This window comes from Sciurus vulgaris, assembly GCF_902686455.1.
Source record: "Sciurus vulgaris genome assembly, chromosome: 12".
Lineage (NCBI taxonomy): Eukaryota > Metazoa > Chordata > Mammalia > Rodentia > Sciuridae > Sciurus > Sciurus vulgaris.
Genome location: NC_136473.1, coordinates 103,598,732 through 103,742,910, shown reverse-complemented (window position 1 = coordinate 103,742,910; position 144,179 = coordinate 103,598,732).

Below are 144,179 nucleotides of genomic sequence, written 5' to 3'. Positions count from 1 at the left end.
CTATGACTTGTATTCGACTCTTTCCATTCCATGTGTTCCACAGATGGTGACCAAGGGCCAGGCCAGATGCCAGGAGCTGGGCAGATGAGTGGGCCCTAACCCTGGCTCCTTAACTCGCAGCTCGTTGGGATCCACAGCAATTGTGTGTCTCCGTGTCACTCTCTATCACTAGAAGACACATTCCTCCAGGGCACAGATCATGCCATATTCACCTCTGAGTCTTCACATCAGAGCCCCCGACTCTGGGGTTCAAAGGATGAGAGATGAACTATGAAACGGATGAACACAGACACGAGGGAATGGAGCAGGCTGCATAATGCGACCGCAGGCGTCCTCCCAGAACCCTGCAGACAACCGGCAGGCCTTCTCCCTGCTGCAGAGGATTTCCCGGCTGCTCTCTTTGAAGCCTCCTTCCCTCTGCTCACCCTGTCCTCTGAATGTACCTACCAGCCCTTACCATGACCTGAAGTTGTCCTGCCTGTCCCTACCTGTGCCTGATTATTGTCCACCCCATTAGAGGACACATTTCCAGAGGCACAGACTTGATCGTCTTCTTTGCCTCTGTGTCCTTGGCAGTTAGCAAAGTGCTTAGTGTGAGGAAAGCCAGTGTTTGATGAATGAGTGAATGAGTGAGTGGAGAACCACATAGCTAATTAACATGGAAGACCATCAGAGTCGTGAGAAAAGCTAATGTAGCCTAATATCTAATAAATTAAGTGATATTTGTATAGCTAGGGAGGACAGGACACTGCTAGGAACAGTGGCTGCAAAGATAAGATACTGTCTTGAACTTCAAAGAGTGTACAGTTTGGTAGGGGCTAAGACAGACACACACACGCAATTCCATTTTAAGAGTTCTAACCATAAAGCAGATTAATGGACTGTGACAGTCACTGGGAGACATAAAATAGTCTAAATTTCATGGGCTTGTTCCCTAGGGTATAGAGACTCAGGCATACCTGAAAAGATAACTAATAACATTATCGAATGCCACTTGCTACCAGCCATGAGGATCATAACCTCGCTCCTGGGCAAAGGGATTGGTTGTCAGTTGTCAACACCCCTTTAAATGGTTCCAAGACTTCCCTGTTCCTCTCCCCCTGTGAAAGGGGCAGACTGGCGTGAGACCAGGAGGAAAGCAGTCCTGCTGACAGCTCTTCAGCGAGGACGATGCCGGTCCTATCAGGAGGAGGGATCATTCACCCCCTCACCTACTCAGAGAAGTCTGTTTTTCACCTTTATGTTCTTCAGAGCACTTAACACACCACCAGTTTGCAATAAATTATAATTAGTCATAATGGCACAGTTATTCTGGGTTTTATTATTCAAGGCATTAATTTTTAATGTTTGCTGTACTCAGATGCGTGGAAGACTTGAAATGTATTTAGTCACGCTAACTCCCACCCTCTGAGCTCCAGCGGTGGTCTTGCCAGATACAACCACACTGCACTACCTTCAGCGCTCTAGGCAGAATAAGGAGCCGGCAAGGACAGGAAAGCCCGGGAAAGCTCTGCGCTCAGGGGGAGTGCGTGCGCAGAGGACCTGAAGCCCACAGGGCCTTCACCTGGACACCAGCCGTGTGCTCTGCAGCCTGGAAGATCTCTGATCGAGCGTGCAGGACAGACCCTAGTAAACTCCAATGGCAAGAGAATCAGAGGCTCACTCCCAGTTTGTAAGATTTTCAAAGGAAGCGGAGGAAGAAACTTCCCGGAGGGAAGAGAAGGAATGAGAAGTGGAAGGCCCTTTCTCCTTCCGCCTCACATCGCAGTCTGCAGGCCTTCCCGGTCCCCACCAGTGCCCACTCCTCCCTTGTCATGTAGCGAGATGTTGGTCTGACTCTCGTGCAGCCTTGGATACCAGCTCTCCCCGTTTAAACGATGCCTTCTCAACCCTGCCCAGAGGAACTTGGCCCCAAACTCCTGGCCATGGCCACTACCCCCTTGCAGAAGCTGCAGTTGCAATTTCACAGATGAGATCGGGCTGCACCAGGCTGGCCCTCAGCCTTGCTGCTTGGCCAAAGTTTGCTTCTTCATTCGAGCTGCCATTGGAAGGTGAAATCGCCACGGGGCCATTTCAACAGCATCTCTGGGACCCCTGACCTTGTGTGCTGTCGACGATGCTGTGCTCATCTGGGTCACTACTTTTTCTAGGCAGTGCCATCCCATCAGTAAGACAAACGTGTTGTTTGCATTTATTACTAACATCTGATTATTTTTAAAGATGAAAAGGCATTCCATATGGATCTTGGAGCGAAAGTCTTCTGTGCTTTATGTGTTGAAATTCTATTCCTCAGTTAGTTTAAACATACATTTATCATCACCAGAGTAAAATGCTACAAAAATTAATGGTGACTGTGAAAGCTGTTAACTCTATGGCCATAACTAATTCTTTAGAACTTCCAAATGGCCACATGTGGGAAAACAGGAAAGTGAATGGGGAGCCAGCCAATGGGGAAATGTCACCCAGGTGTTAGGAAAAGCAATGTGCCGTTTCTGCAAACACAAATGTCCATTACAATGTAAATAAAAATTCAAGGAAGAGTTATTGAGAAGGGTCAAAGTCATATCTCGAAACTTTGCTGATTTTTTAAAAATCTGGCATTTATAACTGTGAACAGAATGATTTTGAAGAAATACATTGGTGGTTTAGTTACTTACCTTCTGCTAGCCAGGACTCTGCTCCTCTGCCCACCTCAACCGAGCAGGAGCATGGCTTTAAGATGGGTGCTGCACAACCCAGTGGGCTCACAGCTGAGCCTGGGGCTGGCAGAGCAGAGACTTTATTGCTCCTGCCCTATAATGTCAATTTTTTTTTTTTTTTTTTTTTTTTTTTGTACTGGGGATTGAACCCACAGATACTCTAACACTGAGCTACATTTCCAGTCCTTTTTATTTTTTTATTTTGAGGCAGGGTCTTGCTAAGTGGATGAGAGTCTTACTAAGTTGCCCAGGCTGGCCTCAACCTTGTCATCCTCCTGCCTCAGCCTCCCATATTGCTGGGATTATAGGCATGCACTACCATACCTGGCCCTTATAACCTCAAAGTTTTAAAATCTGAGTGCTAAGATTTGCAATAAGAATACTTTGGGAATAAGCAAATTTTTAAAATAAAAAGTGGGCTGGGAATATACCTCAGTTAGTAGAGTAGTTGCCTTTTAAGCACAAGGCCCTGGGTTCAATCCCCAGCATCGCAAAATAATAATAATAATAATAATAATAATAATAATAATAATAATAAATAAAATAATTATCATTTGGTATTGTAACCCAGGTCATTCTAATCGTAATGTAGGCTTTAGCCAAAAGTTGATTTTCAACCTTTGTCAATTCAGCAGTAGGTCAAAGTGTGTATTCCCTCAGCTCTTTGGTTTCTCTCCCTGGCCTCCCCTCTTAGCAGGATCAAATAAACACCACCCAAGGAAGGTTAATTTGTTCCAGTTATCCCACTTCTTGGTTTATATCCAAAGGACTTAAAATCAGCATACTACAGTGACATAGTCATATCAATGTTTAGAGCAGCACAATTCACAACAGCTGAACTACAGAACCAGTCTAGGTTTCTGTCAACGGATGAATGGATAAAGAAAATGGAGTATTACTCAGCCATAAAGAATAATGAAATTATGGCATTTGCCAGTAAATGGATGGAACTGGAGATTATCATGCTAAGTTAAATAAGCCAGTTCCCCAAAACCAAAGGCTGAATGTCTCTCTGGTATGTGGAAGCCCACCCACAACAAGGGAGGGAGGGGAGGAGAAAAATAGAAGTCAATTTGATTAGACAAAGTTCTGGGAGGGAAGAGAAGGGAGCGGGGAGGGAAGTAGGAAAGACAGTGGAATGAATCAGATATAACTTTCCTATCCTTGTATATGAATACACTATGAATGCATAACCAGGGTAACTCTGCACCATGTACAACCACAAGAATAAGATCCTAACTAGAATAAGTTATACTCTGTGTATCTATAATATGCCAAAATCCACTCTACTGTCGTGTATATCTAGAAATAACAAATAATAATTTAAAAAACTAAACAAAGAAAAAGAAAATGTTTACCAACCCCTGAAAATAAAATGAATTATTAAAAAACAAACAAACAAAAAGAACCTAAAACAATGATCAGATGAGCTCTGCGCAGTCCGGACCCCTGGCGTCTTGTTCCCATCCATGGAAGTCCTGGTATCCGTTTTTTGCCGCCATCCCTTCTGCATAGGAGGCCAGGCGGGTCCCTTCCCCACACAGGTAGCCACACCCTGCGAGGGGCAAGAGGAGGGAAGCCCCTCCCTCCGGGGTGTCCCACCCAGGCTTCAGGCTCCCTCCTCGCACAACCCGGCAGGACGCCCAGGCGTTGCACAGGGTTCTCTTCCTTCCCACTGCGGATCTCTCGGGCCTGGATCTCCGGCCTGCATGACACAGCCTCAGGCTCTAGGGCGGCCGGCAGGGCCTGAGATGGGATGGGTTTGCATTTTCACCACCGCCGGGGTTGACAGAGCCAGGAACTGGCAGGGCGCAGTGCTGTGTTTCACTCGACCTGTGTTAAAAGAAGTCCTTCTTCTGCGTCCGGAGTCCACAGATGAGCAGGACACAGAGCAGCAGGCGTGGACCCAGACTCCCTGACACGGGGCTGGATGTGCCCTGCCCTGCGCCGCCTCCACCAAGGCCAAGTCCTCGACCTGCTGCAACCCAGACCCGTCACAACTTGCTGCGACCAAGCGCTGCCAGTGCCACCTAGAGCAGTAAACAGGCAGCGTAATTAATGTCTTAACAACTTATTACAATCCTCGGATAATTAATCACAGAAGCCAAACATGCTGTCTCACCCTCCTAATGTGCTAATGCTCTAATTATTATGCCTCAATTAAAGGGAAGTCAGCGCTCCTCGCTTCGAGGCGCATGCTCACTTAGGGGAGGGCGGGGAAGACCTCCAGGAAGGCCCGTAGGCGGCTTCTGATGAGAAAGTGACAGCCGCCTTTTCTTGGATTTCATCCATGATCTGAGCTCCGAGGCCCCCACTGGGGCTTAGGGACATCTCTCGGAGGGTGGCCGGGGCCAGAGGGATCTTCCAAGTGAAGGTGTGGGTATTTGCCCGTACATGTAAGTGTAGACTCCACAGAAGTCTCCCTGCAGGAGACTCAGGGGCGGGTGTGGCCCGGAGCCCTGCCCCCTCCCGGAAGCCTCAGGACCCAGTCCTCCCTCTATATTAGATCTTAAAAAACTTCGGTTCAAGAAAGGCAAGAGGACACACACACACACACACACACACACACACACACACACACACATAGACATAGAAAACTGAAATAAAACGTTCACAAAGTAGCACCAAGATCATTGCCCCGGAGCATTGTGATACACTGTGTTCTATTTTATTCCATTCTTCAGGCGACCCACTGAAGGGATCTCATAGGTACTCATACATCTCAATCTGGAGCTGGGAAAAATGCTGGTCTGTAGAGTCCACAAGCTGGCCCCAGTGTTTTCCTGAGGCTTTCCACTAACTTTGAGACTAGGATCTGATTCCCCAGTCCCGAGGGCCATTTGTCAACTATTTATCAACTAATCAACAATTCTTCCTGAGCAGTCACACCACCTGGTGGAGCTTCGTTCGTCCACCTTGGTATCTATTTAGACCTGGTTATAGATCAAGAATGACCCATCTGTCTTGAAGTCTGGACATACACCCCACATTTCAGGATAATCACTAGTAACTTTCTCAAAAAAAAACAAAGGGGGGGGGGTCGAAAGTCTTAGGGAACCCTTTTGAGGTAAACAGAAATTTTAAACCATTCTGAGAACAGAAGGTAAGACCCTCTCCAGCCCTTGCTTGGAATGGTCTCTCTGCGTTGTCTTCGTGTTTCTTTGTTCACCACAATTGGACTATTCCCTCTTTAACACTGTGTGGCACACACCAGAGTGCAAGCAGGAAGGGGCCTGGCCTCTCCAGATGCCCCCATGCCTTGGAGACAGGCCTGGCAGCTGGGCTCCCACTACCCTAGGGCAACTCTCTAACCACATGACAATTCATAATTAGAAGATGGTTTCTGTTCCCTTATACTAGATACTGTGTCTTGAACCTCAGGAGCTACTGAGAAGTTATCAGACACAGTCTCAGCTGTTTAACAGTTGCAGACATCTTGGGAAGATTAAATGTACAAATCTAAAAAAAGAACACTCTCCAGATCAGTATTAGATAAACGGCCCATAAATCATATTTGTTTAGAAGAGAGGCTGGGAAATTTCTAGAGTGCTCAATAAAGGTTTTGAAGAATGGCAGGTGCTGTAGTTAGCTCTTGGAGAAGGAAAGGTGCTGTTGTTTTAAAAATAATTATTGGTGCATTTTAACAGCGGGATTCATCGTAACGTATTCTTATAAGCACATAACATAATTTGGTCAATTCATTCCCAAGCCTCCCCTGTGACTCTCCTCCACCCTCTGAAAGTCCCCTTCCTCTACTCTCCTGGGCTCCCTGCTATGGAAAGATGTCATTTTGCAGGTCTATAATTTCTGGGTCATCCCTGGCTCTTCGTCTTCTTCCAGCCGCATCCAGAGTCTGAGGACTTCTCTCTAGCTCTGTCGCTAGCAGCCTGTCCAAAGCCTGTCACCCGCCACCTGCATAATTGAACCTGCCTTTTCATTAGCCTCTTCGCCTTTGAGCTTGCTAGTCCAGACTCCTGCCCACACAGCGGTCGGGGAGACCCAGGGAAAGCCCAGTCACGTCATGTCACTCCCTGCTCTGGCTTCTCCCCTCACCCTTGGAGTGAAGTCACGAGGCCCTCCTTTAATTCTCCTCCTTTAATTCTCTGACCTCATCTCTTCTGCTTCTCTCCAAGTCCCGTTCACTCTGTTTGGACCTTGCTGAGCCTCTGAGGGTCCCCAAACATTTTTGCTGGGAGATCTGCATGGCTGGCTTTGCCTCCTTCAGGTCAGGGCTCAAGCGACATCTTCAGAATGTGGTCCTGGCTGCCCTATTTAACATGGCACCTCTGCCCTGCCCCTAAACAATAACACCTCTATCTGTTACCTGTCTCTGTTATCCTTGTTAATATGGATGCCACTGACGTGTTACCTGTGTCTAGTCATTCCCTACTTACTTGCTAAAGGGAAAGATTTTTGTTGATTTATCTGATTTTATTTTCACTCATCACCCAGAACAGTGTGGGGCACATGGTGGGTGTTTCACGAGGTGACCACGAAAGAGCACTGGACAGGAGAATGGTGGGAACTGCGGCAGAAGGCAGCCGGAGGGTGTGGGGAGAGCACGAGGAGATGGGGTGGCAGGGGTGGAGTTTTGCCCTGGAGGAAAGAGGGGTCTGAGGTTGCAAAGGTGAGGCAAGGCTGTCCTTTGCTTCCAGATCCCGCACTGCTGCTGCCACAGAGGGCTACGCCTCTCCTACCACTGAAAAGGCCGGGCTGGGTCAGGAGCGTGGACACGCCTATGGTCCCAGCCACTCCAGAGGCTGAGGCAGGAGGATCCCAAGTTCAAGGCCAACCTGGGCAACTTTAAAAACCCTGTCTAAAAACAGAAAGGGTTAGGGATGTAGCCCTGTGGTAGAGTGCCCCCCAGTTCAATCCCCCAATACCACAAAATACTTTTTTTTTAAACTTAAAAACCAGTCTTTGGTCAGAAGGAGCTCTTTTCTTTTGTCTAAAACCTTGGATGGATCATATTCTGATCTGAAGTCTCCCTTAAACACACAAATAAAAGCTGCCCTGGGCGACATGTTAGTCACTTCATTGCAGGAAGTTCAAAGATGGCGTTCATGTTCAGAGATGGTGGATCTCGAGGGAGACAATGCTGTGTTATTGCACGTAGTGTCTCCTTGGAATTCAGCGTGCTGTGCCATGGGAAACAGAGATCTCTTTGGACTTTGATTCAAGGTTTGTGGGATGGGTAGGCAAAGGCCAAGCAAAGCCCAGAGAGGGTTTCAGAACCCGGATGGGCTGTTCCTCCTGCCATCATCCTGAGCAGATTCACCTGTGCTGTGATACAAAAGCAGGATTTAGATCACCCAGTGGGAGTGTGTGCATGTGCTTCTGTGTATTTACCAAGTCCCTAAAATACATGGAGAATCAGTTATGCAAATCAGGAGCTCTAGACTGACAAGGCAACTACTGGCTGGCAGGGACTCACGAAAGCAACTGCTTCCCCAAATATCTGGCTCCCAGCTCTTTGTTTGGCAGAGAAAACACGTGGTGGACTCAGAAGGACAGGAGACTTCACCAGAAGCAGCTCTCCGCCTGTGTGCTGGCTCTCATTTCTTGGATATACACCTTAGATCAAGCAGGAGGCCTCTGTGCTCAGAGGATGAAAGGGAATTATAATTCCTACCTCGCAAAATTGCCGAGGCTCACACGGCACATGTCTTGTGGAAGCATTCTCTGAGGTTCCAAAAATAAGCTGCATAACAAATCACCCAAAAACACAGTGGCTAAAGGCAATAGCCTGTCCTGACTGATCTGCAGGTTTTCTGATCCAGGCTGAGCTTGACTGGAGTCGGCTGGGTAGTTCTCCCGACCTCAGCTGGTTTCATTCACGTGGCCAGATTGGGGTCCACTGATCTATGCAGGGCTCAGTGACACAAATCAGCTTTAGTCTGCATGGTGTTCATCTTCCTTCTGAACCAGCAGGCTAGCCCAGGGATTTTTTTTTCATGACGATGGTACAGACACCAGAGAGCAGGCCCAGGCACTCAAGAGCTTCTCAGTCCTTTGCTTATATCATGCCTGCTAGCGTCCCATTGGCCAAGCAAGTCACATCGGTGAAAAGTCACGTGGGTGGAACTTCAGTGGAGAAAGCTGGACCGGTTCATGGCAGAATGCATGGACGCAGGGAGGGATGGAGAGTTAGGGTCGTCATCTACTTTAAAACTTTAAAAAATGCAAGGTGGTATTGCCAATGCACTCAATATTGTCAAAGAACGAGCAGAAGTCCTAGCTTCTCAAGGTCAGATTCCTCCAGACGCCAGTCATTAGCCCCACTCTCCAGTCAGTCAAATCCAGGGAAATCATTCACCATCCACCATCAAAGAAAGCAGGGTGCTATGTTGTGGAAGAGCACGGGCGTGGTAGTCTGCTGGACCAGGATTTTAGTCCCTACTCTCTTACTGGCTCACGACATGATCTTGGGTAAGTTGTTTAACTGCCCTAAATCTCTCTTTCTGTCTCCCCAGAGATCTTTTCTAGGCTCATGGCTTTAAACACCATCCATAGATGGTTATATATAGAATTTATATCTGTAATGAGAACCTCTTCCCTGGCTCACTGAGTGCATCCCACACCACATCTACACTCAGCTATCTACCCAGCATCTACAATGGAACATCGAGAAAGGGGCTCCTGAGTTTTCTATCCTCCATCCTCTTCCTGACTCACGCACTGACATCCTATTCTTCAGTCCATCAGAGCAACGGCCTGGTTTTACCTCTTTCTTATGCACTCTATCCAGTCCACCAGGAAATCCTACTGGCTTTACCTCTAACATGCCTTCTACCTCTGGCCTCTATTACCAAGCCACAGCTTCTGGGCAGGTTATCACCTTTACCCCTGTGTGTCCAGTGGCCGGGCCATTCGCCAGAATGAGTCAGAGTGGGTCTCTTCGTGTCCACTCTGATTGCTTCCCACCTTACTCATCATCAAAACCAATTCCTCGCTGTGGAGCAGGAGGCCCTCCTGTTGCTGTGTACCTGGGCGCTGCTCTCAACTCCGTCCGCATGGCCCCAGGGCCGCCTTGTGTTCTCCAGCCTGAGCACCTTCGGCTCCCATGCTCTGGGGGCTCCTTTCCTCAATACCAGAGGACCCGCTCCTCCACCTCCCCCAGCATGACTCAGGGTTCCCCTTCCCCCTGAGAACTTCCTGCCGCCATGCTTCTCCCCGGCCTGTTGGTCCTTATACTTCATCACCGTCTAATATGCTGATTATTTTACTTAGTTCTCTCACTTACTGTCTGTCTCAGCTGCCAGACTGTAAGGTGTATTTGAGATAGAGTTCTGTCCATAATATACATGGTTATACTCTCTGGGCTCAGAACTGTGTCAGGCACATGGTAGGTGCTTGATACATATGTGTTGAATGAACGAGAACGATAGGAATAGTGTGCGTCTGGGATAATAACATGTACAGAATTAGCTCAGCTTCTGTGTAGTAAATGTTCAAGAAATGTTAGCTCAAACCAAATAGAAGCTAACGCCCCGGCAGGCAAAGCCTCAGCTCTGACTGTGCGCTGAGTTTTTACTGATGTTTCCCAACATGCCTTTCACTAGGGCCCACATCAGCTCTCTTGGCCTCATACCTGGCAGGCAGCAGGTGTTCAATGCATTTTTATTCAATCAAAGTCAAAGTAGATGAGTCTGAACTTGTGGCAACGGGTCAGGTTGTTTCCTCTGGTGCTGATCAGAGTCTCAGTGGAACCGCTGGCGGGAGGGGTGACTGAGCCATCACAGCTGGAGGGCTCCAAAGCTCACGGGTGCTGCAGATGTTAGACTTAGGTGGATGGTTGTTCCCGCCCTACAAGCTCTTCCCCAATATCCAGGGGTCCCCCGAAAGCCTTCCTTCCTGCGAGAGTGCAGATCTAATCACATTTTCACTTAGTCCAGAACAACTCTAAGGCACTCACAGAAGGCAGGAGCCTTGGTCCTCCCCACACTCCAAACACACAAGGCCGGCCATTCCCCCCACGGGAAGTTGACGACGGGGTGTTCCTGGGTGTGCTAGATGAGGCTCCAGCTCAATTCCCTACCCTTCACTTAGGAAAAGGAAATGAAAGAAAGGATGGGGTCTCTCTCATCGGCAGAGAACTTTCCAGCACCACATCTCCCCGTCTGAACCCTGGCAAAGCTACCGTGTTCTCTACTCACCCGTCCAGGCCCCAGTGTGCGTTCGCCAGCACAGGATGCTTTTGCAGAGCACCTAGTCTCTGCCCTAGAGCTCAGGAGCCAGACGTGATCCCTGAGGAAGCTCAGGAAGGACAACAAGAAACAAACCCAGAAATGTTACACGGCAATGTGGGACTAAATGTCCACTCGGGCCACCGGGAGGGTATGTGATGTCATGTGGAGGGCAGTTCATGGGTGATAGCCCTGTAGGTGGAAAACAGCAGGGAAGGCTTCATGGAAGAGAAAATACTTGAGTTAGGGGCTCAAAAGTACAAGGAACTCAATAGACACAGTATAAAAAAGAGAATCAGCATAAACACAGATAAAAGTGACCTAGGCTTATGAGTTGGGGACCCAAATTTCCAGTGCTTTTGACAAAAAAATGTATCAACATAAGATCAAACATAAAATCTAGGATCTACCACTTGCAATATCTCAAACATAAACATTGTTAGGGATTTTTAAAAGTTTTAAAAGATAGTTGAATCAATATACTTTTTTAGAAAGAATAATTTTAAACTTTTTGCCAAGTTGAAGGCTCCGCCTGGATTTTGTAAGAACCATCTCTGAAGTTCTGTTCCCAGCCATGATTCTGAGGGCTTGTGGCCCTTACAGCCTCACTCTTCAGGAGACAAGACTGCAGCGTCCCTTCCTGTAGCAGCTGTGATAACCCCAGATCACAGGGCATTTCCCCTCATCTCTAAGGATCTCTTGAGCCTCTGGTTTCCTCTTCTAAATTCCAAACCAGCTTTGCATCCTGGCTCCTCCTGGAAGATAGATCCCTGTAGTCAAACACCTGCCCACAACACCCAGCGTGCTCTGGGCCCAGAACCATTCCTTCTGCTGTGGTTTACCCTGGGCCAGGGCAGAAAGAGCCTTAAGCCTCTGTCCCCCTCAAGCTTCGCCATTCACTGAAGATCTGAACATGCTTGATGCTTTCCAAGGACTGAAGGATGTACGAACCAAGGTCCTGACATGCTGTGGTATGAAAAATCAGGAGACTCTCAAACTAAAAAGAAGTATCTTATCAATCTTGGGGACAGAAGAAAGTGACATTTTCTAGCCTCCCTTGGTGTTAGTTCAAAGTCAGTCAAATGGACTTGAACCAACGACAGGTGGATGGAAGAGAGAGAAGCCACTTCCAGTCCTGGCCCTTGACAGTGTCACCTCAGCATTTCCCACCATCCTTCTCTTCCCTCTGACACCATGAGTCCCCTCTGGCATAATTATGTGACAGGGGACTCTCCAATGCCTGAGTCACCTCCCGAAAGATAGCTGCCTAATTCATGTTAGACCATCCCGTGGCAGGGAACAAACCTTGGTCATGTTAAGCCACAGATACTTCAGAATTTGTCACATTAGCATAGTGTGGCCTATCCTGATTAGTATACTCTGGGAAAGGATGGTGAATTGGAGTCAGATTATTCATGAATAATTGTTATTAAGCAATTTCTCTATGCCAAGCAGGATGCTCAGCACTTTGTATATATAATAGCATCATTGGGATTTTACATCCATTTTGCAAATGGGAGAAGTGAGAACTGGAGAGATTTAAAAAAAAAAAAAAGCTTTCCAAGCAGTCCGGAGATTCCTTAGAAAACTTGGAATGGAACCACCATTTGATCCAGTTATCCCACTCCTTGGTTTATACCCAAAGGACTTAAAGTCAGCATACTATAGTGACACAACCACATCAATGTTTGTAGCAGCTCAATTCACAATAGCCAAATTATGGAATCAACCAAGGTGCCTTTCAACAGATGAATGGATAAAGAAAATGTTGTATGTATACACAATGGAATATTACTCTTCCATTAAGAAGAATGGAATTATGGCATTGGCTGGTAAATGGATGGAACTGGAGACTATCATGCTCAGTGAAATAAGCGAGTCTCAAAAAAGCCAAAGGTTGGATGTTCTCTCTGATATGTGGATGTAACCCACAAAAATAGAGGGTGGGGAGTGGAAAAATAGAAGTCCATTGGATTAGACAAAGGGGAATGAAGGGAAGCAAAGGGGAGAGGAATAGGAAAGACAGTAGAATTAATCAGACATAACTTTATATGAATACGTAACCAGGGTAACATCACAGCACATACAACCACAAGAATAGGATCCTAATTAGAATAAGTTATACTCTATGTGTCTATAATATGCCAAAATACACTCTACTGTCATGTATACCTAGAAAGAACAAATAACAAATGCTTTCCAAAGTCATGCAGTTGGTGATGATTTTTCGGTTGCCAGAGCTCATGCTATCTCAATGACTTTAGAGCATCTCTCTCATGGTTAAAGACCCCCTCCACTCCTTTTTGGCAGGAAAATATGACTCCCTTATCTTCATTTTTCTTTATTAGACATTTCCTGCTATTTCTACCAAACTCAGCATTTTCTACATACTGCCCCATTATTTGTTCTAGAGTCATTGGACACAATAAAGATTCCAAATGCCTTGTATTATTAATCTTTATGGAATCCCATGGAAATCATCTCTCTCAGTCTTTATTCTGAGCATGTGAACCTACCCACTAATTTAGCTGTGATCCATTTGAAACTAAGGTGCTGTAGAAAAAGTCACCTAAGTGTTTTGGTCTATACCCATTGCATCACTGAAATGTTAATTAAACCCAAACCAATCTAAATAAGATAAATCCAGCCCACAAATACAAAGAATCCCCCTCTACACAGGACACTGAACAGGCAAAATGCTTTGATAAATTATATCTGAGCTCTGAGTTCCAGAGAGCCCTATCAGATAACCTTAGGCAAAAAGCTTAGTTGTCTTCCAAATCATCTATATTTTTCACTGTAAAGAAAAAAATCATTTAATCTTTACTTCTACTACTAAGAAAATAAAGATCTTATTCTGACAGTGAATAACATGTATTTATACCCAAGGATTTTCACACATATAATTAAATTTTAAAATCATAGCAATGCTGTGAGATAGTTAAGATACCTATAGTTATCCCCATTTACCTATGGTAAAATTGAGGCACAATAATGTGGCCAAATCCTTGCAATGAGAAATGCAGTTGGGTCTGCTGGAATCCTCATGCTGAGCAAGCTTTGTATTGCTAACAAGATCACTTGGTATTGGATATAATTTTCCAACATTCCATCCCATCCTAATCACAAAGACCAGTAGCAGCAATCCTTTATGAGGAGCCAGGATATGCTGAACAACCATTCAGTATTCTTCAACATTCCACATTCCCTGCTTTCTCTTTCCTTCCTTAGCACTGTGAGGCCACTGAATCATGTGGGCTGATCCACTCTGCCTCTTCCCCTGACCTTTCTTCCTTTGGTGAAGACATTACTCACATTGAGACTCTATCATCCTATGCATTCCCATAAGCTATGCATATAAAACCTACAATATATTATCTCTCCATTTAAAGTAGAATATTCTTGCCTCATTTTTAAAAAGATGTAAGCTTCAATTTTCTATGATTAATTATTTCTGGTGATATTTCTATAGTGGGTCCCTTGATGATCATGAAAGAAAAGTCCATGTTGGTTATGGCCAAGGTGAACAGATAGTTCATTTGCCAAATAAGTTCTCTGGAAACTGCAATATCTGGTGTTCCCATCAGAATCCCAATGGGAGATTGATTCACCCCAAATGGTTCAAATGCAGAGAGTATATGAATGGGTCACCTACAGAAGGATGGGAGAGGATGCTGAGCTTCCCAGGACTTGGCCGATTTGAAAGTCATTCCACTTCCAGAGCAGAAGGGACAGAGGGACAAGTGAGGGAAATAGCGTTAGCAGAACCCAGTGAAAGCTACAATCACTGCAGGCTGTGGCTAATCTCAGAAACATCATGCTAAAGCAAGGAAAGAGCGAGGAAGCCCAAAATTCCCCTTTCCTCCGTCTTCAGTCTCTTGCCGGTGCCTCCCAACCTGGGTCCAGAGGACCAAGGGACCCCAGAGATGCAGTCTGCACTGGACATCCTCCAAGAACAAAGCAAGGCAGGGAAGAACAGAAAATGGATGTGGGGCCCAGGTGGGGCCCTGGGTATGCACAGAGAGTAACCAGTAATACACCTGGTTATTCTCATACATTCTATCTGTGTGTGTGTGGAGGGTGCTTTTCTTAAGAGTGAAACCCTTTCAACATTGCACCATCTGATGCACACATAAAATACTGGTGTAAAAACGGCTCTGGCCTGAATATACATCGATGTTTTTTAATGTGTTAGTAAATACAGTCGTTGGCTGTTCCAGGAGAGAATTATGCATCATCAACTGACATAAAAAGGAGTGTAATGTCATCTTCAATTGCTGTTAGAAGAAATAGGATGAAATTATGAGCAATTAGGCAAAGAAATATTGTATCCCCATGGCAGCTCGGGTTTTACTGAAAATCCTGTCGGACTAGTTATGCCAGCCGCCACATAAACGTCTGAGGCCCACGCCCAGGCGGAGGGAGAATTATGTTTCCATGGTAAAGCTTCAGGGAATTTAATGCCCCGAAGTAGCTCGGAGCACATCAATGGCACAAGGTCAATGAAGAAAGCTGTTCTAAACATGAGGAGTGTTTACAAGCATTCTGTAAATGTGATTTAGAAAACTCTTATCTCGAAGATGCCAATATTTAAGATAACAAATGGCTCCCGAGGAAAACAAGAGCAGTCCCCTCCAGGGGATCATGTGCTAAGAAAATACAGATCTGGATCTAAGAAATGGGAATCCAGGCTGTGGTTTTGTTCTCAACAAACAGAATCTGTCTTCAGAAGTGGATTTTCAATTTGGGGTTGGCCATCTATGATGACTTTGTAATACCAATCAATTAACTTTCTCCTTGGAAGAGGATCACAGTCCCTCGAATACTTATTTATCCTCAAATTGGGGAAGGCCTGGTATTGACCTCTGAAATAGGGTTGAAAGAGAGCTCCGGCCGTTTGAACTATGAAATCAAATGCACTCTCTCCGCCCTGGCAACCAAGGCCTTAATCCATCTTTGCAGGTGAGTCTCCCAGCGTCGCCTCACAGACCGAGCCAGCCTGATCCCCTCTGTCACTTTGATTGCATCATGGCTTCTATCACTAATCTCTACGATCTCGGCTGATCATAAATCAAGACCACCTTCTCAATGGAACATTTCCTGACCTCTGCAAACACACTAATGTCTGCCCCATGTTTGAGTCCTTCCAGTGTTTGATTTGCGGGTGTCCATGGTGCTGTATCCTGCCTCGCGCTGTATTCCTTCATGCTCTTGATGATGGCTAAGATGTTGGATGCTCCCTGCAGGGAGAGTTGCACCCTTGTGTAAACCCAGCAGTACCTGATCTAGTGACTCATGTACGAGGCGCCTGCCAGGGTGTTGAGTCGATGTGACTGGTACTCATGGGAATGAAGGAACGAAATAGAGGCTCCCTTTAAAGGGAAAAACACTCTCAAGAGTTTCCACCCCAATGAGTCAGAGATAAAAATGGATCTTTCAGTATTCCCAGAAAAGATGCTTCTATACAAAGGGAACTTATTATTCTAGACTGCTTTATCAGTCTGGGAGATGGTTAGCTCCAGGAAGACATTTTCTAAGCCCACTTAATACTCTCCAAAAGTGACTTCATTCCTACAGTGCATGATTCCTCTGTGCTGTTAACTTCTACATATAAATTCCTAAATCACACTTCTCTCCAAAAATCCACTCCTTCATTTGTCTCCTGAATGTATCCACCTGGATGTCCCAAAGGTGTCTCAAATTGAAGATGATATATTTGAAATTCATGATCTCCGTATTCTGCTTTTCCCTTGTTCCCCCCGCCACCCCCAATTCCTCTTCATTCCAAACTTGCCATCTCAGTAAACGGCGTCTTCGTCAGTCATGTTTCCTGCACCGAGGTGTCTTCCCACGGGGCCCTGTGCAGGCATCCGCAGTGGGGTGCGCCTGGCCTGTGACCCCATGGAGACCCCCCTCCAGACCCTGCCCTCTTATATGCAGGCTTGACCCCGTGGCTCCTCCAGGAAGCACAGACTCTGACTCCCAGCACTTAATGAGCTCTTCCTCAGCTCCGCAGTGTGACACCCAAGTTCTGTCACAAGCTAGTCCCAGACCCCTTTCCAGTTGCAGTTCCCATGCATCTCATTCTTTCAGAACCCCACATTCTGTCTAAATAGTCTCCCTCTTCTCAACCTTCTCCCCCGAATAAAATCCTGTTCATTTTGAGTTCAGCTTAAATATCGCCTCATCTTCATGAGTTTTCCTGACCCCCTGTTTCCACACCTACCCAAGGACATCTTGCACATTCTCTTCTCTGTTCTTCTGGTTTTGCTCATTCACTCTCATGATATTGGGGACAGTGGTGCCATGTCCTATGCCAGCACCGGGGAAAGAAGAGTGGGCAACAGGATGACTTGCACTTGGGGTACCTTCATATTGCTTATATTATATAAGAGCATTTAGCATATCCATCTCCCTCAGCACCCCTCCACCAGTCACTGACTATGATTTGATAAGCCAGGTCTGTGTCCTGGTTATTCCTCAGCAACTACTTACTGTGTTCTGATCATTTCTTGGTGTCCCTGCTCTGTGACACCTTAAGTTACTTAGGTGTTCAGTGGATGGTTAATAAGTACCTGTTCATCAAAGTACACAGCTGGGTCATTGCATAATTGATTCCCCAAGTTCTCAGACTGATGAGAAGTTGATAGGATTAGCTGTTCGACGCCCTTAATGGCAAAACAAGTCCTCTCAGTTGCCTTCTTGGTCTCATTCACAGGAAACTGACTGAGACGGGCTCTGTTTAGATGCTCTGTCGAGGACGAGGCATGCTTTCTTCATGACTCTTCATGGGAAAGGCAAAGGCTCTGTCGCCCTAACCTGTGGAGTCGTCACAAGAGGAAAAAGAGACAGCGGGAATCAGGAATGGAACGAAAACTGACAAGATGCCAGAGACCGCAGGTCACGGAAAATGAGAAAGCCACGGAGGAGCCTCAACACCCTGGTTCCATGACCCAGTGGATTGGGAACTGGACGCTGAAGCAAAATACCTGAGTCAAGTCTTTGCTTTGTATTTTCTAATGGAATTACTTTAGGCAAGTCACCTTAGGTTCCTCGGTCTTTGTTTCTCTTCATTTGTAGAACAGGGATAATGATGGCTATCGTATAGTATTTCTGAGGGGATCCAATGAGATCCTGACTAGGACCTGTTGTGTGATGATTAAAAGATGAGCCCTGGAGTCTGGTACATACGGTACGCCTGCTAACTGTGACCTTAGGCAGGCCACTAAAACTCCCTGAGCCTCAGTTTACCTGCTAAGGGTACAAGGTGACATGGGATAATGTATCCAGTGTGTAGAATAGTACCTGATACAAAGTAGCACCCAATTCATGCTAATTATTTTATAGTTATTAATGAAATATAAACTTTCACTCAAAAACATGGAGCATATCCTTTGGACTGATGTAAAATAGGAATTGCCACCAGCTATGGTGCCCAAAGAGTAAGCCATCATTGAAGAAGAAAAAATAAAACCACATCCAGAAAACAAAGCTAAAGATCTGTCACTGAAACTCACAAATAGCTGATAAACCTCTCACAGAGGTTTTTAAAAGAATAAGATAAAAGGATGAGTAAACTAGGAAATGGAAAGGGTTGAGCATCTACAACAGGACAAGCAAAGGGAATGGAGTCATCCAGGTGTTAAATCTTTGGACGACGAAGAAGACGTTGTGCCAGGTTTACATGCAGCTAGGTTACTACTGGACCAGGAGTGGACCCTCAAGGGACCTAAGCTGGGCTCCTGGGAGGACAACCAGGCAGAAGAAACAACATAAACAGAGCTAGTATGGCATAAAAGCATTAAATGTGGACGAAGGAAAGAGGGAAAATTATCTTCTTCAGGGGTGAGCTGAGCTAGACACCTCCCTGGCTTATGATAAAGAAGGCCAGGACAGCGAGACTCAGCCACCCATGAGCTGGTCCTTCAGTCCTCCTCAGCACAGAGCAAAGGAGGAACTAAAGGCATATCTGGGCTTTTAATCACCAAATCCCACCACAGCCTGTACCACCTCTCTCTGACCTTGATGAAAATAAGGAAAATCACACAGCAAATTCTACCGTAGTTCAGGACCTCAGAGTGCAGTAGTGGAACGCACTTTGAGCCAATGCTAGACATCACTATCGATGGCCAAAACACCAGCAGAGGCCTGCAGTCCGCTGCTACACCCTCTCAGATGCCTAAAACAAGCATCCTCAGGGAGACCAAGCTCCTGGCACAACACGGGTGAGCAGTGCTCAGTGAAGTTCTGCCCCCCAAAGTCTTCTCCTTTTTTTGGTACCAGGGATTGAACCCAGGGGCACTTAACCACTGAACCACACCCCCAGTCCTATTTTGTATTTTATTAAGCGACAGGTCTCACTAAGTTGCTGAGCACCTCGCTTTTGCTGAGGCTGGCTTTGAACTCGCAGTTCTCCTGCCTCAGCTTCCCAAGCCACTGGGAGTACAGGTGTGTGCCACCACACCCAGCCCAAAGTCTCCTTCGAGAAGGAGAATTCTCTGGTCTGCCAGCCAGTGTTCCCAGAGGCCCCTTGAGGCATTCGGGCTCACTATCTCTTTTCTGCCTTTTCTAACACAGGGAAAGGGATGTTTCCCATCATTCCTTAGAGTCTGTCTCCAAGTGCTCAACAACTTATTCTATGGCCTTTGCCCCAACCATCCCGGGTGGCACCATGCACAAGCCCAGTGCTGGGAAGCCTCATTCCCACCCATTAAATCTTGGCCTAATGGATTTCCCATTGATCTTACTTCAGCCCAGGCATAAAACCCAGAGCCCCATGCAGCACGGTTACTCCTTAAAATATCCTTATAAATCTTGGCCATCGTGTTCATTAATTATAGCCCAGCCAGGACTCTGGCTGTTAGTTCTGGGTGGCAACTTCATTTATTCCCACATTAAATGCTTTATTTCCGTGGAGCTATCTCAGTCTCACTCCATTACTTAGCTCCCCACCATTAAACTTCTCCACGCATGTCATTCAGGCAATTTTTGTTTAAAAAAAGACACCCGTCCCCCACCATCCATTTTTAAAAACATAGATAAAATAGCCAACTTAATCTAAAACTTTATAGTAAACAAGACTACTGCATAATAACAGCTAACTATTTATTGACTCTGACCATGTACCAAATGCCATGCAGTGGACTTGGAATACATTAGCCCCTTTAATCCACGAACGATTCTACAAAACAAATACTCCTATTATCAACTTGGTTTTATACACTGAGGATTAGAAAGTGGGATTATTAAGTAAGTGACCCAAAGGTGAGTGGGTAGAATCACCACGAGAATTCAGGTTCGTCTGACAGCAAAGCTCACACGCTTCTCGGCAGAGCGATGGTAGTTCTAAAACTGTAACTGCAAACCTTATTAAGCCAGAGTAGAGATGTGATTTTAAAAAATAAATACAGTATATGGAGTTCAAACAATCTTTTAAATTATTTAATTTTATTTTCATATTTAGCAGATGAGCCCAGGGTCCCCAAGGGGCAGGGCAATGTGCCAGGGTCACAGAGCTCTGAGAGGCAGAGCCGAGCCTGGGACCCAGGCCTCCTCTCCTTAAGCCTTGTGCTCTCCCAGCTGTGATATGCTGCTGTCCAAATGCCCTATTACACCAGAATTTGCTTTCCCCTGGGTACTGATGAGAGCAGAAGGACCTGCAGAGTGGCTTTAAGTGAATTGGATGTTCCTTCTGCAAATGAAAATGAGAAGCTAATTAGATTCCATAATCACTCTCTCCGATTAAAGTTGCCCTTCCTCCTCCCCCAGTGTCCGCACCCCTGATGTCCCTCAGTTATGACCTGCACTATTCCCCCTCAGCCTGTCCTGATGGTGAAATCTGATTTATTTCATCCTCTAAGCACCAGCAGCTCTAGCTGGCTGCCTGGGGTTCAGAGGCCTGAAATCAAGCTCGTTCCCACATTGAGAGCCGGCAGGTTCTTACTTTCAGAGGATAAAGCTGTGGCACAGAGGGCACAAACGCAGAATCTCACAGATGCCAGGCAGGGGACTGAAATCAGAGAAGTGGGCAGGCTGGGGACACTGGGGCGAATGCCAGGAGTGATGTGGACCACAGGGGCCATGGCTCCCACACAGAGTAGCTGCTCCTCCTCTCCAGCCACGGGTTGCCATGGAGTCCATCTCTGACAAGGAAACAAGGTCCACGAGGGTGGGGAAGGGGGTCTCATTCCCTGTTGCATCTCCAATGCATGAAGAGGGCCGGGCACCAAGTAGACAAGGAGTATTTCCTAAACGAACACGACCTCCACCTTGGAACTCTGCAGTGCATTCTGCACCCAACGCACAGGCTGGACCGCTCCCGATCCGTTAGAGAGGTGCAATGCAACACACGTGGTTTCTCTGCATCGAAGGAACTAAGTAGGGATGCTCATGCAACTCCAGGGCCCTTCTGGCCATAACTGAGAGCCACCTCCAGGGCAAGGGAGGATGAAGGGGAAGCACGCTCCCCATCACCATCATCACCACCACCAGTGATGCCAGCTCGGCACCCTGCAAGTTCAGCAAGTGCCACGCAGGGATGGGCAGAGCTCCGTGTGGGCAGCCCTGACTTCAGGCACGGAGAAGTCCTGGGACCTTTCACAGATCTGGCCCCTTCCTGACTCTACTTCCCTCTTTTTAAAAAGAGGATTGGACCCACAGCCTCTGGGACCCTTTCCACCTCACTAGGCTTTGACACCAGTCTTGTGAAAGGAACACATCCCAACTCTCCAAAGTGATTAGTAAAGAGCCAACCCACCAGCCACCCGCCTAGCTTCTGTTAGAGTGTCACGAAGCTCGGCGGCCAAGGGAAAGCATTAATACCTGAAGCTCCAGGACCTGACGCTGCTCGGGATGTTATCCCCATAGACAGGTTGACTCCCTCAACCTTGAGATCAGGAGACAGCCATTGAGACCCACCGAGGGGTTGTAAAAGGATGGGCATAAATGCATATGCTGTAGAAATTGATGGTACAATTATGCCCACAACCTGTGCCAAGGCACTAGCTCCAGTAGACTCTGCCCCAGAGGAGGAGACCCAGTTCTGTCTCTTCCCTCATTGCCATCTCCACACAGGTCCCCAGCACGTGTGTGCACGCACGTGCAGGTGCGATTGTAAGTCACTTTGTAAAATGTCAAGTGTGATCTAGCCGCTCATTAATAACACCTAAGTCTGCATTTCTGGGTAAATAACTAAATTGCCACTTTTCTTGTGTCATCTCTTCCTGCCTGTGTTGTCACTTCGATACTTCAAGGGATCAAAATGTGGAAACTCTTTTAGTTCTTTAAAAATGTTATCTTCAAAGGAGAGGTTGACAGGACTGCTCCATATCATTGCTTTCCCCTATGCAAGTTTTAAATTTAAAAATGCAATTTGTTTTTTATTTCCTGGCATCACACATAATAATTGGTTATAATTAGGAATAAATTGCTTCGAGGAATGAGTAAAGCGTTCAATTGTGTTAAAAAGAAATGTGCCTTTAATGTCAAGGCATTCCAGAGAATCTCACTCATCTGAATTAAGCACAGAGATGAGGGTAAGGAAACTAGAGGTCTCCTTAAGGGAGGCTGGGATCCAGTTGCTGTGGGGCTTCCAGGAGGGGAAGCTGGGACATAAGCCAGTGAAACTAAGAACTCAGATTCCAGGGCCATGCTGAAACCGACCCTTAGCTCAAATGAAACCCAATGCCAAGCATTCTCCCTTCAAAAGCCAACTGAAACCAGAGGTCCCATCAAAGAGGTGATTTATAACACAGAAAATTCTAGAAATATTTGAATCCATTCAGGATACTTTCTGCCTGGAAAGCAGGGATCTTATAGCCATGTGTAAGGTGTGGATCTTACACACATGGATTGAAGCACAGAAGAGTAAAATGATTTACTGTCCTGCATAGTTTAGAAGCAAAACGTCCTTAAAGTTGAACCTGAGACTATGGGGCCTAAGAATGAGGAGAGACAGAGGAGATGGGGCTGAGAGACAGACAACGTTGACATCAGGGGTGAGGTTGTGAGTGAAATATCAACATTCCCTCTGTGGCTCTTGCTCCATAAATCCCTAGCTAATAAGGTGCCTATGACAGAGGTGCTCTTTAATAACTTCGAGGGTATAATAATTGATGGCGCAGCCAGCTGGTTGCTGCAATCAGATATAAATTAAATCATCTTTATTGTTTTAGGTTTCCTCCAACTCCCTACCCCCACCCCAGCCAACCACGTTCTCAGCCTGGGAGGAGAGTCAGTCTGCATCACTTATCAAGGGACAGGGGCTGGAGGGAAAGAGAGACAAGAGGATGAGAAACCAGTTTCTAAAGGATTCTCAGCTCCTCGAGCAGAGGTTCATCTCTTGCTTTGTTTCAAAGGCTGGTGACTTCCTTCCTGCGCTCTCCTGGCCCACGAGCCCCACAGGGCCAGCTTAGCCACGCATCCTTAGACCAGAAGCATGGCATGCGGGCCTGTGGTAGTCCAGGCCGTGAGCGCGATGTTAGGTACACATGGACCATACAAGGTCATTTCCACAAAGATTAAATTTTTTTTTTAAAAAACCTCCCAGTCAGAGGGCAGGGAGGGAGAGGAGGCAGACACACAGACTGCTGTGACAGGGATGACAGGTGCCACTATGGAGACACTAACAGAACAGAGGAGGATAAGACAAAGGCCACAGGTTTCTAGAAGCCTGCAGAATAGATGCCAGCACTCCCCTGACTCCCTTCCTCTTCTAGGAGCAGGAACAGTGTCAAAGAAGGTGCAACCAATTTATTAGGGTGAAACGAGTCAGACCAGGCCTCTTCGGCACCCCTGCCCTGTCTCTCCCCACCACCTCTGTCCTGAGACGAGGCCTCAGGCAGTCAGGGCCTCAAAGCAATGAAGACAGCCTGGGATTCCCCAGCTGCCCCTCGGTCACTTCCCGGTGACCATCCATCTTTTACTCACTCCCTTGCCAGAGTGCTGTTGTATGCCAGGCAGTATGCACAGAGCCGAGGACAAGGACAGGCACAGGATTCACACCCTGCCTCTGAGTTACCACCCTGTGAACTAAGGTCAACCACGAGAGGGCTGGGACTGAGGTCCAGGTGCTGGCACTAGACTGCCTCAGTCCATCATCTTGGCTCTGCCTCTTACTAGCTGGATGACCTTGAGCAGGTTACTGAGCTCTCTGTGCCTCAGTTCCTCATCTGAATAATGGGGTAGTAATAGTACCTACCTTGTAGGGTCACTGGGGAGAAAAATGGCTCAATAAATATTAGAGGCTTAGAAACAAAGGGCTAAGAGCTGTTAGCCATCTACTATCAATGACATGAACAGTACCATAAGTGGAACTAGAGACCATGTGCTTATGGGCACAGAGGGAGCACTGTACATATGAAAGGGAGGTGGAGTTTAGGCTCACTAACAAACAAGTTTCTGCAACCCTTGCCTCTAAGCACCTCCCCAGCAGCCAGTCAAATGTCACTATTGGGTACAAAAGACAGAGAAAAGGACCTAACAAAGAGAGAAGAGAGGTCAAGCTGAGGGCGATGTCTCATTGGAGGAGCTGGTCTGTTCCCGAAGGGTCAGCAGGGGTCAGAATCCCATCTTAGGACACCACCCAAACAAGTGCCAGGAAAGGCAGGTTCCTGCACTCAGCCTCAGCCCCTCTTAGCTGAGTAAGAATGGCCTTGGGGCCGGGGTCCTTCCCCACCAGAAGATAAAGAGCCCACACAGCCATGAAAAGCTTAGCATTTGTATGGGGCTCTCTCCCTTTTCAAGTTCAACCTATCTTCCTTTGTTCTGCTGAAGCATCTAAGCCAGTGGCCAAGGCTCACCCTTCTCTCAGGGTTTCAGGCTGTAAGGGGAGGGAGTGGGTCCTTTTCCTGCAGCCTGAGACAAGTGTGCACACACGGGCTGCCCTGTGCCAGCTGCCTGGGGGGCCGCCAGCCAGGCTCTGCTGGAGCTGCTGGCTGTCTCCTCTGTGTCAGTGCAGTCTTGTCTTCCTCAGTGCTTGACTCTGCTAGGTCTTCTTTAGCAAATGCACTACCAAGTTGCAGTGGGCAACAGTATTTGAACTTCTGTTCCTGGGCACCAGTGAGACTATCATTGCCATCCTCCAGCAGCTGGCATCCTCCCCTGGCATAGGTAACCCAGTGCAGCGTCCTGCTAGACAAGGGGCCTTCGGCATCCTGCCTAAGTACAGTGCTATCTAGATATCTGTCTTTACTTGTGCAACTGCATTTTAACTATCTACTGTCTTTTGATTATGTAGACTTTGGCCATTTGGTTGGTTTGAACCTTGAGCAAGTTTCTAAGCCTCTCCAAATCTGTGGTTCTAAAATCTGTAACAGGAAGACAGTAACTGCATTCTTAAGGTAGTTGAGAGAAGTTAAAGGGTCTACTCTCATCAAATATGTCAGGATAACTGACTGAATAATAAAGAGTCAATAACTGGGAGTTGTTTTGTTAAATTATGATGATGCTGATGACGACGGTGGTGGCAGGGATGGCAAGAACACGGGGACACAAGATCATAAGTGGGTCATAAAATTCTCTCCTACTCAGTTGAGCTTTTCCAGGGATTTTGCCCATATAGTAATTGCCATCTCTCCATTGAGTTTAATATTCTCTGTAGGTTAGAAGCATCGCTTTTCAAAGAAATATAGATTAGGCTCATTGTTGATTGCATTAAATTTGGGGGAGAAAGAGAGAGACAGACATGTTTGTTCATGCTGAATTCTTAAAATGCCTGGCTCTGGCTCCCCAGTCATAGACTGCAGCTCAGCAGACAAGGGCAAACAGCAAAGTGATGTGGATGTGATCAGATGGGACTATAAATCATGATGAGGGTTGAAATTGAATCAACTGGGGGCACCTGTGCACACTATTTCAAAATGCAAGCAACACAAACTCGTGAAATAAACCAAGTTGCTGGTCACTGGGCAACATTTCTTTACACCCTCCCTGTGGCTTGGGTTGATTTTTGGATACTAAATTCAGAGGCTCACACAAGCATTTCACAATGTATTTCACTATCTATAGAAGGTTTCCAACACTACCACCCCCCACCCCACCCCACCACTCCCCAACAATAAAAGACAGTGCACTGCTATGCAGAAAGGTGAGTTAGAGAAAGTAGGTACAGCGGAGCTGGGGCACAGGGGGACAGCGGGGGACAGGGCGGACCCTCTGAGTAAGTGGTTATGTTGTTTAATAATTGTTAGGATTCTGGAATACTGAGAATTCTCCTCAACACTCCCATACCCCCAAGGAGAAAGGCAGAACCCAACCCTGCAAGAGGTGACCACAGGCTTGTGTTGTTGTGAACAAATTTATCAGTACCTGGTTGGGAACCAGTGTTGTTGATTCTTCAGGGAGGGGAGGGAGGCAGATTCACTGTACTGTCCTGGGTCCTTGTAACTCAGGAATGCTGTGAGATGCATGGTAGGGACAAGAAAGTGAGCAGACACAGGACAGGTCCAAGGGCTACTGAGAACACCACCTATTTCATAGTTTTATGTGCACCTGGCCTTGGGCCAGGCCCTAAGGAAGACAGAAGGTTCGGGAGGACTGAGGGCAAGGAGAGCCACGCAGACTTCCAAGCTGGAATCCGTCCAAAGGTTTCCTGCCTCATCCCCCCACCCCATCAAACATATGCAAATGGCAATGGTAATAAACTCAGATAATGATAGAGTCAGCATTTAAACTCACCACAGATTGCATAAATTACAGGGAAGCTGTTACAGATGCAAAAGCTTTCTTGTGGGGAGAGGGTATTCTGACTTGCAGGTGCTAACTGGGTATCTCAGGCCAGGCAGGGAGTCTGACAAGGGGAAGTCTGGGACCAGGCCATGCTGCTGTGGGCTGCGGCGCTGCTCTAAGTAGGTGCAGTGGTGATCTGGCTGGGTCCACAGCCCAGGCTCCCCTTTTGCACCACACCTGCTTACCACGCCACTGCAGAGTTGCAGTTTCCCTTGCTATTCCTGGAACCTGCCAGGCACACACTTCCTCTGCCCTGGGTGTGTCCTCTGCCTGCATCTTTCTTCTCCTAGATAAGCACAGGTTTCACTCCTTCATCTCCTTCGGATCTTTGCATGAAAGTTCCTTTCTCGGTGATGCTCACGCTAACTACGGTATTTATTGTTATCATTCTCCATGCCCCAACCCTTGTCTTCATCCATAATACTTATCGGCTTCTAACATATTTTATAATTTATTATTTATTGTTTGTCTTTTCCACGAAAATATGAATCCCAGGAAAGTTGGATAGGATACTTTGTCTCTTTTTCTCCCCTCCACAACCACTCTCCCAATGCCTAAGAAAGAGCCTAGAACATAAGCACATGATTGCTAAGCTTATAATTTAAAGCTGCCTCCTTAGAAGGAAAAACTTCTTGCCAGGCACAGTGGCACACATCTGTAATCCCAGCAACTCAGGAGGTTGAGGCAGAAAGATCACAAGTTCAAAGCCAACCTCAGCAACTCATGGAGACCCTGTTTCAAAATTAAAAATAAAAAGGGTTTGGGGTGTGACTCAGTTGTTAAGTACCCCTGGGTTCAATCCCTGGTATCAAAAAAAAAGAGGAGGAGAAGGAGGAGGAGGTGGAGGAGGTGGAGATGGAGGAGGAGGAGGAGGAGGAGGATCATCTTAAAAGAAGTAACTGAAATTTCCGAACTGTTTATACCATTCCTGTCTCCAGAGCTTTCTCCTTCGCCAAAATTGTAGTTTGTCACTGACACAGGATATAATACTCTTTCCAACTAGTGCAACACATATGGTTCTGAAACATCTCCTAAGAATTAAAAGGGAACCGGAGAATTCCTGGAGCCTAAGGCAAATAGCATCAGTTTGATTTCGCCTCTGCTCACATAAAGACCTACTTGGAAAGTGATTATGCATTATGATTTTTAGAACTTGGAATGTACTTGCATCTCATTCAGTCATCTTATTTGACAAATAAGGCATGGAGAGATTAAATGGCTTCCCAGGCTCACAGATCCAATTACTGGGAGCAGTGACATCAAACCCTGTGTCTGTCAATTCCCCGGCCACCATGTGCTTTCGCCCCACCTTGTCTCTTGTGCAGTTGCGCGGCACAGGATCCGTGTGTCGGCATCCCAGTAGTAATCTCTGAGCAGTGCCTTTTGAAGGGCTTGGTCAGGGATCCATTTTAAAAAATGCCGAGGGTACCCCTGTTTCAGCACCTCCTCATGGCGGACAGCACCCAGTCCAGCTTATTCTGCTCAGTCTGCTGTACCCAATGCTTGATTCCTTTCATTTGTACCCACGTGATTAGCCAGTAATCATCATTTACCTTCAAAAGTAAGCATTTTCAGAGGTTTGATGATCCATGGCCATTTCTCAATAACTTGCATGTGGAGTGGCCTAAACATATTTTGCAGCTTGTGACATTATAGTAAAAATGCCCGGAGCAAATGCTAAAAACTAGTCATTCCTAAGAAGCTAATAGACACTTTGATATTAAATGAATAACTATACATATATTCATTTAAACAAATGTAAATGACTTTCCTTCAGTGCCTATTAAAAAGTGCATTGCAAATTTTCAAGAGAGGTATGTGCTGTGCATAGATTCTTAATCTAAATAGACAATGAGGGCTTTTATGTGAGACCATGTTGGGGAAATGCATCTCTACAAGGTCAAAATATCAAAGGGCAGGAGAAAAAGAGCTATGAGCAGGACCCAAGAAGCAAAGCAGGGGCTAAGATAAATACAAAATGAATTGACAGGCTTTGGAATCAAGAGCAGTGGTGCTGTGGCGTAGTCAAAATAAAAGGATAAATCAAAAATTCACCAGATCTTTCAAGACGAATGGCCTCTCTCATAGATCTGGGAAGTAGAACTTCCCCACAAGATGCCAGCCACTCATTAGCAGGGCCCAAGCCTCTGAAGTTCTTGCTGTAAATCACCAAGGAGCTGAAATCCACCCGTAAGCCTAAGATTTTAACAGCTTATGCCTTTCCAGAAGAATTACCTTGCTTACTGAAATGGTTTCTGCCCAGGGCTGGAAAAGTTTGAATAAAATGCATTTAGCTACTATCTGAAGATCTTAAGTCATTGAGCTAAATGCAAGAGCCTTTTGTTAAAAATCACACTCAACTAGATATCGAGGTTTATTACATACTTTCTCCAATTTTCTTTCTCCTTTTATGTAATCTCAGCTGGGCTGATTTGCCTGCATTCTTTCCAGTAGAATCTTCTTATTACTCCCAAGACACAACAGAGAATCACCAACCCTGTTCAGAGGGGCACAGAGCTGCATCTGGATTAGAGAAAAGGGGCTATTTATACCCAAATTAATAGGCAGATTTTAGCATAACACTTGCAGGCTTTCTGCAAAGAGAATGAAAGAAAAGAAAATGCAGTTCCCTCTCATTCTTCCTTACTGTATTATTTGCCCCACAGTATGCTTTTCCCAGGGCCTGGAGCAGTGTGATCTAATAATGATAGGCTGGGTCGCCACAAGGGAGGGGCAAATCCAGCTGCACTGCGGGCTTCAGGGGAGGTCTGAGACAGCCGGCCCCTCCTTCATCCCCTGCGTGTTTCAGGGGAAACTGATGCTGCTGATCCTTTGTACTTCATTCCTCCTAGGACGGAACCTGACTCTGGGTCAAGGCCGCTCAGAACCTCTTGCCTCTCCTATAACCAGAGGGCCAGCAAACCTTGGACAAGACCAAAAGTAAGCAAACCTGAGGCCACAGAAGTCTTTGATTCCACGCCAGTTGGCAGGGCTGCCAAGCTTGTGTTCAAACTGGCCTGTGGCCTCCCAGCCCGGCTGGAAGGAAGAACTCAAAGGACTACCTTTTTCTGCAGCTTTAATTAACCCCGTGCATTGTCAAACCTGTGGGAAATGCCACCACGGGAGGGATTCCTGGGTCAAACACTGAACCTTTAAAATGGAAGAGCAGGGGATCCTTCCTAAACCTGGAGACACAAGAGAATGCAGATTCTCGCTACAGCAGTTCTAGGGAATGCGCAAATCATTTTAGCTGCTCCAGGGAGACCTGCCAAGACAAACTGCCAGGACACAGCAGAACCACTAGCCTTCCAGTGGTTCTGTGTGTGCCAAGTTCCGCCAGTGCCCTGTCATTCTCGGGATGAGTGTCCCACTCTCCTCTGTCTGCACCTGCTAAGTCTCCGTGCCAGGAACAATAACCCAAGCCTACTCAGCCACTGTGGAAAGGCATAAAAGAAACTTTCTGGCTGCTGTTACCTAATCCATTCCCCCTTTCATCTTCTAGAACACTCAGCTGGATGTGAGAGTGACTACTGGAGAGTTCTGAATGTCAGAAAGAATCCAAGGGTCCTCTACCTCTGCAACACGCAATGGTGTGAGGTTTCCAGTTTCTCTTCCTCCTGACTTGTTCTAACTTTCAAACCTGGAATCTGTCGAATTTGATGAAACTTTTTGCTTGTATCCAATTCCAGCTAAAATCCACATGTGACTCAGAATACCCTGTCTTGAAATTGTCATAACAAACTACTGCTGAATGAATAGAAAGATCTCTGCTAGGGATCCACTGTTCTTGCTTCTCAGAACTGGGAAGAAAGTGAGAAGAACATCACACTTCATCAAAATCCTTGGAGGGAAACATTGCAGGATTCAAATTGCAGCACTAGACGATGTATCAAATCTCAGGGAGAAGTTAAATAAAAGGAACTTTGTGGCAAGAAAAATATAACAGACAAAACATCTAGAAGTTCTGGTGTTTTTAAAAGCATTTTGTAAAATGTCTTAAAAGCAAGAGAATAGCATGCTCTTACATAGAAATGTTGTAGATTATATATGAATTCACCCTCTCAATTATTGTATTAGTGAACCATCTTCCAAGAAACAGATAAAAAATAAAATTAAATGAAACCTTAAAGAGGTACATGTCACTATATAAAGCCACATGTCACAAGAAACTCCATTCAATGGTTCAGAATCAGATGAGTACTAAAGATGACAGAAGGGCTTGCTCTTAGACTCAGGCTGCATAGACCATCTAGAATCAGACCCTGGTGATTCTGAACAGTAAATAAAGAGAAAAGGATTAGGTCTCTTTGGAATGAACACCTAGATTATATAAATTAGGGTAATGCCAGCAGCTATAACAAACCAATTCCAAAATTTCAGCAACCTTACAAAGTGTCTTTCTCACTTATACAAATCCCAGTGTGGGCGTGCCTGGTAGGTTAGCTGCTGTCTCCATTTGGTGATTGAAACATCCAAGTTCCTTGCATTTTGCAGCTTTGTTATTCCCCTAGAGTCTGATGGCCCTTTGTACTACTCTGGCAAATGGAAAAATAAGAGTCCCGCCCTTTCTTAATATCCCTGGCCTTGAAATGACATCATTCCTTTGTTTTTATTCCTTTGGTCTTATCACATGGCCTCCCCAGGTGCTGAAAAGCAGGGAAATAAAATCAGAGGCAAATCTCTTTTATAGTGACAACTCAACAATGTGAAAGGACAAGTATGAACTTGGGTTAAATCTTGTCCTCTCTGCCATGGAGACATAGATACAAAGCAAACCAGGATAATCTGACCTTGGTCAACATGCTATCAGCTTTGTGTAGTGAGGGGAAAGGAGGAAGATGGTTCCCAGGAAGAGACAGATCAGATCCTAAAATAAGAAATAGCCAACAAATTTTAATTCTTTGCCTTCTGCACTAGTTCTTGTTTCCAAACTGATTACTTCATTTTGACTGATTTTAAACATTGCAAGGGGATTTCCATGTAAATCTGGCAAAGGGAATGTTTTACTCCATAGGTCTCTTTCTAAACTCACAATAATTCCTTTAAATTTTTTTCTTAATCTTTCATTGTCAAATAAGTGAACCTGCTACTGAGTCTCCTCCTGCCCTGTAAGACTTCTGTCTCTTTTCTTCCCAGTTGAAGAGATTCTATTCATTTACACTCAAACAAGCAAACAAAGGAAATAAGCCACCAGGTGAGGTGGTGCACACCTGTAATCCCAGTGGCTCAGAAGCTGAGGCAGGAGGATCGCAAGTTCAAAGCCAGCCTCAGCAACTTAATGAGGCCTGAACAACTTAGCAAGACCCTGTGTCTAAATTAAAATATATATATATATATATATATATATATATAATTTTAAAGGGCTGAGAATTTGACTCAGTGGTTGGATACACCTGGATTCAATCACTGGTACTACACACACACACACACACACACACACACACCTATAAATAGTCAAGCATTAATGTGTCAATTAACAAGAAATTTGGAATGAGATGAAAGAAATTCTAGGAAGTGACATAGCTCCTCAGTTCTTGAACAAGATCCTTAAAGCAATTACCCAGGAAATGCTGGTTGATAAACCTCCGGTTAGCAGTGTTTGGGAGAAGCAGAGGAACAGAGCAATACTCAGGGGAGGAGAAATTTAATTAAAAATAAAAACAACGTGGACCACCTCTTACCTTCACCCCTCCCCACAGAGATGACAGAGGATGCAACAGGGCAAGGAAGTGCTGTGGTCACCAGATCGCAAGGCTGATGTCCCGGAGTTCCTGAGACCTTACCTCAAAAACCAAACCAACAAGGGAAAAAATGAAAACGGGGGTAACTGTGAATCTCAGAGCAGAGGAAAGAGCCAGGTGAAGGCACAGGAACTAAAAGCACATGGAGATCCGTCCTGTTGCACACTGGGAGAGGTCCACCAAGAGAGGACACGTTCCATCCATGAATTCTCTCATTGGCCTCAGGGCTTACAAACAACTGCTCACTTCTTCCTCTCTCTCAACAAAGAGGATCACACACGGCACAATGATGTTTTAGTCAACAGTGAATCACACGTATGACGGTGGTTATGATGGATTATGATTATGATGGAACTGAAAAATCCCTATCACCTAGGGATGTCACTTCTTCGTTTGTGGTGATGCTGGAATAAACTCACCTCAGGGACAGTCACATGAAAGGGTAGCATGTACAACGATGTGTAGGACACACTTCTTGATAATGATGATAAACTACGGTGGCACGGGTTTGTGTATTATTGTACCCACTCTCGTTACTTAAGAGTGCACTTGTATTGAGAACAGGGCAAACGGAGGGGAGGGGACGGTCAGTGTAGATGACCAGGTCCGGAAGATAGGGCTGGTTCAAAACGAAAGAGAACGCTAGTACTTCCAGAACACTTCCCCCTCCTCCTCACTTGTGGCCAAGGTCACCTGACTCTGGGGGATTATTCCTCCCAACAAGGAGTTGTTAATGAGAACTCCCTGGGTGGCTCCCTTCCTGCTTTTCTGCGCAAATATGGAAAATGGAGAGAGAACCCCCTGGGTGGCTCTCTTCCTGTCCTTTTGGTCATGTAGGCAAGAGAAGAGATGGAGGGGGCATGAGAAGAAAGGAAACCTAAAATCTGTAAAAGGGGCAAGACATCCCCCACTCCCTCAGGCACCGCTCTGGACCCCTCCCTGCCCCCTCAATCCTATCCTTTAAATAAAACTTTGTGCACCTACCTCAGCATTTCTCAGGTGTTCCATTTTCAACACGAGGGGAACAGGACCTGATCCTGATTTTTCAAGACCTGATTTTCACTATTTACTGGAAAAACAAAGTTAACCGCAAAGCTCTACGCGGTGTTTCACTGGCGGCTGCCTCATAGTCCCGTGTTTGCTGTCTCCTGATCCACCAAGAGCCACACCCAGTGACTGACCCGTACCATCCAGGTCTGTGTAGGTACACTCTGTGACATTCACAGTGACAAAGTCACCTGACAGGGCACATCCCAGAACCCATCCTGCCATAAGCAAGGACAACAAAAACAACAACAAAGCAAGCACGTCCAAAAGAGAAAATCAAGATAAAAATATACATCGTAAACACAGACTGTCCTGGGGGTGAGGGATCCTTCCCTTCAGGCTTCAGAGTGTCTTCCAATAAATATGCATTCCCAATACACATCATGAAACTCAGATGTCAAAAGCGACCATCCATGAGAGTCACTGGGAAGGAGATGAAGACAATGACAGAACAGGTGCCAGGCACTGGTCATCAGGTATGCGTCCTGTGACATGGCTGCGTTAGTGGGTGGGAAGAGTTGGAGAAAGGAATTTCTAAAACAACCACGGAGAAATGGACTCTTACTGGAGAGAATTTCTAAGGATGCGTTTTGAGAAGGAGGAAGAGAGCAAAAAGAAACTCTTCCACACAGAAAATGGTATGGATGAAATAAAATATGAACACACAGATAAACTGACATTAAAGCTGACTCTATAAAATAATTATAAAGTGCCTAGTTTATGATACTGATAAGAAAGTGACTGGGGAGCATCGAGAAGGAGGTCAGAGATGACTGAAATTCAACCATTCCTAGGTCCCACATTATTTGGAAAGAAGATAAAATATTAAATTTATACAGGGTCAAATGCACATTTTAAAAATTCCAAAGGTATCCACCAAAGAAAAACAGGAATAAATATCTTCCCAACTAGTAGAGAGAAAAAGATACTTCAGCTAATTCCAATAAAAATAAGAAAAGGGGAAAAAGAAAACAGCAAAAGCAAAACAAAGAAAAAAGCATAAGATAAAAGAGTCAAAATAAATCTAAATATATCATTAACTAGAAAGATAAAAATGGACTATTTAAAAGGCATAGATTGTCAGAACTTTTTAAAAAGCTGTCTGGTTTATGTAAGAGACATACCTAAAACATGAAGACACAAAAAACATGAATGTGATGGGCTGACAGATCTGACTCCATGAGAATGTTCTAGGCCAGACTCTGAGGGAAATGACTAAACAGACTCCATTTTGCTCTGAGACTCCATGTTATGTAGGAAATAAGCTTCTCCCATGGGAACACCCCGCCTCTGTGCCCATCATCAGTTACTTGGTGTGACATGTTTAATAATGTACAATGGCAACTCCTATGTAGTAAAGAATTGCTCTCTTTTGATTCCTATTGCTCCTAACAATGTACCATGTGAACAGTAATTGTGTGGATGTTAGCAAACATTCTTTAGTTTGTACCTAGGTAAGGGTCATTTTGACCCACTTCCCCCTCTGTCAATGATCTCATGATGTTAATGTGTAATTTTGAATCATAGCAACAGACACTTACGATTAATGTGATTTTTGGTATAAGAACCTCTACAACCCTGTAGTCGGGGCTGTTCTCCCAATAGCCATTTTGGGGGGGCATTGTGTTAGACAGTCAGCCGGCTTAATAAAGACTCTCAAATTTGGACTTCTCAGTGGTGATCAGTCTGTTCTTAAGTTGTGCCCCATAACAATGAAGAATATAAAAATGTGAAAAAATTGTTAAAAGAAGCAAATATTAACCAAAAGAAGAATAGTATAACTGTGTTCTTATCAGGTAAATAAAGACTTTAAAGCAAAGACATTACTAAAGAAAAAGAGAATTAGTGCCTCAAGGTAAATAACTTCTCCAGAAATACATAATAATTTTTATTTGAGTACACCCAATTAAATTGTTTAAAATAAGTAAAGAAAAATAAAAGAAGGAAGAAAGGAGGAAGAGAGAGAGAGAGAGAGAGAGAGAGAGAGAAATAGAAGTACCAGAAGAAAGAAAATTTACTGTTATTGGGAAAATTTAATATAGCCATCTCAGAAACTGTATTGATAGTAAGGTATAAAATGTCCCAGAATGATTCCCCCGCATCCATGTAATGGCCAACAATTCAAATTAGACCATGTTTAAAGTGTTAGGACAAGGAAAATACAAGATACCATAAAAATATCTATACTTCTCCCTGAAGTATACAGATGGGCATAGTAAAAGTCAATGGTGAGACCTCATTTGTGCTGATGGTCTGTAAGGATGCTTGTGCAAGGTGGAACCTGAAAACAGAGATAGAAAGAATATGTACTAACATAAATGGATTTTCTAAGCCTGGTGATTCTCTTTTAACCAACAAATGAGCAGAAACTTTCTGATACCCAAAGCCTGAAACTCAGTCTGAAGCAAAAGAGAAATTATCCTGTATATGCATCTATACTTGTATATGCACAGAATCTCTCTTGAAACAGAATTGTTTGCCTCTGGGAAGAGAAACTCAGTAAAAGAGCAATAAAAAAGAATTATCTTTCCCTTTCCCAATTACTCCCTTGTTTCTTTTGAATTTTATATCATATGACATAGAGCCTACCTCAAATGAACAAAATAAAATATATTCCCTAAACCATTGTATCAAATAATTTTGTTCTTAGGAATTTATTCTAAGATACTTCTGTACATGTACAAAATGATTCATGTACAGAGTTGTTTCAGTGTTGTTTGTAGCAGCAAAAATGGATATAATCTTATGTCCTTCAACAAAATATTGGTAAAATAAATTATATGTATCCATGTGGGATTATAATTTGCAAATATAAAATAGAATGAAGAAATGTATTATATCCAGATATGGAATAATCTCCAAATCCTAATAAGTGCAAGAGATTAGGAGACTTAAGGTCTGTATATTATGCTACCAATTTATAACTACTTACTTATGAAAGTAAGTAGTTAACTACTGAAAATTTATACTTGTATACACTTATGTTTACTTAAATATTGTGCATACTTATCTGGGAAGTTAACACTAGTTATTAGAGGATAACACAATAGTGAGAAGGTGGAAATAAGACAGACATTTCACTGTAGATCTTTCTTTATCTTTTAAATATTAACTATATAAATCTATTCCTTAGGTAAAAATTCACAAAATAGAAGTTTGAAGTTCAAGATAAGGAAAAAGTTATAGATATAAAATAGGTCACTGGGGTTATAGCCTAGAAAGATACCCTGAGCTGAGCAGCTTTTCTCCTTGCCATGATGTTCTGCATCATCACAGGCCCAGAAGCAATGGAGTCAAGTGACCATAGACTGAAACCTCTGAAATGAGCCAAAGTAAATCTTTCTTCCTATAAGTTGTTAATCTCAGGCATTTGTCACAACAACAAAAAGCTGATAGCACAGAGATTTGGTATCTAGAAATGAGGTCACTGCTGTGCTATACCTGATGAAACCTTTGGAATTGATTTGCAGAAGGAGTTTGGAAATATTCAAAGAATCAGACTAGAGAAAGCCTAGAACATTGTAAATGGAGCTTAATGGATGATTGTGAAGTGAGCTTGGAAGACCAGAATACTAATAGGAACGCCGACAGTAAAGACTGTGCTCACAGAGTTTCATAGGGGAATGAGGACTCTATTGGGAATTAGAGCAGAAGCCATTCATGTTACATACTGGCAAAGAACTTGTCTGTATTTCCTCTATGCCCTGAGACTGTTTGAGGCTGAATTTAAAGGTAATGGACTGATTTATCTAGAAGAGGAAATTTCAAGGCAGCATATCATTCAGGAAGTGGCATAAGTATGGCTGACTTCTATTCACCAGATTTACTGTGAATATCAGAGCAAACAGCAGAGCTGAAAGATTTTTTTTTTTTTTGATTGCAGTTTGACCAGAAAAGAAACCCATGTAAAGTTGGAGCTCAGAAAGATACAGTTGCTAAAGAGATTAGTATCATTATAAAGAGGTCAAGAACTCTGCACTGTGACAATAGGAAATCTGCCCTCAAGGGCATCTCAGGAATTGGCCAGACCACACCTCTCACAGGCTCAAGGATATAAAAGTGTAAACTTGTTGGAAAGACTTTGCTTTGAGTACAGAGTGCTGGGGTGCTCTGCTCACACAGGGCTGCCTATGAAGTTGTTCCCATAGGCTTCATTTCACCATGCCTAGACACTGAGAAACACAAGCCACTATAGTCATGACCCAAGTGGATCCAGCTACTCTGATCAAGCCATCAGCAGACTGGTATCATCCACTTAGTGTTGATCTTATATGCATGGAGAATGCAGAAGTGACAGGATCATGGAGGCCTACTCCAAGATTTCAAAGAAAGGCCAAGGAATTTAAGCTATGTGTGGAAAGATTGGAATCCCTAAAGGAAGCCCCTGAGAGGGCAAAATGTGAAACTGTGAGAATGAAGCTGCAGCTACAGTGGAGACTACAGGAAATTAGAAATGCTAGACATCTGTAACGTCTCTGAAGAAAGCCATAGGCAATGAGTGGGGCCAGCCCAAGAGGGTGGCCATGTGGGCTACAGCTGACAAGGATATAGGAGCAGGGTCCTCTAAGGCCTTTGGAACTTCTACCCTACTGCCACATGCCCTGGATTTTGAACATGGAGCTACAGAATTTAATGTCAGCCCTGTTTTTCAGTATTCTTTGGTCAGATTCTTTCTTGGTATCATCCTATTTCTTCCTTTTGGAATGGGAACATTTACCCTGTGCTGTTGTATATTAAAAGCATATAACTCGGTATTTTATTTCTGCAGGGACTCACAGCTAATACTTTGCCTTGAGTCAGAAAAGACTTTAGTCTTGGACTTTTGAGTAATTCTAGAACTTTTAAGACTATGGGGACTTTTTAAAGATGAACTGATTGCATTTTGCATTGTGAGAAGGGCATGAGCCTTTGGGCAAGTGGTATAATATTACAGATTGGATCCAGAATGTCCCCAAAAGACCCATGTATTGAATGCTTGGGTCCCAATGCAGCAATGTTCAGAGTTGGAGTTTTTGTGATGTGATTGAATCATGAGGGCTCTAATCTCATCAATGGATTAACCCATCAATGGATTCATAATTGAATGGACATTTTGGAATTGGTGGATACTGTAGGAGGTGATGCATGGTTTGAAGGAGTAGGTCAGAGGGGGTATGTCCTGAAAGAGTACATGGTGTTCTCCCTGTCCTCCCTGGCCTCTCCCACCACCACCACCCCACTCCTTCCTGACTACCACAAGGTAAGCCAGTTTTCTCTGTCACACCCTCCCTGCCATGATGTTCTGCCTCACCACAGGCCCCAAAACAATGGGGCCAATTGACCATGGACTGAGACCTTGAAAACTGTGAGTCAAAATAAATCTTTCATACTTTAAGTTGTTTGCCTCTGATATTTTGTCATAGTGATAGAAAACTAACAAAACACAAGGCAGAAATTAAAATGAAAAAGAGATACAGCTACTGACACAGCAAAGGAGTAAAATGTGTTAATTATTATTAACTAATTTATCCCAACGTATTTTAAAATGTTGGTAAAAATGACAAATTCCTGGGTAAGTAGGACTTATGAAAACTGACTCAAAAAAAAATGGAAAAAAATTACCATAAAAGGCGTTGAACTCACAAGTTTTAAATATTCCACCAAGAAAACACCAGTCCCAAACTGTTTTATAGACAAATTCTAATATACAAGGAACAATAAGGTCAAGGATTTTAATCTGTTTTATTCTGTATAATATCCCTGATCCTTACAAATCCTAACATATAGTAAACTCTAAGAGTCCATTTTGGTAGACTAGTGTGAATTTAATTCTGAAAATAGACATGAACAACATGAGAAAAAGAAATTGATATTAATTTCATTGACAAATGTATTTCCATAAATAGTAAAGAAAGTGTTAAGTACTGCATATTAAAACCACATGTGCATTTTTTAATAATACACATATTTACCAAATGATTGTGTTTATTTCAGGACTACAATGATAGTCTGAACATTATATTGCGTTTTAATGTAATCACTACATTAACAGCTTATAAGAGAAAAGCCATGTGATGATCTCAATAAATACAAAAAACCTTTTAACAAAAATCAACATGCATTCACTACAAAAATCTTAGAGTAGAAATAGAAGACTTCCTAAATCAAGTAATATTGCTCACATAATTTTCATGTTGTTTGCAAAATACTGGTAACAGTGCTTGGTAGAGTTGGTACTTAATAAATTGTACTCAATAAATTTTAAACCTCACCAGATGAGTCAAAAACTGTTACTAGGTGTCCTGCCCTTGCTCATATTGGACTTGGAAACATTGTTGAGCCCACAGGGAAAGACATTCCTTATACTCTTATTAGGAGCTAAACAAGACTAGGCAAACACAGAGCCTCTTAGCTTCAACTTGGTTATCTGTACCCTAAAGCATTGACCAACCTCTAACCAGAATTCTGCTAGAAACAGTGGGAATATATTAGAATAATTTTCTATAAAACAGGACAAGTTTTCCTAATGAAAGAACTCCTATTCAGAACAAGAGGAAAGACTAACCAGTATGATAGTATTAAAGAAAATAAAAGCCATAAAGTTTGGAATGATAGAAATAAAACTGTCATTATCCACAATGGTTCAATTTATACACAGAAAACCCAAATTTATTTGCAGACTAGAATTAATAGAAATTCAGAGTGGCTACTCAGAAATTTACATACAAATATTATACTTCCATATAAGAGCTATAAGAGGAAAATATTTTTAAATATCTTATTTTAAATACCATAAATATGCAAGGTATCTAGAAATATCTATCATAACATAAATGATGTTTTCACAGAGCAATGAGAAACCAAAAATGAAAGATAATAAAGAGAACTACATAAAAATAATTATACCATAAATATAGGTAAGAATTGTCATTGTGATGAAAATATGTTGTTCTCTATTTATACATAGATTCCTACAATCTCAATTAAAATATCATCGCTTTATCAAAGACTCTTTTGAATCTCAAAATTCACACTGAAATGATTAGAAAAATGCAGAAGAAAGCCCAGGAAAAATGAAAAGGTAAGAAAGAACTGAATTACTGTGTTAACCATCTTGACTTAATTGACAGCCACAGAATCCTCCAACCAGAAGAAACAGAGGAAACAAAAGTATGTATAATAACAAAAGAGCAAACTTAGGCCCTCACATATAAATAATTACCTTAAACATGAAAATTCAAAATATATTGATTAAAAGAAATTGGCAAAGTGGATTAAAACAATAGTACCCACCTATACACTGCCATGAGAAACTCACTTTAAACATAAACACATAGGTAATTTGAAAATGAGAGAATAGAAAAAGATATACCTTGATGAATTAGACATGGTGGGACATGACTGGAATCCCAGCTACTCAGAAGGCTGATGTAGGAGGATCAAAAGTTTATGAGTTCAAGGCCAACATAGGTGACTTAGCAAGATCCTATCCCAAAATAAAATAAAAATGGCTGGGACATAGCTCAGTGGTAGATCACTTGCTTATCTTGTGTGGGGCCCTGGATTCAGCCCCTAACAGCACCAAAACAAGAAGAAAAAGAATTTTTTTCTTAAACTAATTAGTGGGTCTATTGGCATTTATTATTATGCTCCATGACTTAAAAACACACATTTTCTTTTGTATATATGAAACAATCTACAATTAAGTTTTAAGTAGTTTGAAGTATAAACAAATAGAAAGTTGAATGGCAATCATTTATAAAAATGATTCAAAAGAAGCTATTAAAGTTGGAAGACAAGAGCATTCCAATAACTGAGTGTTCATGGAACACACCAAATGCTCCAGAACAAATACTTTTCAAAACCTTTCATGAGTGAGGAATGCTTGTCCCTAGAGTCTGAGATCATACAAAGTGGAAAATACTGTGATTTACAAAAGCACCTTAAGCTCAGAATATACTGAGTACCCACGTGGGGCTTAGAACTCCAGAGTCTGGTTGCAGCTCTCGCCTTTACTGTGCCCTTGAGAAAGTTGTGTCACCTGTTCTGGCTCAAGGTGGAAACGACCTGGAAATCCCAACCAGGTGATGGCCTGGCTGCCAAGACTGGCCCTGGGAGCAGGTTGGGCCTTCCAAAGCCAGGATCCACCAGAAGCATGATACAGGAGGATGCCCATTCCAAGAAGCTTCCATCCAGTGAGCAAGCCAAGGGCTGCAGGGGAGGCTGGCAGGTAAAGTAAAGGCAGGGCCTAAATGACAATGGGAAGTACAGGCTTTGGGGTCAGACGCTTGGGGATTTGACTCTGAAGACTGTCACCTGAACCAGCTGTGTGACCTGGTGTCTGTCACATGACTTCTCTAAGCCTTCCCTCCCTCATCCTAAAGGTGAGGCTAACCACCTTGCTCACACAACTTAGTTTTGTACCGTTTGCATAACAACCATGATGGTGCTTAGTACAGAACCAGCACTTCATAAATTACACGTTACTTGACAAATTTTAAGCCTCACCAGATGAGTCAAAAACTGTTACTAGGTGCCCTGCCCTTGTTCATACTGGATTTGGAAACAGGGCTGAGCCCACAGGGGGAAAATAGACCTTACATCCCTCTAAGGGGATAGGCAAGGCTGAGCAGATATAGTGACTTTTAGCCTCATTTTTGTCATATGTACAATGAAGGATTGGACCAATCTCTATGGCATCATAGCCCTCCGTCCTAAAACTCTGATCTGTGAACCAAATCTAATGTGTATTCTATGTTTAGAATTGATATATTGTTGGATCATCTGGGACTAGCTAAAATCATATCATCTATTGATTTATATAAAGGGTGACAGTAAATGACCTTGGATAAAGAATATAATCTAAAGTGGTATTTGTAACACCAAATGGAGTATAAAGATTTAATGGCATCCTTTAGACTGAAATACCTTAGAATCATACATTAGAGTCTGAAGGGGTCTCAGAAGCCAGCTCCAAGTCTTCCAGCCAGGGGAAAACCCACTTCCATAGCACCCCACAAGGCTCACACCCAACTTGAATGTACCTGGTGACAGTGACCTCGCTCCCACACAAGATGCCTTTTCCATTTCTGAAATTTCCTTGATAGCGCCCTCTACTGTTTATCTTTAGACCAAAGCGTTTTTGAGCCCGAATCTTTTCCATCCTAGATATAACGGTCCTTCATATTTTAATGCAAGTATTGAGTTTCTCCCTTAAATCTCCCTTCTGAGCTGTAGATCCTTAAGCAATGCAGTCATTCTCCATATGTTTCCAGACCCCACAGCATCCTGACTTCTTCCTTGAGGCCACTCCTCTCCCACTCATTCCACAAGCCATGACATCAGCTCTCTACTACAGGAACATCGGCTATAGGAGCAATGGTTTTCACACTTTTAAATGGTGTGCAATCACCAGGGGTGGTGGTACACACCTGTAATCCCAGCAACTCAGGAGGCTGAGGTCGGAGGATCACAAGTTCAAGGCCAGCCTCAGCAACTTAGTGAGGCTCTGTCTCAAAACACACACACAAAAAAAGCACTGGGTATGTAGCTCTGTAGTAGAGTATCCCTGGGTTCAGTCCTTAGTACTGCAAAAAGGAAAAAAAAAAGTCACATGAGCTCTGTTTTCAAATGAGACCTTATGCCTTATATGGATCCCCAGCAAGGAAAATGGAACCCTTGGAAGTTTACTGATTGTGTTCTGCCCCTTTGGATTCCTGCCCACTTACTGCACACCCCACTGCTCTTTGAGGAGGACACAAGGCCCGAAGAATCCTTGGAGCACAGATTAATAATCACTAAACAGCGTGGTCTCTCAGTTTCCTACAAGCTTGAAAATTCTAAAATTCTGAGGGAAAAAAAATACATCTTTTTCACATGAATTGTTGCCATGGAGTATAACACAAAGGTCGCCAAGGACAGTTCAAGTCCCAACTCTACACTTGGTGCATGTGCAATATGGGGTAAATTTTGGTGCTGTTTCCTCATCTTCAGGCTGGAAAAATAATTGTCCTTTCCTCACGTGGAGGTTGTGAGAAAGAGGTGATTTAGCACAGAGGGAGCCGGGAGAGCAAACCTGGCGCTCGGTAAGCCTCCCATTAGCTGCCAGCTCAGGCCTCTTCAATCTTGACTCACAAAATTAAGTTTTTGAATGTAAACTCATGACATTAAGCTTTTCTAAATATAACTTCTTTATTCCTGGCAAAGGCCCAGCATTCAGGTTTCAGGCTCAAGATAACTTTGAATTTTGATTTCCTCATCTCTCCCATTACCCGTCTCTCCCAGGACGGTGACACCCGCATTCCTGTTAAGTAAACCCTCTGTGCTTTCAACCAGATCACCAGCCTCTTCCCAAAGGTCAGATTTCACATTTTAGGGTGGCATGACTCCAAAATAGCTCGGTAATACTTAGCCCACTGTATATGGAAATCGTAAAAGTAATATTTTGGTAAAGATTAGTAAACTCCAGTATGGACCTTCAGAAGTCAGACATTCTGAAGAGAAAGAAGGGAGCATATTGTTGATCACAGTGAATGAGAAGCATGCCAGATTTTAGAGACCAGGAATGATTTAAAATTTGAAGCAGCTCAGTCAATTTTAGAATTGCATAGAGAACAAAATTTGAAAACCCCCGTTGATAAGCCGTAGAACATTAAGATAACTTGTGAGTAGAAATGAGCCTTTGTTTCTTTACCAGACTCCAGGGGTTCATTCAATTAAAAAACCCCTTTCCTTGCACTGAAGGGATAAATCTCAGCTCCTAACATGGTTCACAGCATGTTTTCACTCTGACCCACCTGCCTCTTTCACCAACGTTGCCACTCATAGAAAAGTTGTCTTTCTCATGAACCCACCATAGTGTCCATACCCGTGCCGTCTGATTTGCTATTGCCTCTGCCTGTGGACACGACCCCTTCCCTCTGCAGCATACTTGCATTCCCCCAGGGACCCAGCTGCAGTTGACTCTGATCACAACATCGCTGCTCCTGTCTCTATATTGTCATTGGATTCTGTAATTCCTCTTTCCAACCCTCATAATTTATTATTGTTCTCTACCATTTCCAAGTGTATCTCACAGGCACCAGCAAGCTAAGAGACATCATGTGATACTGACCTCCTCCACTTCAGACATACGGGAGAACTTACATAAAACTTTAGCAGATGCTCCAGGACTTACCTACCTTCGATAGCATTGTTTCTATAGGAAAATGTGAACATGGTGCTGAATTACATAATTTCGAGTTAACTTTAGGGATACGATCCCATTTTTTTTTCATTCAGCAAATGTCTATTGAGCTCGTATTGTATTTCAAACATTAATTTAGCCATAAGAGATAGACTAGTAAGCAAATCATCCAGATATCTTACTCTTGTGGAGCTTATATTCTGATGGGGAAGATAAAATAGTTAAGATATATTTAATAATAAAATATGTCTAAAATGATCATGGTAGGGAGAAAAAATAAAGCTAGAGGAAAAGATGTCAGGGGGAAAGTTCTCATTTTACATAAGGTGATCAGGGAAGGCCCCACTGAGATGGTGCATTAGACCAAAGTTCTGAAGGAAATGGACAATGGTGCCACCTAGCTAACTGCCATGTCAGGCCAAGGAAACAAGGTCAACGCCTAGCAGAGGAAGACGGCCCAGCATGTTAAAGAACAGCAGTGTGGCAATGTGACCAGAGTGAGAAGAGCAAGGGTAGGAAGAGAAGTAACCAAGAGCCAGGTCACCTAGAGCCTTGGAGGTGAGCATGATGGCTTTGGGGTTCAGTCGGAGGAGTTGAACACCAATGAGCCTGAGGGGCAGAAGAGCAGCATGATCTGTGGTACATTTTCACTTTCCTCTGGTTGCTCTGATGAGAATAGACTGGGAATAGACAGGGAGCAAGTTAGGAAGTTACTAGAATCATAGAGCTAAGACACAATGAGGATGGTGAGAAGTGGCCAAACATTTGAAGAATTTTTCAGGACTTGCTGATGGATCAGATGAGGGTCAGAAGAGAAAGAGAAATTAAGGTTGCATATGAAGTTTCTTTCTTGTTTTTGTATTATCTCAGAAATTTAGAGAATGAAGTTGCATTAACCAAAATGGAGCAAGGTAGAAGAGAAGCCGATTAGGAGAAAGATCTAGAGCTTAATTTTGGAGATCAAGTTTACAATCTCCATCAGATATCCAAGCAGCAACCTCAAGAAAGCCATAAGATATGCTTGTCTGGGTCAGGGAAAACATCCAGGTCGGAGAAATGAATCTGGATGATCTCAGCAGAGAGCTGTTATTTGAAACCTTGAATCTGGACTAGATCCCCTATTGAGTGGCGATAAACAGAAATAAAGAGGTCCAGGGGCCAAGTCCTGGGTGTTCAAATTCGTATGAGAGAGGGAAAAAAACTGGAGAAGGCAGAAAACGAGGGAGCAGGTGGGGGTGGGAGGGGGTGGGTTTGGACTGTGAAGCAGCACTTGGAAAGGTAGGCAGAAACCCAGCGAGGCATGGTGTCTTGGAAACCAAGAAGAGAAAGAACTTCAAAGAAGAGAATGATCAGCTCTGGGTCAAATGCTGTCAGATTACAAGATGAAGACTGAGAATAACCATTACTAAGCAACATGGAAATCAAGGATAACTTTGGAAGGCACAATTTCAGCAGAACAGTAGGACTAAAGACCTGAAGGGGGTACATTCAGGTAAGACTAGGAGGTGAGAAATTAAAGTGATTAAAGAATTAAAACATTTTGCAATAATGGGAAGGAGGTAAGAGAGAGTTAACTATAATGAGAATTGGAGCTAAGATAGGTTTTCTTTCTTCATTCTAAGTTGAAATAAACAATGGAATATTTGTGTAATTCTAGAGATAATCAGTAGACAAGACCGATCATGGAGGAGAATAGGGGTAGTTTCTGGAGTGTCATGGAGCAAGCTTTAGGGAATATGGCAGCATAGGCCACCTGAGAATCAGGATACGGACAGAATATAGGCAATGGTCAGACATTGAAAGGTCGCATAAGCAAGTTACTGAAGGAAGAATGTGTAATGGAGGCAAGGGTCAGGGCTGGGTGGAGGTCTGAGACCAAGCCAGTAACATGCAGGCCAAGCACAAGTAAGAGGACCAGAGCTGGAGGAATAACCTGAGGCCACATCCAGGAGGTTACCATAGCAGTCAGGAATTTCCAGAGAAACAGAACCAATAAGTATACAGTCATGATGTTTTAGTCAACAAAGGACGGCATATACAATGGAGGTCCCATGAGATTATATCATCTAGTGAAGCCAAACACTCTTCACTTACACCAATAGATTCTATGATATTTGCATAACACAATTTGCCTAATGACACATTTCTCAGATGGAATCCCGTTCACGAGGGGTGCATGACTGTAAAGAGACACACGAGAAGGGATTTATATCAGGACTTGACTCAAACAATGATGGAGGCAGAGAAATTCAATGGCTGGAGGACCAGGGAAGCCAGCAAGCAGCTCAATACGAGCCAAAGACCTGAGAAACTGGGAAGTTGCTAGTCAAAGTCCCAAAACCCAAAGGCCAACTCTCCTTTACTCGGTTTACTGATTCTAATGTTAATCTTTTCCAGAAACACCCTCACAGACACACCTAGAAATGACATTTTACCAGTTACCTGTCTATTTATTAACCCAACTGAATTGACACCTGAAATTAATGATCACAGTTACTAGATAGTCAAGCCAAGGAAACCAGGAAACAGAGACCTCTGTGCCTATATTTGTGTAATTTTAGAGATAATCAGTAGACAAGACTGATCATGGAGGAGAATGGGGGTAGACCTCTCTGTTGGGCCAAGATTCCTTTTGAGGGCCTGCCATTTTATCAGTGGATTTTCTTCCTCTAGTGCCTAATTTGATGGCCAAAATATTCTTTTAGAAATTACCTTTATCATTATTTTTAAAGAATTATAGTTGTGTACAAAAAGTATCATTGAAGTGTGATGTACCCAGAGCTCTGAAATTCAGCGAGTTTCCCACTAAGTCTCGCTGAAGCTTCTAAAACCCACAAATGAAACCACAGTGATGAATGTCAGGGTGGCAGACTGTGTTCACCAAACCGTCCTCAATTTTCTAGGCACTCACCTTATTGCCTTTCCTGCCCCTGCAGATCGATTTGAGGTCATGTGACACTGAAGGGTTGGAGTTGCAAGAAGGAAACTGAGTCTCTGAGTGCCCAGGCCCCCAGCAGGCATTCACATGGAAGGGCCATCCGACATGCATCAGGTGCTGAGGAGGACAAGAAATAAACCTTGGTTATACTATGTCACTGACACTTGTTTTCTCCAACAGCAGAGCCTGACACGACCCTGATGATACAGACACACTAACTTGGTGGAGGTAACAGGTTGGCCTATAAATGCCAATCTCTTAAGTCATTGCGAGCTCCACAGATGCTTAAATAACAAGTTCCCTTAGGATATAAACATAATTTGATCCACAACAATTTGGTTTTCATACAGCACATCTGCTTTTCAGGAGTACATCTGTGTAAATTGAGTTACCTCTATAATGATATTGTGTTTGCATCTGAGAAACTGGGAAGACAAGACTGACTGCAGGTTAAAAAAGAAATGCCTAGGTCTATCTCCATTCGCTCTCCAAGTTTCTGTGATAACATATGTAAACACCCTGCTGGTAATTAGATTCTGAGTTCTTCTTTGCAGTAATGATCCAGGTGGCATTAGAATTTTTAAAGCATTTTTTTCTATAAGGTTACGGTATATGATTTTTTTCATTTTTAATTAAACTACTGCACACAGTGAATAGCACACCTTATTTAGAAGTTCAAATCTTTCCAGAACCCTCCAACTCAGCTAAGAAAGCCAGTCTAGCTGATTCAAGCAATTGTGTTGCCTTATAAAATACTGTCCCCAAAGACTCCTTCATACCCACTCAGAGCCAGCACACAGTCAATTACTGAGGTTTCTACCTGTGTTGCTCAGTCTGCACTTTCTGCCCTAGCTCTGCCCCTATTAATCTGCTCAGTAATCACTTTGCTATTTTTGATGCTGGGGTAAGATTGTTGAGGTGTCTGTTGGGTTTTGTTTGGTGGCTTAGCACTGGAAGAGAACAGAAATGATAGCATCAGGCAGTGTTTGGGTTTAGACCATGCCACCTTGCCCAGATGTTGACGAGAAGGTGCTGGAACGGATCCTGCATCATTAACCTCTTCTTCAAAGTGTGTTCAACTTCACTGATAAAATGACAGGATTTATTAACCGGAGTTTCTCTCTTCTGGTTTTTTTATCACTGGCAGTAAGTTTCCATAACAGCATCACTGTCCCGAATATTTGTTAAAGACTTAAACAGTTTCAAATGTGTGCTCCTTTATTTAATCTACAACGGTTTCTGAAAGTGCACCACTCAGTGTTAGACGACCCTCTATCTTATTTCACATTTTGTTTTATGCTTTGGTAGATTTCATGGTGATCTCTTTTTAACCAATGAAATTTGTTTTAGGGAGGAAGATACATTTTCTCTAAATAGACTGCAGAAAGAATTCTACGCCATAAAATCTTTTTCCAAGACTAGAAGTCAACAGTGGGTCCTGCAGACCTTTAAAACACAGTTGGGCCTCCTAATTCTCCTAGAGGTTGCTCTCACCCTCTCATGGTCTCATTTCACACAGCAGCTGTGGCAGGAGGGGAGGTCTGTTTGACCTGGCCTCAGTTCACCTCGGTAAATTCTGACTTTGCCCCTTGCAAACAAAGAAGTTTGGACAAGTCCCTGGACTTCTCTGAGCCTCGTTATTCTTATCTATGAAATGGGACAGGTAATACTTGGCCACCAGGTTATTCTAGAGTCCATATAGTCCCCATGCAGTAGTGCCTAGCACTGGGCTGGCCCCAAAGAGGTGCACGCGCGCACGCGCACACACACACACACACACACACACACACACACACACATATAAAATTTCCAGAACATGCACAACCCCCATCTGGCATCTGGCATGAGATAATGAGTTACATGGAGTCTCCCAAGGTGCAGTGATATGCACTAGTCCAAGCACTTTACCAGATGTTCTGGGCATTTGGATTTGCCCGCTGCATGCAGTTCCTCCCCACCCCAGCTCCAGGGCTCATCTCTCTGTGATACAGGTCCTGATGGTCAACTTGCTCCTATTTTCTTTGGGAGCATCTTAATTTCCTCCCCACCAAGGAAGAAAACCACGGATTCCCCGGTAGAGCTGTGCGCGGTCTCCCCAGCTCCACCTCGTCCTCACACAATGCCAGAGGAGCACCAGAGCTACCAACAAAGACCTGAATTTTAACTCAGATGAAAGCATTTGGGGCTGAAGTGAAGATGGCATGTATCTACTAACTTTTCCTGAGAGAATTTACTTGGATACAAAACATTTCTGTGTTGCAAAGACGTCTCTTCCAAACGTTCCCTATAAAAACCCATTGGGTGCCAGGGTCAGGGGCTGGAAGAAATCCCTCAGGTTGAGGGCGTCAAGGTTCAACCACAAGTGATGCTGAGCCCCCTGGTGTTAAACCTATAGGCAAGAATCCCCAACTCAGCTAAGAAAGCCAGTCTAGCTGGGGAAGAAGCACTTCGAAAGGGAAAACAGGAGCCTTCAGTGTGATACACATCTAGCCGATACACAGTCCCCTAACCCAACCACCAAATGGGTGCCCGTTTCCCACCCATAACCTGTGGGGTGTGGATGGAGGACAGCAATGACCCCCCATCAAAACCAGTTTAAATAACATCCCCTCTCTTCTCACCATTCTCTGCCATCAAGGTGAGCAGGTTTCAAACTGCATCGACTATAACCCACAGCTTTTACTTGGCAACCCAGAATTCATTCTCATTCTCCCTCAATTCCCCCCCCCCCCACACACACACACCACAATCAAAATATAATGCAACAATTCTTACCTTTACTATATACACTTTATTTTATTCTCTAATCTATTACATTCTATTTCATTTTTAATGTTGGTCATGACCTATCACATTGATTTTATGACTCACTAATGGGTCACAGCCTGTAGTTCTAAAAACACTGATCCAGGTATTTAATAAGGAGCTACTAGCCTGGAAAAGAAGTAAATGAGGATCATACTTTAAAGTACATGGAAGATTTCAGTTTTGTTACGATTATATGAACAGTTCTCAGAAGATAAATGTACTTTAACTTATCCCTCCTAATAAATACATCTAAACAACCTAGAAATTGCATATAAAATAAACATAAGAAGACTCCAAAAGGTATAGAAAAGAAAGCAGACTCTCTAGGGAACTCAGGGATGAAGGGGTGAGATGTTGGGGAGCTCCTGGGTTTTCTTTTTGCCTCCCGTATGTCAGACTGGAGCTAAAGAAGAGGGCAATCTGGAAATGCCAACAGTGCAGAGAAAACCAGCTCTAGAAGACCAAGAAGAGGGGAGCCCACCAAGGAGGGCAGACAATTCTATGCCAGACACAGCAGCTCAAGCTGTGGCCCTCCCGCCACATGCCAGCCAAGGCCCAGAGGAAAGCTGAGGCTGGACTGTGGCAGGGCACCCCACGCGCCTCCCCCAAGGCAGGGAGCCAGAGTGGGCGACATGGGGCCGGATTCCCTCCCTCTTGGTTGGCTGGTAGTGAGTCCCTCCCATACCTGTCCGTCTACAGTGCCCTTGGACTCCCTGTGAGGAGCCTGGGCTTCCACATCCACCTGCAAAGGCCTGCCCTTCCCACTGGAGGAGTGACAGAGGAAGCCTTATGGAGGCTCGAGACATTTGCCACCACCAGGGGGTTAAAAGGCCACACGTGGTGTCAGAGGTCACACGAGGAGTAGTGACCAGGGCTTCTATTTTGCATACCGGAGGAGGTTCAGAAGTGAGCCCCTTCGCAGCTTTAACAAGGAGCCTGCTCTTCAAGGTCACTTGAGACTGAAGGAGGAGCTTGAACTTCTTTCCCCACACGGCAGTCGAGAGCTCATGAGCCCCCTTCCTCCTCCACAAGGATGTCATAGGAAATCAATTAAAACCAAGATTTAAATGAGATCTAGAGTCATGTCCCAGAGGTCCAGGTTTAAATTAAAAAATCACATACCAAGGAACAGAAATATCTCAAGCTGAATGAAATGAAAAGAATAATTAATAGATGCCACCACTGAGATAACAGAGATGTTAGAATGATCTGAGTAAAAATATTTTTTGATTTATTTATTGCAGTCCTGGGAAGTGAAGTCCTTGCGTGTGCTGGGCAAATACTCTACCAGTAAGCCACAGCCCTAGTCCTCTCTTAAAGATTTTAAAGTCATCGTCACAGAAACACTTCAATTGGCAATTACAAACATGCTTAAAAGAAATGGGAAGATGTGAAATCTAAATAAATAAATGGAAGATACAAAGAAGAACCAAAAGAAAGTTTGAGAACATAGTTAAGTTTAAAATTCAACTGTGTAATAGATGAGGCAGAGGAAAGAATCGATGAACTGGAAAATAGCTCAAAAGAAATTACATCATATGAGCAGAGAGAAAATAGACTGAAAAGAAGAAAGAACAGAGACTAAAGGAACTGTACACCATAACAGACTATCCAGAATTCAAGTGATCAGAGTCCCAGAAATAGAGGAGAAAGAGGGAAGGACTGAAAAATAGAGAGAGAAATAATGACATGAAACTGCAAATCAGGGGAAAAAAAGAGATAAAACTGCATACTTAAGAAGCCAAATAACACATCCTAACTTAGCTAAATTACAAGTGTGTTTATCACAGGATGCAACAGTGGTTTGACACAGGAAATCAAGCAGTAGAGTGCACCACATCCAGAAAATAGAGGGTGAGGAAACACATAATTTCAATAGATGCATGAAAAGCATTTGACACAATTCACCCTTTCATGATAGAAATATTCAGAAAAACAGCAATGAAAGAAATTCCCGGGATTCTCAAGATGGCGGACTAGAGGGTGTCTGCATTTCATGTTGCTCCAGGACTCAGGATTCAAAAGAGAAGATATTGAGAGACTTGGGACCAACTCAAAGCCGCCGGTGGGTCTCTCCCGTTGGGGAGGTGTCCCGGATGGGGCGGTAGTCCCGAATGCAGGGAACTTTGTGAAGTAGAGCTGCCCGGCGAGACACCCCTCCCCCGGCTGGAGCAGTGAACTCGGACAACTGGGAGCATCGCAGAGGAGGCCGCTCAGCACAGCGCTTGGACTCAGAGCAACCACTGGGGCTCCGGGTGGCGGCCCAGAGGAGGAGGCACGCAGCAAGCTGTTTGGACTCAGAGCAACCGCTCCTGAACACCAGGGGGTGCTGCCTGGAGGAGGAGGAGGAGGAACAGGGCGGGTCATTTGGACTCGGAGTGACTGCACCAGGGCTACGGGCAGTTGTCAGGAGGAGGAGGTGTGCAGTGAGTTGCTTGGACTTCTAGTGACCACACCGGAACACCGGGCGGCTGTCTGGAGTAAGAGGCATGCGGCGGGTCGCTGGGGCTTGGAGTGACTGTACAGGGCTCCAGGTGGCTGCTCAGAGGAGGGGCCGCACAGCCAGGTAATTAGGTGCAGAGCACATCCCAGGACCTAGGAGGCTTCTTGGTGGAAGAGCCGCACAGAGACACAATAGGGGCGGAGCGAAGGTTCCAGGACTGCAGGCAGCTTCTCTGAGGAGAGGCAGCCTAAGGAGACTCATCTGCAAAGGGTGAGGCTCCCAGGCCCAGGAGGTAGGGCCAGGCCCCGGGGAATGTTGCAGAGGAAGGCAGCCCAGCCCAGTCGGTAGCTGTAGATTGAGGGGAACCTCTAGGAGGGGAACTGACCAGTGAGACATCCCCACCGGGTGAGTCTTCCCCGCTGGGTGAGGTTTTCCCACAAGGATGGTTAAACCAGAGACACAGGCCCAAACAGGCCTTGCCTCAGCCCGCAGCCTAGTTCCCCTTTGGATGACCATTGGTAAACAAGTGGAGGCACCTCTGCCCACTAGCAGGGAATATACCCTCCCTGAAGGCCACCAGTCCTAGAGAGCCAGCTTCCTTGTGGAGCAACGCATTATCACCTTCCTCCAAGACTTCAGCCTACTGAAGGTTAAGAGGGGATATACTAGAAATCTTCAGGGACATTATAAGCCAATAGAGGAAATCTGCAATATCTCAGCGGTCCACTGATACCTGAACAACATGAGAAAACAAGGGAAGAATATGCCTCAATCAAATCTAGATGTTACATCAATAAAATCCAATGACAACATGGCAGAAGAAAAGACAGAAAGGGAGTTCAGAATGTACATAATTAAAATGATCAGAGAAGCAAACGATGAGATGAAAGAGCAAATGCACGCACTGAATGATGAGATGAAAGAGCAAATGCAGGCATTGAATGATCGCACCAATCGACAGTTAAAAGAGCAAATACAGGAAGCAAAAGATCATTTCGATAAAGAGCTAGAGATTGAAAAAAACCAAACAGAAATCCTTGAAATGAAGGAAACAATAAACCAAATTAAGAACTCCATAGAAAGCATAACCAATAGGATAGAACACCTGGAAGACAGAACCTCAGATATTGAAGACAAAATATTTAATCTTGAAAACAAAGTTGACCAAACAGAGAAGATGGTAAAAATCATGAACAGAATCTACAAGAATTATGGGATATCATGAAAAGGCCAAATTTAAGAATTACTGGGATTGAGGAAGGCTTAAAGAAACAACCCAAAGCAATGAACAATCTATTCAATGAAATCATATCAGAAAATTTCCCAAATCTAAAGAATGAAATGGAAAATCAAGTTCAAGAGGCTTATAGGACTCCAAATACACAAATTACAACAGACCCACACCAAGGCACATTATAATGAAAATACCTAACATACAAAATAAAGACAGAATTTTAAAGGCTGTGAGAGAAAAGAACCAAATTACATTCAGGGGGAAACCAACACAGATATCAGCAGATTTTTCAATCCAGACCCTAAAAGCTAGAAGGGCCTGGAACAACATTTTTCAAGCCCTGAAAGAAAATGGATGCCAACCAAGAATCTTATACCCAGCAAAACTTACCTTCAAATTTGACAATGAAATAAAATCCTTCCATGATAAACAAAAGCTAAAAGAATTTACAAAAAGAAAGCCAGCATTACAGAACATTCTCAGCAAAATATTCCATGAGGAGGAGATGAAAAACAAAGAAGCAAATCAGAAAAGGGAGGAACTATCCTAAAGGAATTGTCAAATAAAGGAGGAACCAAGTCGTGTCAAAATAAATAAATAAATAAATAAATAAATAGAGCCAAAAAACTGGGAATACAAATCATATCTCAATAATAACCCTGAATATTAATGGCCTGAACTCATCAATCAAAAGACATAGACTGGTAGATTGGATTAAAAAGAAAGATCCAACAATATGTTGCCTGCAAGAGACTCACCTCATAGAAAGAGATACCCATAGACTAAAGGTGAAAGGATGGGGAAAAACATACCATGCACATGGACTCAGCAAAAAAGCTGGAGTATCCATCCTCATTTCCGATAATGTGGACTTCAAGCCAAAGTTAGTCAGAAAGGATAAAGAAGGAAATTTCATACTGCTTAAGGGAAGCATAAATCAGCAAGATATAACAATCATAAACATCTATGCCCCAAACAGTGGCTCATCCATGTATGTCAAACAAATCCTTCTCAATCTCAGAAACCAAATAGACCATAACACAATAATACTAGGTGATTTTAACATGCCTCTCTCACCACTGGACAGATCTTCCAACAAAAATTGAGCAAGAAACCATAGATCTCAATAACACAATCGATAATTTAGACTTAACGGACATTTATAGAATATACCATCCAACCAAGAGCGAATACACTTTCTTCTCAGCAGCACATGGATCCTTCTCTAAAATAGACCATATATAAAGCCACAAAGCTAAATACAAGAAGATAGAGACACTACTTTGTATTCTATCAGATCATAATGGATTGAAATTAGAAATAAATGAAAGAGTAAAAAAACAAACTATTCCAACACCTGAAGATTAAACAATATTCTATTATATGATGAAGGGATAACAGAAGATATTAGGAAGGAAATTAAAAAATTCTTAGAGGTAAATGAGAACAAAGAAACATCATATCAAAATATCTGGGACACTATGAAAGCAGTACTTAGAGGAAAATTTATGTCATGGAGCGCATTCAATAAAAGAAGTAAAACTCAACAAATAAACGACCTAACACTACAGCTCAAAGCCCTAGAAAAAGAAGAACAGACCAACACCAAAAGTAGTAGAAGACAGGAAATAGTTACACTCAGAGCTGAAATCAACAAAATTGAAACAAAAGAAACAATACAAAAAATTGACAAAATAAATAGTTGGTTCTTCGAAAAAATAAACAAAATTGATAAACCCTTAGCTACACTAACAAAGAGAAGATGAGAGAAAACCCAAATCACTAAAATTTGAAATGAACAAGGAAATATCACAACAGACATGATTGAAATACAAAACATAATTAGAAGCTTTTTGAAAATCTATACTCCAACAAGATAGAAAATTTCGAAGACATCAACAGGTTTCTAGAGACATATGAATTGCCTAAACTGAACGAGGAGGACATACACAATTTAAATAGACCAATTTCAAGTAATGAAATAGAAGAAGTCATCAAAAGCCTACCAACAAAGAAAAGTCCGGGACCAGATGGGTTCCCAGCCGAGTTCTACAAAACCTTTAAAGAGTTCATTCCAATACTCCTCAAAGTATTCCATGAAATAGAAGAGGAGGGAACCCTCCAAAACTCATTCTATGAAGCCAATATTACCCTGATATCTAAACCAGACAGAGACACATCGAGGAAAGAAAATTTCAGACCAATATCCTTAATGAACATCAATGCAAAAATTCTCAACAAAATTTTAGCAAATCACATACAAAAACATATTAAAAAGATAGTGCACCATGATCAAGTGGGTTTCATCCCAGGGATGTAAGGTTGGTTCAACATCCGGAAATCAATAAATGTAATTTACCATATCAATAGACTTAAAGTCAAGAATCACATGATTATTTCAATAGATGCAGAAAAAGCATTTGATAAAATACAGCACCCCTTCATGCTCAAAACACTAGAAAAAATAGGGATAATGGGAACATTCCTTAACATTGTAAAGGCCATCTATCCTTAGCCCATGGCTAATATCATTCTAAATGGTGAAAAACTGAAAGCATTCCCCCTAAAAACTGGAACAAGACAGGGATGCCCTCTTTCACCACTTCTATTCAATATCATTCTTGAGACTCTAGCCAGAGCAATTAGACAAACCAAAGAAATTAAAGAGATACAAATAGGAAAAGAAGAACTCAAACTATCCCTGTTCGCTGATGACATGATTATATACTTAGAGGAACCAGGAAATTCCACCAGAAAACTCTTAGAACTCATAAGTAAATTCAGTAAAGTAGTAGGATATAAGATCAATGCTCATAAATCTAATGCATTTTTATACATAAGTGATGAATCTCTGGAAAGAGAAATTAGGAAAACTACCCCATTCACAATAGCTTTGAAAAAAATAAAATAACTTGGGAATCAATCTCACAAAAGAGGTGAAAGACCTCTACAATGAGAACTACAGAACACTACAGAAAGAAATTAAAGAAAACCTTAGAAGATGGAAAGATCTCCCATGTTCTTGGATAGGCAGAATTAATATTGTCAAAATGGCCATACTACCTAAAGTGCTATACAGATTCAATGCAATTCCAATTAAAATCCCAATGATGTACCTTACAGAAATAGAGCAAGCAATCATGAAATTCATCTGGAAGAATAAGAAACCCAGAATAGCTAAAGCAATCCTTCACAGGAAAAATGAAGCTGGGGGTATCACAATACGAGAACTTCAACTATACTACAAAGCAATAGTAACAAAAACAGCATGGTATTGGCACCAAAATAGATAGGTAGATCAATGGTACAGAATAGAGGACACGGACACAAACCCAAATAAATACAATTTTCTCATACTAGACAAAGGTGTCAAAAATATGCAATGGAGAAAAGATAGCCTCTTCAACAAATGGTGCTGGGAAAACTGGAAATCCATATGCAACAGAATGAAACTAAACCCATATCTCTCACCATGCACAAAACTAAACTCAAAATGGATTAAGGACCTCGGAATAAGACCAGAGACCCTGCATCTTACAGAAGAAAAAGTAGGTCCAGATCTTCAATGTCGGCTTAGGACCAGACTTCCTCAACAGGACTCCCATAGCACAACAAATAAAAGCAAGAATCAGTAACTGGGATAGATACAAACTAAAAAGCTTTCTCTCAGCAAAGGAAACTATCAGCAATGCGAAGAAAGAACCTACAGAGTGGGAGAAAATCTTTACCAATCATACTTCAGATAGAGCACTAATCTCCAGAATCTATAAAGAACTCAAAAAACTCAACACCAAGAATACAAATAACCCAATCAACAAATGGGCTAAGGAAATGAACAGACACTTCACCGAAGAAGATCTACAAGCAATCAACAAACATATGAAAAAATGTTCACCATCTTTAGTAATAAGAGAAATGCACATGAAAACTACCCTAAGATTTCATCTCACCCCATTTAGAATGGTGATTATCAAGAACACAAGCAACAATAGGTGTTGGTGTGGATGTGGGGAGAAAGGTACACTCATACACTGCTGGTGGGGCTGCAAATTAGTGCAGCCACTCTGGAAAGCAGTGTGGAGATTCCTTAGAAAACTTGGAATGGAACCACCATTTGACCCAGCTATCCCACTCCTTGGCATATACCCAAAGGACTTAAAATCAGCATACTACAGAGATACAACCACATCAGTGTTCATAGCTGCTCAATTCACAATAGCCAGATTGTGGAACCAACCTAGATGCCCTTCAATTGAGGTCAATTGAGGAATGGATAAAGAAAATGTGGTATATATATATATATATATATACACACACACACACACACACACACAATGGAATATTACTCAGCCATAAAGAATGATAAAATTATGGCATTTGCAGGCAAATGGATGAAATTGGAGAATATCATGCTAAGTGAGATAAGCCAGTCTCAAAAAAAACAAAGGATGAATGATCTCGCTGATAAGTGGATGATGACACATAATGGGGGGTAGGAGGGGCTAGTGTTAGTTTTAGAGTTAGGGTTAGGGAGGGGGGCAAGAATGGAGGAAGGAAGGACTGTATATGGGGTAAAGAGGGGTGGGAGGGGTGGGGCGAAGGGAAAAAATAACAGAATGAATCAAACAACATTACTCTATGTAAATTTATGATTACACAAATGGTGTGTATGCCTTTACTCCATGTACAGAGAAACAACATGGATCCCACTTGTTTACAATAAAAAAAAAGAAAGAAAAAAAAAAAGAAATTCCCTCAGTGAAACAAAAGGATTGGGGGGTGGGGGAAGACCCTGCAGCTAATATCATATTCAATAAGAAAAGGCAAAGCTTTCCCCCAAGGTCAGGATGTCCCTCCCTCCCTCGCTCCTTTTTCCTTTCTGATGGGTGCATCTCACTACAGAAGGGCGAGTTTCATTGTGGCACCTTCACACATACATAAACACGTAATCTGACCACTCTCACTCCCCAGGTCCCCGCTGACCCTGCTCCCCCGTCCCCTCTATCTATCTTAATGATCACCCTTCTCCTTTAGGAAGTCCCTTTCTTCCTTCCCTGTTCCCTTGGCTTCCACATATGAAAGAAAACATACTTTTCTCCCTGAGCCTGGCTTATTTCACTCAAAATTAGGGTCTCCAGTTCCATCCCTTTTTCCTGCAAAGGACACAATTTCATTCTTCATGACTGAATAAAACTCCGGGGTGTATAGGTACCACCTTTTCTTTATTCATTCAGCTAATGACAGACACCAGGCTGATTCTGGGCTGATTCTGTAACTTGGCTATTGTGGATTGTGCTGTGATAAACATGGGTATGCCTGTTATCTCTAAAGGATGCTGGCTCGAATTCCTTTGGATAAATACCAAGGAGTGGCATAGCTGGATCAGACAGTAGTTCTATGTTTAGCTTTTTGAGGAAACTCTCTACTGATTTCCATAGTGGCAGTACAAATTTACATTTCTACCAACATTGTGTAAGTGTGCCCCACCCCTACCCTGGCCCCGCAGCATCCTCGTCAGCCTTGTTATTTGTGTTCTAGATGGCTGCATTTCTACCTGGAGTGAGATGGACTCTTGGTGTAGTTTTAATTTGCATTTCCCTGATGGCTAAATATGTTGAATATTTTTTTATATAGTTGTTGGCCACTTATACTTCTTTTAAGAAGCATCTGTTCAGTTATTTGCCCATTTATTAACTGGGTTATTTCAAAAGCTTCTGCACAGCAAAGGATGGCCAGTTTCACCATGTCTATTCAATGTTGTACTGGAAGTTCTAGCCAGAACCAACAGGTAAGAAAGGCCAGCAAAAGGTATCCACATTGGAAAGTAAAAATTAATGGTATGTTTCCCATGATAGTACATGATCCCACATACAGAACATCCCAAGGTATTGAAAAGAAAGCTACTAGAGCCAATAAAAGATCTCAGCAAAAATGCAGAATACAAACGAACACAAAATGCCTGTGATTAAATGCATTAATTCAATTCATTCATGAACATTTAGAGAGCACCAGATACATAAATGAAGATGTTATTATCAATGTGAAAAATATACTTTCTTTTCCCATTTTTTTCAGGATCAACACAGAAAAGTTCATCATGTTTTTAAAAATAATTTTTTATTTGTTCTAATTAGTTGTAGAATGTATTTATACATTTTGATAAAACATCCATATATGGAGTATAATTTCTCATTTTTCTGATTGTACATATTGTAGGATCACATCAGTCACACAGTCATATATGTACATGAAGTCATAATGTCTATTTCATTTTACTATCCTTCTTATCCCCATACCCCTTCCTCTCCCTTCACTCCTCTCTACCTAATCTAAAGTAACTCTGTTCTTCCCTAGCGCTCCCCCTCCTTATTGTGAATTAGCTTCCACATATCAGAGAAAACATTCAGCCTTTGGTTTTGGGGGTTTGGCTTATTTCACTTAGCAAGAATATTCTCCAACTCTATTCATTTACTAGCAAATGCCAGAATTTCATTCTTCTTTAAAGCTGAGTAATATTCTATTGTGTATATATACCACATTTTCTTTATCCATTCATTTGTTGAAGGGCACCTAGGTTGGTTCCATAGCCTAGCTATTTTGAGTTGAGCTGCTATAAACATTGATGTGGCTGTGTCACTGTAGCATATTGATTTTAAGTACTTTGAGTATAAACCGAGGAGAGGGTTAACTTGCTCATATGGTGGTTCCATTCCAAGTTTTCTGAGGAATCCCCATACTGCTTTCCATAATGGTTGCACCATTTTGCATTCCCACCAGCAATGTATGAGTGTACTGTGTGTTTATACACAAGCAATCCAAAAAAAAAACTTGAAAATGAATCATATTGCAAGAGTATCCAAAAGAATAAACTACCTAGGAATAAAATGAACCAGAACAGTGAAAGATTGGTACACTGAAGACTATCAATTGCTGTAAGAATTTAAAGAAAACCTAAATTAGTAGAAAAATATCGCTCACGTTCATTTATTTGAATATTTAATATTGCTCAAGATAGCCTTGTCAAAATTGCAACAGGTGTTTCATAGAAATTGAAAAACCGTGTCTTCAAATTCATACAGAATTGCAAGGAATCAGAGTCAAACATATTGAAAAAGAACAAAATTAAGAATACTCACACTTCTGATTTTAAAATTTATTACAAAGCTACAGTAACCAAAACAGTATGGTACAGGTATATGGATAGATATACAAAGCAATAGAATAGAACTGAGAGTCCAGAAATAAACCTACAATCTATAAACAATTTATTTTGGCAAGGGTACCCAAACCATTCCATCTGGAAAGAAATCTCTTCAATCAATGGTGACTTCAATATGCCAGGAATCAATCTTGACACACTACCTCATACCATACACAAAAATGGATTCAAATTTGCTAAACATACTAAATATACAAGTTAAAATCATAAATCCTTAGAGGAAACAGAGGGTAAGTCTTCACGAACATGGATTTATCAATGATTTTAGGTATGACCCTTAAAGTATGAACAACAAAAGTAAGTAAGTTGACTTTCATCAAAATTTTACAAATTATATGCATCAAAGGACATTATTATTTTTGTGATACTAGATATTGAACCCAAGGGTCCCCTACCACTGAGCCACATCTGCAGTTCTGTTTCTTTTTTATTTTGAGACAGGGTCTCACTAAGTTGCTGGCCTCAAACTCGCCATCCTCCCACATTAGCCTTCTGAATGGAGATTACAGGCATGTATCATTGCATCCACTATCAAAGGACATTATGAAGAAAGTTTCTAAAAGCAACCTCTCACAGAATGTGAGACTATTCTGTCAAGTTATATATCTGACAAGGGTTCAAGATCCAGAATAGACGAAGAACTATTGCAACTCATCAACAAAAGGGCAATTCAATCCTACTTAAAAATAATCGAAGAATCAGAGACCCCTGACGTGTCTCTAAAAATAGGTAAAAATGGCAAATAAAAGGATGCTCAACATCATTATTCATTAGGGAAATTTAAATCAAACCACAATAATATCCTAATTTACATGTATTAGCATCACTATAATTTTTGAAAAGTGAAAAACAAGTGTTGGTGAGAGGGTGTGGAAATAGGAACCTTCGGAATTGCCTTTGGGAGTGTGAAGTACTGATGCCTCTGTGGAAAACAGTCTTGTGGCCCCTGACATGTCATAGAATTAGATAGGGCTCAGCAATTCCACTCCTAGGTATAGACCCAAAGGAATTGAAAGCAGGGACTCAAACAGATACACGAGTACCCAGATTTATAGCAACACTACTCATAGGGTCAAAAGCATCCCAAAGTGTCCAACCACAGATAAAAAACAGAATGTGATCCACATATACAGTGGAATATCATTCAGCCAGAAACCAAGAATGAACTTATGACATAACATTGATGAACTTCAAAAACATGGTAAGTGAACTAAGTAAACATAAAAGGACAAATACTGTTAAGGTTCCCCCATACGAAATATCAAGACTGGACAAATTTATAGACAGAGGGATGTCAGAGGACAGCAGAGGCTGGGGTAGGAGGAAGATGGGAGTTATTGACTACCGGAGCAGGGTGACAAATTTTTTTGAAACATAGTGATAATGGTTTCATGATATTGTATGTGTAACTAGTGCACTGAATTGTACACTTTGAATGGTTTAAAATAACAAAATTTGATATATATATTTTACCATGATAAAATTATTTTTATGAAACTAATGAGTTCTGTCAAAGAACAGCAAAATCAACTTGAAGCAACTTCCACTGGCTTATATTGGAAAAAATCAACCATTATAAAAGAATAAAACTATATTTAATTCCAATACATCAAATATAAAAACCTATATATAAATACCAAAAAACCACTGGTCACCATTGGACCATTGGGCATATTACTCTAAAGATTGGTACTTAATGGGAAGGAATTAAGAAATTGTCCTGCCCTTCCCCTATGAACTACACTCAGAGAAACACATAGTTGATAAGGATCGGTCCCTCCTTACCAAAGGCATTAATAGATGCAAAGTAATGATGAAATTTTAAAAATTCTAATTTTGTAATCCCTAATGAGATAATGAATTGTCAATCAATGCACAATCTATGACATGAAAGATTAATGGGGAATTTTATAATGCAGGAATTCATTTTATTCCACTGATCCCATTGATCAGTTTTAGCACCACTAAATATGAGATCGCAGACACTTGTCTGATGATATGATGCAATAAAAAAGTATACTGCATCATCTATGAATGATGTTTACTTTGGAAAAATTGAACTTAAATCAGCCTGGGAAAAAAATGAAATAGAACTATCTCTATTTGAAAGTGATTGTCTACAAAGAAAAATTCCAAGAAATAAAAATTTTTAATTCCTAAAATAATAAATGAGTTCAGCAAGTTAGAACCCACAAAATAAATTATATTTCTATATGCTAACATTGAACATGTATACTTCAAAATTAAGAACATAATATATGTATAGTCACTCAAAAAAATTAACCAAACATGTACTGGATTTATATGATTAAAAACTGAAAATGATTATAAAAGAAATCAAAGATTTAAGTAAGTGGAAAAGGATATACTGTGCTCATGGATTGAAAGACTAGACATAGAAAAGATGAAAATCTTTCCTAAATAGATACACAGTTTTAATGGGATCAGTGGTATAAAATGGATCTCTATATTTTAACATTCCCCATTAATCTTTCAAGTCATAGACTGTGCATTGATTGACAATCCATTACCTCATTAGGGGTTGCAAAATTAGGCATTTTAAATTCCATTATTCCCTTTTCATCTACCAAAATCTCAGCAAAATATTTTTTACTTATAGACAAGTTTATCGTAAAATTTATATGTAAAAGTAAAGGAATAAGAATAGCTAAAATTTTTCTTTGAATAAGAATAAAGTGAGAGGAATCATTCTACCTGATTCTAAGACTTAGTATCCAACCATAATATCAAGATTGTGAGGTCTTAGTGCAGAACAGAAATATACAGGTAAATGGAACCTAACAGAAGACCCAGAAATTTGCTCACACAAGTGTGTCCAACTTATTTTTGACAAAGGTGCAAAATTAATTCAATGGAGGAAAACAAACTCTTTTCAACAAACTTTGCTCAATTGATTGGCCATTCATTGGCATAAACGAACACTAACAAAAGAATCCTAATGCAGGTCTCACACTTTATACAAAAGTTAACTCAAAATACTTTAGTCATAGGTAAATACTCAAAGTATTTAATTTGTAGACTTAAATGTAAGATGACAAACTAAAGTCTTCACACAAACTTTACAAAACAATGTAGGGACATCTTCCAAATGTAGGGTTAGATGAAGAGTTCTTAGACTTGAGAACAAAACACAATGCAGGAAAGGAAAAATTTATAAATTGGACATCATCAAAATGAAAAGGTGTTCATCTTTGAAAGACCCTGTTCAGAGAATAAAAAGACATGTTATACTTGGAGAAAATATGTGTAAGTCACCTATCCAATTTGAAGAGCACATTCTATCTAGAAGGTGCATGAAACTCCCAATTCAAGAGAAGAAAAAAAAAATGTGTTAAATATTAGGGAAAAGATATGAAAGACATTTCATTAAAGAAGAAAAATGTGATAAATAAGCTCATGAGAAGAGGTTTAGCATCATTAGCCCCAAGAGGAATGCATATTAAAACTATGATGAGCTCATTCCATTCATATCAGCAGGACTAACATTAAAAACAGTGGCAACACCAAAGGCTGGCGAGGATGTGAGGCAAAGGCTGATGGGAAGTTGCTGGCTAGAATGCAAATGGACAGGCACTCTGGAAAACGGCTTGGTGCTTCCTTAAAAACTCAACATGCAACTCTTACACAACCCAGAAATTGTACTCCTGGGCATTGATCCCAGAGAAATGAAAACATATGTTCACATGAAAACCTCCATAAATGTTTATAACAGCTTTATTTGTAATATAAATAAACTAGAAACAACCCAAATGTCCTTCAATGGGTGAATGGCTAGACAAACCGTGGAGATACAGCCACACCACAGAGCACCGCTCAGCAATAAGGGAACAAGCTGGCCATATTGCAGCAACCCGTGGGACCTTCATAGAATCATGCTGAGTATTGTCTATATACTGCTTTTTTTTTTTTTTTTTTTCATTACTTCAGAACCCAGGGCACTCTGCTCCCAGACCTATTTTTATTTTGTTTTGAGACAGGGTCTCACCAAGTTGCTGAGGCTGGCCTTGGAACTTGTGATCCTCCTGCCTCAGCCTCCCAAGCAGCTGTGATTTCAGGCAGGCACCACTGTGTCTGGCCATAACATTCTTGAAATGACAAAATTATAGAACTGGAAAGAACAGATTAGTGGATTCCTTTTGTTGGGATTAGTGGAATCCTTAGGTTGATGGGGTACTCTGAATCTTGATTGCATCAAGGTCAATATCCTAGTTGAGATGTACTATAGTTTCAGAAAACTGGGAAGGGTACAGATCTCTCTGTATTGTTTCTTACAAGGGCATGTGAATCTACATCTATCTCAAAATAAAGAGGTTATTTAAAAAAAAAAAAAAAGATATGGGAAGTATGATCTTGAGGACTGATTTCTTCAACTTTTATCCAGGAACCTAAAGCAAGTCACTTCAACTCTCTGGATGCCAATTTTCCTACCTGTGGAGCAGAATGGCAAAAACTAGCTCACAAGTTGACTTAATTTTGATGTCATATGTTATCCATAGCTATAGAAAGTGGACATAGGATGAAGGGAGTGTGCAGACGGTGATAATAAATTTTGCCAGCCTTTCCTCCCCTACGGGGCTGTTTTGAAATAGAATATATGGAAATGTTCTGAGCAGCACAGGGTATCACACCAACGCTGGCTCTTTTCCGGCAAAAAAGGAAGTGAGATCTGAACACATCATGAAAGATATAAAAGTTAAATAAGATAATTGGGTTATATTACCTTGGAATAGCCAATGGGAAATGAGCTGGAATCAAATACCAGACAGCACTGTGGCCTCTTATCCACCCCCTGTACCTCCTCCTCCTACTCCACATCTATGGCTTCGGGACTGGAAAGAAGCCCTTACACACCAGGGCTGCCAGGTCACAACAGCAGCGAGGACCAGTAACACCGTCAACACCAAGCACTTTCCCAAAAGCCACCACATGCATCTCCTCCCATTCTCAAAACACCATCTACCACAACCTGCTTGCAAATAAAATCCAAAATTGTATTTTAGAGAGTGTGGAGAGCTGGGAATGCCAGAGGTAGACCTGAGGATCTCACGTCCTCAGCGATCACCAGCCAACCACGTGATGAGCCCTAGGACACCACCAAGAAAGCATTTTCTGCACAGCTGAGCACAAAGGCAGAGAGGAACGGAGGAGAGAAATGCAGGGAGAAAGGCAAAGGCAAAGGCAACCAGGAGCAAGCAGTCGGGAGAGTGGTTCTCTCTGAGACTGCCTTCTGGGGAAATGGATGACCTGACACCACAGATGAGAAATTAATTTCCCACCCATCATAAAAACACAGCAGCCACTGCTTTGAGGTACATCTAGAAGCCCTTAATTTCAGAGCGCGCACAGAAGGACCACTCCATCACAGAGAGGAGAGATGGAGACTTTTTACAATTTTTTCCATTTCTTTCAGGGCATCTGAAGTAAAAGAAGAAAAAGGCCTCAGGACACATTGGAGCAGATGAAGAGTCCACTGACCTTGGCTGAGGACAATGCAGGTCTCCCTGAGCCCGGGCCTCACTGCCTCTAGACCACCCAGCACCGGGCCTCATGCAAGAAGGAGAAGCGTGGGCAAGCCAGCAGATAACTGGGTGCAAAACAAATGCCTTCGCCTCAGCAGGTTGTGCACGTTAATTATTCAAATCGCACTTGCAGTTCTTCACTTGCTAAGTCAAGAAATGTCCAAGGCGGTAGGCCCTCAGAACTTTAGAATTTCATGGAAACACCTTCCTAAAGGGACATGCAGTACTTTAATAAGAATAAGTTATGATTTTCAGCAAAGAGCATAATTTAGCAAACAGTCCATTCCAGGGGACGAGGGAGTATTCCAAACACCATAAAAAGAATGAGTGCAACTCAGAGGGAGTAAAACCATTTGTCTCCAAGGGGAGAACTGTTCTGTGGCTCAGTGGTAGAGAACTTGCCTCACATGCGTGCGTGAGGCACTGGGTTCAATCCTCAGCACCACATAAAAGTAACCACATAAAAAGATGTTGTGTTCATTTATAACTAAAAGAATTTTTTTTTTAAAAAAAGCACTTAATTAAGTTTAATTCAATTCAAATTCAACATATTGTTAGTACTCCACTAGAAATATGAGTGGAAGAAAACAATATTTAAAACCAGGCCTAAAATCAGCAAGCTTATAATCAAGAAAGAACCAAGGGGCCCTGTGTATGGATAATGATTAACATATAGATTTCAATTTATAAAGGATGCCTTACAGACTAACTACATGTGTGCGTTATGTGTTTTCCACAGATTATTTGAAAATGGTTTTTCTCTTCATGACGAATATGTGCATTCACTAAGTTTACATGAAGCCTTGCTCCATCGTCAGCAGCGTATTGAACACAGTTGCAAAGATAACTGTCAGGCTGGGCTGTGGCTCAGAGGTGGAGCGCTTGCCTGGCATGTGTGAGACGCTGGGTTCGACGCTTAGCACACATAAAAATAAAGAAGGAAAGTAAAGGTATCTTTTTAAAAAGATAACTATATTATAGTCAAATATGGGACAGAAGTGGGTAAATAATTACAAAATGATGAGCTACTTGGGGGACACTAGCACAGGACAGAATCATTGAAGACGAGGACTGGTGGAAAGATGCAGCTGTGGAGGAAGGTGCGGGAGGTAAAATCAGTGGTCCCAGGTAATGATTCTATTTCTCTGATATTCCCTGGCTGCATCCGATTGACTTCCCCAAATGAAGCGCACCTCAGACTGCTTTCCTCCACGGGACTTGATGTACTGAATTTGATGAGACTGGCGAATGTTTCATCAGGAATTGCTGGGTCTGATTTTTCCTAACACAGTATTTAGTTGAGAGCAATTGCAAGGAAATATGTCATCGCCTTGACTCAGGCCATGACGTTCCATTGCTGGGCCTCTCGCCTCTTTCCTATCATTTTGGCATTGAACACAGACACCAGTGATTTTGAGGCAAACACACCTGATCTGGTTGTTGGACATACTCATTTGCAAGGTCTAAACTTTCCCTCCTGGCCTTGCAACATGACACTAGGTCTCTTTTATGTCCTCTCGTGATATTTCCCAAGACAACTGATACATACCAAAGTCTGAGTTTAGAGCAGTCCACATTCCACAAGGTACAATGGGGATTTCATATTGGAAACAAGGGGAATCTATTTGCAGCCAAAAGCCTATTTTGTTTAAGTGAGGCAAGAGTAAAATCAAAGCCACTGGCTAAAAGTCCCAAGCCCACAATTTTCTCCCTTATTCACATTTTCTATTATGCACTTGGAGACATGCCCATGCACTGATGAACAATCGTATTCTGCATTTTGCATTCTGCTTTGTTTTTGGAGACCTGGAGAGATTTGTGGACACTGGGATGAATTACGTGAGGGGAGGTGACTATTCTTTACTGTTCTGGGTGATGAGAGCTGGAAGCCCGTGGACATCTAGAGAAATTATTTTCAGAAAATGAGCAGCAGTGGTGGATCATGTGACGAACTCTGGGAACAGAAATAAATTATGGTTTGAAACAGCTTGGACATTCGTTATTCCTGATGGAGCTGGGCCCTCATTTGGGTTTGGAGATTGTTTTGATGTATGCACCTCCAGTAGAAAATTCTTCAACCCTTTGTTACAAAATGAACCCATGAGCTGAAGGTAAGGTGTGAGCCACCCATCACGCTAAATTTGGAAGAAGTTGCTCTCCTTGCTCTTATTTCCTCATTTACAACACTTTGGAAAAGGGTCCTAAAAATTAACCCCTTCATTCATACATTAAGCCATAAGAAATTGTGTTAGGTTACGTGAATTTACAAGTCCTTCCTCTCAACTTGCAAAATCAGTTTGATGCAAAAATTTCCCACAAGGATAATTTGAAGGGCTTTTGGTTTAAAGGATATTCTAGGAATAACGGCTCTTACTTTTCGTTGGATAAAACCATTAAAAACTGAGCATTTCGTTGGGGCCACTGTAGATATAAGTGAACCAATTAGAAGATGTCCTGTCTTGATTATATGATGAAAATCAAGGTAATCCTCTGATGGTGACTTTTCATCAGCTGAGACTTCCATCTCAGAATGAGCTATTTTTAAAAAACCAAAATAGAAAGTTTCAGTTTGCTGGCACAAAATAGTATTGCTTTCCTCCTTCCTTTCCCAGTAATAACTATCTCGAGGCACAGCACAATTTATTTTCATCAATCATGATCTCATTGATGGCTTCATGCCCACTGGGCCTGGTTATGCCCAAGGGCATTTGGGAATGTGTCCAGTGCCTGGTGGAGTCACTTTCAATTTTATACCTGTGAGCTTGGGTGAGGAGGGATGTACAACAGATGTCCTGTGGCTCCTTGGCCTACTGGCACAGCAGGATTTGACCACTTTGCTCAATAGAGGTTACCCAGCTCTGTGTGTGCATCTCATCTTGTATCAGGAGATGCCAAGAAGTTAAATCTGCATCAAGAGCTAGTTTTAGCAAATTGTTGATTTTGTTTTCCACTGTTCTGCCAAAGCTCCTACCCTAAGGCTCTCATGATATTTAAAGATGCATATCTTGGTCAGCAGAAGGACCACCATCAGTACCCAGCTGCAGTCTCATGTACAGAAACCAGGACCTCTTCTGCTTGTAGAGTCTGTGTGGTTTAGGAGGCCTGCCTGGCTGCTCCCCCTGGAGATTCCTGCTCTTGCAACACAGACGTGTCTAATAGGGCTTTCTTTGGGACCCCAAAAGAACAATGAATAAATAGATTCTCTAATAGGGCTGAGCAAGTAACAATTGTCATTAAAGAAAAGATGATCTGGCATTATACAGAAAACCCCACTCTGAGCTGGCCTAACCTCAGGCCTGGCATAACAGGGTGTTTATTCTCTTAAAGCATCTTCCCCTCCCCTTTTCTGGAAGCACAAATGAACTAGGATGCCTGGTTGGTTTCGCAGTCAACTCTATTGTGATCTCTACGAGGCCACTGATCACCAATGCTCAGTTATCCAGATGGTACCCACAGGCACTCTGGGATTTACCAGTCAAAGACTCACACCTAGAATTTTGCAAGCTAACATTACGGCAATGGAGCTGTGATATAACCAACATACTTCAGAGCCCCGCACACAGAATGGTTAAGAGCTTCAGAGTAAAGTGCACAGGTTTTGACTATATCACTCACTGTTTGCACCATTTTTCTATTTTTCTCCTCCATCCACTCACTTGTTTGACAAATACATACTGAGCAACCGCGACATATGAAACACTATCTAGGGGCTGGGAGAGATGAACGGGTTTGCCTGAAGCCTGCATTTCCTGGGAGAGACAACAAACAAAATAAACCGGTAAAACATAAAGAATGTTAGGCGGTGAGAGGGTCTTGAAACAGAGCAAGGCCCACTTAGAATCCTTGTGCAGATTAAGCGAGAGAACGTCTTTGCCTAAGGAAGCTCCCAACGTCACCCCCAGCACTGCTGTCAGAGCTACCAAGAAACCTGGAGAAACCACTCCTGCACCTCTGACAGGCAGGAGCTCAGACAGACCAGAACGATGACTGGGAGGGACGCTCCTCTCCCCCAGGACTCCCATGACCTCCTTCTTTCCTCCTTTCCGTAAACTCACAGATTTGCGTCCTTGCCAGATCTGCTGTGACCCACTTGGAAATGACAAAGATTCCTCTTCTCCAGTACTGATGGATGCACACCAATCCGCGTGGCCTTTTCATGTAATCAGTTTCGCTGCTTTCTCCCTAGAAACCAGGTGTCAGTCTTAGAACTTGACACAGCCTCCAGCAGCATCGTCCCTGCTCTGCGTTCCTGACTCCAGAGGTGCTTGGAGCGGAAACATTCGCAATCCTACTCTCTTTCCTCAAGACTCTAGCCCCAGTCTGACACCCTCTCGGAGGTCCCCTAGGCCCTTGTTACTCAAACTGTGGTCCATGGACCAGGAACATCAGCATCATTTGAAAAGAAATTTTTTTTTAATTCAGAAGTTCCGAGCTTCTGGACAAAAATCTTCATTTTAGCATGATCCATATGCATATTAAAATTAAAGCAGCACTGCTCTCTTGCAAAGATAGGATAATTGGTGTTAAATAATGAAAATGAAATAATAAACAAAATGACAATATCATTACTACTATCATCGATAATAGTAACAGGACTTATTAGGAGCGTGCTACTTGGGAGGACCATGCTAAGGGCGCACATTCATTAGTTTCTTTAGTACCTATTCAAGTGTGCCTTTTTCTTTGTGACAGTCAGGATCTCCCATCTCTAGATGTCCCCTGTTCCATACTCCACATGGAAAGACTAGCCTTGGGGCACAAACTCACCAAAAATTCAGACATCAGAGAAACCAGAGGCCCCGCAGGACACAGGGTTCACACAGGTAGTAACGGGCACAGGGACCACAGCAGGCCAGGCCCACGGCAGCCAAGGGAGACTGGAGGAATCCGAATGGGGCAGCAGAAGCAGGGAGGCAGGAGCTGTAGGCAGGCAGGCCCTGGGAACAAGCTGGGGAGCCTGGCCAGATAGCCTGTCCCAGGCTCACTGCTGTTACCCACTTACCCTCCTGACCCATCCAGGAAGGGCCAGGCTGTGCCCTGTAGGTAAACAGGACACATCCAGATACACACACACAAACACCTCAGCCTGTGGAAAACGTGTAGGCAGAGCTGGGGAGGCACAGCCTGGGTTGCTCTGGGTCCGACCAGAGGAAGCAGCTGCTCACTGTGGCTGAGGTGGGACCACTCTAGGCCTGAGTCCAGCCAGTGACGCGCAACTCCGCCGTCTTCTCTCCCCAGGCAGGCATGCACCTTCTCATCTGTGCGCATGCACCTATGCCTCTTAACTCCTGAGGACAAAGCCCCACACACAGCAGGATGCTGCAGGAGGCTCCAGTTTCCCCAGTGACTGGGCCACAGCAAGGAGGCCAGGACTGTGTACTCATGTGGGTCAGGCCACGGTGGCCATGTCCACAGACGCCGCCCCTAGAGTTCTCTCTGTAATAAGCAGCCTCATAGAACTGAGTGGAGCTTCACACCTTGCCCCCTGGAGCACACTGGACCCTGGAGAGCCGGCAGAGCTGTCTGCCAACTGATACACCCAAGTACCAGACCTGCTCTCCCTGAAGTTAGGGGGGAAACACTTTTCACCCTGGGCAAGGGCAGGTATGGTGCCAAAACATTAAGGGAAATGAGCGGTCAAAGGTTAAAAAAAGAAACAGAGTCGTTCATGGACAGAGCTGAAGTAAGGGGTAACGTTCCTAAAGGTAAGTCTCTTCTCAATAATGCTTTTCTCACTGTCCACATAAAGGAATCCAAAAAACAAACAGATGGGACACCAAGCCTCCCTCCTTGGCTCTCAGAAGTTTTTTCTACCCATGTTACGGCCACAGCCCAGCTGACATGAGTAAGTCGCATGTGTGTTTAACCCCTACTATGCTCATAACAGGGAAGGACCTGTTTTATTTCACCAGGTATAACAACATTTGGAACAAAACAGGTGCCCAGAAAATAGCTATTTAATTGGAAATGACCTTGAACTCCAACCCCTATCAACAGGTTAAACCTGGAGACCAGCTGTGATCTTCACTGTTTCTATCTTCATATCTTCTCAGGCCTTGCTTTCTAGGCCATTGATACCTGTTCATAGGTATGAATGGGCTTCAGCAGGTCCTCAGCTTGGAACTGATTCTACAGCAGCTGAAGCATACACTCATTTGGACTGTCAATCACCATCTAATATGCTTAACCTAGCAATGTATTGATCCTGATTGCCTGGAAGTGCACTTGAAAAGGGCTAGTGACATTTCCAAGGAGAGACAAGATACTTTCAAGTCAATTAGAAACATCAGAGGGTTCCATGCACAGGGAGGAAGTCACCTCAAAGGAGCAGCCCCTGAGGATATGAACTGAATTAAGCCCCTTCTTACACATCAGATCCTCTAATAACCTCTAACATCTAAGAGAGGTGGTTGCTTGCCCCCTCACACATGCCATAGTCAAGGTGCCATGCCTTTGCACAAATGACTCTGATTGTCAGAAGGACAAATGCAGAAAGTATTACCTCCCTTGGAATTCTAGGCTAAGTACCTAAAATCTCAGGTTTGGAAGACAGAGGCTTTGACTTCATAACTAAAACATAATCCCTTCTATTTGCAAAGTACTCTGGACTTCTCAGAGAACTTTAACCTCTCCTTTAATCCCAGTAGTACCCACTATCACCCTATAAGGGAGAATAGACAGTCATAATTATGCCCAGATGAGAGATGAATAAATTGGGGTCAAAAGATACACTGACTTGGTTAAATTCACACAATTAGGTAGTATCCGATTTTTAACTACAATACGATTATCCCAAGGATCTCTCCATTAAATCTCACACAGTTGAACTTTTAATGGGGAGTAGGGGAAGACCAGCTAGTGACGGGGATTTTAGTTGTGTGTGTGAAGAGCTGGAGCAAGTGATTGGGAGTGTCATTCATGGGATCTGCCTATGGCTTGAGCACCAGACTTTCAGTCAGGCAGAGAAGGTCTGCTCTGGACATGAGAGAGCCACCAGGACCCTGCCAAGGACAACCTGAACACCCAGGAGCAGATTCAGGAGATATGGAGTCTCATGCTTACACAACACGGGAATTCCCCTGAGAAGAGAACACAAAACTAAAATTCAAAATTAGATATAAAAGCAAAAATTGTTTAGAATGAGAAAATAAATCACAATGACAAACATTGTAAAGCCAACAAATACCACAAACATCAAAAACAATTTTAAACATCCTAACACCTTTACTAATTGCCTGACACAACCCTACTGTGCATCTTTTTTCATATACTTCTTAACATATAATCACCTCTTTCTATGGTGATGATTTTATAGCAGTTTCTATAGAGGGAATAGAAAGATAATCTAGTGTTTCCTCCAGCATAACTGATAAGCCTTCATTTTTATTATTGCTAATTTAGAAAAGATTCAGCTTTGCAATTTGTAACAGAGCAATGTCATACAAAATTTTAGGATTGTTGGCGCATTTGGAAAAACTTCTATCAAGTTTCTTTCATAGTTTAAATGACTCTCCCCTAGATTAGCTTCTCACTCTGTACATTCCAAGTCTTGCTTCTTCTCCTCAAACCACATCAATCTAGTGTCATTTGCCACAGGACTCCTCCATGGCATGACATGACTTCCAGCCCTAAGCTTTGGAGACTGATGAGTCAACACAATGGGTGGTAAAAATATTCCTGGAAGTGCTTCCTGTATTGGGGAAGTCAGTAATAACAACTATGCTTAGCAGTAGTGATGACAGCCCTTAGCACAGCCACCAAGCTCAAACTAAACATAGGTCACTTTGGTTTCCCTTCAGCTGGATTCCAAATTGCCCACGGACATACCAGTGAGACTAGTGAGGAGACTTTTGAATTGAAAGAGACAATGATCTTAACCAATTCCCAAAGAAAAAATAAACAACATCCAAAATGCATAATCATATGCATATGTCACCAGGTGCCCTCCCAGAGACTTGGAAGGGGCCAATTCTAGTGAGGAGTTATAAATGTCCCTTTTGCTCTTGGTGATTTTGCCCATCAAGAAAATGAGGTTGCCAGACATTTCTACCCTATGAAAAGATATAAGGACACACTGGATTAGAGATGAATTCACAGGGACGGAACACCAGTTCATAAAGGCTGATTCAGAATGCCTGGCATCTGCCACACCCATCCTCAGCTCCTGTGTGGGATAAAACACAAGATCAAGTGAATACTGTGGGGTACAGAGAGCACTCTGAGCTCCTTAGAGCAAGAACAATAAATGCAAGTCAAACAGAAAAAAATAAATGGTTGTTTGGTAGATTCCCTAGGGTCTCCTACAAAGCGGCTTCGCTCTGAAACCGCAAGACCAGCCAATTAATCCCACTGCACCCTGGCATCCTAGCTTCGTGTCCTTCCCAGGCCCAGGCCTTCATGCAGATCTGGATAATTGGCCCTCGCCTCTCTCCAACCAAGCCAGGCAGCAGCGCAGTCCCATTTTACTCCGACAAATCTACCGCCCCAGTAGCTGCCGCCACTCACTGTTTCTTTAAGGGCCTTAACAAAACTCACTCAATCCTCCTGGCAGGGGATCCAGCTGCAGCAGGGCAGGTTTTAAGGACTGTGTAATCACAGGATTCTGTGGCCATCGTTACAGGCCTCCAGCTTCCTTAGCATGACCCACGCCACCTCCCACCGCCCTGTGCATCTGGGATTACCCGCCGCATTGCTCTCCCTGTGCGCTGCCACCCCACCACCCCTCTGCTCGGGCTGAGTTCCCTGTCATTTTGTGCAGGATGTAGGAGGGAGGGGGAGGGGAGACAGAACCAGGAAGGGAAGGCAGATGCAGAGAAAAGACAGAGGCAGAGGCAGGGAAAGGAGAAGAAAAAGTTAGAGAAAACTGTATCAAGTCCCCAAGGAAATCAGATGGAGATGTTCTTTTAACTCAGCCAAAGGAAAGAGTGCGCTTGTGTTTTTAAGCCTGCAGGCTGTTGGCAAGGAAAATAAACCTCCTAACAGCTCGGGATCCAATGGCATCGAGGAGGAATGGATGGGAAGAGTGAGGAGAGGTGAGTGGGTTTTGTTTTTGTTTTGTTTTTTTCTTGGGGACTCAGGGCAGAATTAGTGGATGTTCCCTAAAGGATACTAGAAGAATCCTTTGAATACAGAGTGTTATTTTATTCAGCAGTACTTGGCATGAGAAGATTTTCTTTCTCCATATAGGTTGTAGAACAGTGAATTAAACCAGCATTTACATCTAGGTAGAGATTGATTGGATGGATCCTGAGTGCACTTTGGACCTGTGAGGTCACAGAGGGGCTTCACGGTATCTCAGACCCAAACGGTTATTATCATCACCATCATCACCACCTCACTTTCGTCATTATTAATCTTTTAGATTCCCAGTATTCACGCTTCCCTTCCCACCCTAAGACCTCTCCTTTAACAGACCCCAGAGCACAACAGCGTGGAATCTTCACGTCCCTCTCTTCTCTCTCCCTCACTTGAAATGTCTTCCAGGTGTGCAATCGCAGAGATTCTGGTGTGAAATAACAAAATTTAAACCAGGAATCTCCTGAAAAGTGCCAGCACTGTTTATCCAAGTACTAAGAAACGATGTGCAGATCACATGCAAATGAACCCATGGCCCTCTTAACTAATTTGATACACCTGGATGTGGCTCTGAGGAAAAACCTAATGGAGACACCTGCTATGAATACTGAAAGAATGGTCCCCTTGGTGGTATTTCACCCCTTCTGTTTCTGCTACCAGTTCCAACTAGGGGAAGTAATGAGCTGGTGCAAAACAATAACTAAGGGTTGGAAAAAAATAGTAACCATTGAATTTCATTCAAGCTGTCATTATTTTGTGCTGAGAAATCACCAGGAGGCATCCAGCTACACATCAAACCTCAAAATGCAAAACACAATGTACATCCTATGACAAGGGACTTGGGGCAAATTAGTCAGAAGCACTAGTGTTTCCAGGCTCTATCCTTTGTGATGGGAGTAGAAGGCACCCAGTTCCTGCTCCCTGGCACAGGAGAAGGGGGTGTCGGCCTTAATCTCCCAGAGAGCTCCCAGCAGTCAGCTGGGGCAGAGAGGAGCAGTTGGACCAAGATGGCTTCTTCTTCTTTTTTTTTTTATAACTTCTCTTGTGTGATTTATTGTACAGAAGATGTTAGCACAATTATAAAAGAAAAAAATCAGAAGTCAAAAAATTAGAAAGGAAGAGACAAAATTATTGTTCCAGGGGTTATTAGCATCTAACCAAGAGTCTTGACTAAAAAATTGAGGTGGTATAGAGAGTAAGTATGTAGAAACCGACAGTTTTCGAAATACAGCTACCATGTAGAAGGTATGAAAAACCAAGCTGGCTTCTCATTTGGGATTTTCTCTGATCCTGGACTGAGTGACAGGACTATGATGCTCCCACACGCAATAAGAGGAAGCCAGTTAGGCTCCCGCTTCATCTGTCCCACGCTGGAGGCAGGGCTCTCAGGGTCTGCGCGCTGACTGCCCTTTCCCTGAAGTCACCCACCTGGCTCCCACAGAGAAGTTGGTCTTTTGGGCTCAGGATGACAAAGGGCCAGTCAGGCTCAAATTTCCCAAAGATCTGAGTGCAGAAGGACAAGCAGGGACGAGAAGGAAGAAACTATGCACAGCCTGGGGGACACTTGATGGTAGCTGGAAGAGGCCTGTACCCGCAGAGCAGACATGCCTTCCTACCAGCGGGGAGTGTGTGAAGATGGAGATCATCTCCCAGAACAGAAGGTAGCAGATGTTCTGAGTGTGGTCTTGAGTGCTCTGTCCTGAGTCGTGTTGGTCTGTAGTCTCAAGGGGATTCAGCCCTCTGGGACTCCTCGGGCTCCCAACTCTATCCCAATCCGTGTCAGTCAGCCTTCAGCAAGAGAAGCAGAACCAGCAGGAGATTTCGGTAGACAGACACACAGACAGGAAGGCTGGAGACAGAGAGGCAGATAAATGGATAGACACACAGATGGATGGATGAGTAACTTTATTACAGGGATTTGACTTTATACAGTTGTGAGACTGAGCTAAACAGCCTCTTGTACAAATGATAGAGCTGGAAGGCTATAGGGCAGGTCATCAGAAGGGTGGAGAAAGAACAAGGGTGTTTTAATCATCTTTGTTGCTGCTGCAACCTAAAAAACACCTGAACAATTGTTAATTGTTTATTTAGGAGCTCACAGTTTGAGAGGTCTCAATCCATACATGGCCAACTTCTATGGGGCCTGACGTAAGGCAGAACATCATGATGGAAGTGTGTGGCAGAGGAAAGCAGCTGGGAACATGACAGGAAGCAGAGACTAAGCTCAGCTCGCAAAATGTATATGCCAAAGGCAGCCCCCAGTGACCCACCTCCTCGCGCTACACCCTACCTGCCTATAGTCAACACTCAGGTAATGCCTAGTGGGAGATCAAGGCACCGATTAGGTTAAGACTCTCACAACTCAATCATTTCACCTGTAAACTTTCTTGCATTGTCTCACACATGAGCTTTTGGGGGACACCTAATATCTAAACCATAACAAAGGGAGAACCCACAGCCCAGGATAATAGTCTGGAAGTCCTTGCAGCCTCTGCCCTTGGTGGCCGTCCTGTAGAAACCACATGGCAACAAACACAGTGGCCTAACAGAGAAGGTGAAGGAACCAGAACAAGGTAGAGCAAACGCAGGCCCAGTTGCTGCTTCAAGCTAACAAGGTGAATCAGCAGACCAGCAACAATGTATGTGAGCTACTAAATGGCTGCAGCTCCACTGTCACTCTCCAAATCTCAGGTAAGAATCTTACTGTGACTTACCCTAACAGGAAACATGGGGAGGGGAATTCTGGGAAATGTAGTCCACTGCCTGAATCCACACATTACTAAGCCACTACACTGCCACCCTCTTGGCAGAGATGGATTAAGTCATGTGGCTCGGCTGTAGCTCTCAGGCTAGGTGTCAGAGTGTCATAAACCAGCTCTAGACTTGCAGCACTGGACCATGATCAAGCCAGAGGAGGGACACAAAAGTATAATCTGAGTGAAAGTTTCTAGTCACCAGGCACACCAAAGGCCAGGCATGGAGAGGGAGGCCTGTCCTGAGCCAACCTCCTCTCTTCTCCCTCCCCAGCACCAAGGTACCTGGACCAAGTGAAGTTAAGCACACGTGTGCTGCCTGCTCCATGCACCAGGCAGATGTTGCTGCCTCCTCCAAGGCTGGGACCTGCCTGCTGTGGAAAGTGGCCTGTGGCCTGCGGGGCTGCCTCATCCTTTTTCCACTTGGATAACCTGTCTCTTTGCAGCTAGCTGGGCTCAACTCATGCTGTGAAAACAGAGGAACACCGTCTGAGGTTGGAGAGAGGAGTTAGCTGTTCTGGTCCCACAAGGTCATGCGCCCAGATTGCTAAACTCCTCACTAAGGGAACCCCGGCTTGGCCAGGCCAGGGTGGGTGGTCTGAGACTGCGCACAGGGCTCTCTCACAGGATGCATGCAGCCGAAGGGAAAGGGAACGGTGGAGGGAGGGGTGGCTAATTGCTGGCATCCCTCCCAGCAAGGCAGACCTCCGAAACGCCTCCTCTCCCTGCGGGCCCCTCGGGAGCGTCACTATGCAATCCTAGAGCGGCCTGTTTCCGCACAACAGACACACGCGCTGTGCCGATGCTCAATCTAACTTACCAGATGGCATTGAAAAGTCACAGCTTCTGTTTTTCTTACTCTGACAAGGTTTCAGAAGGGTAGAAATGGAACACTTCTTCCAAGTGAAATAGTGTCTGTTCTGGCACCGTGGAGGCTTATTCCAACGGGAGGGGTGCTGAGGCTCGCATATGTGCCTGTGCGCGTGTCTGTGTGTCCTGTGAACGCAGGCTGGGGACAGGGTGCGTGAGTCCTAACAATCGTCTCTCCTCTGTTGTCCTTGCTAAAAAAAATGAGTAACTCGGGTCACAGAGCAGGCACGGCATGCATCAGGCAAAAGCAAGTGAAGTATAAGCACCAACTCAACATCAGCCTCCACAGCCTAGAATATCAATAGTGTCTTCTTAATTGGGGCCTCGGGGAGGTCAAGCGCCAGGACAGAGATGCCCCATGCTGCAGTTCTGTTCTTACTGTGTGGTACCTTCTGTTGGCAAGCCAGTCTGTACTGTGGTCAATGCCATGCTACTCTGCAAAGCTGTCCAGGATTGCTGGGCAGGGGACACTGCAGGAAACTGAAGAAACTGAGGGCAGTGGAGGCCTAGGACCTGGTGACCTAGGCGGAGTAAGCGCTGAGGTTCAGAGGAACCAACTTGGTCCCAACTCTGCTACTTCTTGGCAATAACCTAGGGCAGATTCTGAGCCTTAGTTTCCTTACTCATAAAAGCAAAATGACAATATCAATATCACAGGGGGATTTTCTTTAAAAAGTTACAGATGAGGTACACATAGACTCTTTAGAACGGACAAAGAAAAAACAAAGCTAATATCTCAGACTTCCAAATAACAACAGCTACCATTTTTAGAATCATTATTTGAACTTTTTAATGCTGTATTTTGTACGTGGAGAAACTTTAATATCAAGAGGTTAAAAAGCTTGTCCAAAGTCACACAGAGAGTATAGAGCGGCAATATTTAACTCAGGGTGTGGCCTTCATGGCCTCTCTGTTCACCTTCATTGCATTCTGCCTGCCCTTCAATGCCATGATTGGCCACGATTTTTAAAAAAAGGAGGCATTCCTCACTCATGCTCCTGAGTTCAAGTCTTCCCAGATCGTAAGCTTCACATTAACACCTCAGCACTGTGCAGGTTTCAAGCCCTTCGATGACTGGATTTCAAAACTAGTTTACTTTAACCTTCAATTCTGGGCCCTGTGTGTATCTCTTGGAAGAAAAACATTCTTAATTCTTTCTTGGCTACCTAGCACCTCTGAGATCTTCTCTCAGAGAAGTCTTTAGTACAGGGGTTCCTTAACTCTTTCTGAGGTACCACTTTGGGGTACCTAACATTCTCTTTCAACATCACCTGAATGCATTCTGGGTCTTGCAGACTTTGAGTCAAGTCCAACAAAATAATTATAGCCTTTGCACTTGAGTTGGCACCAGTACAAGAGAGATTATTCCTTCTTCCTGATAATCTATGTTCTTATTCACTAAGCACTGAGCTCAAGGCACTGTAAGCAAAACTGATGCCTGCCTTGGTCAGAGCAGAAGGAGATAGCCAAATTTTGGCATCATTAAACTGGTCAACCAGCTGCAAGACATTACCAGCTGCCATGTTAATCATTAATGAGGCAGACAGCGCCTGTTGCCTGTGAAGTGAACCAAACATTATGACTTGGGTTTTCGTTTCATTTAAAATTAACTCACTGAATGAAGAATCGGCCTCCAGCTTGTGAGAGACAGAGCTGTTGGCACAAAGAAGGAACTGGCAGGCCAGAAGCACAAAGGGAACATGAAGTCCCTCGCTGATGTGATCCAAGTGTCTGCATGCAGGCCATGTCTTCTAATCCAACCTGATCTCAGCTCCTCAAAGCCACTGCACAAAATATTTCTGTGTTCGCAAGCAGAGATTTTCTGTGTCACTGTTCCTTCCTGCTGTGCCTTGTGCTGAGACCACTCCAAATTACCTTTGCCGTGTCTTGCGATCAAGGGAAAGTGGGAATGTAGGCCCACTTGTTACTTTCGGGTTGTACTTTCTTATTTAAGAAAGGCACATGAAAAAAAAAATTTGTTATGTTTAAACACTCACAGGTAGAATAAGGTAGTGAATCCCAATGAATACACCATTCTCTCTCACTGTCAACATTTCACCAATCTTGTTTCCTCTGTCTCCCCAAATTTGCAGTTTATTTTGTTCTTTCTCGAAATATTTTAAAGTAAAACCAAGCCATCATACCACTCTACCCCCCAATTCTCCTATTCTGATCTTTAATAAGAACCTTATCTTACCTATTTTTCCATGCATATATAATATTAAAACAGACAAAAATTAGTGTTTATTAATGCCATTGAATGAGGACCACACAGTCGAATTTCCTGATTAGCTCAAGTATACCAATTTACAATTAGTTGTTCTATTCAGGATCTGAACCAGGATCTAAACATTGCATTTGGTTCCTGTTTTATTTTGTAATATTCTCCCCTCCCTCTTCTCTCTTCTTCTCTATTTTCCAGGCCAAGTAGAAAGACTGGGTCATTGGTTCTCTGAGATGTCCTGTACTCTGAACTTGGCTGACTGCTTCCTCATGGTGCCATTTAACTTGTTCTTCTATCCTCCACGTTGCTATAAACTGAGCATTACAACTGGGGGTTGATTAGATTCAAGTTTAGTTGTTTAGGTGGAAGTTTTTAACGTGAGAGCCATTCTTAACCATTCCATGTATTTCTTACTGCATAAGATCATGAAAAACACCATGTTTGGGTGGCCTGTTTCAGTGATGCTAAGATCAATCAATGGAATCGATGGTATTAAGTTGTGTGTCTGCTTTTTGCCACTGTGACCAAAACACCTGAGAAAAGCAATTCAGAGAAGGAAAGATTCATTTTTGCTCGTGATTGTGAGGTTGTAGTCCATGGTCAGTGAACTCATTGCTCAGACCGGAGGTGAAGCAGAACGTCATGGTGGAAGAGTGTGGCTGAGGAAAGCGACTCCACTTATAGCAGCCAGGAAGCAGAGAGAGGGGGAGAGAAAGAGAGCAGGAGAGAGCAGGACCAGGGACAAAATACGGCCCCCAAGGACACGCTCCCAGTGACCTCCTTCCTCCCACCATGACCCCTCAGACAACCGTTTGCATCTCTGCATTCAGCTATTGGTGGCTGAATCCACTGATGACGTCTGAGCCCTCACGATCCACTTTCCAAAAGCTCCACCCCTGAGCATTGCTGCCGTGGGGAACAAGCCTTCCACCCATGAGGCTCCAGGGAACATTCCAGATCCAAGTCATAATAAATAGATCCTTCATTAATACTCTTCTCATTAACCATTCACTTCATAAATTGTTCATCTACTGTTGACCCATTATCTCAATAGGAGTTGCAAATGTTTGTCTTCTACATCTATTACCTTTGCAGCTCTGAAAAGAAGAATTAAGCTTTATCAACCATTTATTTTCTTAAATATTGTTACCACAGAACTATGCTGTTGTTTGTTTCCCATTATTTATCAATATTCATAATAATAATCATGCCCTAGAAATATCCAATGGGGGCCAATATTTTTTTTTTATATTTGATGTGTTTCAGCTAAGTATAGTTGTTACTGTATGTGTGTGTGTGTGGTATGAAGATATTGTCTCTAATAATCAATTTGTCCCAGGGTAAGCAAGTGAGAGTCCCTTCATTATTCTTTGACATGACCCATTATTTTAAAAAATATTTTGTATTAGGATAAAATACATATAACATAAAATTTGCCGTTTTAGTCATTTTAAATACATAATTCAATGGTATCAATTATGTTCATAATGTACAACCATCACCATTATCTATTCCTAAAACTTTTTTATCACTCCAAACATATCCCATACCCATTAAATAATAATTCATCATCCCCTCCCCCAACCTTGGTAACTCCTAATCTTCATCGTATCTCTATGAATTTATCTGTTCTAGATATTTCATATCAGTGACCATATAACATTAGTCTTCTTTGGTAGCTGCAATTCACATAGCATAATGTTTTCAAGGTTCATCTTTATTGTCTCATGTACCATCTATGTTTACTTCTTTTATGCAGAATAATATTTCATTGTGTGTGTAAATCACATTTTGCCTATACATTTATCTGTCCATGGACCCGGGTTCTCTCCACCTTTTGGTTAGTACTGCAGTGAACGTGATCATACACGTATCTGTTTAATTTCCTATTTTGGACTCTTGTATAAGTACCTAGGAGCAGAATTGCTGGATCATATATTAATTCTACATTTAACTTTTTGAAGAATTGCCAAACTCTTTCTCACAGCAGTTGAAACTTTGACATTCCCATCAGCTATGTGCAAGGACTCCAAGTTCTCTGCATTCTTGACAATGTGACCCATTGGTTTCTTTGATATTTGATAGTTTGCCAGTTTTCTGACAACACGATGCTCAAAATCATCTTGTGCATTTATTGCTCTAAACTTGGAATGAGTTTCACCAAGCAGCCCTAATTCGAGTTGTGAATAGCGTTTGCAGGACCCATACTGGGTACTAGCTCACAGATACTAGGCTATTGTTGCTTCTGGGCCATTTTAATGACCAGAGATACTTATTCTGCAGATACTTTTTAATTTCCAGTTTTTCTAGTTAGCCAAAGTTTCTTTTTCTAAGAATGGACTAAAGGAGAAAACCTAATTCAGGGCACTGCCAGTAAAATGTGGCATCCAGGTAAAAATCAAATTGTGATGTAGCTGTAAGAGCTCAGAAATATTTATTATGTCCCAAATATTTTCTGAGCTAAACAAACAAAAATCTTCAAAGGACCTTATAAGCACTGTTGCAAAGCATCACAACTTGCAGCACTCACAGTGGGGAAAAGCCAGTCTCCAAGAAATTTGCAGATGTAAAATGGAGTGCACGGCCAACGAGATTCATATAAGACTCAAAAAGTTTTTTAAAGACTTTTTACTAATAAAGTCACCATCATTTATATTAAAATGCTCAGAAAGAGTACTTAAAACTTCTGTGGACATAAAGAAGGCTTAGAAAGCTACTCATGAAAAATCAAACCGTTTCCTAAGGAGCAAAAGGGACGCCTCAAAAAACACAGACTACCCTCCAGAAGACAGCGCTCTCGACTCCCCCACATATTCGTGCATGCTGTTCCCCTTTTGTACTAGACCCGTTAATAGGTTTATCATAATCATTTTGAAGTGCTTTTGGTGATTTCAGCATTTTGCCACATAAGGGTCTATTTCTATGGACTCTTTTTCTCTTGATTATTTGCTCTGTTCTTGCCTCTTTGCATGTCCCATAATTCTTCCCGGTGCCAGACCCATGTGGAAAAAAATAAGGGACTGAACTATTTACCCCTGGTGAATCCTGCATCCCTTCTCTGTCAGGCCACTGTCATGAGGGCTGTTTCCATATACTCTGTAGGAAACCAGTCATTGTTTCAGCTTAAATTCTATTCAGCATGCAATTGGATTTAAATATTTCGAGGATGGGATTAGAGCATTTCCTTCATGCTGTGAGCATGAGGGGGATCTGGAGATCTTTATATGCTTTGTATCTCAGTCACCAGTGTTCTTAACCATGAGAGGTCTCTGCTCTGCAGCCTGGCCACCAGTTTTGGGGTCACTGAGGAGTTCTCTACCCACTCTAGCCCTAACTATCTGTACCTTTCATTCTAACCCCACTGTCTTCTCTCCAGTTTGGGGAGTGCTTGCCACAATGGATTCAGTACAGACCTGACATGTTTAGGGGGAACTAGTCTACTCTTCCTACTCTGCCCTCTGTCTTCAGGGAACACCTTTAGGACATGTGTTAAAAAAGTCACCATACTTGGATTTCTGTAGATTCTCCTGTTGTAATGCCACCCTCATTGGGACATCTCCTTGTCCTGAGGAAGGCCCCATGCAATCCAGCTGAGGATTTATTCAGATCACCTGCCCTTCTCCAATCATCATCAAGCCACGGTATTGCACTTGCAGAAGACACCTGCCTTTCACTTAGGGAAAACACTATTCTCAATACAAGCAGTAAGTGTTGGCAAGGATGTGGGGAAAAAGGTATGCTCGTACATTGCTGATGGGACTGCAGGTTGGTGCAACCACCATGGAAAGCAGTATGGAGATTCCTAAGAAAGTCTAGAATGGAACCACCATTGACCCAGCTATCCAACTCCTCTGCTTATACCCAAAGGGCTTAAAATCGGCATACTACAGTAAAGCAGCCACATTAATGTTTATGGCAGCTCATTTCAAAATAGCTAAACTATGGAACCTACCTAGATGCCCTTCAACAGATGAATGGATAAAGAAAATGTGATACATATACACAATGAAATATTACTCAGCCTTAAAGAAGAATGAAATTATGGCATTTGCAGGTAAACGGATGGAACTAGAGAATATCATACAAAGTGAAATAAGCCAGTCCCAACAAACCAAAGGCCAAATGTTTTCTCTGATAAGTAGATGCTGAACTATAGTTGTGGGTGGGTAGAAAGAATGAAGGAACTTTGAATTATGCGGAGGGGAGTGAGGGGAGGTGTGGAGTGGAGTGATGGGGATGGGAAAAATGGTAGAATGAGACAGACATTATTACCCTATGCACATGTATGATCACACTACTGGTGTGACTCAGCACCATGTACAGCCAGAGGAACGAGAAGTTGTGCTCCATTTGTGTACAATGTGTGAAAATGCATTCTACTGTCATGTATATCCAACTAGAACAAATTTTAAAAAATTTTAAGTGCTATTCTCAGGGGAATTTCTCCTAGCTCTTTGCCCCATGTCCAGTTTTGACATTCTCTCCCTGTGTATGTACAAAAGACTCAAGGTAGACTTGAGAGGAAGTACTGACATTTTCTGTAAGTAGGCATGCCTAGTTACATATGTGGTCATTAAAATTTGTGGAAAATGAGCTCATTTTCTTGCTACCTTTACTCATGGTGGATTCTTCCCTTCCTGCCATTGTTCCAGTGATGGACACAACCAAAGGCTTCCTTTTTCCTTGAATATAACTCATTTAGGTGTCTTTGCATCTTCAACTCCTTAATTTTTTTTAATTATGACTTTATTCCTTGCCCAGTTTGTTCTTGTTGCTAAAATGGTAAACGAGAAAGGAAGCTGCAACTGGAGGTGACAGTTTTTCAGTTTGCTATTAAGTTAGTGCATTTCAGTTCTGCAGACCTCAGTTTCCCCATCTGTTAAACCATTGCCATCTGTCACTCGAAAAGGTGTGAAGATTAAATAGTCAGCAGAAGCAAAATGCTTTGAAATGGGGAAGGAGTTCAAATGTCTCATTTAATCTGGGCACAGCCATCTGACTGTCTGCTTCATATCCTTCATTCTCTGTAGTCTGTGGCTCTGATTTTCTTCCATCAGCTCCTCAAAAGCATCATGTTCTCTGACCTTTGAACAGGACGTTCCCTTTGCAATAACACCTGCTTCTTTATTCCCTTTGTCTTGATTCCAGAAACCCTTCCCTGGCCCCACCCCCCACCCTCAGTGACGAGCTTCCCTATCATAGGACTTATCATTTTGTGACATATTTGCATATTTGCTTGTGTGTACTCCCCACTGACTGTAAACTCCCTGGAAACAGGAATTATGCATGTCTTATGAATCTCTGCATCACAGTATTTAACGGAATCTACAGAGTGGCCACAAGAAGCCTTTTGAATGAATGAGCGAATCACTCTAAATAGTGTTATTTCTTCATTTAGAAAATATGTAATATCCACCTATTAGGTACATGGAATGATGCTATTTGCTCTTGGAATGATAACGCATATCTGTCTATGACACAGCTGTGGGCCTCAAGGAACCTAGAGCTAGCCAGAAAGAATACGGGAACACACAGGAAAAGATAAATGGCACTTCAAATGCTCAATAAAAAGTAAGATGGTCATATAAAATGAAAATAATCCCAACCAAGAAAGAGAGGATCAACTATTTTAATAGGACCAGTGTTGTTGACAGGACAAAGGACATAAAATCTGAGAACCGAGCTCTACGTTTGGCAAGGAGGAAGTTAACTCTGAGAAAGAAACTTCAGAATCTGGTGACAAGAGAAGCCAGACTGCTGGGCATTTGGAGCAAACTAGTGGGAAGGAAGCAGAGCTCGCTGGTGGAGCCCACACACTCAAGACATTTGGCCAGAAGAGAACAGGGAACCTTGGGGGGCAGTAGACCAAGCTGCAGATGGGAGGGTCCCACAGAGAAGGCGAAAGGGATCAAAAGGTCCAAGAGAAGCAGAATGCCTGCTCGGACATCACTCTGAGGAGGAGACAGGGATCAGCACTGCTGATCCAGGCCCATGGTGAGCCCAGGGAAGGGGACCTCCCCTCCTCTAGCAGAGAATCTGAGGAGCAGGTAGGGAAGGAAGAACTGCCAGATGGCCTCTACCATCTCAGAAAAACACAAAGGCCATCTGCTGAGAAAATGGGGTGACGACCACAGGAGGGGACATGAGAGTGGAGTGGGTTTAGAAGAGTTCCCTGGGGACACAGTCCACATTGGATGACCTTATCATCGACATGACAGAGCAGATACCAAGGGTTCCAGGCAGAACCTCCCCCTGGGATGCAGCTCGTTTCTCCCAGACGTGCTAAAGGAGAATTCTTACAATGAAGGCAAAGGCATGTTCAGGAGCACCCTATGGTAGAGCAGTAGGGCAGGCAAGAGAAATGGGGTCCGAGGCCGTATTGGGTACACCGAAGAAATGCTGAGCCCCTCACAGACCAGGCTGAGCAGCAAGGCCCGTAACCAGAGCTTGGGAGAAAACCCGGCCATGCACAGAGGTCTCAGGAGTCTTACTGGGTGCAATTCCAGGGTCATTACACAACACCGAAGCCTGCTGGTTATGTTCTTATCAAGCTGTCCACAACCGCACTGTCACTTCTTCCTCGAGCATTTTAAATGTCTGCTTGGTCTTTGTCACCAACAGACACAGAGGCAGCACCAGAAAATTGTGTCACAGTCAGCTAGGCTCAAGGTCAATGTCAGAACTCAAACAAAAGATAAGCTTCTAATCCTGAAAGAATACTACCAAAGCTGGACTGGCACCCAAGGGAAAAGCCAGAAGTCTCCCACCAGAATCAAGGTGCAGCCTGAGGAACATTTTAAGGAACAGGGAGAGTAGGCCCTCTATGAGAATCAAGGACAGAGAAGTGCCTGTGACTTAAAATAAGACAAATTTGGACCCTGGCTCTCGTTAGTCACAGAGGCCATGTTACAGTAATTGTTCCAGTCACGATCAGCATGAATTCCGAAAACTCCAAAAAGACTGAACCGTTAGTGGCAATGTCTGGGCTCAGGGTAGAATCCAAATGGATTTGGATGAGGAATCTCAGGACAGCTGGTTGGCCAGAAGCCACATAAGACTCCCAAATGGACCTAGGTCCACACAGCCGCATGCAGAGGTGAAGCCCACCAGCCAGAGGTAGGTTTTTGCCCAGGCATTCCTGAAAAGTGAGTTGTGGGAAAGAAAAACGGGCAAGTTTTAAGAATTGGAGAAGTCAGAGGGAGTCAAAAAAGAGGCAAATCCATCCAGGGAAATCAACACATTCCTCCCAGGGACAGGAAGTAGAGAAGGAGGTAAATGGTATCAAGGATCCAGAACGTGGGCGCACGCTTGGGAAAATGCCTTTAGGTGAGCAAACCCAGGAGGCAGGCTTGCCTAGAGCCCAGAGAGCTTGCTATAAATAAGATGGATCACTGTAACTAGTCAGAGGCATTTTCTGATCTCTCTTCTTCTGGAGTATTAAGGATTGAACCCGGGCCTCATGGCCTGGGGCAAACTAGCTAAGCATGTTCAACCACTAAGACACATTCTCAGCCTTTTTTTATTTTATTTTTTTCTGAGACAGGTTCTTGACATACTACCCAGACGGCCTGGAACTTGCAATCCTCCTGCCTCAGTCTCGTCATGCACTGCCACGCTTAGCTCTCTGTCCCCAATTTTTAAGCCCAGCTCAGAGAACCAGGCAAGCCTTAAAAGAGGACTGAGATGTAGAAATCAAAAGGACACAAAGACACAAGGAAAGCTGTTTGGTATGTTAGTGGACCAGGAGTGTATTTGAGAGACTTTCTGACCTTGAGAAATTGGGACTGGGGCATTTCACATATTGATGGTGATCCAGAGTTAACAATGGAAATGTGTGCAGTGGCTATTGTAAATCTGTTGCTGTCTAGCCCCCAATCTCTTTCCCTATGGGGAAATAGCCTTCCACCTGTGTGTATATTGCCTGGAACATGGTGATTCCTAAGTGTCTGCCTTCCACTGCCAGCCTCCATTACAGAAGTGAAGGGGACTGGTCCTGGTCCTCCCACACCCACCTCAGAGACATAAGCTAAGTCACTCAGGCACCAGGCTTTAAATTCTGAACCCCAGACAAGGCATTGGGACTGGGAGAGGTTGAAAAGGAAACCTTCGTTCCTTCTCATTTCCTAAGCCTGGTCCTGATGTTTCCATTAAATACTGGAGCCCTTCAGATCCTACCAATGTATGCCCTTTCTGCTTAAAATTGTCAAAGACTGTCTCTATTGCTTGCAATCAAAATTTTTGACTGATGCACATGGTATGGCAGACAGTCAGAGGATGAGAGCAAATTTAGGTTGTCAGCAGGGGCAACGTTGATGCAAACAGGCCTTGAAATAGAGATGAGGCTGGAGGTCAAGAACACAAAGATGTTACTGCTTAGGATGAAACTGGGAAGTCCAAAGGTAAGAAAGTTGTGGGCATCGCAAACAGAGAGACCACAACCTAAACTGGTGGTGGCTTCAGAAAGGATAAGAGCTGGTGTCATGCAGAGCTTACTGTCTATCAGAAAAGAGACAATGGCACAAATCATTACCATTAAACAAGATAAACACTACAGCTAAAATTATGAACTTTGGAATAACATTATCTACCTTCAAATCCAAACATACAAGTTATGTGAATTCTCTGCACCTAAGTTCCTTTATTTAGGAACTAAATAAATTTCCTTTACTTATTAAAATGGGATAATAATTCTCACATAAAGGACAATTAAAATAATGCATAAGATATGTCATATATTTCCCCCCAAAATGTTCTTTTCACAGAGACCACAGAAGGTTGTTTGGAAACATAAAGCCAGCCACCCAACTCGATGTTGGAATAGGACAGAAGTTATAGGAAGATAGTGATTTTAAAGTTGAGACCTGAAATATAAATAATAACATAGTAATAATTATCATAGGAGTCCTATGAGGTAAGACAGCAATATCACCACTGCTTTATAAATGAGATGACCTGATACTCAGGAAAGTTCAGCACCTAGACCAAAATCCCTCCATTCTCTAGTGGGAGAGGCAGGGAAGATAGGCAGATAGATCAATACATCTGAGACCCTGAGAATAAATTTCTGACCTGAAGTCATGGGAAACCCCTCATCCCCAGGCCCCACCTTGCTGGAGGTTATTCTCCTACATAGACACATGCTCAGCTTACAGCATTTTGCAAAAGACACAATTCATTGACCAGATTTTGTTTTCTATCCTACTTCTTTAAGAGTATGTTTCTTTCATAAACGAAGAATAACTGCTGTGGTTATTGATCTGATGAAATTAACATATTTTTCTCAATTAGATTCCTATCAGAGCACCCTTCAAAGCCAGCTCTCAAAGAATCTGCTCACTTCACTCCCGTCTCTAATGGGAACGAGGAAAAAAACAGGTTGACTGTCCTCCCTTCCATTCAAAGAGAAGTCATGTTTGTCCTGCACACTAATCAAAGAAATGTGCTACCACCTTGCCCATTCTGAGCCCTGACTTCATTACTAAAACACAGCATCTGCAGAGGTGGGTGACGGGGCAGCTGTTCAACAATGCCTAGCAACACCAAAGAGCCCCGTTAGTCCAGGAAGCGAGGGATGCTCTACCCCTATGAAGCTGAAGGGGAAATTGTAGGTGAACATAAAGTAATTACCCACTTGGAACCCATCCAGGCCATGTTCAATGCAACTGAAAGCTTCTGTCCTTGATGCCAACCTTCTCTCCAGCAGAGGGAGGTCAGGGAACTTGGAACATTTTCACCACTCTACCCTGCAGACACCTGATCTGCTTTGAAGATCTGTCTGAAATGCACTGAGGTCACCAAGGGGAGGGATTACTGCCTTCCCAGCCAAAGAACATCCTGTCTCAGGAGAGTTAACATCATTTCAAATGCTCTTTGGTTTATGTTAAATATTGCTGCTTCTCTCCTCTGGTGTGTAGCAGGGTACAGAGAGCCTTCCAGAGATGTTATCGCATTTGATCAGCACAACACCATGTAAGAGAGAGTGTCATTATTCCCAACTCCCAGACAAGGAAGCCTGATGTTAGAGCAGATAATTGATTGGACGGGGGTGGAGTCATGGTCTTCTGTGACCTGTCATCTGGGCAGGTGGTGTCCTTTCATCTTACCCCCCTCCACCTCTACCTGCACGATTCCCAACCAGCCCACATTTGTAGACATCCTGGTTCTTTCAGTTGCCTTAAAAATCTTAAAGAAATTGTTGAAAATTTTTCATAGTAACAGTCACATAAAGCAATGTTTAATTTAGGCATTTGGTCCTCTGAAGATGACAATCTGCTGACCTTTTTCTCAATTCCACCCTAGAGAATATGAAGAGACAGAAAAGAAATAAGGATTTGGGGGACTAATAAAAATGCATGTGAATCTCTTGGGGAGACTGAAAGATTTCTTGAACTGGTCATCATGAGACAAAAGCTGTGAGAGGCAGCAGAGAGGAGGTCAGGTGCAGAAAGTTCCTCACTCGCTCCAAGCTACCAGCTCTGCCCTGTGGAAGGCCTTCAGGCCTGACCCCTGGTGCCGGCAAAGTAAAATCCAAGTTGAACAGATGCAAGCTGGGCTGGGAGATGCTGAATGCAGGGACAGTGGCCGGGCACTCTTGCAAGGCCCTTAATGAACACATGGCCACACGGTGCATCAGGACAGGCACCCCTGCCTCGGACAGGCAGAGCCTCACACATGGTGCACAGCTTGGGGGTAGAGGTGGATGACAGTGTCTGATCCCTTTGTCCCTAGAGTAAGGATCACTTGCACAGTTTGGAGGGTGTCCCTGGTCCTTCTGCATTTGTGACTCCTCCAAAGTCCCACTCCTAGCAGAATCACATCTGTGAAGAATGCCTCAACCCTGTGCTGCTTCTCCTGAAGAACTTAACTCAAAGTAGAAACTCTGACCCTGGATGTCAATACAAGGGAATGATACCACATTTTTTTGTCTATGGTTTTATACTCTGGGGCTCAGTGTTTCTCTTTCTCTTTTAATCTCGAAATAGACCAAAGTCTTCTATTTGTTCTTTTCCAACAAATATTATCAGGTAGAGAAGTTCTACAGAACAGCATGAACATGAGCCCAAATAAAGTCTAATAAGAAAAATTCAGAACCAGAACAGTCCAACAAATGGAAAGAAAATATAACATTAGTGTGAAAACCATGCCTACGGAGAAGCAGGAAAAATATTAGTGAAGCAAGAATAACGAATCTGAAAAAGAACCAAGTGACATATTAGATTTAAAAAATGCATAGTTGAAATGAAGAACACAATACATAGCATAAATAATAGGATGGAATAGAGCTGAAGAAAAACTTTGTGAACTGGAGGATCAGATTAAGAAACTTTTGCTAAAAGCATCAGAAAAAAATAAAGTGAAAATACAATTAAAGAAAAATGAGATGTTAACAGACATGGAGGATAAAAACAAAAGCACTGGCATCCAGATGATAGGATTCCAGAAGTAATAGGATAGGGAAATGGTAAAGAGAAAGTATTTAAAGTGATAATTGAAGATAAATTTTCCAAAACTAATGAAGATAGACTTTTTTTTTTTCCAGAATGAAAAGGCTATTAGAGAACCAAATAGGAGGGATAAGGAAAAGTCTTCACCTATTCACTTTGTAATAAATTTTTAAAACACTATGAAGCTCAGAAAACAAAAGATTAGAACTTCAAAAATGGAAGGGAAAAAGATCTATGAAGTAGCATGTATCAGGGTAATTCAAGATCAATGAGAGCAAGATGATAAGAGTAATTTCTTTTAAATTACTTGTTAATATTTTATTGTAAGATAGTGCAGTGTAATTTTAAGTTATTGTAGGAAAAATAATTTCAGGTATAGAATTTTATTATTTTTCAAATATGAGAGCATAATAAAAACATAAAAGCTTTCAAGAGGTTTGACATGCAAAAATTCACCCTAAATTCACTCTCCGAATAAACTCAAATAAGAATAAAAGCAGAGATGCTGCAAGAGAGAGAGAAAATAAAAGTAGATAAATACCTTCAGTCTGAGTCTTTTGAATAGGCTTAAAAAGACCTGTGGAAAAACTCACCAAAAAAAGAGAATGGAAATATACAAATAAATAAAATACAGGGAAAAGACAGCAAGCAGCTATAAATAGAACAAAGATTCAAAAGAGAATATTGTGAACAATTACCTATTATTAACTGAGACCTAAAAAGAAATAGAAAACATGAAGAGTCAAAATAATGCAAGAATAAGTAAAGGAAATGAATGGGTCAATAAATATTTTATGTTTGGAATCTGAATTACAGCCCTCCCTTTGAAAAAATTTAAATGATTAAGTTCAAATTGATTTAGAGATAAATTCTGCCAAAATTCCACAGATTTTTCCATTTCCCAAACTATATACATTTTCTAAGAGAAAGGGAAAGTCAAACCAGGACAAAAATAATCACTTTACTTTAAAACTAAATACATATAATACAAGAAGTTAAAATTATAGACCCACGTCATGTTCTGTATAAATCAGAACTTCTAAATAAAATTTAATTGACATGATTAACCATAAATGCATCATAATGGTATAGTGATCCTGTGGTTTTAAATATTTTATCTTGGGGAGATACATCCTGATGTATTTTTTGATGATGTGATAAAATATGTGGAATGCACTTCAAATGATCCAGTGTGGGGTCATGAAGGAGAGGTGAGTGAGCAAAATGGACCATCGCTGAAGTCAGGCGGCGAGTACACAGAGATGGTTGTGTTTGTCCCTGTAATTTTTAATTTTTATTTTTGCAATCAAAAAAATAAAATGATTTTGTGTAGGCTATTCCAGCATAAAAAACAGTAGTTTCAAAAATCAGATAAATCTATAAAATGAAATTTTCAACAGCATTGGACTTAGGGATAAAATACAATCCAATCCTACAACACGTACAAACAGAAAAATGAGAGATTACACTCCATTTATGTATGATCTATCAAAATGTACAAATGCATTCTATTGTCATGTACAACTAATTAGAACACATTAAAAATTTTTAAAAATACTATTGATACAGAAACACTATTTGGTACGATTCAACATCTACTTAGTGGTTATTTTTTTTTTAAATCATTCTTATCAAACCAGGGATTCAGTCAACTTCCTTACTTTTTATAAGGTAGTATCACAAAAACCTTTAACAATATTATATTTAGTGAATGCTAGGTTCTTTCCCTATAAAATTGGAAGAAAGAAAAGGAAGTCTTGTTAACTCTATCACTATTTAAATATAGTACTGGCTAACACTCCAGGAAAAGAAAAAATAAGAGAATTAGAATTTTTCAAGAAAAGAGGGAAAACTCATTATTTGCAGATGGATGAAAAAGAAAATTCAACAAGTCAGGAGAATACAACATTGGTTTATAAAAATCAATAGTATTTTAATATCATAAAGGCATCAGATGTTCCCAAAATTCATCTATAAATTCAATGTAATCTCATTCAAAATACCAGTTAAAATTGAGAGGAGTTTAGTAAAGTCATTTGAAATTTTATATGGAAAAGTGAAGCTCCACAAATATTTAAGTCGACCTTGAAAAATAAGTTTCAGAGATAGAAGCAGGGAGTTTTTCTATTAGTGTTAAAAATAAAGTAAAAAAAAAAAAAAAAAAAAAGAATTGCCTGGGAAAGAAGATAAAATGTTTCTGAGGTGACGGGGATGTTCAATCTCTTGATAAGGGTTTGCATTACACAGAAAGATGTGTTTATCAAACCGTAAGCCTAACATCTGTGTGTTTCATCCAAAGAAAAACTATAAATAAATATTGAACTCAAGCTAATAATATGGAGCTTGACTACGTGGAGCGTGTGATGTTTTCGTTCTACTTTGAAATGGATGGATAGGTGGAAGAACATACGTCAAAGTATGTTCTTTGGGTCATGGTGGAAAGGGCAGTACATGGGTAACCATGGGGACAGGCTGACGCGGGGATGAGAACTAAACAGACCACAGGACAGAACTATGGCTAGAAACGGGGGGCGTCCAGAGGAGAGCCATGTGCAGGCCTGGTGCAGGCCAGAGATGGCCCACCAGCCCAAGCGGGAGAAGGCGTCTATGAGCCAGGATGGGGAGCTAGCCCACTATGCGGAGAAAAGCAAAGCCAAGGTCCACTTACCACCTTGCCCAGAGCGGGAAGTGCACAGAGTGAAGACCTAATGTAAAGGCAGTTCTATAAAGTTAAGCAGAAGTGAAACTGTAGGAGAATATCTACATGGCTTCCACATGCAGAAAGTCAAAACTTTCAGAGCAGAAGTCGAAAGACCAAAAATTAACAAGGCTTACGTATAAATTGAATATGCTCCATTCCTTGAAGGACATCATGAAGTTAATAAAGTCAAAAATAGAAAAGGGTACATTTACAATATCTCAACCCCCCTTCTCCCCTCCAAAAAATTCCATTTGGAATATATAAGGAATTCCTACAAGTCAGTCTTTCAAAAAAATGAAACAGGAACACTGGTTTGAAGGCGGGCAAAGAATAGAAACAATTCTCAGAAAGGGAAAGTCAGCTGGCTGGGAAGCATGCAAAAAGATGCTCAAAACTAGTAATCACAGGACTGCAATTAAAGCAACAATGAAATGTCACTGTACACTAATTAAAATGGCAAGAACTAGAAAGCTGGTTAATGTCAGATGTCAGATGCTATGGGATTCTAGCAACCTTGGTGCTGGGCAAGGATATCCAAGGTGTGGATTGAGAAGGTGTGCAGGTGAAGGTCATTGCCCATCAATGAGAGAATGAACAGTTCAAATGTAGCAAAAGCCATTTCTATAATATTCATTAAGTAGTTATTATCATTAACATTATATTCTTCCCCTAAATGAATGCATTTCATGGGATAAGTTAGAAGCAACATACACAAAATGTATGTATACAAAATAACATGGATGAATCTGAAAATGCAGTGCTGGTAAGCATATGGAATACATTCTACATTGGTTGAAAATAAAATAATAACTTACATTTTAAGATAATACATCCAAGCAAGAGGATACATATTAAGAATTTGAAGAGTTGTCCAATGAGACAGAAAGAAAGGGGGTAAAAAGGAATGAATGAATGAGTTGAGTTAGTAACCTCATGTGGACAGGGATAAGATGGTACCAAGAACTGAGGGGTTGGTTAACTTAACATTCATCAACAGACTTCAAAAATAAACAAGAATGGTGTGTGTGCATGTGTCATATGACATTAACATCAACTTTCTGTTACTGAAACAAAATGCCTGAGATAACCAAGTTCAAAAGAGGAACGACTTCTCCTCTGGCTCACAATTTTGAATCTCGCCATCCATGGTCAATTGGCCTCACTGCTTTTGGGCCTGCGGAGAGGAAATACACGGCAGAGGAAGCTGCTCACCTCATGGTAGCAAGGAAGGAAACAAACAAAACAAAACAAAACAGAGGAAGGGCCAGCTTTCCAATAGGTCTACCAAGGGTCACACCCAATGACCTAACTTCCTCCATCTAGACCCCCCCCCATCTTAAAAGTTCTGCTCCTCCCAATAGCACCACAGACTGTCATAAGAAAATAAAGTTTCATACCAGGAACAACATTATAAATAACTTCAGTGTCCCCAAAACATTCCTAACCTTAACTCTAAATCACGTAAGAATCCCAGTAGTTTGGAAGGCTGAGCAGAAGGATCGTGAGTTCAAAGCCAGTCTCACCAACTTAGGAAGGCCCAAAGCAACTTAGTGAGACTCTAAGTAAAATATTAAAAAGGGCTGGGGATGTGGCTCAGTGGTTAAGCGCCCCTGGGTTCAATCTCTGGTACAAAAAAAAAAAAAAAATCACATAAGAAAGCTTTGGGATCCTAAGGTCCAAACTAAGTAAAAAGGTAAGGCCTTTAATTAATGGTCAAGTTTTTGATACCAGTGACTGCTGCAGTATCAAAGGACTCTTACCCTTAGATACGGGGTCTGTCTCAGGGACTCTTGTTTTTTCCCCGCCTCTTCCCCCCTACCCTGACTCATTCGGAAAGCCCAGCAGGAAGCAAAAACTATCTAATTTTGTGTATGAAGAACGTCCAGTGGCCCTGGGCATTGCTAGGCTGTACAGAAGCTTCAAGGGCTGCCACCTGCCCTGCCACATGGCTGAGATCCTGACACTGACCATCCCTCAGCTGCCTCCTCCCCTTCAGAGAAGTCTTTCCGTCCCTACATCAGATGTCCAGCATCCTGCATCTTGCCGTATGGTGCGCCTACACCAATACCTTTTAAAATAGTACTTTTAATCATCCTAATCTAACTTCGCTGTCTTCTACTGCACATCCTTGCTGATGTACCCTACCTGCTTCATATTTGGCAAAGGGCTAGAAACAACCTCCTCTTTCTCTTGGTAAAGACTCATTACCAAGAGAAAGGTACATTTCTATGGTGATTGGAGACTGAGAACCCAAGTTACGCACTGTGCTGGTTCAGGGACCTGGTCTGGGACACCCAAACTCCTGGGAGCAACTTCCAGGCTGATGAAGTAAACCTTTCCTCAACTTGTTCCCAGGGGTGTCCCTGCCTCCCACGGTAACATTCTACCCCAGACGCCCCTCTGTGCTTTTATAGATTTCATTACAATTGCAACAGTTTTATGTTTCCCTGTTAAGAGTTGAATAAAACTTCACCCATAAAAAGTAAATCATTGCAGATCCCCAGACAAATGGAATGGTCTTAGCAACATAATATTAATTTATATGGAATGTGCCGTAGAACTCTTGTCCACAGAGCCCCTCAGATTAAAATGACCTGCAGGGCTGAAGAACGGCTGGGGCAGGCTGACAAAGAGCCAGTGCAGAAGATAAATGGGCCCAATGGATGTCGATAAGCTCAGCACAGGGACCTCTTCGCCACGTCACTGGGTACCAAACACTCAGGTGAAATACCCCAGCCGTTAACTGCTAGAGCAGAGTCTCAATTTAAGAAAGAGAATAAAGAAAAATAGCCTGCCCACAAATAGTGCACAGGGGACTTCAGTACACCGAACACAAGGAGAAGCGTCCGCGGGGAACAGGGCGTGGTCCGTCTCCAGACGCCTGGCCCCCTAACTGCATGGTCCTCAAAGGCGAGAAGTGGGTGCTGCTCTTCAACGCACCCTCTTCAGGGCGAGCACAGCCAGGGGACACACAGTCACGGTACAGACGTGTGTAAGAGGCAGCGATCAAGAGCATCTGCCAGCCGCCAGCCATTCAGCAAGGGTGCCCCCTGTGCGCCCCGCGCCGTCCCCAGCACTGAGAAATGGACAGTGAGTCAAACAGACCGCTCGCGATCCAGCGGTGCGTGCTGCGGAGAGGGGTGAGGGAGAGCGACCAATACCGCCGGCCCTAAGAAGGGAGACGGGGAAAGCGAGCCCCCACGTGTGAGGGAGGCCGCTATTTTAGGGAATCTGGAGGGACAAACCAACAAAGGAAGACAGACAAATCAGACGTGGTCCTTACCAAGGAAGGTGCTCACATTTCATGATAAAAGTGGTCCACGGCAGGGGCTAATTAAAGAAGGAGACCAGATGACCACAAGAGACCACACCTGGGCCTGCAGAAGTACCAGCACCTATGGCTTCCTGCAGGAAGCAAGGGGATGCCAGCCCCAGCCCCCAGGAGCCTGATTTCATACCCTCTCTCCTTGGTGAGATGCAGTGACATAAAATGCAGTGGGAAAGCATCAAGAAGAAGGTAAGTGACAGGTACCAAGTGAGTCCCACAGGCTATAAACCTGTCACAAGGAAAAGAAGGATGATAAAGAGTTTATGTCTGCAATGCCTTCGCCTCCAAGGACATCACAGGTCTCTTTTCAGTTGGCTTTTAAAGTAATTAAACATCAGGACGTACCCTAGTGATACAAGGAAACTCCCCTTGGCTTCATTTCATAGATAGTGAAACTGAGGCCCTGGTACATTCACTAACTGTCCTAAGGGTAAACCATGGCAAGCAGAGGCAAAGCAGGGGACGAAGGCACGTGGGCACGTTATTCAAAGGCACACAAGCAGACACAGCTTTTGCAAGGAACCTTGGAAATGAGGGTCCTGCCTGAGCGCACAAAGTGATCAGATATACTCAATAATTGTGTCTCCTCTTCACTGTCCTCAGAAGGCTTTGCCAGACATCATCAGTGGCTTTGAGAGACACCAGAGCATGGTTGAAATAGCACTCAAATGAACACACATTTTACAGGAATGAGAGAAACAAAAAATTCAGGTACTGAGCAGCTTTGAGTAGCTAATGAAGGAGGGCAGCTGAGCCTGAGTAATGGAGACAGAAGGGAATAAATAAGTAAATAAAACCAAAAAGAGTGGACTTATTTTAAAGTGATGGTGATAATGTATATGATTAACTCCACCCTTTGCAACCTTTGTTTGAGGTAAACATCAAACACCACATGTATGAGAGTTAAACAGATTGATTTTGAATATTGACCCAGTGGTTCATTGGCAAGTTCCTCAACTTCCTTCCCCGAATCCCAGTGTCCTAATGGGAGTAACAGGAATTGATAATAATATAAACAGCACATCTCATTTGTTTTCAAAATTATAGCGCATGGAAAGAATTAGCTTTCCATTTCAGGGCACATGGAAGATTACAATAATAACCATTATAAAGTCAGTAGAACCATATGACTAGTTCTGATCACCAAATAGGTGAAATGAAATACCATAATCTTTCCAGCTGAGTCCAAAACACTGCAGCAAGATTCTCCAGCTTCCCACGTTCCCTTTGGTGAAGAATTTGCAGGCCAAGAGTTGAGATGGAAGGGCCAAAAGGTTGAACAGCCCGAATCCATGAGTCCCTGCATGGTGGACAGCTTCCTGCACACTTGCTGGATCCACAGTGGTTTTTGCAGAAACAAGAAAAAAAACCTTTAAGTCACTGAGTTCTCAGGGTGGTTTTTTGCTGCAGCACGGTTTAGTATAACCAGCTTCATACACACATGATAACCATTAGCACCATCACCCCTATAGGGAGGGCCAGCTGACCCTCGATCCTGCCAAATGTGGATGCCAGGAGGGAATCAAGTTCTATTGGCCTTTTGAACTTTAAATGTGAAGTAAGAGTCTGGGCATGAAAGCGGGAGAGGGAAGTAAGCCCGGATCTGAGTGGAAGGTAGAAAGTTCACTGTCAGGTGTCACCATAATCTGACTGGCCCGCTTCGGAGAGGAGCTGACCCTTCATCCTCAGCAGCACCCCAGGTCAGCTCATCCAGCCCCTGTGCATGTCTTCTCCAGGAGCCACAAAAGCCCAGAACAAATCCCCCAGGTGGAGGATTTTACAGTGGTCCCTCCCCCACCTCAGAGTAATAGTTGTCTGTTACATCTAGTTAGAAAATTAAAATTTTACTTGGCCAAAGTTGAAAGGTCATGCAATTCTGTAACCTTGTGGTTTCATGTGTTTATTACTTACTGCTTGGAGAGAAAAACAAACAATGAATTAACTATCTGTGCATGTAATATCCCGTTCCCTCCAGGGGCTCACGTAGGTTCCAAATATCCAAATAACATCAGTGGGAAGCAGTGTTTGCAAACAGTCTAGCAGCTTCTTTATGACCCTCTCATTAACCTTTTCAACTCTCCAATTCCTGTCTCTTAGGTCTGGTCACTTCTGTTTAATAATGTTGGTACAAATGATTGCACAGACATCAAAAACAGAACGGGCATGTCCTCACACATACCCAAACAGGGTGTCGGCCCCTGTTAATTACAGGACTATAAAGCATGTGGTGGGGCCATAAAATAAAGAGGGAGTGGTATGGGTGACAGTATCAGTCACAGAAACTGGTCCTGGCTGTGATGTCTAACAGCTGGTTCCACACTCGAGATCTCTCTGCTCACACTCTCACAGCTGTTTGCAGAAGGAAAGGCAGACGCCTGGAACTCAGCTGAAAGACCCAGAAAGCAGAAGCAGATTCTGACAACCCTGTGGCCTCTTGACAGGAGTTGCCAGGTGCCCGGGAGGAGTAAATGGTTCTGAGTTTCTGGGGAGCTCAGGGGACAGCTGCTTGTTGGGAAGTGTGGCAGATCAGCACTGCTGCCCCTTACCCGCTTCCAGGCTCAGCTCAGCCACACTGTCTGCACGTTAGAGCCAGAGGCAGCCCGGCATTTCCACTTCCTCCAGACCCCTGAAAAGTCGCTCAGCTTCCCTGGAGGGCTGTTTTCCTATGAGGCCCGCCCAGTGGTGGCCCTGGGGTCCCTCCACCTTCTCATTGCTTCTCTCAATTCCACCAAGCAGAAAAGAATCCCACAATGTCAAGACTTTTACAATTTGACAAAAACACCTTCATAATAATGCATTAGTTCCCGCAGACGAATTTTAAGCCTCTTATCTTTAATTGTAGAATTAAGGATTTTATCTCCTATGAAAGGAATTTCATGCACCGACTAAGCAATGTGCAAGGTAGAGGTGGAAAGGAGCCTCCCAGGGTCCCTAAAAACCAAGCCAAGTCACGGTGAGCCCAAGCGATGCTGCTTCAAGAAGGCAGGCGAGACAGGTCAGAGGAGAAGACGTGAACCAGAGATGAACGTGACTGTGGTCGCTCCTGTCTTTTGCTCACTGGGCTGTCCTCAGGTGGAAGTGCCGGGCTCTTCCTCAGAAGATCACTCTGCAGGGGAGGAAGCCCTGGCTTCTTGCATGGAGCTGCCTGCGCCCGCAGCCTTCTACCCTCCTTGGTCTTCCAGGACCCCTCGCCATCCCTAGACTGGCACTACACAATCTTCTGCCCCACTCTCTCCTCCTGAGCCACATCACTGACATTTGGACCCCTTCACCCAGAGTCCCACACACAGCCACTACTTTGTCCCTCAGAAGACTGTCCCATCCCTCAGATCATTTGCAAAGGGACACCTGTGAACGTGGCAGGACAGCAGGGACTCAAAACCTCCTACTGCTCAACAACACATGAGCTGCAGAGGCAGGAAAAGCCCAGGTTACCACCGAGGGAGCGTCAATCACAGGTCCGGGCAGAAGGTGGGGACCACCACATCCCGGGAACCTGATCCAGATTTTTGACTCTCTGGCATGCAGGCGTGTGTGTGTGTGCACATGCGCAACAGCATCTGGTGGGGAGAGACTGACATCTTTGACAATAATTATAGTTACCAAGAAACTTTAAAAGTGAGAAAAAGAACTGGAACTTTGACTAGCTAAAAGTAATACTAATTACAGGCTTTATGCAAATTAGGTCTAATTGTCATGCAACACAATAATATGTCTATCACTACAATGTGTCAGATTAACTTTCTTGTAAATTTTCCATAACAATTCTGAACTTTCTTCATGCACATGTTGTGCAAGTAAACAGACTCTCAGTTAATAAGACTACATTGTCATTTCAAGTCCTTTGTCCATATTTCTGTATGTTGTTGATCTTCTTCCTCAGTGATTTTTAAATGGTCTTTATGTAATAAGGAAAAAATCCTTTTAACAGTCATATGTGCTGCAAATATTTCCTCCAGTGTGGGATTTGTCTTTTAATTTTGATGGTGTGTTAGGCTGTATTGAGAAACTGGTCTGATTAAGTCCTTCCTAATCACCCCTCCGTGCTCACTTTCCATGTACAATACTCGCCTGTTCGCAATTTTTTTTAAAAGCATAGGAAAAGTACCCATTATATCCATTTTCTGAAGCCTGAAATTCCTTTGAACAGGAAATAATCTTTCTTTCCACGATTAGAGATAAAAGGGTCGCAAATGCATTAAGCCTTGGCAATAACACATTAGTGTGTTTCAGGTAAATGTGTATGAGAACAGACTGCCCTGTGTTTATGGAAGGACACTTCCTTTAGAAAGTGGTAGAGAATTCAGGGCCAGAATGAGTGAAGAACAGAGGCCACCAAGACGACTTCCCAAAGGTGAGATTGACCCCCCTCCTAGAACCTTCCTTGGCCCTCCCAGGTTGGGGCCAGACACCTCTTGCCTAAGGTCCAACAGCACCCACGAATGCTCCTGTCCTACTGATCACAGGCCACCACAACTGCTGGTTTCCTGACTTGCTACTTCCCATAATGTGCTTGGAGGACAGGGATTGCGTCTAAGTAGCTCACCATTGTATCCAGAGCCTTGAGGATTTTAATAAACGTTCATTGAATCAACAAATCAATAAGTCCATGTTACTACTGTTCTTGGGGCTTGTGTGACTAGATCCTTAAAGGTACCTATCTGCACGTGTTAAAGGGAAGACTGGAGCTGAGATGAGTCCCTACAGGATGACTACTACCACCACCACCCTCAGCACCTGCCCCCCGACGGCCCCAGAAATACATACCCTACCAGAACCCCACAGAAAGGCTAAGCCCTCCCTGGAACCTAGACCCCAGTACATCAAGGTGAATGAGGATGGTGTCTTCCTTTCTTTTCTCCAGTTTCCCTAAACAGTGAAGCAGCAACAAGTGGGTTTCTAGGAGGTACCCAGCGTCAGCCTCGCCCAGCAAGGGACCCTCATCTGACTGGTCTCTCCTCAGTAGTTTTTGATTGATGTGGCTTGAACCTTCTTAGAAATTTGCTCAGCTTTCAGTCTTTCATTAGCCGACCTCCAGAGGTCTCTGACCCTCTGAAATGGATCCCAGGGTCCCGTTTAGACTGGGAGGCCCTTCCCAGCCCATGATCAAGGCTGACCTCTTCTGGACTTCCTGGCCACTTCAGCCTGATTGACCCTGGTTCAGCCCCCTTCTGGGACCTTGTGCAGGCTCACACTTACCCATCCTCTGCCCTGTGCTCAGTACATACCCTCAGCTCTGGCCCAGGCGCCCTGCCGGCCTGTGCCTAAACCGGCCCTTCCCTACGGGTCAGTGCATGCACACCCCAGACTAGGGAATGGCTTGCTGTTCTAGGTTCTTCTTACCCCTACCTGTCATGTCTTTCCAAACTGCTGTTGCTCACATGCTCTAACCAGCTTCCTAAACTACTATTTTCCTAGAATCGACTTAGGGTCTGCCTTCTGATTACTCGGTGATCATTGCTCCAGGCTGCCCCTCTGAATTCAGCCTCTTCCCGCTTGGTTCACTGCCGTCCAGCCTGCAAAGAGGACACGCAGACCACTCCCATGCAAGCTGCAGGATGCAAGCCTACACTAGGGTTAGTCTGGAGAAGCTCATGGGCAGAGTCGCAGAGTGTACAGGTCCCCAGCTTTTTGCCATCCTGGGGGCAGCGTCTGGGTTGGCACAGCTGGGTACACCATGGCAAGGCAGGAGAAAGAACCTGCTCCTAAAGTTGAAAATATTTATGGAAAAGATGGCTGAGGAACACCTAATTGACCTAACTGACCACGGACAATCGAGAGGGTGGCTGCTACCCACCTGCCCTTCCAGTGGGCCCATCAGCCCGTCCAGCTTCTTGCTAAGCCACCAAAAGCTGAGGATGTGGGCCTGAGGCAACAGTGATGTGTCCCCTCAAGCCCCCTCTTCATACCCGCTCACCACCAGCTGCCGTCCCCAATCCAAGTCCTCGTCTTATCTACACAAGCCTATTCTCAACCCTACACAACATGGGTTACCTGCTTCATCTCGGGGCCCCGGATGATACCCGGTGTGCACACACACGCAGCCTCAGTGACAGCACACTCGTGTGCTCTAGGTAACGGGGACGGTGATCACATGCACATTGGTCTTATGGGAGGAGGTCTCATTCAGAACGGGTGACCAGAACCAGGCCACCAAGAGGACTTCGAGCTGCTCTGGCTTTCCAGGCTTTCTGAAGGCAGGGGCCTCAGTCCAACCTCTTAAGTCACTGTCCCAATCAGAATATATACACCGTCTGAATCGTTTTCCTGGAACCTGCTTTCTATAGAATGAAGAGTTTTAGGAATACATGATCTTACCATAAAACGGGAATGTGAAGCTCTCCACCCTGGCATGGGAAAAGCAGAGGCGGCTTCTTCTGAGAGGTGGGTGGCTTTCCTTTGGTTGGTCGGTTTGGTCTTTGGTGTCCCTGCCTCCCTATAACCTACGCTCCCCTGTGTCCCCTAACCTACCAGCCCCACTCTCCACCAGCTAATTGGTCATGGCAACTGTCTAACTTTGGGGCTTTGTTTACTTACCATCAAAATGGAATTACATTAGTATCTTGTTTTCAAAGGATTGTCCAGACGATGAATGAGAATCTTATGTGAATCACTGGCACTCAATAAACGTTAGGTCTTATTATTTCTGTAAGCCTTTATATCTCATTCCTTACAAAAATCAATCTAAATCAATTCCTCTATTAAGTAGTATTTAAGAGCAATGTATTTCACCCCTCCCAGGTAACAGAGCTGCGTGTGAGCTCAGAGAACGTGCTCACGCGATGATAGGTCACGCCAGGAGAGTGTCCAGCTTCCTGGCAGACACGGAAGGGAAGCGCTTTGGGGCAGGCGAGATCCACAACTCCTAATAATAAGAACTATAGATGCCTAACATGCAGATAGTTTGGGATTTAGTATCCAAATTCCTTAGAGCTCCTAATTCTCACTGGGAAAATGACAACCAGGATTTATTTCCATAGCTTTATTATTAAAGGACCTGCTGACAGATCATTTTACTTACCCTGCTCAGGCCATACAGTCCATTTTTTTTTTTAATTGTTCAAAAGAATTAAAGCATGACCTGCATAATTCAGTTTGAATACCTAAACATTTAGGTTAGTAATGTTTATTCTTCAGAGAGATTTTTCTTCTAAATCATGACATTATTCTGCTAAATGTTGACCTCAGTTGGGACAGACATTTATTAGGTGTTTCTGGCCTTTCCAAAGGCTGATCTTTTACCCAGTATATCTTCCTAAATTCCACACAAACAGCAAAACCCAAGGCAAGCTCCGTCCCCCGCGGCCTTGCGGCTATGATTAGCAGAGCTATTTCTTAGTAGAAAGGCAAAGTTGAAACGTGTTTCCTTCTTTTTTTTTTTATCAAAAGCTCCTTTGGAGGAGTCTTTGTTGCCTTTTAATTGTCTGAGTTTATTTTCTTCATTTCTCTTATTAAAGCAGAGTTGGCAGAGAGGGCAAGAGGGACTGTTAGCTACTCCTCAGCAAACTTCAAAGCCATCTTTAATCTCGTAATCATCTTCACCCCCCCACCAGCCTCCCTTTTCCCTGGTCTCTACTTCTCCATCTTTTCAGAAAACCCTTCCTCGTTCTCATTTGCTCCCAGTAATTCACCTGCTGTTCGCTTGCCCCGACCTGAGCCGCTTCCCCTGAGTCCGCCTGTCCCTTTCCTTCCCAAGTCAGATTCTTCTCTGCACATAGGTTTATCAGCCACCCTTTGTAAATCCACTTTGCAAAGAGCAAGCAATCTCCAATCTTCTTTTCCAGACCAATTGTAATCCACTGTGCTTTAATTATAGTGTCTATTCAGATGTTCAAAATTCCATCCAGTTATAGATTTTAATACTTCTTCCCTCTGCACCATATTTATTAGATTGATTAATTCCCCAAATGTGCTTTTTTGAAGTTTAATCCCCCAGGTCTTTGAAGCCACAGCTTACTTAAAGAATTCAAGATGATCATGATCACTGGTAACAAGGAGGCTGCCAGGGATTAGCTACATGTTCAGCTATTGCCATGTCCAGATGCTCTAGTACTATTCCACTCTGCTTGATTTTCCAGCATCTGAGGGAAGACACTGTCCTCTCCCTCTCCTGGGACACACTGAGACAAACAGGGTTTGACCAACAACTCCTTTCAATCTGCACCCAGGAAATTTTTGCAGAAAAATAAACGATTGAGAAATGACTTCATTTTTTGCATATTTATATTTTAATTGACACAATAAAGGCACACATTTATGGGTCCAGTGTAGCATTATATTACATGCATACAAGATGTAAGGACCCAATCAGAGTAACTGACCTATCACCTCAAAGATTTATCATTTATTTTTGTGTTGGGAACATTCGAATTCTACTAGCTATTTTGAAATATTCAATGGATTGTTGTCAATTCTAGTTGCTCTACTGTGCTTCAGAACAAAACAAGGTATTTCTATACATTTGTACCCCTGTGCCTGTTAACCGTCCTCTCTCCGTTCCTCCCTGCCCACATATGGTAACCACTATTCTGTTTTCTGCTTCTGAGATCGATGTTTTTAACCTCCACAGATAAGTGAGAACTTGTGGTATTTGTTTTTCTGTGCCTAACTTTAAAATGCTGTCCTCCAGGTTTATCTGTGTTGCTGCTAATGACAGGATTTCATTTTTCCAGGCTGAATAATATTCTATTTTGTGTATATACCACATTTCTTTGTCCATTCTTCCATTTATGGACACCTTGATTCCTTATCTTGGCTTTGTGAATAGTCTGTCTCTGACATACTGACTTCATCTCCTTTGGATACATGTGCAGCATTGAAATTACTGGGCCCTATGGTAGCTCTATTTCTAGCTTTTTGAGGAATATCCACATTGTTTTCCATAGTGGCTGTATTACTTTACATTTTCACTAGCAGTGTGAGGTTCCCTTTCTCCACATTCTTGCCAGCATCTATTATTTTTTTCTTTTTGATGGTAGCCATTCTAATGGGGTGAAATGGTATCATTTTGTGGCTTCGATTTACATTTCTCTAATGAACATTTTTAAAAATCCTTATTTCTTTATGCTTTGAGGCCTGTCTGTTCAGATCATCTGCCCATTTTCTAATCCAAAGATTTGGGGTTTTGCCTTTGAATTCTTTATTTAGGATATTAATCCCTCATTGAGTGAATAGTTTGCAAATATTTTCTCCCTTTATGTAGGTTGTCTCTAAACTCTGTTGACGATTTCCTTTGCACTGCAATAACTTAGTTTGATATAGTCCAATTTGTCAAGTTTTGCTTTTGTTGCCTGGGCTTTGGGATCATATCCAAAATACCTTTGCCCAGACCAATGCCCTGAAGCATTTCCCCTGTCTTTTCCAGTAGTTCCATAGTTTCAGGTCATATATTTACGTCTTTAATTCCTTTTGAGGTGATTCTGTTAATGGAGAGAGATGGGGGTATGGTTTCATTCCTCTGCATAGATAGATCCAGTTCCCCCTCATTTTCCCTCTTTTTTTTTTATTGGTTATGGGGTTTGAATTCAGGAGTGCTCTACCACATCTCCAACTCACTGTTTTATTTTGAGACAGGATCTTACTGTGTCACTAAGGCTAGTCTCACACTTGCTATCCTTCTGCCTCAGCCTCCCAAGTCACTGGGATTACAGGGGTGCACCACCCAAAACTGCTTTTCGTGGTTTGAGAAGAATTGTTAGTTTTTCTTGAAAAGTTAGGTAGAAGTGAAAGCAACCATTCCTAGGTTAATGGAAGACATCTTATGATTGATTCAGTTTCCTTGTTCATGATCAGTCTGTTTAGGATTCCATGTCTTCGTGGTTCAGTCTTGGGAGGTCCTGCGTGTCCAGGAATTCATCCATTTCTTCTTGGTTTTCACTTTGTTGGCATATAGTCGTTCATAATAGTCTCCAGTAATCATTTGCATTTCCATGATACCAATGGAATGTCTCCTTTTTCACTGCTGGGTTTATTTCGGTCTTTTATTCTTAGTCTAAATGTTTGTCACTTTTATCTTTTCAAAACAGTTCGTGGATCTTTCGTACTTTTTGTCTCAATTTATTTCTACTTTGATCTTCATTTTTGTTTCTGATTTTAGGTTCGATCTTGTTTTTCTGGGTCTTTAAGAGGATATTTGAAAACTACTTTTTTGACGTAAGCATTATTGCTATAAATTCTCCTCTTATTGATTTTGCTGTATCCCTCAGGTTTTGTTGCATTTCCGTTATTGTTTGTTTTAAACTTTTAAATTTCCATCTTAATCACTCCATCGACCCGTTGGTCACTCAGGAGCATGTCATTTGATTTCCACATTATTTCCACAATTTCTAAAGTTCCTTATGTTATTGATTTCTAATTTTATTCCTTGTCATCACAGAAGGTACACAATATGGTTTTAATTTCTCTAATTTGCTTAGACTTGTTTTGTAACCTATCATATGGCTTATCCTGGAGAATGTTCTAGATACTGAGAAGAATGTGATTCTGCAGCTGTTGGATGAAATGGCCTGTAAATGTCTCTCAGGTCTATTTGGTCTACAATTAAACCGAAATGTTTCTTTATTGATTTTTCTGTCTAGATAATCTATGGATAAAAGTGGAATAATGAAGTCTCTATTATTATAGTAGAATCTATCTCTTCCTGTAGATCTAATAATATTTTCTTAATACATTTTGGTGACCCAGTTTTGTATGCATATATATATATATATATTTACAATATGTCTTGCTGAATTGATCCTTTTATCATGGTATAATGACCTTTGTCTCTTTTTAATTTTTTTTTTTTTTTTTACTTATTTTATCTGATATAACTATTTCTGCTCACTTTTGGTTTCCATTTGGGTGAAATAATGTTTTGTCCATTTCTCAGTCTTTATATGCCTTAACCAAAGGAGTACGTTTCTTATAGGTAACATATAGTTGGGTCTTATTCTTTATCCATTCAGTCCATATCTTTTAATTGGAGGATTTACTTCATTTACATCAATAGTAATAATCTACTCTTCATTTTGTTGCTTTCTGGTTGTTTTGTATATCTGGTTTTCCTTTCTTATTAATCTTTATGGTTTGGCATTTTCTATAGAGATGAGGTTTGATTTTTTTTTTCCCTTTCTCATTTGTGTATCTGTTTTACCAGTGAGTTTTATACTTTCATGAATCTTCACTACTACAGTTATTCTTTCACTTCTAGATGTACGATTTTTTAAACATTTCTTATAAGGCTAGTCTAATAGTGTTGAATACCATTTTGTACAGTTTTTGAGGTTTGGAGGGGTTCATTTTTTGTTATACTCATCTGAAACAAAAACTTCATTTCTGAAAGCTAGCTTAACTGGGTATAGCATTCTTGGCTGGCATTTTTTCTTTCAATGTTCTGACTGTATCAGCCCATTCTCGTTCCCAAGGTTTCTACTGAAAAGTGTTATCGAGTAGAAATTCTTTTACATGTGGCTTGATGTTTTTTCTTGCTGCTTTTAAAAATCTTCAGCTTTCGATAGTTTAATTACATTAAATCTAGCTTTCGATAGTTTAATTACATTAAATCTCCTTGGATGGCCATTAGGTCAGACTAGGCTGCAAACTGGTGCCATGGCCTAGTCAGCTGTGTGGCACTGCCACCTGGCAAGATCTTGAACTGGGCTAAGGAACACATGGGCACTGCAGGCTGGCTAGCTATGCAGCAGGATGGGGCTACCATCTGGTTGGCTGTAGGGTCAGGCACAGGTGCACGTGGGTGTTGTGGTCTGGCCAGATTTGCATTAGGCTCACTGAGAAGGTAGAGCTGCTGCTCAGCAAGCAGAGGCATGCACTTGCGGATGTGTCAGCCCAGCTGGCTTGTCGTGGCTTCACTGGTGGGGTAGGAAGGTGCCATCTGGCTGGTTGTCAGGCTGGACTCAGGGGTACATGGACACAGTGGGCCAGCTAGCTCTGTAATAGGCTCTTTAAGGGGTTAAGGACAAAGCCTAACTGGCTCTTCTGCCAGGGACAGGTGCACATGCCACCACCTGTGTGTCAGCTTCCCTCAGTGCAAGTCCCTGTTCCCTGGGGATGAAGCACCACATAGGTTTAGATGTCAGGGTCTTGGCCCTTCTCCTGAACCTAGGCTACAAGCATCTAGGGATTTGGTTGGTGCTACAGCCACTCATGTGAGCATGACAGACTGATGAATGAGTCTTAGGAATGGAGACATGCTATGGCTACCATCCCCCAGAGCAGGATACCCTCTAACTGGGTCTAGTTTAAAGTTGATGCTGAACTGTCCCAGCTTAAGTCGCAGAAGGTAGGCATGTACAGTGTGGGCCCTCCTCAGGCATAGAGTCTGGAAAACTCGGAGCTTCTCTCCAAACTGTGTTTGGAGCCTGTGAGAACTGGATAAATCTCATGTACAGTCACCAGCAGCAATAATGGGAACTACTGGGGGTCTCCAGCTTACTTCTTCCCCATAAGGAGATTGGTTCCGTGCTCATCCAAGCTGAAGAGACAGTGTTGGAGAGATAGGGTGGCTCACTATCCTCTCTGTGGTGCCATCTTGGATTTTGCACTCCACAGGGATCTTTCCACTTTCTGCTACTCTACAACATACTTCCCTCAATCATTCCAGTCAGGATAGGGTTGTTTATTGTCTGCTGTGGTCCCTTTGTGTGTGTGTGTGTGTGTGTGTGTGTGTGTGTGTGTGTGTGTTGTGGGGGTTGTCAGGCAACTCTATTTGCCCATCTTGCTGAAGTCACTCCACTTCTTTTGTATTATGGTTTACCCCATGTTGGACGATTGTGGTAAGTTGGGGTAACTTACGTTACTTATTTGGGCCTTCTAGTCTCATGTAAGTGAAATGAGAAAGAGGACTCACAGTGTTTCTAAGATGCCTTCTAGCTCTTATAAATACCACACTCCTATAATTTTTATTCTCCAAAATTGTGTATTTTTATTTCTGGCACATTAAAGTGAACTATGAAACACTTTAGTGTTTAAATGTAAATATTTAAGTATGATGAGACTTAGACCCCCCTGATCTTTAATGTCTTTATTTGGTAAAATTGACATAATCATAAGTACATAAAGTGTACAATTTGATAAGTTCTGTACTACATATGTACTCATAAAACTATCACAATTCAGATAACATTAATATCCACCACACCTACTTTGGGGGTAGTTTGGAGTCCTTTTTGATTTTATATTATCTACCAGGATGGTTTTTTTTTTTTTTTTTTTTTTTTTTTTTAGCTACAATTCTTCATAGTGCTAATTTTGTGATGGCTCTAAGGTTTAAAATGTATATCTTTAACTCATCACAGTCTAACATCCTTTTATATGGTACCATTTCATATACAGCACAAGAAACTAACAATCATAATCTTTCATTACACCCTGTGTGACCTTTGTGATATAGCATACGTTTTGCTTTTATTTATGTTATAAACTCCAATATGCATTGTTTTTTGGTTTTGAGATTTTTGTTTGCTTTAAATGATCACTTTTCAAACAGATTAAAATGACTGTTTAAGGTTTTCTATATTTACCCAATAGTTGCTATATCCAGTGTTCTTCATTTGTTTATATAGATCCATGTTTCCATCTGGGATCATTTTCTTATATTCAAAGGATTTCCTTTCTTATGGTATGGTCCATGGGTAACAGCTGTTTTCAATTTTTGAAAGTCTGAAAACCATTTAATCTTAATTTTTGAAACATTTTCACTGGGTACCTTCATTCTGTGTTGACAGCTACCTGTCGTACTTCCACATATCCTCATTCTCTTCTCTTTCAAGGTTTGTGATGGGAAATCGATTGTCGCTCTTAATGCTGCTCCTCTGTATGCAATCTATCTTCTCCTCTGGCTGTTTTTTCCTATCACTGGGTATTAGAAAACTTGATTATTATGTGCTTTGGTTTGGTTTTCTTCATGTTTCTTAGCATCTGAGTCTAGAATTGTGGATTTATAGTTTTCATCAAATTTGAACAATGTTTAGCCATTACGCCTTTGAATATTTTTTGGACCCTTCCTTCTCTTTGGGGACCATGATTATAGTACTTGGACCACTTGAAGTGTTCCCTAGCTGATTTGATTCTCCATTTTTTCCCAATCTTTCTCCCATGTGCATTTTATTTTAATTTCTACTATCTTCATATTTTATAACTCTTTATTCTGCATTGTCTCATCTGTCTAATCTTTCCAGTATGATTTCCATCTCAGAAATTTGTTTTCATATATAAGTTTCTTTCCATATTTTCCTTAATATATTCATTTCTTTCCCTGGGTTCTTGAACATGTGGGATCTCCTGAACAATGTTGCCACCTACGCCCCTCCTGGTTGACCTACGCCACTCCTGGTTGACCTACACCACTCCTGGTTGACCTTCGCCACTCCTGGTTGACCTACACCACTCCTGGATGACCTATGCCACTCCTGGTTGACCTTCGCCACTCCTGGTTGACCTATTCCACTCCTGGTTGACCTTCGCCGCTCCTGGTTGACCTATTCCATTCCTGGTTGATCTTCGCCACTCCTGGTTGACCTATTCCATTCCTGGTTGACCTACACCCCTCCTGGTTGATCTATTCCACTCCTGGTTGACCTACACCACTCCTGGTTGACCTATTCCACTCCTGGTTGACCTACACCACTCCTGGATGACCTACACCCCTCCTGGTTGACCTATGCCGCTCCTGGTTGACCTACACCACTCCTGGTTCACCTACACCACTCCTGGTTCACCTACACCACTCCTGGTTGATCTATACCACTCCTGGTTGACCTACGCCACTCTTGGTTGACATACGCCACTCCTGGTTTATCTATACCACTTTTGGTTGACCTATACCACTCCTGGTTGACCTATGCCACTCCTGGTTGACCTATGCCACTCCTGGTTGACCTACACCACTCCTGGTTGACCTATGCCACTCCTGGTTGACCTATACCACTCCTGGTTGACCTACACCACTCTTGGTTGACCTATACCACTCCTGATTTTCTTTTCTTATTATGAATCATTCCATGCCTGACAATTTTTTATTGGATGCCAGGTACTGTGAATTTTTTCATACTGAGTGCAGGATAACTTTGTGTTTTTATCGAGATTTTTGAGTTTTGTTCTGCTTTACCATAATTGACTTGGAAGCAGTTTGGTCCTTTCTGATCATGCTTTTAAACTTTTCTAGACAGAGCTGCAATGGTGCTTAATCTGGGGCCATTTTTCAATCCTTTATGGAGGCAGTGCTCGGTGGATCCTCTCCCTGAGGCCTCATGAACTGTGAAGTCTTCCACTCTGATGGAGTGGAAACAAAAAACATTCCCCAATTTTGTGTTAGCTTTGGAGATTCTCCCCTTTTATCCTTTCAAGTGATTCTTGCCCCATCCCCTGAAGTTTTCTTGCAGGCATGCGCTGATCAGTACTCAGACAGAGACTCGGGATGTCCAGAGTGCTCTCTCCATAAAGTTCTCACCTCAGAACACTCTCCGGCAAACACCAGCCATGTTGGTCCCACGGCTCTCTGTCCTCAAATGAGGAAGGTCACCAATGTCTTCCCAGGTATCCTCTGCCTACCTCATAGTCTGGAAGCTCTTTCTTGGTAGCAGGATGGGGAAATCATCAGAACCACATCTTCTGTTTTCCATCCCTCAGGGAGCGTGGCCCAGTCTTAGTAAACCAAAGGTTCACACAAGGGAACCAATTTCTTCACTGTGTTGTAAGAGAGGGCAAATGTTCCTCCATTTGGCCAAAAGCCGAAGTCCTCCACCCTAACTTAAACTGCAATAAAACTCTCATCTGGATGAATATTCCTCAGAGTATTTAATGACCACCTGAATTCCAATACCATAACTTCAAGCCATTCCCAACAATCTTCCTTAGCTGTGCCTAAATATATATTTGCATTTACTGGTATGTTGATTTTTTCCCTCTTCAGTGAAGAGTTTCCTTGAAACGTCATGAATGTTCGTTGCTTGTCATTCTGTCATGGTTCCCACCTTGTAAATAGCACTGCCATAGAAGTGCTCATCACTGTTGGTCTAGTTTGTTTCGAGAACCTCAGAGGAAAGGTCCAGACACTTTGACGGCCTCACTCTGAGTCCATTTCTCATGTTTCCTGCTTACTTATTTGGTGGTAACTTTCAAGGAGAAAGAAAGGTGGGGCAGAAATGACCTTGAGGGTAAGAGAGAAATGCTCTTTCCCAATTATTCCCTCTTTCCAAAGTACCAACTGGCCCTGACTTCCCATCAATACCAGGCCCAAACTGTAATGATTTGTGCAATTTTTTCTCATGTCTCTAGCTCCCTTCTTTTCCTTGCACAACCTCCCAGTCCATCTCATATTTAACCGTTGGATTTAGTAGATACACACACTCGCCCTGTCTGGGCATGCCAAGAGCATTTCTTAACCTTTTTTGTTTGTTTTTTTTTTTTTTTTTCATGCACCATAATAGAAAGACTGTAGTGCTACAAAATCTACAAGTGAGACCAGAACTGAAATCCCGGTAATAGACAGTACAGAGCCCTATGCCCCGGGGAAGAAAGGTGCTATAGAAACCCGTCATTTTGTTGCCAAAGTTAAGCCAGCTGTAGAGAACACAGAGAAGCAGAGACATTTGCTTTCATGTACTTCCTGTGGTTTTACACCAGGTGACAGAATAAAGTTTTCTGTCCCAACTCCTGTCTTCCCAGTGGGCCTGCCCTCCATGCTGATGGGCTGCTCTTTCTGTTCTCCCAGCAGCAGGGCGGCTTTCAGACACTAAGGATGAAGCCCCCGCTGGCGGCCTGTCAGGAGCCCGAGGGCCCAGCTCACCACACAAGAACAGAGGAACCAGGCTGCCGGTGTGTCCTGAGGCTCAGCGACACACTCCCAGAGTGTCATCAGGGCCATGAGGACCAGTCAGACCCTCCCTGGGCTCAGCTGCCTAGAGACAGAGAAGGGTCACCCTCACCCACTGCGGGCCCACTTCTCTCAGATGGTCTCCCTCTCGGGCCCATTTGGATAAGCCAATGAGGAGCTGCTAGGCCTCAGGTTTCCTCAAAATTCAACTTCGCTCTGCAAGGTTGGACCCTCACAAACTAGCAGAGGGTCTTACAAGGCAGGCCTCCTGGCGAGAATGTCCCATGGGGGAGTGACCAATGCCATCCACACCTCACCCCTAGAGAAGCACAGAGGGCCCTGGAGAGTGCCAGTGACCTTCTGGAGTGAAGCCACCTTACCAGTTCTTCTTTAAACGAATAACAATATTTACTCAAAAAGAAACACAGCTTACTGTGGAGTAGCTCTTTATATTCACCTGTTTAACAACTGTGCACCAGGCCCATTAGGCAGGCGCTAGGAGTCGGGCCTGTGGGAGACACACCCTTCAGTCTCCAGACCAGCCTTCACAGAGCTCAGAGCCCATGGAATGCTCCAGGTGAGACAAAGCTCTGCAACAGTGACACAGGAGCCACACGGGACATGAGTGCACACATAGGGACACCGTGCAGGCTTTGAAAGGTCAGAGAATTCCCTGTGGAAGTCATGCCCACCTTGGAACTTGCAAGATAAGGGGAAAGACGGGCCAAGCAGGGTGAGAGAGGCAGAAGGAGAGGACTGCAGGCAGATGGACCACCCGGAAGCAGGGCCAAGCACTGTGACTGCTTTTCAAGAGTCCAGGTGGGTCTTCAAGTGAAGGATGGCTTGATGAGAAGGGAGGCCCGGGACTCGGCCAGGGCCAGAGCCAGGGCTTGTTGCCCAAGTAAGGAGTGAAGTTTTAACCTGTTGACAGCAGATACACTGAAAGGTTAAAAGGGGCCCATCAGAATCAGATTTGCATGTTGAGTTTGAAGGGAGGGGGAGTTGGGGAGGTTATCGTGGAAGGCTGGAGATGAGAAAACCATTGTCACCTAGGCAAGAACCACTGTGCTCTGAACCAAGTCAGTGGCCGCGGGGTTTCGAGATAGTAGATGAATTTTAGAAACACATGAGGTGGAATCAGCAAGAAGGGCTGGCTGACGGAGGGCAAAGGTGCAGGAGGGTGAGGTAAGAGTAGGGCAAGATGCTGTCATGGAGGCATGTCAGCGGCCTCTGGTCAGACAGAAACAGAGGAGACCGAGATCCATGGTGGCTACTAAATCTATTGTCAGGCTGGTTAAGGAACCTGTGGGAACAGAGGAAGGTGCCCATCCTCACCTGTGAGACTGGGTGCCAGGAAGGATGTTATAAGCAGATGTGGGGGCACAACGTGGAAAGGGGGTAATTTTCCTCAAGAACTCAGAAAGTCCATATTGAATCCCTAATTTCTGGTCAAAGGCTCCAATCATCTGACTGGACACCCTTTAAAAGGAACTCTGGTTGTACATTACATGCCAGGTAGTGGTTTGGCATGAGTGTAGAGGCCCCTGAGAGAGAGATATATTTTAAATAAGTCAAGTGAATCAATAAAGCCTGTGACAGCGGAGTACAGAGGGAGGCTTGTGACCTTCAAGCTCGATGTGTGCCAACTACACCATCTTCAGATGGGGACAACTAAAGGCTGATCCCACAAGCCCTTGGAAGCTGCCCACAGCACACCCGCCACCTCCCTTTTCCCTGGCCTCCTCGGTCGATGATGCAGACCATTCAGTCCTCTGAATCCCTCCTCCAGTTACCAGTGCTGGTGTGTCTTCTAGCTGTGATTCTTCTCCTCTGACCCTCTCCTGTTTCTTTGCCACCTATGAGCCATGCAAACCAGCAGGTTCTGCTTCCTTGACAGTCTGACCTGTAATGTGCCTCCTCCCAGCCCCTAGCCCTGGCTGAGGGTGGCCAACAGATCCTCTTGGACGCTGGGACCATCCTCTGTCCTCTAAACTGACACATGCTGGCTAATAGGGCTGTGATACTGTCAAGGAACTATCATTCCACACAAGCATGTCAGGCTACAGAATCGATTCCTAGAGCTGGAAACGTAAATTGAGAAAAGTGACTGTCAGAAATATTTGCCGAGGCCCCAAGGAACTGATTATAAATGGACACTCAATGTTTAGTCATATCTTCAACACTTGAGGCAGTGGCCCAGAGTGGGCACCACTCACTCCGCTGGCAAAAGTCCACAAGGTTTTCCCAAGGCAGTTTCTCTCCCAGGGGGAGTTTAGCTTCACTACCAAAATATGCCCCTTTCCTTTCCTCCCCACGTAGAACAGACTTGCTCCTACTCCACCTACAACTCCCTCTGGCTCCACCTTCTTCCTAGGGAATCTCTCCTTCACAGTTTTAAAATCAGTGGCTCGTTAGCTCCCATTCTTACTACATAAATAACAATGATAATGACGGCCGACAGGGTTGAATGTCTACTATGTTCCAGGCCCCACTGGATGCTTTAGGAGCTGTGTGAATGGGATCTCATGTCAACTTCGTAAAACCCAAGGAGACAGGTTTCATTATTCCTGTTTCATAAATAGAAAACTAAAGCTCAGAAAGAATGATTGACCCAAGTTAGAGTGTGTGAAATTGGAAAATCTGGGACCTAAACCCAGGTCTCTTTGATCCCAAAGTCCATGCTTATCTACTCTACTATAGTGGATCATTTATTTTTTAAAAAGATACTTAAAATTTACTTTAGAACTCAGTGAAATCCCAATACCCCCATGAAAAACAGCACGAGTGGTACCGGCTCAGCTCAGTCCTCCCCAAGCTCACGTGGCTACTGCAAGACAAAGGGGATCATTTCCCAAAGTTCAAAGAAGAGGGTGAAAATGAGCTGAGCACCTCGCAGTTGCCAGGGGCTGTGAAGCACTTGATCCACTGAATCTCCACCAGTATGAAGGGTAGTTCATTACATTAATTTCACCAGTGAGGAGTTTAGAGAGCTTAGGCCATTGCTAGAGACCTAGTAAGTTATGGCAAGGGGCTGACCTGCTTCACTCTGGCTTCTAAGCCCAAACATTTTCTTGCTTTCAGTCCCAGTGGTCACCAGACACAGAAATCAGAGGCGTGCTCCTCTTCATTAGTCTCTATAAAATGCCTGGCATGAAGGCTGGCAATACGGCACCAGGCAAAACCTTCCGTCCCTCTGAGGGAACCCCACCCAAATCTCAATTCCTGGTTTGTCCTTCATTTCCATCAGTTCCAAGAGGCACATGACTCACGAGGGCCTGGGTCTTGTCCACAAGTACAGGTAGGCTTAGGCTTCCAACGTGACCCGGTAGATAGCAAGTCCATATTGTATGAACCGCCCCCCCAAGTTCCTATAAACTCTCCACAAAATCCAAAAGAGAAAACAAAAACTAAAGTCTTCAAAGGGTGAAAAACAAAAGCAGGCAGATTCAAAACTTCATAGAAGGAAATTGCAGAATGAGTCGCCCATTTTTATAACTTTAAGAATCAATTAGGAGAATTTTATAGGCTGGTTTAAATTAATATGGACCCCCCCCAAAAAGAAAAAGAAAAAAAATATCCTAGTCTTCTGGGCCTGACAACTGAGCCTGGTGCCTCAACAGCCACTGTTGAAATAGGATTAAAGGGAGAGAGAAAGGAAGAGAAAGGGGAGGGGGGAGGGGGAGAGAGGGAGAGAGAGAGAAAGGGAGGGAGCTGCAGCTCCAAATCCTGTGTATAAACTCCATCCTCCCCTCCTGCCCCCTTTTCTGGCTTTGGCCCACCCTCAATATGCAGTGCCCAAAAGACTCTAAAGGAGGGAAGGATAAAAGAGCACAACCAAGATTTGAGCTTTAAGCCAGGACTCAGAATTTGCAGTTTAAATCCAACCAAAGTAATTTTTTGGTAAAACAAAAAGTCAACATTCTTCAGTGGCAAATAACTGAATCGGATGTATTCAAAAGAAAAAATCCATAACATTGAAAGTAAATTGAAATTATTTGACATTTAAAGAAACAAAAATTTGAAAATTCATGAGAAAAGATGATCAACAAAGACTAACAAATTGACCCAGATGTTGGATTTATCAGAAAATATTTTAATGCATCTATTAAGGCAACTATGCTCTTTGATAAGAAAGTAAAATATGCTCAAAGTGAATAAAAGGAAATCTTAGCAGAAAAAAAAATTTAAAACTAGAAATTCTAGAAACAAAAAGTACAACATCTGACATTTATAATTCAAAGAATAGGCTTAGCAGGAGAAGAGAGATGGCAGACAGAGGGCAGGAAACTTGGGGGTAGATCACAGAGATTACCGAATCTAAAAATTAGGAGGAAAATTTTATTTAAAAATGGCAGGACCTTAGATCTTCGAGTTGTGGGTGGATATCAAAACATGTAACATAAACATAATTGAAATGCCACAATAAGAGGAAGAGAATGAGTTAGCAAAAATACTTGAAAAATAATAATGACCCAAAATTTTCCAACAGTGATAATTAACATAACTTTATAGCATCAAGAACCTCAGGGAGCTCAAAGTAGATTATGAACACACTCTTGTAACAGTGCATATTACAATCAAACTGCTCAAAGGAGAAAGAGAATCTTGTTTGGAGAGAGAAAAACAAAACATTACACACATGGGAACAAACTATAAGAATTCCATGCACATGGACTTCTTATGTTGGAGAACTTGAAAGTCAAAAGTTTGAGGAACAATATCTTTAAAATGCTCCAAAACTATTAATTCAGAATTCTATACCCAGCAAAACTATCCTTCAAAAATGAGGCCAAATTAAGGCTTTCTTAAAAATGTGAATTCATTGTCAGGTTTACGAAATTAATAAATGTGCCTTAAGCTTAAAGAAAATGGTATCAGATGAAAATTGGTATTTCACAAGAAGAGTGGAGAACATTGGAAATAGCAAATATCTGAATAAATATAAAATACCTTTAATTTCTATAAAACATATATTACTACTTAAAGAAAATTATAACATTGTATCATAAGGTTTATACATAAGACCACTATAACACAAAAGGCCTAATAGGAGTTGGGGAAGTAAATGAACCCATACACACAAAAGGTGTCTACATTTCACAAGAAGTGGTTCAAAACTAATGTGTAGTTGAGTGTGAAAAGTTAAGGGTGTGTAGTGTAGGCCTTATAACAACCACGAAAAATGAAAAAATAATGCAAGTTCATAAGGCAGAATTCTAAAAATTAGTCTAAAAGAAGGCAGGAAGGGATAAACCAAGGGTAAAAAGCAAAATGTATAAAGAGAAAAACAAAATGGTAGACCAAATTCCAAACAGCGACAATTATATTAAATGTTAGTAGACTAAACACTTCAATAAATCAGAGATTATAAGAATGAATTAAAAAGGAAGACTCAACTACATGCTACCTATGACACTTATTTTAAAGAAGCAGTTATATTAAGAGTTAAATAATGGAAATATGTCAAAGGATAAAAAAATAAGATGACCAGACTGACTATCTTAATATCGGATAAAATAAACTTTGAGAAAATAACACTGAAGAACAACTTTTTAAAATGGTAAATGGACCAACTTATCTAGACATAATTATCAATGTGACTTGTACCTAACAGAGCTATGCATAAAGCAAACATCTACAAAATTAAAAGAAAAATGCACAATTTCATAATCATAGGAGGAAATTTAAATATACATCATCTCATCTTTCTCTTAGACAAGAAAAAGTCCAACAAAGACATAAATGATTAAAACCACATTTTGAACCAGCTTAACCTACGACTGCAGAATACACATTTTTTGAAGAATATTTGGTAGAATAGACTATGTGCTGGGTCATAGAAGTTTCAATAAACTTAAAAGGACTGAAAAGAAAACAGTGAGTCTCCAGTGAACCCTAGAGTCTTTGTTCTGTGGTCTGTTCTCTGGATCAGTTAGGGTACCCTAGAAAAGCTGGTATGATATTAATGTGTATATCTTATGAATGTAAGAGATTTATTTTAAGGAATTAGTTTATGCATTTGTGAGGACTGGTCAATAGAAATCTGGGGAGTAAGTCAACAGGGAAGAACGAATGCTATCATTTTGAAGAAATTCTTCACCGCTCAGAAACCTGTTTTTGTTCTTAAGTTCTTCAACTGATTAGACAAGGCCCATGCATTATCAAGGATAATCTCCTTTACTTAAAGTAAACTGATTATGGATGTTTACTACAGCTACAAAATCTTAGGAGCACCTATATTGTGTTTCATTAAATGATCAGGTACCAGAGTCCAGCCAAATTAACGTGTAAAATTAGTTAATGACAATCTCCAAAGCCAAAAATTGTGACTGACATTTAGAAGTCTTCAAAAAACTTTTGTTGAATGGATGGCGAAGAGATAATTATGAGATCACAAGCCCCAAATCAGAAGCCCTAACATAACCTAAGGGTCTACCTAGGCCAGAACGCCAAGCTTCAGAGATTCCCCATCCTGCATCCCCACAGCATCTACATCTAAGACCGGGACAGAATCCAAGATGCAGCTTTTAACAAGCATTGTAGGGCCGCCACACTGAATCCCACTGCCCTGTAAGCAGCTCCAGATGGTTCTGATGCAGACGGTCCACGGGGGAGAGTCTGGGAAACTCATTAAATACAAAATTCTCCCTCCAGGATTGAGACAGTGGCTCTCCAGCATTCCTAGGAGATGAAGGCTCACTTCATACACAAGCAGCCAAATGTTCAAAAGTTCTTCTTTACATTGGGTCCAAACTGGGCTTTTTGGAATTTCCAGCCAGGGACACTGGTTCTGTTTGGTGCAGCTCAGAGTATTTTAGGGGCTGCCGCCTGAGCTGCAAGGGACTGACAGGGCAGCTTGGGCTTCAGGTGACAGTTCAGGAGACATGTCCGTGTGCAGCTCTGGCTGGCCCGTGGGCACCTGAGGTAGGCCAGCTCCATTGCTGCGTGTCCTCAGATGTGGAACTGACCGGGAGGAGCCCTCGGCACTGCTGATGGCTAGGACAGCATCAGGAACACCTTAGGGAGCCAATGGTGGGAGAGGGAGCCTGGGGACCTGGGGACAGATAGGTGCCATGGCTAATATCTGATGCTTCCTGTGAGAGAGGCTGGCCTCCTGGACCTCACAAAATGCCCAACTGTAAGTCCGTAGGGAGGCCCAGGAATAAAGTTCCCCAGGATGACTGGAAACAGTAGATCTAAGAAATGTGGATAAAGACGATACTTGTGCTTTTCCACTTTAGCTGATACAAGTGGGTATAGAGATCTTTCAGCAGCCTAAGGAATTTGCATGGTAATGCACGGATCATTCATTCGCTAAATGTGCTCATCGCATACCAGGTACTGCATTAGGGACCAAGGAGTGAGTGGTAAATAGAACTAACATGGCCTCCGCCTCCATGGAATCAAGGCCCAGCGGGGTGACATAAAGAAACAGTAAAGAAACGAGAACTACGACAAGTTGTTCTGGTCAGCTTTGGCACAGCTGCGACCCAAAGATCTGACGAGAACAACAGGAGGATAAGTTCATTTCGACTCACAGTTTCAGAGGTCTCAGTCCATAGACGCTGGCTCGCCCACAGCTCTGGGTCCCAGGTGAGGAAGAACAGCATGGAGGAAGGGGATGGAGAGGAAGAGGCTCAGGACATGGCACCTGGGAAGCACAGACAGCTCTGCTCACCAGGGGCAAAACACAAACCCCAAAGTGATACCTCAGTGACCCGCCTTCTCCAGTCATACCTGACCTGCCTAGAGTTACCTCCCACTTGATCCATTTCAGTGGATTAATTCGGAGATTAGGTTAAGACCCTCATAACCCAATCAGTTCACCTCTCAAAACTCTTGTGTGGTTGCACACATGAGCTTTTCGGGAAAACCTCTTATCTAAACTATAAGTGTTAAAAATAAGTGTATAAGACAGAAACAAGGTATGTTTTATAGAGAATAAAGCAGAGCTTGGTGTTCAGGGGAGGTTTTTCGGAGAGGACAGTGTTTATGTCAGGGTTGAGGATACACAGACATTTCCAGAGAGCTCTGGAAACTGGAACAGCACATGCAAAGGCCCAGAGGCAGGAATGAACTCCACACACACGAGAACCTGAAAGGATCCAAGTGCGGGGGGAGCAGAGTAAAAGGTGCCGTAGTTCAGGATGAGGCTGCAGAGACCAACAAGGCGTGGGGAGTGGAAGTCATTAAAGGACAAACAGCAGAAAGTGCCACGATTCCATTTCTATTTGAAGGAATTACTCGGGTCCTATGAGGAGAATGGACTGGAAGGAGACAATATTGGAAGGCTTCAGGGGATAGTAACGGGAAGGAGATGACATGCCAAAGGAGAAATCCTGGTGGTGCACTAGGCAGAGTTCCCTCGAGACCCAGAACCAGCAGGCTGCAGAGACAGGTCAACAGACACACGAGGGCGGATGTCGGAGGGAACAGGCTTACAGTTACAAAGGCAGAGAAGTCCCCCGCTTGCCATCTGCAGGCTGGAGGCCTGGGGTGTCCACAGTGACCCTTAGTTCAAGTCTGCAAACCTCAGAACCAGGGAAGCCAACAGTGTAATTCTAAGTCTGAGGCCAAAGGCCAGAGAACCAAGGGCTACTGGCTAAGTCCTGGAGTCCAAAGGCAGGAGAAGAGGAGCTTCCCAGGTCGGAGAGAGAGCGAATCGCCTTTCCTCTGCCTTTGAGTCCATCCCGGCCCTCAGCAAGTGGGTGGCACTGGCCCACTGAAGAGGGACCTTGTCTACTCAGTCCTCCGACTGACGCTCCAGATTCTGCAACACCCTCACACATGCCCAGAAGTCCTGCTTTGCCAGTGCTACAGACATGCCTCAATCAGTCCAGGGGACATCGAAAGTAACCACCACTGGCGTAAGACGCAGGGTCCTGGGGGAAGAATCTGGAAAAGCAGATGGACTGGGGACATCCTCGGGTGTTGCGCGGAGCCAGCTTGGTGAGGGAGAGGACCTGTGTGCTTCACCGAGCCCTGGGTGTCTGGGTCCCACGCAGGGTCTGTCCGTGAACTTTAATGTGGTGGCTTCTCATCAGTCGCAGACTGTGTATGTGCATTCACTTACTAAAATTTATTTTTAACCACCCCCCCAAAAAAATCAATGCTTATGGGCTTTTCACCACCATTGGCACCAGTAGGTGAGGCCTTGACGGCAGTTCCAGCTGCCATCAAGCAGGAGCGCGCCCTGCCTTCTAGGACGCAGGCGTCACCCTGGAAACAGGCATCCATGTCACGCCCTCTCCAGGGCTACCTCGTCCACCTTCTAGTGCCCCTGTGTGGGCACTTTTGCAAAGCAGCCCCTCGCAGGATGCCACCGTGCTGGCCAGGACTCCATGTGCAGGAAGGCCCTGGAAGGCCTTACAGAGAAAAGAGCATCAGGTCAGGGCTTGGAGTCCAGGGGAGGTTTTTCTGACAGGACAATGTTTATGTCAGAGTTGAGGATGCACAGACATTTCCCGAGTGCTCTGGGCACTGGGACAGCACGTGCAAAGGCCCAGAGGCAGGAATGAACTCCACACACACAAGAACATGGGCATGAGCTCTCACGCTGCTAGCCGTGAGCTCCGTGTTAATAAGCCACCACATTTACTGAAGAAGATGTCCTTTCAACAGACACGCAGGTAAAATGTATTGATTAATTGACAGAAATGTCGTGAACAGATGTTTGCAGGGAACTAACTTGTATTTTCCCTAAAAGCAGGGGTTCGGTATTCACTAAATTTGTGTTCCCAGAAACTTCAGAGAATATAATTAGCACAAATAAGGAGAATCAACTGTAACTGCTAATTGAAAAAAAAATGAATAAATGGATGTGCTAGATATGGCAGGATTTGTTCATGAGTGAGGTGTTGAAGGTGACATCAGTTAGGAAGATGGGATATTCTGGGCAAGGAACAGGTCTGGGAGGAAGATGGAAAATGCTGTTTACACATGCTTCTTCTGAGATGATGTCAGCAGCCAGTTGAGTATGAGAATCTGAGTCTCAAGGGAAATCTCCAGACCACATGACACAAATTTGCAAGCGATCAGCATAAAGATGGTACTGAAAGTCACAGGGATAGAGGAGTTACCAGAATGAGTACAGGGAGGAGAAGGCCCAGGGCTAAGCTCTGAAGCAGGTCTACACTCAGAATGAGCATGGGGGACACTGGCAAGGAGCCCAAGGGGAGCAGCCAGTGGGGAAGAGGTCGACCAAGACATGGGAGAAGTCCCAGGAGCCAGGAGAGGACCATGCGGATCAGGAATCAGCCTGGGAGGCTGACGAAGGCTGAAGATTACCCCTGGATGGTTCCAGGGACAAGTTGTCAGAGACCACAGTCAACTCAGGGCAAAGCAGCGGAGCAAGGAATGAATGGAAGAGTGAGAAAAGAAAGCCAGCACCACTTGCAACTTGGGGAGAAGTTGTGTGTTGAAGGGTGGGGAGCAGAGAACTGAGGCATCAGCTGGAGGCGGGTGAGGGGTCAAAAGAGGGTTTTTCTCATTTAACCTGGAAAACACATGTGTTCACATGGCCAGGAATGATGCAGGAGGAAAGGGAGAGATCAACAACGCTGAAGAGAGGAAATGGAAGACCCTGCTGTGGTCAGAAAGCACAGATTGTGGAAGCAAACTAGATGCCCTTCAATTGATGAATGGATAAAGAAACTGTGGTATGTATATATAATGGAATATTATTCAGCCATAAAGAATAATAAAATTATGGCATTTGCAGGCAAATGGATGAAATTGGAGAATATTATGCTAAGTGAGATAAGCCAATTTCAAAATACCAAAGGACAAATGATCTCGCTGATAAACAGATGATGATACATAATGGGAGATGGGAAGGAGGCAAGAATGGAGGAAGGAGGGACTGTATAGAGGGAAAATAGGGGTGGGAGGGGTGGGGGGGAATAACAGAGTGAATCAAACACCATTACCCTATATAAATGTATGATTACACAAATGGTATGCCTCTACTTCATGTACAACAGAGAAACAAGATGTATCCCATTTGTTTACAATAAAAATAAATTTAAAAAAAAGAAAGCAAGCACGGGGCCCAGAGCACCCTGGGGGAACGGTCCTTGTTAAGAGGACAGACAGCACCTGCCCCCACGTGTGCGTGTGCATATGTGCTCATGCACAGACCCTCACACCTCTGCCTTTGGTAGCATGTGCTAACCGTGGGGCCTTCCACACACACCCATTACCATCTGGATTTTAACCAAAGTTGCAACAGGTACATATTTTCGATTCTAACTTCTATTCTCCCTAAGTTTTCGTCTTTCTTTTTTCCCATGTTTAACTCTTCAGACCTTTGAATTTCGAGTTCCTATGAAGTTGCTCAAGTCCCTTTCTGACTCTCAGCTCTAGAGACCTCCTCTGTTCCCTTCTCCCAGCTTCTAAAGATTTGAGTGGTGTCCTTTTCTCACCAGAGGCGCTGCCTGAAGGCTAAAGAACTCATCTGAGATGGCTCCAGCCCTCCCGCCTCACTGCCACCTGATGGGCGAAGTCCCCTGAGCACCTACCGCCCATGGTAAGGGCAAGCCTTAGCTTACGGTAAAGGCTGTGGTTTCAAGAGAAGCTCGTTTCTAGCGGTCTTGTGCTCTTCTATTTCCATCGGTGTTCGGAATTCAGTTAGGCATGAACGTGCTGACAATTTTAAGTTCACGCAGGCTATTCGCCATTCTCTGGGTCTGCCATAGCACGTGGACCTACCATGTGCTCTGCAGGCCACTTCAAACACATCATCTCGTTTCTTCCTCAGCACATCCCATGAGGTAGGTAGCATCATTTCCCTTTTAGGGGTTTGGAAACTGAGGTCACACAGGAAATAAATTAGGAATCCCAGATGTGGGCTGGGGTCACCCTGCAGAGCCTAAACCATCCCCCTCTGGCTGTACTGGAAGTGGGCAGTCCCTTGGCATGTCCTTGCCTGCCCTTGTATCCCATGTATGCTCTTGGTCTCCAGATCTGCAGACTGCCTTGGGGAAAAAACCACTAACTCATATCAGCTCACTCGATGCCTGGCCCAGTAAGCAACTCCTGCGGCCCCCCAGAAGGCCGTGGCTGTGCTTCCCCTTTCTGAGAAGACCCCTGCCTATTGCAATTCAAGTGAAGCAACAGAAATAAGAGGAGGGGTGGGATTGTTTCTAACTCACTGCAAGTTCTTAAGCAGTCTACAAAAACTAACATGGCAGAAGAGACTTTGTCTATGTCAACTGTGTAACAAACAATGAACTTCAGAGCAAGGAAGCAAGGGCACAGCAGAGACTGGAGAGGGGCCTGGTGGGCTAGAGCACACCTGCACAGGTGTGCACACACAGGTGGGAAGGTGGCCTGCTGCCTCAGGTGCTGCAAAGAGAGCAGCAGGATCCAAGGCTCACCCAGAGAAGGAGCGCTCCGTGTCAGAGAGAAGAGCTCTGGGGTGAGAAGCGGCCCCGAGAGGGATCTAGGGCACTCAGGAGGCCTTGGGGTCCCTGTGACATGTGCAAGTGAAGGACTGGGACCCAGGGAAGCAGCAGATGGACACGAAGGAAGGAAGCAGGACTTACTTTGTAAACCCCAGAGAGCGAGAGGAGGAGGTGAAGGATCTCTTTGAAACAAGATAAAGGAAATATTGAAGCCAACTAAGAAGTGATTGATAATAGTTAAAGATTAGAGAGGGTACCGAGCTTACTCTACTTGGTATCTTTTTAAAACCAGGAGCAGAGAGTAGGGTTGCTATGGATCAATTTACACTTTGTGCTATTTTAATAAAGAGGGCTCTGATTTTTTGCAGACAGGTGTGATTTGATTATGTGCTAATCTGTGTCCAATTAATAGTGTTACTCAGACTGCCTCCAAAGTGCATCCAAAAAACCGGTTACAAAGGAGGAAGAATTAAGTCAAATCCACTTTTGATGTTCCATGTTCGTGTTGGTGGTACCTGGAAACATCCATTTCACAACCTCTGCATGACATTCAAAGCACCCCATGTGGGTAGGCACAGGCCCAATACAGTGACAGCCAGATTTTCAAATCTGGCTTCTCACAGACCCTTCATCCTCCACAGAAGCAAGCGAGGATTTGGTGGTGAGGTTTGTCTAATTAATAGCAAAAAGTGTGGGAATAAAAACCCACACCTCAACCTAAATGCTTCATCACCCTGTCAAACATGTTTTCTGAACAAAGGGTTCTGGGTTCTGTGATGCGTGATTATACAGGTGGGGGACTTCACACCCACCAAACCGTGGCATGAGGGTGCACTACAGGCACCCACGTGTGACACACTGCACAGGCCCAGTGTGCACTGAGAACACACGGTGACTCAGGGCATGCCTGTGTGAATGCAGGGCTTGGCCAAGAGGACAAATCCAGGCAGTAAACCCCAGGAAATAAAAGGTTTAAAATTAAAGTTCCTGATACAATTGCTACCTGAAATCACAGGCTCAGGCAAGATCATTACCATAACTATTGCTGTTAATATTAATAACAAAAACTAGTATTTGCATAACACTTTACATAAATTATATCATTGGGCTTTGAAAGATATTTTGCTAACATTTCCAACTAATAACCAGGTAACAAGAAGCAAAAAGAAAAGAAAACTTTATGTCAGGGGCTCCCAGACTCTCTTGTCGCCAAGGACCCCCTTTATTCTTTTCACTGTAAGTTGTCTTATTTTTAAGATATATTTTGCCTAATTGACAGTCCATATTAGGAATATTCCATTTCCCTATCTTTATTCATAGAAGAACAATCAGTATGCAATAATCTTCATTACCTCACTGAGCTAATATAATTCTACGAACTTGGTGTTTGAGTTGCCCTCTGATGCCTTATTATCAGTAAATCAATTTTAGGTAGGCTTTTTTGAAACGCTGAACATAACTGTAAGGTCCCCACTACCACCTTAAAGAAATCCTAGGGAACCTAAAGCCCTAGACGGAGAAATGTGGATTGAAATAAATCTCACATAGTATTTTCATCTTCCCCATTCCTTTTAAACTAAATAAAGGAAGAATATTTAAATTCCTTAAAAGAAAACTTGTACGTTTCTTCCATTAGACATCACAAAGCAATTATTTGAGGGCACAAAAGAAGGTGAAGAACTAACCAGGCCAATACTATCGTCTCACCAAAGCTACGTTTCGAGGACCAGGCAAAGCCGTCACTATTGGTGTCTGGTAGTGCTTAAGCCTGCAGTCTCTGATGTCCACGTGTCTGGCTTCCAATCCTGGCTGTCACTTCTTAGCACACAGGAAAGTTTCCACATGCCTCAAGGCCTCAGTGTCTTCGCCTGGAATATGGAATCATAACAGGCCCACGTTTTTAGGGCTATGTGGGATGTCTACGAGCGAATACATACAAAGAGCGTGATGTGTGGCCCGGCGCATGGCAAATACGTATTTTAATTCTTATTGCTGTTATCATAAGCACAGACTTTCAGGAACTGGGGCTGGTTCCCAACATTTTTCATGGCCATAAAAAGGAAAATTTAGACATTCATAAAATTCTGTTTTTGTTAGATCTTATTCCCAAAGTTACTAGCAAAACCATGCCTCTCTGCTTTGATCAACTCTGAAGCAGCAGGCACAGAAGTTGGGGGCGAAGTCTGTGAAGGCAGAATTGCCTCAATTCAAAGAGCTAGGAAGAGCTGGATATAACCAGGTTTATTAGAGAAGCCTCAGTTTCCCTGTCAGTAAAGCAGGGATCATAATGAGCCCCCAGGGCATCAGAGATTTGTGAGATAAGTATATGAAGTGCCCAAGCACATTGTGTAGTATACCCCCTTTCCTCCCCCAAATTAGCTATCATGATTACTACCCGTTAACACATGAAAAGTATTATTTGCTGAACCTACTCCCTGGTGCAAAGGATGACTTTTGAAATCTAAATACATTCTCATTTACTAAAGCAAAGCATTTAGATAAACCAATAATTAGCCTTGGAAATAGAAAGTGAAAAAGAAATATTACTAATTTGTTCATTTTTCTTTTCCCCTTGCACACATTAACTGTGGCTTGATCGTGAACTATGTCAATATTCATCAACTGGTTCAACAGCTTTAAGGAATCTACTTAGCTATTTCGTTAAGGACTGATGGGTAGACAATTAGTAGCTGGCCAATTTAGTCAAAAGCATCAAACTAGCTTTTCCCCAGTGGTTCTGTTAGATCTTGGGTCCTACTGGAGGTCCGTGGAGAGAAGAAATTCTCTGTGACACAGACCAATGGCAGGGACTGTCCTACTCCAGAGCTGTCCTTTTTAAGACTGCTCAGGCGAGACCCCTCTCCAGCCATGGGGACATTTTGCCAACACATCCCCCAAATCAAGTGTGACAGCAAGGGCCTTCTCCTTTCTTCCTTACTCTAAACTGAAGCCTTTACAGGCTTGATCCATGTTTCCATGGGGAAAGCCAAACCCCACCTAAATAACAAGAAGTGGAGAAGTTTCCCCAGGCAGACTGTCTCTTCCGCACCTTGATTAGCCGAGCAAAATGTAGACATAAAATGCAATTGCTTTTTTTTCCCAGATGCTAAAAACGTCAGCCTTGATTTACCCCGACACTCTGACTGACTCACGGCAGACATAAATCCTTCACACCCAATGCAATCATTTCTTGACCTGCTCAGCGGTGAGGAGAGGGAGGGCTCGGCGTTTATCTGGCCTCTCCATCCCAACCCCCTGCCTCCAACCAGCCACGGCGAGGGGTGAGCGCTGCAGGAGTGGAGAAGGCAGGCGCAGGCGGCTCTGCTTTTTCTGAAACACCAGGCAACGAGGGGGATTCTTTTTAAGTGATTAAGAAAGGAGGGGAAGAGGAGATTAAATGTGTATTTATAGGTCTTTTTCTTCTCACCTGACCCACAGCCTCGCCTGCTTCATCCTTGATTAGGAAGCACAGGAAGACCTTCCTCTGGGGAAGCAACTGTCTCTGCTGTAGGAAAAAACCCAGTGCCTTTCTGGGGTGTGCTGTCCCAAGATGGCTCCAGTAACACTCCTGGGCCGGGTAGCAGAATCATGGTGCAGGCGCTGTTTGTGGTCTACCCAAGCACAGCAGGAGGCCTGCTGGTTGGAAGTGTGGCCTCCAGGAACTTGGCCTGTGAAGCACAATCCATTAAGCAAATGGGTACCAAGCAGTTAATGGGGAAGACATCGGCCTGGCCTCACCTTGGCCGCTCACTGACAGTGGATTTGGGGCTGTCATTTCTTTCTCCAGAGTTAGGTCCTCAGATCTTTAACAACAAACCCCTGTAGGCTTGCTCCTCACCTCCTCCTCAGTAGGGATCTGACATTTCCCAAATGCTTTGAGCTCTCCTGACGCAGAAAGAGCGGTGACTTCATGGGACTGCTCTCCCTCCTCTTCACAACCGCAAGCCAGTACCAAGATGCCCAGCTGTCGCCCAAGGAAACGGTCCCCACTTCCAAATTCAAGAGCATGCAGAAGAGCTTCTCAAGCTCTCACCAGCTAGGAAGAACTGGATATAACCTCTGCCTCCCTCATGGGCCATGTGGCCTTCTCTAGCGCCCCCCCCCACATGCTTCCCCAAGGCCTCCGAGGCCAAGGGTCCCCCGTCTAAGTTCTCATTTCTCCTTTCACTCCTACCCTTTGCCAGTGAGGCTTTCTTTGTCTCCTTTCCTTTAGCTGAGTTTCCTCTCTGAGAATTCTTAAGGGCAGAGACCATATTCCTGCTGGCATAGAGTGAGCATCCAACAACAAGCTAATGAAATGGACTCTTGTGTTCCTGTAGCTCCTGTCTTCCAGCCCTTGGCCAAACCTCCTATCAGGAAGGCCTTCCTATCTTGACAGAGCCAGCTACTGGAGGATTCTCTTTCATAAACAGCCTCCTGTATAACCTGACTGCTCTCTGGCTCTTTCTCTCCCAACCTACAAAAGTAAATGTGAATTTAATTTCACTGTCACTGGAGAAGGGCAAAGGCAGACCCCCACTACCTTTCCAGGACCCCCTTATCTGGCTACTTCCTCCGGGCTTAGCCAGCCCTACCTGCTATCTGCCCACAGGGGAATTGAGCTACTAAAGGGACTTAGCTCTTTGGAATGTGGGATGCTGTCAGAGTTGAGACGGCAGAACCCTGGTATTCAACCAGCAGACCTGCCTCCAAGCCTGGTCTTCCAGGGAAGATGGGGCTTGGGGAAGCTCAGACTCTTCACAACCTCGGGAGACTGGGCACCTCAGTAGGCATCAGCGTAAGCTCTCCTCTGTCCGCAGGCCAGTGCTACAATGGGGCAGAGCTATTCCTAAAGTTGAAAAGCTTCAGTTGAGAGTCATCAACTTCAATACCCTCTCTGTGGTTGGTGCGCTCCTGGGAACCCTTTACCTAACATCACAGCTTGCTCCTGGCTCAAGCTGGTCAACAGCAGCAAAGGTACAAAGTCCCCTCACCTCTGTCCACCTTTCCCCTAGTTGGGGGTACCCCGGGGGATATAGAGTGGGAGGGAGCCCTTCAGCAACCCTGCAGGCTCTCGCTTGAAGTATACCCACACCCAACTCCCTTCTGAAAATCCAAAAGGAAAGGAAAAATAACACCAGCACTTTAGATGTTATGAGAACTGCGTGATACGCTCTGCTTGCCAGCCCCTGGCCTTGGAATCCATACATTATTTAATGGGAAGGAAGACATGCCCGAAATGAGCCGGAACAATTGCTTAAGGGAGGTGGGAGTGGGGGAGAGGAAGGATTGTGTATGTTTTTTTTTTTTTTTTTTTTAATTCCTCAGACCGTACCTGTTAGTTTTGTTTCTTATTTAGGATACGGCATTAATCATGCTAATATTTTACAGCCGGGCTTCACTCTTTAGTCATTACTTTAATCAAACCCATCAGCGAACGAAGGAACACGTTACCAGGTGGGAATAACTGCTACCGCTCGCTGTTAATTACTTTGCATTTTACAGCAATCAGCAGCAGGGGCTGAGATCATAATAAATTCATGACTTATGGGCCCATAAAATCATTACCGTAGGAAAATATGTTTTATCGGGGATTCGATGGGCCGCTGCTCAGACAGAGATTTCTTGAAGGAAATGACACCCATGAAATTAAACTGATCCTTGCAGTCAGCAGAAATGCAAATGCACAGAGAGCAAAATTTTAGTGTGGGAGAAAGCGGCTGGCGGGACCAGGGGCTGGGCGCAGGTTGAGCGTGGAGGGGGCGTGGTCATTGGGGCGTGGTCGATGGAGGGGTGTGGCCAGTGGAGGGGTGCGGCCTAGAGAGTTGGACCGGAAAGAGCCTTAGAGGTTCTAGGGTGAGCCTGAGGTCTGGGGAGAACTCTCCTTTTGCCACTTCATAGTCTGTTACCTCCCCCACTCATCCTTATTTCAGCCTGCCTTTCCCCATTACCTTGGGGAAGCCACATGAATGGAGACGGTAAAGGCAAAGGAACTTGTCAATAAATCATCTCTGCCAGAGTCCAAGAAGGGAGAGACATTCACGTCTGTGTCTTCTCCCCTTCCCCAGGCAAGCTGGCCACATGATGGATAGCAGCATTCCTAACTGGGTGACCCTGCCCCCGGCTTCTAACCCCTGTGGCCTCCCACTCATCTCCAGCCAGTTGCATGTGTCTTCTTCGTGTCCTCAGAAGCCATCTCTGGCCTGTGGGAGAAGTTCTCCAAGGATAATGAGGCTCCAGGCGTTTGTTTTATGTGGGGGTTCTCTATCTTCAAATTTCTCCCGAGATGCATTCATGCCATTCGTTTGGAAGTAACTGCTTCCCTTTTTCCTTTGCTTCTTCCAATTATGCTAGACAAACATAGGCCCTTATTTAGTGTTATTTAAGCATGAAATTATAACAGATCCTTTTAAATGCTAAGGCACTAAAAATAAGTCTTTTTATCAAGGCACACCAGGTCCAGATCTAGTAGCTCATTAATTTCTGTAAATCAGACAAGATGAAATTCAAACAAAATCCAAGAGCATCCAGTGGAAGGTTTATTCATTCTTCCGGGATGATCCTCATCCTTGTTCATCATTATTATTGTTCACATTTCTAAAGGGCTCGGGAGGGGTTGTCCTCTCAACTGGAGTGAACAGCACAGCTGAAAGGAATCAGTGTCACCTGAAAGTCAGCAAGGAGTCGAAGATGAGTTTGAATCCCACCCTTGCCACTCACCGGTTGTAAGGTCTTAGGGAATTGGTGTAACTTCCTGGGTGTAGGTTGTGTATTCTATAAAATTGAAGAAATGGTGCCTTCCTCCAAGAATTGTTAGGTAACTGAAATGAGCTCATTTACTGTGTGCATGGAGCAGAAAATAAAACACCAGGCAGGTCTGTCTGAGGAAGTTGGTCCACTTCTCTGAAACACTCCACCACTCTGTCCCAAGGTCAGTCAAGGGAAAAGTACCAGCTCCTTAAAGGAAGCCAGAGACGCTGAGGAGCTGCCGGCACAAGCTGGCCCAGGGGAACCTCGAGGAGCCACAGTCTGTTACACGGATGGTGGGGTATGTGGCAGCATTCCACCTGTCCCTGTGACTTTCAGGAATATGCACTGCACTCCTCAGCTCTAGGGAGATTCTGAACCTCATAAGAGTGTGACTTCCCCCAGAAGCAAGAGGCAGGCTCAGAGGGCACAGCTTCCCTGGGGCCACCAGGCTATGTTGTCCAAATCTCTCATTTATGGTCTCTTTCTCGTTTTTGCATTTATCTTTTTGAAACCCTTAGTAATAAACAGAGAGGGGCCCCTTGTCATCTTTTGCACCAGCATCCTCCCTTCCCCAACCAAGGGATGGCCCGAGCCAGCACCCCATGCCACCCACCTGCTCCCCGGAAGCAGTGCTGGCAGTGATGTCCAGCAAGGAGCCTGCTCTCCCAAGTTATCAACTGCTTTCACTGCCAAGAAAATCAAAGATGGACTGGCTTCCCCCGCCTAGTCCCTGCCCTAGCCCATGGCATCGGCACCAGGGCAAGAGAAACTGTTAAGAACCTGTGGACAGAAATAATGTTTTTTCAGCAAGAAACCAAAAAAATGCACCAGCTTTTCATCCCTCAGGAAAACAGTACGATTTCGGATCACAAGTGAAATGAGTTCAGTTGATGCTGACCTCTTAGCCATATCTATGTCCTTGATAGCTTGCATAAACCAATGCTTTGCAATGGTTAAAAATAAAGTACAGGAAGAGTTAGGGTTCATGGGGCCTCCCCCTCATTTAACTTTATTGGAGCCACATAGGAGCAGTTGTGGTGTAGCAGTAAAGTGCCAGCATCTGTGTAGACAGGTTCAAATTCTAGTTCTGCTGTGTATGAGTTACCTGACTTTGGCTCAGAAAATTAACCTTGCTGAGCCCCAGTTTCTCCACCTGAATTATTGGGGTTATGTATCTACCTTTCATGGTTGTCGTAAAGGATGAAATGATTGATTTTATAAAATACCGGTAACAGGGTTAACATTCAAGAAATGGTCCTGGTTACTACTCAGTTAGCACTTTGGTACTGGAGAAGCTCTGTGGAGCTATTGTAATGAGTGTGATTAAGGTTGCTAACTTGTGTGACAAAACCCCAAAACGGTCCTGCTGCAAAACCCAGTTCATAGGCCAGTACCAGAATGTCTGTACCAACTGCTACAAATGGGAAAATATTACTCTAGTCAACTTCCATTGACAGTTCATTCCATCCAAGAGATACCATGTAAGTCTGTTAGTTGACACATCTAAAGCACCACTAGATGAGATTATGAGGAATTTTAAAAGAGGAGATCTTACCTTACCATTGATGAGTGCTTGAAAGAAGACCCAAGGCCAAGAGAAACAGAAATTAAAGCTCCCTGTCTCTCTTGTCTTCACATGTGTGCTTGAAAAACGTCAAGTCATCTGAGCTGCCTCCAGATAGTTATCCACAATTCAGCATAGAGGTATTGTTCTTCCAATGTCATATACATGTGCCATTTTCTGCTCTCTGTGCGCTGTGACACCTTTTAGAAATTCAACATATGCATTGATTCGTAGTGATTCTTTTAACCGAAAACCTTTTTGTTCTTGACAATAGTTTGTGGATGGTAGCAAAGTAACTGTTTTGAAAGGGGCAAGAGAACTGGTGTCATCAGACACCATTATTGGGGCTGGCATTGTGCTAGGCATTTTGTGCTCTTTATTGCAAATGACCTTAGCAAGCTATGAGGTGAACACTGTTCTTATTCCCTTTTCACAGATGATCAAACTGAGCCTCAGATGAGCTGCTCAGGTCACTCAGCTAGAGATGGAGAGGGACTTGGAGGCATACTCCCTCCAGGAAAAGCTAAAGGGGACCTGTGAACCCTGGAGGAAAGCAAAGATATTGCTTAGGACATAATTACACTAAAAATAAATTCCTTGTTTAGTTGTTACTGAAATTCGGATTTAACTGAACATATTGTATTTTATCTGGCAACCTTATTTTATGTTTTGAAGTTAAGTTTTGTGTAGCACTTACTTTATATGTGATGGTTTGCTTCACTGCTATAAGCTTTTTCATTAAGTAAAAATGAATGCATAGTTTTTAACACAAAGGCACTAAGATGCTAATGCACTTTTTCTCTGGGTCGGTTTTTTTTTTTGTTGTTGTTGTTATAATTATTGTTTCTTGGGGAGTGCTTTATTTATTTAAGTATTTATTTATTTTTGGCTGAATTTGAAAAGGAAAGATACTCAAACAGAAAGACCTAGAATTGAGATTCAGTATGATAAATAGACTTTTGAAGAAAAACAGATCAGTATAAAATGAGAACAGGAAAAAAATTTAAAGAAACATAAGAACATCATAGAAATGAAAGTTTAACAATTAAGATTTCAAAAGATAGGGCAAATTGTAGAAAGGATACAAATGAGTGAGCGAGCTGAAAGCTCAGATTGAAAACACTGCAGGAAAAAATAAAGAGATGGAGAGCCTAAAATCAGGGCCAAGAGCAAAGGAGAGTGTTGAGAACTGTCTTAATCACCAGGATGCAGGCAGTTGCGACTGCACCCTCAAGAGCCAATACAGCACAAACAGGACTGCTGGGCCCCGTGCTCATCGAGGCTGTTAAGAGATATTTGTCTGAGGAATGTGCAGCTGCCTGGAAACCTTATCTATCAAGGACAGGGGGGCCTAACCCCGACTCATCTCCTGCGTAGTTCACCCCTTCCCTCCTCCCTTCTTCCTCTAGGACCGTTCAGTTCTGGCGGGACCCAGTGAGAATCAAATAGATTGGCAGGACCCAACCAGAGGAGGACTAATGTTTAGCTGTTCAAATGTTAACCAATAACGTTCAGGCCTTCGTGTGTGAATGCTTGGAAATCTCTTAAATAGAGGGCTTTCTCACCCCTCGGGGCCGCTCCCCACTCAGCCGTTGCAATGGTCTGAGAGGCTGGTTGCAGTCCAGGCTCGAGCTTGCAATAAAACCTCGTTGTGTGTCTTGCATTACCGTGTGTGCACTTTGACTCTCTGGGGATCAGTCGACATCGGGGACCAGTCGATATTGGACCCTAACAGAGAGCAAAACTAGAAGTGCCTCCAGTGAGAGTGATTCCCAAAAGTGGTGACAAGAACGGGTGGAGAAAGGGGTGAAGACATAGAAGAAACTTCCCAGAGTGGCTCATCAGCCTGACTTAGATCAAAAGAAGCCAGTGCATCAAAAAGAAGTCAAAACACCCCACACGCTTTGATGCCACATAGTCTGCGGGCATATGGAGACAAAAATAAATTTTAAGGCTTCCAGAGAAAGAAGAAATCATTTATAAAGAACAGGAAACGAGAATCAGATTGACATTAGACTTCTCAGTAACAATGGCAGAAGCAGAAGTGATACTTCTGAAGAAGTAAAAGAACTTTAAACCTAGAATTAAATCTATCAAATTGTCACTTAACTTTGAGGGGATCGTTAAATATTCTTAGACATACAGTGCCTCAGAAGGTTTCCAAACAAAGACCCGCAGCAAGGACTTGAATAAGGGAAATAAATCCATTAAATATGACAAATGATACTGAAATTAAAGTTGATCAGGTATTTTGGCTTTTTATTTGTTGACTTTCTTATAAAAAAAGAAAGCTAAGATAAGAGTAAAAAGTATTCATAGTTATCAAAAACTCAAATTCCAGGAAAAATCAATACAATTAGAGGTGGTGACTAAGAAATGAGAGGGTGCCGATGTATTTGTCTCCTTAAGGGAGAAAAGAGAGGAAGGAGGGACAGAAGGAAGGGAAGAAAGGAAGAGCGGCTGACTTTAAAAATCAGCCGAGTTAAATAAATACAACTATAGATCTGAAGGGCACCATCTCAAGTTCAAAATTCAAATTAGAATAATATCAACATAGCTAAGGAAAAGCAGGAATGGAGGGGGAAAAAATATGGAAAAAATGGGAAAAAATTAATCAGATAAGAGAGCTGAGCTCTACCAATAGTAATTAGAATAAAAATAAATGAATCCAACTCATTAAAGGCAGAACTTCTCTAATTATTCTATTCCAACTGTATGGACTATGAGATACATACTTAAAAACACATTTGATCCCAGTACCACAAAGAAAAGAAAACCCATGAAGGATTGTTACAAATAAAAGGATAGAAAAAAATGTATAAATGCTTACTACTGTAATGTACCACAAATTTGAACAAATTAAATTTTTTTTAAAAAATATGTATTTGAAATATGAGTATAGAAAAGATGTATTTGTGGGGCTGGGGTTGTAGCTCAGGGGTAGAGCGCTTGCCTCGCACGCGTGAGGCACTGGGTTGGATCCTCAGCACCACATAAAAATAAATAAATAAAGGTATTGTGTCCATCCACAACTAAAAATATTTTTAAAAAAGAAAGGATGTATTAGTAAAATATGGACAAAAAGAAATCATGGTAAAGATCTACATTATCCACATAGGACAAATTTAAAGCTAAAATTCCTGAAGGTCAAGGATTCAGAGAGGGGGGAAGGTCAGCCTGCATGCTCACACAGGGTTCCAGGACTGCTCCAACCCAGAAGCAACAGCCATCGAAACTGCAGGAAGAAGGAGATTAATGAACAATTGTAATGGTGGGGAATTTATTAGAAACTAATACATCGAGCAGAAGAAAATATAGATATCAAACCCACATAACATAATCAGTAAGCTCAAAGCAAGTATACAAATGTGTGGGAACTCTGCCCCCAATAAAAAGAGAACACGGTTTTTAGCTCAACCTTGTTACCAAAACAAACCACATATCAGATTGTTAAAGCAATTTCAATAAATAACCAAAGAAACAATATCAAGTAGACTATGTTCTCCAACAATAACCAAATAGAATTAGAAATTATCTTTTTTTAAAAAGGATGACATCAGTAACATATTTGGAAATGAAATCACATTTTATTAAACAGATCTTGGATTAAACACGAAATAGAGGGAATTTGGAAACATTTAGGGCTGAATGATAATTAAAACACCAACTGTCAAAATCTGTGGGACATTAGTAAAGCCGTGCCTAGAGAAAAATTTATCGTTTTAAATATATTATCAAGAAACACGAAAGTTAGAAACATATTAACTAAGCATGCCACTAAAGAAATTAGAAAAAAGAGCCTTGGAGCAAACCCAAAGAAATGCAAAGTAAGAGAATCACAATGGTAAGAGCAGAAATTGATGAAATAGAGAACACCAAGGAGAACAGCAACAGAAGATTAACAAACGGAAAAGATGTTTTGTTTGTTTTCTAATAAAAATAAAATACAAAGACCTGAAAAGGCTCATCAGGAATAAAGAGAAAAAGTGCATGCCCTTCCCAGAAAGGGAGAACAGGAGGGAGGGAGGGAGGGAGGGGAGGAGGGAAGGAGGGAGGGGAGGAGGGAAGGAGGGGAGGAGGGAGGGAGGGGAGGAGGGAGGGAGGGGAGGAGGGAGGGAGGGAGGGGAGGAGGGAAGGAGGGAGGGGAGGAGGGAGGGAGGGGAGGAGGGAGGGAGGGGAGGAGGGAGGGAGGGAGGGGAGGAGGGAAGGAGGGGAGGAGGGAGGGAGGGGAGGAGGGAGGGAGGGGAGGAGGGAAGGAGGGAGGGGAGGAGGGAAGGAGGGAGGGGAGGAGGGAGGGAGGGGAGGAGGGAGGGAGGGGAGGAGGGAGGGAGGTAGGAGGGAGGAAAAAAATGAATGGATGAAGAGAAGTAACACCTTTTGAAAACGAAATGAACAAGAACCTAAAACAAAATTTAAATGCCAAAATTAAAAGGATTTAAGAAACTTAAAGAGGCTAATAAATATTTTTTAAAGAGCTAAGAAGAATATTCAATGACTCTCCTGCCCCCAAAACTAACTAGGTTGTACATGGGATAGATGTTTGAAATTATCAGAGAATGGTGAATTCCAATTTTAAACTTTGTTCTGAAAAAAATTTTAAAAGGGGAAAGCCACCCAGATTATTTTCTGAGAAAAATATAATCTTGATTTTGAAATCAGATAAAAACAGTATAAGAAAAGCCTGTAGTCATCTCAATTATTAACTCAGAGGCAAAGATACTTTCTACAACAGGAGATAGCAGCCTCAACAACAGGGGTGTGTGTGTGTGTGACCAAGTTCAAGTTATCCAGGAATACATCAAAACCCAGCAGCATCTATACACAGTGGCACACACCTATAATCCCAGTGACTCAAGAGCTGAGCCAGGAGAATCACAAGCTCAAGGACAAGCTGAGAAAATTAGTGAAACCCCTCTCAAAAAAAAAAAAAAATTAAAGGGCTAGGGATGTAGCTCAATGGTACATGCCCCTGAGTTCAATCCCCAATACCATGAAACAACAACAACAAAAAAGAACCCATAACTTCCCATGTTCAGGATGAAGAAAAATTATAATTATGAATAAATTATTAAAAATAAAATATTTAACAATATCAATAAGCACAGAAAGGGCAATTGACACGTTTTTTTGGGGTGGGGCTGGGTATCAAACCCAGAGCCTTAGTACATGCAAGGCAAGCACTCTACCAACTGAGCTATATCCCCAGTCAATTGACATGTTTTAATATCAGAATGAATGAAGCATTCACTCATCACTTTTATGTCAACTTAGTACAAGAGGCCAGATTACAAGGAGAGTAAATGAAAGGGGATGTGTGGGTTGGAGGAAAGATTATTAAATTATCTTCTAGGAGGATGTGACCATCTAGAAGAACTAACACAATTGCTATACATGAGATCGAAAAATTAAAACTTAAAAAAAAAATTAAATATCTATGTTAGCAAACCCCAACAAGAAAATGTCATTTGAGAGAGGAAAATACCAATTACAATGTCAACAAACACCAAAGTTTCTAGAAGTTGATGTCACCAAAAGTTCACAAGACCTCTTCAAAGAAAATGTAAGACTCTAATAAAGAACATTGAAGAACAGATGTAATTAATAAACGAAGAAATTCCATTTGCTTGGATGAGATGATTTAATCATCTGAAGATGTTGATTATCTCGTAATTAATATTTAAATTAAAGCAACTGAATTAAAAATCTTAAGTCAAATTTCTGAGAAACATGATAAACGTACACCAATATGCACATGGAAAACTCTGTCTACCAACAAATAACTTCTCATTAGGAGAGAAGATTAAAAGAAAGGAACTTACCCTGAAAAACATTTTTGTAAGGTGGAAGTTTTATTTGAAGTCTCCTGTGGCATAACAGAAAAACAGATAAATAGACCAAAGGAATTTTCAGAGATCTAAGACATTATAGGAACATAATAGACAATAAAGTGCTACCATAAATCAATGAGGAAAGAGAATCATTTAGTCATTTTGGCAAAAATTGACTCAGTAGAGAAAAATAACTGAATCCCTAATTAATACCACATAGAACCATGACTTATTTGTGGAGTAGGGGTGTTGAACTTCCCAAATAACAATTTTAAGTGTTAATCTTAAAATCCTGAATCAATGGAATTTATGGCAACAAAATTTAGTATTTCTGGGATTGAACAACACTATAGACTATTTTAATTAAAAGACAGATGTTGTCAATGTTTCAAAATCCAAGAAATTAATAACTAGACTATAGAACTACAAATTAACATCAAGAAGAGAGCATTTCCATTAGAAAAATGAGCAACTAACATAGTCAGTTCCTAAAAAAGGAAATCTGAGCCCCGAGGAGCTTATCAAGAGACACTCACCTCATCAGCAGTCAGAAATATGCAAATTAAAATAACATTGAGATTTCACTCTACATTAATTAGACTGGCAAGAATTTGAAAACTGGATAATGCCGAGAATTGGACCAGGGACCAGAAGATAGCGTATTCCCGGTGCACCAGAGGTAGACCAACGCCCTTGGGGAACAGTCTGATGTGAGTGACATAAACTACATGCATACTCGGAGGGTCAGTTCCTAGATTAAATATCTTAAAGAAATTGTCACACGATTCCACATTCAAGAGGGTCACTGCCTACAGGTTTGTGTCACCTATGCCAGTGCAGCTCCTGGACTCAAGCGGGTGAGTGGGCGCAGTGGCCTGATCTGTCAGCGCATAGGTGTATGCAAGGTCGCACACCGCGTGGGATCGGGCAGCATTCCATGCAAGGAATAGACAGCACACGGCCGGCACGAAGACATCTTAAGAAACATTGTTAGTGGAGAGCCAGAAATGTCAGGAGATGTATGATACGGTGTCTTTCAAAAACTCAAACTGCATGCACACAAAACAAAAACGCACATTTTATTTAAAAAATGTATAAAAATGATACACATCTTTAAAGTAGTTGACTGCCTTTGGAGAGGTGGACAATAGAGATTGGATATGGAGATAAAATAAATAAAGACCTAAGAAGGCCCTTCTCAGACTCATGATAATAAGATTCATGAATAAGGAGCATGATTACCTCCAAGCCTTCCTCCTGAAAACTCCCAACCGTGGCATGGGAAGGACAGAAAGGGAGGAGATGGGGTGGAGGAGGAGAAAGAGAGAGAAGCAAGAAAAAGGTTCCAAGAAGGTGCTCTGGAACTCTTCTTTCTCATTGTTGTCTTGGGCGTGGGGTTGGGTGTTAACAAAGTTTTTCTTTGGAGGGCCAGTTAGTAAAGGCACAGGCTTCCTCATCACTGTAACAGGGAGCCGTAGACAATGTGGAAGGATGACCAGAGCTGGGTTCCAGCCAAATCTACTTGCCAAACAGGTGTTAGGCCAAAGGGCCACAGACCAGGGTGTGCTGACCCCTGGCCCCGAGCCGGGAGATGACCAGGGGAGGACACCGAGGGGCTCTTTCACACAGACTGTCTTCGCAGATCCAAAGAGATGGGCTGCAAACCCTCAAGGTGCTTTTGTGAACAACGAAAGGAACAAG